The 142733-nt window shown below is 50.1% G+C and overlaps 1 protein-coding gene across 1 annotated transcript; it reads left to right on the top strand.

Moving 5' to 3' along the window:
* Positions 1-24268: 24268 nt before the first annotated feature.
* ESRRB (estrogen related receptor beta) lies at positions 24269-137424 on the top strand. Its single transcript, XM_068965276.1, has 7 exons — positions 24269-24340; positions 84139-84548; positions 102800-102916; positions 120720-120830; positions 121911-122072; positions 131134-131403; positions 137107-137424. The coding sequence occupies exons 1-7, from the start codon at positions 24291-24293 to the stop codon at positions 137349-137351; spliced, it is 1365 nt and encodes a 454-aa protein (XP_068821377.1). The 5' UTR covers positions 24269-24290; the 3' UTR covers positions 137352-137424.
* Positions 137425-142733: the final 5309 nt, after the last annotated feature.

Below are 142733 nucleotides of genomic sequence, written 5' to 3'. Positions count from 1 at the left end.
GTCGTGTCCGACTCTGCAGTCCCATGGACTACACTACTGCTGCTAAGTCGCTTCAGTCATGTCCGACTCTGTGCGACCCGATAGACAGCAGCCCACCAGGCTCCCCCGTCCCTGGGATTCTCCAGGCAAGAACACTGGAGCGGGTTGCCATTTTCTTCTCCAATGCACAAAAGTGAAAAGCAAAAGTGAAGTCGCTCAGTCGTGCCCGACTCTTAGTGACCCCATGGACTGCAGCCCACCGGGCTCCTCCGTCCATGGGATTTTCCAGGCAAGAGTACTGGAGTGGGGTGCCGTTGCCTTCTCCGATGGACTACACAGTCCATGGAATTCTCCAGGCTAGAATACTGGAGTGGGTAGCCTTTCCCTTCTCCAGGAGATCTTCCCAACTCAGGGATTGAACCCAGATCTCTCACATTGCCAGCAGATTCTTTACCATCTGAGCCACAAGGGAAGCCCACAGTAAGTGTTCAGTAAATGCTAATTAAATCAGAATCTCTTGGAGGCAGTGGTGTGGTCTTGGAGTTTTACAGGGTGTGATGCTGACCTGCAGAGTGGAAGTGTAGCTCCGCACTTCTTTCCTGCAGGGAAGTGTTGAGCTGCTTTAACCAGTGACCTGCCAGTGAGGAAGAGATGAACCCTCAGGCAGAAGGAGGAGAATGCCTTGCTAGAGAGATAGTACAAAGTGATCCGTAAGGACACAGACTCTGTCTGTGACCGTCCCCGGGGGTTCAAATCCCAGCTGTGCTGAGATTCAGTTTTTCCGTCTCTAAAGCAGGGCAGAAGTAGCATCACTGTCCTAGGGTTCTAGTGAAGATTAACTGCAGTGTGTGGTACATAGTGAGCAATATGTACATTTAGTATGATCAGTATCACTTCTGTAAGCCTTCTGCCCTGATTGATCCGGACTAGGTCCCTGGAAAACCTGGCCCTTGAGTTCCCGGGCTGACTTCTGGGGACGCAGTTTCTCTTTCTGGTCCCCGGGCCCCACGCCACGCCAGCCCCGCGCGCATGGCGCGCACCGCACCGGCCCACCCGCGCCCGCAGCTCCCCGCACTCTGAGATCCAGCGCGCCCTCTGGTGGCGCTCGGCCTGGGACGGGCTGGCCGCGCTGAAGAGTCCTCGGTGGGCGAGTCCTTGGGCTCGGAGGCTTCCGGTTCTGAGGTCCCCTTGACTGCGGCTTTCCTCCCTGCGAGAGAGCTACAGGAGAAGCTGTGTCTCCCTGCGGCCTCCCTCGAGCGCGGGGCAGCTGGTTTGGAGAGTCCAGGGGCCGACCCAGCCTTCAGAGAGCAGGAGAGGGCAGGCAGAGGGGGCCCCCTCCTCTCCTTCTCATCCCGGTTCTGCCGAAAGGAGGGATCTGAGGAGTGACTCTTAAACACCTCCTCATCCAAATACTTTTCCCCTTAATATGATGTTGAAATCGACTGGACGGCTAAAAGGTCTGATGTCTACAAATCTGCCCCTTTGGGGTTCACCCCACGTACCTTGGACTGTCTAGCCATTTCCAGCCCCTAAGGTTGGAGTTCATGCCCAGGCTGTTATGTGGAGGACCTATTTGGGCATTCCAGCCTCGGATTTCATCATCATCTCTAATGTTATCTGGCAGCAAGCCCATGCCAGGCAGGCTTTTAAGTGCTTTATGAGCATAACTCCTTTTACCCTGAAAAAAAAAGTCAGACCTAGAGGGATAGTAACACCTAGGAGGAAACTGAGGCTCAGAGACCTTAGAGATGTCTGGAAGATCAAACAGAATGAGGGTTTGGAATCCTAGCAGTCTGGGTCCAGACTGATGTCAGCGTCACAGGGTCCTCCCGCCCCCCTGGTGAATTCTGTGCTGTGGCACTACACCTCTGCCCTTGTATGTGGATGCCCCGCCTCTCCATCTGGAATGCCCGCGCTCACCCCTAGGACGCCCACGTGGCAGGCTCTCCTGTGAGTTCTTCCCTGCGTCTCTGGCCCCCGGCCCCATCTCTCCAGGTGCCTGTCACCATGTTACTTGTTTGTCTCTGCTAACTGGGCTCTGGAGTCGATGGCAAATGGGACCACTTGCTGTTCATCTTTGCTCTGTCAGTGACAGGCACACAGCAGGTGCCCACTGGATGAAGCCAGGCTCAAACAGCAGCTGCCTTCTCCAGGGACGTGTCTCACCATTGCCTCTGAAGTGGGAGGAAATGCACATTAGCCCCATTTTAGAGATGGAAAGACTGAGGGGGTTTTGCCTTTGAGGGATCCAGCCAACTCCACAGGCTGAACCAAACAGGCGTGCTTACACAGTCCATTGTTCTGTGCTCCGCTTCTCAGACCAGGGGTGAGTGAGAGACAAGGATAAGGAGAGGAGCTGACCCATGAGGACCTGTGAGGTGGGCCACTCATGAGGATGGAGGGTGGAAAGGTTTGTGCAGGGAGGTCCTGGGCTTTGTCTGCCAGGCCAGGGAGGGGAAGATTTAAAATCAGCACTTGCTTTATTCACCAGGGTCTCCTCTTGAAAGATCTCATCCTTTGGATCCATCCTGCTTCCTTTCCAGTAGACTTCTGTGCAGGCTGAAGGGGACCACGTGACCAAGGCAGGGAGGGGGCCAAGTAGCGGCTGGAGGAGTTGAGAACGCAGGGCAGCTGGGGACCCGGGATGCCAGATGGGCCCTGGCGTGTCTCACTCCCTGTCCCCTTTAACGACTGCAGCGGTTGCCTCATTCTCCCTCCCAGTCCAAGCCTCACCACACCTCGGCTGCATCCCCACCGTACTCCACTGAGCCACGCTGCCACGCGCTGAGTTGGTACCCGTGTGGACGGCAGCAGGAATTTCTGGGCCAGCCTGTTTCTCCTGCCCTAGTGGACACTTCTGTAAGATAAAAATTAGGTCTTCTGTCCTATTTGCTTCCCTTCAGTGGCCAGCACCATGCTGGGCACTAGTGGATGCTCAAGAGAAGACAAGTTGCTTAATTTATTTTAGCCTCAGTTTCCTCTTCTGTAAAATGGGGATAATATATCCATAGGTGTGAGTCTGCCTGCATCAGAGTACCTAGCACGGGACCCAGCACACGGCAAACAAACGTTCAATGTTAGTTTCCCACGTGTGTGTGTGTGGATATATTAGTCGCTCAGTCATGTCCAACTCTTTGTGACCCCATGGAATGTAGCCCACCAGGCTCCTCTGTACAAGGGATTCTCCAGGCAAGAATACTGGAGTGGGTAGCCATTCCTTTCTCCAGGGAATCTTCCAGACCCAGGGATCGAACCCAGGATCTCCTGCCTTACTGGCAGATTCTTTATCACTGAGCCACCAGGGAAGCCCTCCCTGTCAAATCAGGCTGGCCCAGCTCCCAGCTCCCTGCTCTGATTGGGGGCAAGTAGAACCTACCACCTTGGACCCTGGTGACTGCCGTTCAGAGGTTCAGATGCCTTCTCCTTTGCAGCCTCGGGGGACTGGAAGGAGGGAAGGGCTCAGGACTCCCTGGGCCCCAGCAAAGTGGAGTGTCCCCTCAACATCCAGCTGGAGCCAAGGAGGCTGAGATAGAAGTTGCCAGTGTGGCGGTCATTGACTTGATCTGCTCCAGGGCCCCCATCCCCCCTCCACCAGAAATGGACTAATCAATGAATGGAGGGGGCGGGGGAGCTGGGGACAGGGTTAGGGTTTCATGAGTGATGGCATGGAAAGGGCATGGCAGACACGTCTTACCCTTCTCCACGGGCTGTGTCTTCAAGTCAAAGCATAGGCCCCCATGGTGTGGACAGGGGGAGTTTACTGGATGTGCTTAAGTTGTTTCCTCGTGTTGACTCATTTCATCCTCCTAAGAACCCTGTGAGCTGGGTCCTATATTTCCCACATGTTATACACAAGGAAGCTCAGAGAATTAACTCTGGAAACTGCTCTCCACCACTGTTACTCTGTCTCCAGGATGACAGAATGAACGTTTTCATTTACACCCCGCAGCCTGATATCTTTTCCATCCCACCTTTTAGGCTCATGGCCTGGGCTAGGGGTTGGGGGGGCGTGCCAGTGTCTCATGGCCCCAGGTGAGTGCTCTCCACTCACACCTCCCAGCTCTGAGCTCCCTTGAGACTCACCCTACCCTCCTGGCACTGCCCATCCCTCAAGGGAAAGAGGAGAGTTCCTGGGAATGAGAACAAGCACCACACGGATAAGGAACACTCCTGTCCCGCCTGGCCCACATGCAGCCCTGTTAAAGCTCTGTGGCTTTAACTGGGTCCTACTCCCTTGTCCCAGAGAAGGCAATGGCACCCCACTCCAGTCCTCTTGCCTGGAAAATCCCATGGACGGAGGAGCCTGGAAGGCTGCAGTCCAGGGGGTCGCGAAGAGTCAGACACAACTGAGCGACTTCACTTTCACTTTTCAGCTTCATGCATTGGAGAAGGAAATGGCAACCCACTCCAGTGTTGTTGCCTAGAGAATCCCAGGGACGGGGGAGCCTGGTGGGCTGCCGTCTATGGGGTCACACAGAGTCGGACATGACTGAAGTGACTTAGCAGCAGCAGCAGCTCCCTTGTCCTACTGTCTGCATCACGATCTCTGTCTCCTGAGAAAAGGAACAGGTTTCTTCAACTTCCAGTGGCCACTAAGAGCTTCCTGTGGGGCTCCCTGGGGAAAATGAAAGTGACTTTCTTTAAAATTTCTTTTTTCTTTTTTTAATTTTAAAATCTTTAATTCTTACATGTGTTCCCAAACATGAACCCCCCTCCCACCTCCCTCCCCATAACATCTCTGTGGGTCATCCCCATGCACCAGCCCCAAGCATGCTGTATCCTGCGTCAGACATAGACTGGCGATTCAATTCTTACATGATAGTATACATGATAGAATGCCATTCTCCCAAATCATCCCACCCTCTCCCTCTCCCTCTGAGTCCAAAAGTCCTTTATACACAGCTGTGTCTTTTTTCCTGTCTTGTATACAGGGTCGTCATTGCCATCTTTCTAAATTCCATATATATGTGTTAGTATACTGTATTGGTGTTTTTCTTTCTGGCTTACTTCACTCTGTATAATCAGCTCCATCCCACGGACGGAGGAGCCTGGTATGCTACAGTCCATGGGGTCGCAAAGAGTTGGACACGACTGAGCGACTTCACTTTCCTTTTTTTCTTTAAAACAATTGTCTTTGATTGAAACACTCCTACAATTTAAAAAAAAAGAAAGAAACAAATGAGGCAGGCATGGTGGCCAGAAAGGAGTATCTGGACTGCCGGCAGTGTTCAATGTCTGCGCCCAGGTGCTGGGGACATAGATGTATTCATTTCATGAACATTCCATGTACTGTACACTTGGGATACGTGAACATTTCTGTACGTATGTTACTTCAATGAAAAGCTGAAAATGAAAAGAAAAAATGACATATTAAAAAACAGAAAGGCTGACCACTTCATGTTTAACTGGATGCACTCTGAGCTGTAGCCTAATAATTAGTAAGAGTTCTTTTTCTCCTAAAATTTCCTCTTGTTAAAAATTAGTAATCACTGTTTTTAAAAGTCCTTTTCTCTGGGATTATTTGAAGCCAAAGACCTGGACAACAGGAAGGCTGATTGAAGAACCTATAGTACCTAATGGCTGAGAGCAATGGAAACCTCAGATTCGTGGTTTCCAAACCAGAATATGCACTCAAATCTCCTGGATGACTTGACTGCTTGGTAATATGCAGTGCTAGATCCCACCTAGGTCTAGGCTGGGCCCAGGAATTTGCATTTCTAGCAAATTCCCAGGTGATGATGATGCTGCTGGTCTGTGGAACCCACTTTGGGAGTCACTGCCCCAAGATAGCCCTCTGGGATTCCAAGCACAGTGGTAGGGGAGGGCGGTAAGTGTCAAGGCATAGTCTGCCTTCTGCAAAACCAAAGCTGGTGTGAGGTCTTACTGATCATAATTCTATCACACCAGAAGACGTCAGTGCCTCCGGTCATCTGGCACTCAGCTCTGTGCGGAAGGAATTGATTTTCACTGGCCTTACCGATGCCTTCCAATAACTCGAGCCAAAGCTCGTGCTGGTGTTGCCAGGTGTGAAAGGGACATAGAGGCAAAAGCATTGAAGAATGAGGGAGATACAAATTAGGATGCCTGGTATTGTGCCTTGAGACTCAAGTAAGTGCCTTTTTAGGGGGTGAAAGAACAGTAGTTTATTGAGGACTTACCCTAGGCCAGTCACTATGCTGGGAGCTGTGTGTGCCTCGTCTCAGTTCATCCTCAGAACCACCCTCCAAGGTCAGGAGGATCACTGTCCCCGTGGCCTGCCCAAAGCCCTGCAGCTTATACATGGATGTGTGCATGGAGGCCAGGGAGCAGAGCATGTGGCCCTGTGCGGGCAGAGCTGGTGGGCACCCAGTCACCACCCTCCCCCTTCTTGCAACTGTCTGCAGCAACGGCCTGGGAGTAGAGATCTCAAGGCAGGCTGCATGGGCAGCCCAGGGAAAGGATGGATTCTGTAGGAGGGGTTGGTGGAGGAGATAGTCCCGGGGGAAGGCAAGCTGGAGAAGAGAGGAGAAGGGGACACTGGGGGAGGAAGGGGAGGGGGGGAACGATCCAGGAAGCAAGACACCAAGGGCTGGGTGTGCTGGGACTTGGGGATGAAAGAAGGCTTCCCTGGTGGCTCAGACGGAATGGAAGAAATGCAATGAGAGAAGCAGAAGCCCCGAAGGCTCACTTCTCTGCAGATCCTGTCCTCAGGTGAGGCTGGATCCAGGGCCACCAGGACTCCACCCCTCCTTATTTTCTGACTTTCCTACAAGGGACATATTGGGAAAAAGGAGTGGCTACGATCAGGCAGTGGTCATGTATGGATGTGAGAGTTGGACTGTAAAGAAAGCTGAGCGCTGAAGAATTGATGCTGTTGAACTATGGTGTTGGAGAAGATTCTTGAGGGTCCCTTGGACTCCAGGGAGATCCAACCAGTCCATCCTAAAGGAAATCAGTCCTGAATATTCATTGGAAAGACTGGTACTGAAGCTGAAACTCCAATACTTAGGCCACCTGATGCGAAGAACTGACTCCTTGGAAAAGACCCTGATGCTGGGGAAAATTGAAGGCAGGAGGAGAAGGGGACAATAGAGGATGGATGGCTGGATGGCATCACCAACTCAATGGACATGAGTTTGAGTAAACTCGGGGGTTGGTGATGGACAGGGAGGCCTGGCGTGCTGCAGTCCATGGGGTCGCAGAAAGTCGGACACGACTGAGAGACTGAACTGAACTGAAGATCGGGCGGCCTGGGGTCAGGCTAGGGTGGCCTGGGGTGCTGCAGAAGCCCTTTGAGGCCTCTTGGGTGGGAAGCTCTCCAGAGGCTGCTCTTCCTGCCTCCTCTGGGAGAAGGTGGCCAGCTGAGAGTGCTCTGCTGGCGCCCTTGTCACCCTGTCGAGTTGCTCTTCTTCTCTGGGGGCACCTGGAGTGTGAGGGTGGCGATCCCGCCCCACAGAGCTCCCCTCACGGTTACATGACTCTGTAGGGCTCCTGTTGGTTCCCAGATTTCCTCCTGTAGGTTCTCGTTCTTCACCCCTGCTCCCTTCCTGAGGATCTGAGACACCTGGGTCTCTGCAGCAGACCCTGGCCTGCTCACCTGCGAACGTGCAGGCAGGGGCTGATGGTCTCCCTTCCTCTTTAGGGCACCTCATCGAGTCTGCGCGGCACCTCAGAGACTGTGGGGCACCCCATGCAGTCTACTGCTTCGCGGACTGCTGTAGCATGAAGCTCTGTTGCATTGGCTGGCATTTTGTGGAAGCAGCCTTAACAGAAGATCAAGATTCACTCTGGCTCTGTCCCCCAGTCTCAGATCTGTTCGCACCTGCCTGCCTTTCCGAGTTGTTCTATCCTGAACTGCAAGGACACCCTATTAATCTTTATTATCTTTTTATTCCACAACCCCCACCCCCCACACACTGCAGCAAGAAGGGACCCAGGAGTGTTACCCAGAAGGTGGTCTGACTTTCTTTATTTCCCGCTCACCAGATGGAAGGTACCGCTGTGCCTCTGATCACGACCTCACTAGAGCCATGAGGTAGTGTCCATCAGGGGCTTTGAGATGGCTAGCCCCTCTCCGCCACTGCCCAGCACCCCCCCCCCCACACACACATACGCAGCTTGCACTCTGCTTGGAGCGGCTGCCATTCTGCCTTCCTGCAGACTCTCTCACATTGTTGGTCATGGGATCGTGAAAGGACACATTTGAGAAGCCATTCCTGTGTTTTCATTACACTAAGACCTTCCTACATTGGAGATGGTCCCAACACATCTCCAAGATGACTTGGTTACCCAGGGCCCAGACAGGTGGGGTCAAGGGCTCACACACCTCTCTGATGGGCTCCTGTCTAAGGCCATTCAAGGTGTTGAGAGGCCGCTTGAGACGAGAGGCTGGGGTGCAAGGCCAGCTGAGGTAGTCAGTCCCTTCTCTGCCACTCAGTGAGGTGAGGTGAGTCCAGCTGTAGGAGACTACGCCACTCTGGTCTCTTCATTACCTCCTAACTGGTCCTTTGGAGAGGGAATGGCCAGGAGGTGGATTTTCACGTATTGATGGCTCTTCCAAGATTAAGAAGTGAGAGTAGTATGCACGTTTCTGAGGGTTGCCTGGGTGACACCTGATGCTATTAACAGGTGTGTAAGAGGATTTCCAAGGATGGAGTAAGCCTCAGAGGCTATAGAAATGGCAGTTCCTTTGACCCCTGTTGAAAGACTCAGATTCCAGTGGAGTGCTGGGTAGGCATGAAATTCCATGTTTGAATCACAGCAAGGGTTAAAAGCAGAGTCAAAGGCATCTCTAGTGGGTGGTCCTAACTGTGTGGTCTTGACCTTGATGTTGCGTGAGAATCTGTGGCTCACCGTGATAGACGAGGCATTCAACACTTGGACTCTGCGGTTGGGAAGCTCGTGGTGAGGGATGGACAGAGGGTGGCCAGGCTAGGAGGAGTCATGCTCCCATCACAGCTTGGAAGATGCTGCTGCAAAGCTTCCCATCTCCAGACCCACAGGATCAGGAGCAGCAGTAGAGCAGAGAGGGACGCTGTGAGCGGGACTTGTATGGGCTGGCTCAGTGGCTCAGTGGTAAAGAATCCACCTGCCAGTGCAGGAGAAGCAGGTTCGCTCCCTGGATTTCGAAGACCCCCTGGAGGAGGAAGTGGCAACCCACTCCAGTATTCTTGCCTGGGAAGTCCCATGGACCTCTAGAGGAGTCTGCTCGGCTGCAGCCCATGAGGTCCCAAAAAGTCAGACATGACTTAGTGACTAAACAACCACCACCACCTTAGCCTCAGTTGTCGTCTTTTCTGGAGGGCTAAAAGCAATGTGGACAGTGCATGTGTTCTGGGGAGAAGATACCCCCAGGAGAGGCAGAGTTGAGGTCTGGACCCCCATTCGAGAAAGGACAGGGTGGAGCCAGTGTCTGTTGGTCACAGATTCTGTGCCAGCTACTGAGCAAAGAGCATTACGCCACACTGAAAGCCTGAAAGTGAAGCCGCTCAGTCGTGTCCGACTCTTTGTGACCCCCACAGACTGGGGCCTGCCAGGCTCCTCTCTCTACGGGATTTTCCGAGCAAGAATACTGAAGTGGGTTGCCCTTTCTTCCTCCAGAGGATCTTCCCAATCCAGGGACTGAACCCATCTCTCCTGCGTCTCCTGCCCTGCAGGCAGATGCTTTACCGCTGAGTCACTGGGGAAGCATCTTCATACCACACCTGGTTTGAAATCCAGCTGTACGTCATGACACTGTTTGAGAACCAGCCAGTTGTACTACCCATGATGACAAGTTTGGTCTTCGCTCACATATGCTGCAAGGCCAGCCACCTGAATGGGCTTGGTCTCATTCTGAGTGGCAAAGGACACTGATACAAAAAAGCAAGGGTGTTTGAGCAGGTTGCAAATTTTCCTCTAACTTCCCGTCCAAAGGGGATGCCGTTCTAGGCCAGGGTCTGATTTGTAGTAGTGATGTTTCTTGTTTTATTTATTTATTTGTTGATTGATTCAGTGCTATCTGGAGAACAGTGTGCGTGTGTGTGTGTTTTTTTAATATACCTTTCCCTGTTCTTTAAAAAAAGAAAAACTTTTTATTTTGTATCAGGGTATAGCCAATTAACAGGGGGCTTCCCTGGTGGCTCAGAGGGTAAAGCGTCTGCCTGCAATGTGGGAGACCTGGGTTTGATCCCCGGGTTGGGAAGATCCCCTAGAGAAGGAAATGGCAACTCACTCCAGTACTCTTGCCTGGAAAATGCGATGGATGGAGGAGCCTGGTTGGCTACAGTCAATGGGATCGCAAAGAGTAGTACATGACTGAGCAACTTCACTTTCATCGTAGCCAGCTAACAATGCTGTGAAAGTTTCAGGTGAATAGCGAAGGGACTCAGCCATACATATACATGTATCCGTTCTCCCCAAAACTCCTCCCCACCATGATGGGTACAGTACAGGTACCATGTATTGTATGAGTATAGAACCATGGCTTGTTCTCAAACAGTGTCATGACGTACAGGTGGATTTCAGATCAGGTATGGTACCAAGTCACTTCCCCAGGGGCTCAGCGATAAAGAATCCACCTGCAATGCAGGCTGCCACATAACGTTAAGCAGAGTTCCACGTGCTATTTGGTAGGTCCTTGTTGGTTATCCATTTTAAACATAGCCATGTGTATGTCGACCCCAGATTCCCTAATTATCCCTTCCTCCCATTCTTCACCCGCCACCCAGCAACCACGAGTTCATTCTCTAAGTCTGTGAGTCTCTTTCATAAATAAGTTCATTTGCACGATTTCTTTTTAGATTCCACATATAGGATGCCATGCAATATTTCCCCTTCTCTGTCTGACTGACTTCACTCGGTATGACTATCTCTGGGTCCATCCCTGTTGCTGCAAATGGCATGATCTCATTCTGTTTTGATGACTGAGTCATATTCCATTGTGTGTGTGTCTGTGTGTGTGTCTTCTTTATCCATTCCTCTGGTGACTGACGTTTAGGTTTCTTTCACATCTTGGCTATCGTAAACAGTGTTGCAATGAACTTCGGGGTGCTTGTATCCTTCTGGATCATGTTTTTCTCCAGATGTATGCCTAGGAGTGGGTAGCTGTATATGCCTAGCATATGGTAGCTGTATTTTTAGTTTTTTAAGGAACTTCCTTACTGTTCTCCATAGAGGCTGTACCAGTTTACCTTCCCACCAACAATGTAGGAGGGGAGAGAACACTGATTTTTAGAGATCGTTTTGTCAAAGAATGTTCCAAGGGGGCTTGGAGGTTCCATAGAGGCGGTTCGTGGACTTCCTGGAGGTGTTGGTGAAGGACTGAGACTGGGACCAACTTATCAAACATAACAAGCTACTGGTTTGCTGCTTTATGTAACAGTGCTGCGTACAGTTCCATCCCATGAAAGACCCTTTGGGGCTCTTTTCTGAAGTTTGAAAACCACTGCTTTAAAATGATGCTTTTATGATCCCATAGGCAAAAACATTCCTGCTGATGGGCAAGTCCTTTTCCTTTGACCCCTCATACTGGCTGTCAGTTAAGAGATTCTGAATCTAAATCTCCGTACAGACACATTCTCTGGGGCAAGAAGTGAGTCTCCTCAGTGGAGTGGCTGGGGTAGCTAGACTCCAAGGAACAAAAGGGAATGCGCATTGGTAGGTGTTGGAAGAAACAGGAAAATAAATCCACCTGTTTGATCTCATGATGGCCTTTCAGACTGTAAAGGGAGGGAATATGGGGTAAGGAGCCCTCTTTGTTTTATTAGGGACTTTATTCTCCATCCAGAGGGGGCCTCCTGCTATCTTGGGTGTTTGCAGAAACTATTCCCATGCATCCAGGTGATTTCAGAATTGCTGCTGATTTGAACCTGCTCCAACCAAGCAAATTGGCCCTAATGGGGCCAAAGCGGGGCTTGGCAGTGGGTTGTCTTTCTTTTCACCACTCCTGTCTTCTTCCTGCTACCTTCACCTTCTCCAAGTCATAGAAAGTTAAAATTCACCCTTTGGCATTCTGCTCAAAGTTATGTGGCAGCCTAGATGGGAGGCAGGTTTAGGGAGAATCAGTTCAGTTCAGTCGCTCAGTCGTGTCCGACTCGTTGTGATCCCATGGACTGCAGCACACCAGGCTTCTCTGTCTTTCACCATCTCCCGGAGCTTGCTCAAACTCATGTCCATCGAGTCAATGATGCCATCCAACCATCTCATCCTCTGTCATCCCCTTCTCCTCCTCCCTTCAATTTTTCCCAGCATCAGGGTCGTTTCCAAGGAGTTGGTTCTCCGAATCAGGTGGCCCATGTATTGGAGTTTCAGCTTCAACATCAGTCTTTCCAGTGAATATTCAGGACTGATTTCCTTTAGGATGGACTGGTTGGATCTCCTTGCAGTCCAAGGGACTCTCAAGAGTCTTCTCCAACACCATGGTTCAAAAGCATCAATTCTTTGGCGCTCAGCTTTCATTATAGTCCAACTCCCACATCCATACATGACTCCTGGAAAAACCATGGCTTTGACTAGATGGACCTTTGTTGGTAAAGTAGTGTCTCTTCTTTTTAATATGCTGTCTAGGTTGGTCATAGCTTTTCTTCCAAAGAGCAAGTGTCTTTTAATTTCATGGCTGCAGTCACCATCTGCAGTGATTTTGGAGCCCCCCAAAATAAAATCTGTCATTTTTTCGATTGTTTCCCCATCTATTTGCCATGAAGTGATGGGACCGGATGCCATGATTATGATCAATAACCTCAGATATGCAGATGACACCACGCTTATGGCAGAAAGCAAAGAAGAACTAAAGAGACTCTTGATGAAAGTGAGAGAGGAGAGTGAAAAAGCTGGCTTAAAACTCAACATTCAGAAAACTAAGATCATGGCATCTGGTGCCATCACTTCATGGCAAATAGATGGGGGAGAATAGATACATATATACGGATGGCTGGCAGAGTCCCTTCGCTGTTAACCTGACGCTATCACAGCGTTGTTAATCGGCTGTGTGAGAGTGCTCAGTCACTTTAGTCATGTCCGATTCTTTGCAACCCCATAGACTGTAGCCCAGCAGGCTCCTCTGTCCATGGGATTGTCCAGGCAAGAATACTGGAGTGGGTAGCCAGTCCCTCCTCAACAGATAAACTGAGAGTAATGACACCCAGCTCAGATGTGAAGTGGGGTGGATAACCTTGAGTCAGAACAGAACAGTGCTGAGTGCCCAGCACAGAGTGATGCTCAGTAAATGGTCCATCCCCACCACCCCCTCCACCCCCATCACTGAACAGTCATATTAGAGTTGGTGTTCTTCAATGAGCAATGGAAAAAGAGGAGAAAATGAAAATGCTACAATATTAGTGATGGACCAAAAGAAGGAATTGATCATATCATGAATAAGAAATACAGTTTCTGTCTTTATTGTTGGTATGAGATCACAGGCAGAATTATTCAATTGGAGGAAGATAGAGTAAATGGAGATAAACTGAAGGTGCTGAGGGGCTGTGTGGACACTTCCTGGGCTCAAGGATGGTTGAAGTGCAAGTGTAAGTCACTCAGTCATGTCCAACTCTTTGAGACTGCATGGACTGTAGCCTACCGGGTTCCTCTGTTCACGGAAATCTCCAGGCAAGAATACTGGAGTGGGTTGCCATGCGCTCCTCCAGGGGATCTTCACAACCCAGGGATAGAACCCAGGTCTGCCACATTGCAGGCAGATTCTTTAGCATCTGAGCCACTAGGGAAGCTCAAGAATACTGGAGTGGATAGCCTATCCCTTCTCTAGTAGATTTCCAGACTCAGGAATCAAACCAGGGTCTCCTGCATTGCAGGCAGATTCTTTACCAGCTGAGCTACCAGGGAAGCCCACAGTTTCCAGGGAAGCCCACAGTGATGGTTACTTATGACCTATTTGGATATGGTTCCCTTAAAGATAAACGTGAAAGTGAAAGTCGCTCAGTCGTGTCCGATTCTTTGCGACCCCAAGGACCATACAATCCATGGAATTCTCCAGGCTAGAATACTGGAGTGGGTAGCCTTTCCCTTCTTCAGGGGATCTTCCCAACCCAGGAATCAAACCCAGGTTTCCCACATTACAGGTGGATTCTTTACCAGATGAGCCACAAGGGAGGTATCCCTTAAAGATACCCTAGGAAAATGTGGTCAGCCACCTTTCTCTGTTTCTCAGGACCGCCAGCCCAGCTGGGGGCAGGAAGAGACAGAACAACAGACAATAGGGTGGGCAGACCCTGAATATTTGATACCCGGATCTGCCATCCTCTACAACCAATTTACACTGGGATATAATCAAGTAGTCAATAATAATCATAATTTTCCTGACTGTTGATAATTTTAAAATTAACAGTTCAAAATCACAAACACATTTCAATGTTTCAATGTTATTATTCAAATTCAGTAAGATTTTTCATGTAAAAACTAATATTTGAGCTTGCAAATATTACATCTCACAGTTGTGTTTCACTGTTTTAAATTTTAAATGCAAATAAAAATTTCACATAGAATAACAAGACTGAAGTAAGTCGAGTTCTTTCCCTGTCTCTAGAAATCCCGGTGCTGTCATTGTTTACTTTGAATTTACCATTTAAACACAAGGATGTGTTTAGGAAGTACCACAGGGGTCAAGACACAGACAGGCCTTAAGTGAGCTTGGATGATCCTACGTTTTTAAGAATGGACTCTTGAAACACCCCTAAAGCTAAAGGGAGCTAAGTTTGTGTGTGTGTGGCTGACTTATTACCTTCAGGTGGAATGCAATTTGTATTAAAGGACAAGTAATAAGAATAATTTGAAGCTTACATATATTATTAAAACTCAACAGCAACTGCAACAGTTTTATTTTGCTTTTTTTTTGGCCCATGCCACACAGCATGTGGGTTCTTAATTCCCTGACCGGGGATTGAACCTACACTCTCTGCATTCGACACACTGGAAGCAGAGTCTGAACCACTAGACTGCAGGGAAGTCCTGGGAAGAGTGTTTTATCACTGACATTGTTTTGACTTGCTGGAGCAAGGTGAGAACACAACGTAGCCTGACTTAAGAGTTAGCTTTACACTGTTTTTACATCCCATTAGATGGTGACCCCCTTCTTGCTTGCATCCATGGGTAGCCAATCGCCACCAATCTGCCGACGGTATGGCAGACCAGGTATGGTGGACGCTGTTGGTTGCTCACCCAATAGCCTTTCCTGCTTCCTTCTGTAACAGAAGGGAATCTTGCTTGTCACTGAATATTAATGTTCTCAGGAGCAGAGAGCTTCCCCCCCAGCTTCAGGGAGTAAATGTATTTTAAACCAATCTCAGCCACCATTTCTCCTCTGACAGTGACTGGTTTAGGGTGAGTGTGGTTCTGGATTCTGGCTGAGAAGACATGAGGATAAGTCTGCTGCAGTGGGGAGAAAGATTTTCCTCTGGAATCAAATCAAATCAAGACAAACAAACAAAAACAAACTAGAGACACAGGGGGGACATTTCTCCCAGCGTAAATTCATATATGCACACACACCCTTCCCAGCTTTGGACACGATGGGTGAGGAAGTGGTACCTATGCCACGAGAAGCAAGCTTCACCTCTAGGGGGTCCAGGCGAAGGTGACAGCCAGTACGCTAAGGACAGCCCACTCAAAAGATGAAACCACCTGCCCCTGGAGACTTCGCCACGTGAGACCATAGACCTATTCCTGAAGCCCCTGGACTCTCCCGGTGCTTGAGGCTAAAACTAAGCAGAGTTGGGTGGGTGCACACGTGGTCACCTGAGGAAGTGGCTCAGCTCAGGACGAAGAAAACCAGGGAGAAGGGAGAACAGAGCACGTCCTGGAACAGAGTGGGGTGGAGAAGGGACGCTGGGCCAGGGGTCCTGACGGTTGGCTTCAGACGACACCATTGACCTGAACGTCTTGGCAACTGAACTGGAACCACGCTGACTGAATGGATGGGCGAATGGGTGGGTGTGGCAAGGTCCACCGAGGCCTTTGTAAGCCAGTGAGGCTGTTACTAGTGCAGTGCCCACCTGTCATAGCCCATCAATCATCGTGTCATCACGCTCCTCCTCCCCAACCAAGCAAGGCGTAGTAAATCATAAAAAAGTGTGAACTGCAAGAAAGCCAGTGGCCCTGAGCCACTTGCCGATTCAGTCTTGATCTCAGCCCTGGTCCCCTAGAAAACAGAGCTGGAGGCCAGCTGATTCGTGCTGACGTACGGCAAAAGCCATCACAATACTGTAAAGTAATTATCCTCCAATTAAAATAAATAAAAGAAAAAGAAGAAACACCAGAAAAAAAAAAATGCTGACACTTCATTGGAGAAGTATAAGGCCTGGGAAGGGAGGGTGATGGGAAAGGGAGGGAGGTGAGGTCAGATGCCAAGCAAAGAGATGTGATGTGTAGTGTGCTGGCCACCACGTGCCTAGCTGGTCTCAAAGAAACCTAGCAGGGTGTCTGGCGTGCATGTCTCTTCCGGAGGGCTTATAAAGAGAAACCACACCATGAAACAGTGCTGAGAGGGCAGGGAAAAAAGGGAAGAATTCAGGGAGCTACCCTCCTGGACTTCTAGGGTGCATCGTCTGGGACCCTCACTAAACCAGCCCTCATGGACTGGACGTGGAGGTGAGACTCAGCCTGAGGGGGCTGCTGAACCAGAGAGAAAAAGGAGGCAGTCGAGGGGATCAGTGACGACACCTGCAGTATGACTCAGGCTCTGGACACAGGTGTTGACCTCCAGTGCACTGGGGCAACCCATCCCACATGGTCCCATGTTTGTCCCTCGCCGTGTGGGGTTCAGACAGCCTTCGGGAGGCCTTGACACCTTCCTCACCGCTCTTCCAGTCCTTTCCTCATCACCCTTCCAGTCTGCTTTCGAAGCGAGTCCCTCGGGGCTGCGCATAAACTTCCATCAGTGCCTGCAGTAAGAGAGAGTAAAGAGGAATTATGGCTGCTCCTTGCTCGGCTGGGTTTTGTAGAATTACCCCAAAGCAGTGTTTATCATGCCATTGAGCTGGAGGCCCAGGCTTGATGTGCTATCTGTCCTGACCCTGATCTCTCTCTGCATCGCTGCCCTTCCACCAGCTCTCCTACAGTCCGGCTCATTCTAGGGTCATTGCTGACAAGTGTATTACCGGTGTTTATCCATATTAAATCTTGCACCGTTGACTACCTTCTTCTCTATTTCTCTAAACCCTCCTTGGTCCTCCTGCAGTTTCCCTTCCTGCCTTGCCTCGTCCTTCTTGGAAAGGCAAAGCCTTCTAAGACAGGAGTTCTAGTGAAGCTTGTTGCTAATTGTTTACGAGGAATGAAGTTGTAAGAGGAGGCCCTGGCCCCAAGCCTGGAGCCTTCATCTGGAATTGGTACTGACCCGTTCATAATTGCTTCCCAGGTGGCGCTAGTGGTAAAGAACCCACCTGCCAATGCAGGAGCCGTAAGAGAGGCAGGTTTGTTTGATTCCTGGGTTTGGAAGATTCCCTGGAAGAGAGCATGGCAACTCACTCTGGTATTCCTGCCTGGAGAATCCCATGGGCAGAGGAGCCTGGTGGGCTACAGTCCATGGGATCACAAAGAGGGGGCCTGAGTGAAGTGGCTTAACATGTACACACTCATAATTACTTCTTTCCGAGCGGTGCGGACTTCACTGATGCGACTGGCTTCATTACAGTTTACATTTGGGAAGGTAACTGTCAGCCAGCACTCTTCTCATGTAAAAACACAGTCGAAAGCTCTCATCTTAATCATGTTTTACATAGCTCGAGCACTTTACAGTTTATAAAACACTTACATTTGATTTTTCCTAAAACCTAAAAGCATGTGCTGTTTTCCCCTCTCCATAAAACATTTTACTAGAGCAAAAATAAAATGCATTTGATTCTAAAGAATAATGAAATAAGAAGTTCTACCTTAATTGAGCCATTAGGAAATGAAAACGCATTTCAGCATTCCCCGTGTTGACTTTTATATCATTAACACTAGGGAGACAGGCTCAGCCAACATGTTTCTTTGTTTCCCACTAAATGGCAACACTTAACATGTGTGTGTTAGCGTACAATTAATTTTCCCAAAGTTTCACATATTTAATAATTTCTTTGAGGTAATTATCTCTGAGAGTAGAAATGTACTGGGAGGCATAATTTGTTGAGTTTGCCAAACAAATTCTTCATTCTTTCTGTGGCCAGTGTTGACCATGAGATTTTGGCAGTTAGAAGTATCATCCAGCGTAGGAAGGGAATGATTTCAGTGAGCGCAGACTCTTGCATCTTCCCATACATAGAAAAACGCTAAAGTCCTTAACTTGAGATATCTGGCTTCCTTTAATTAACAATCATCTTTTGATGTTCAGCCCACCCGTCTTTCGTTGCAAAACTTCTGCATGTTTGGGCTCCTTCCCTTGTCTCCTCAGAGCATTTCTGTCAGGGTCACTTGAGATGCTGTCTCGGGGGCTTGCAGTCCTAAAAATTCCCACCGAATAAAACATAACTCTGAAAAAAAACCAAATATATTTTTAAAAGCCATCGTCAAAGAAACTTTGGCCTTTTACCAATGATAAGGCCCTAGAAACAACCTGCTTGCTTGATATTTGAAATCGACCATGTTTTATGCACAAACTGATGCAAAAGTCACAAGAAATTGGATGATAAATTAATATGTGACAGAGATGAAAATAAGGTCAGATTTCTTCGTTATTAGTTTTGATAAAAACCCACCATCCACTGTAATGGAAAATACTTAATTAGGCAGCTCATTCATTCAGTCAGCTGTTTCATGCCTCTTAGGTACCAGGCGCTATCAAGGTACATTCTTCTTCTCCACTGACCCTCCTCCTCGCTCTGTATCTCCTCTTTCTTCCCCTCTTTGTTCTCCTCCTCCTGTTCCTCTCTCTTCCTCCCAAAATTTGGCAGGTGGCAAAGCTCTTGAGTCATGATGTGTTCCTATTCTCCTGGAGATGAGGAGGAGGAAAGGTCTCTGTTTCTTTGGAGGGACACGTCTCACCTTCCTGCCTGCTCACTGCAGTCGCCGTCTTGCACAGGGAAAGGAATCTTTGGGGCACACAGAGAACTTCAATATGCCATTCAGCTGTGTTAGTGAGAATGGAATCTTGAGACTCAGAAAAAAAAAAATGATAATCACAGAGCTTTGAAATATCTGGAAGTTATTCCTCCAAGACTCCTGGTAGGGGTTTCAGATAATGAAGTGGATAGTGGTGGTGGGAGGGACCCCAAGCATTTATCCACTCAAGACATCGCCCCCTTCACATTTCATCTTTGGTGTCACAGCGGCAGTGCCAACAGGACACAAGCCTTCTTGCCCCAATAATAGCCCCTTACAGCTTCAGGAAAAGCCATCATGTTTCCGCAGCATTTATCTGTCAGCAGGAGACTATTATGGGAGCACAAACTCGCCTTGTATTAGCGTTATCAGTTCATTATGATCCTTGGGACGTGTGCCAGCCAGTGGGCTGCCAGTCTGCTGACCAGCACAGGGGGATATAACTCCACATCCCAAAATTCAACCCTTGAGAAGACAGCAGGCCCACAGGGGTGTATGGTCGGGGACTTTTTCTCTGGCCAGGAGTTCACAGAGCCCTGGCTTGATCAGCACGATCCGCAAAGATGCCCAGGTCAGGCTCACTGTCCAGGCTGGGCCCACATTAGTCCTCACGGACCATCAATGGACGCACGTTCCCAGCTCACCTCCTCCAGTGCTTACCCTGGGGTGGAACAGTGCTTACCCTGGCGTGGATTGTGACTCAGTTCCATGGAGGCAACCTCTCCTTCCTGGGCTGGTGGTAAGGAGTAGCTACACGCCTTGTAGGCATCATTCTCACCTGGAAACTTGGTGCGGTGAACGTGGATGCGGTCGAGGGACAGGGATGCTATAAACAATTAGCGTCTCGCGTTCCCTGTGCTGAGGGAGAACGTGGCAGGATCTCCAGAAATTCCTGTTGGGTCTTGTCTTTTGTGATGAGGCCATCGGGTCCTCCTGCTGGGTTGCCTGGCTTGAAAGAGGAGAAAAGCCTCCTCGTTGTTGGGCTGGAGAGTAGCCAGTGCAGGGAGGGGATTCAGAAATCTGAGAGACACTGCTTGCTGCTGTTGTTTCCTGGGCGGAAAAGACCAGTGTCAGAGCAGGGTGGGGAGGCACCTCGAGACAGGGACACACACTCCAAGGGCGGAAGTCTTCACCACACTTGGGGCAAGGGGTGATGCTCTGGGTTCAGCTGCATAGATTATGGCAAGGCAGCTTGAGGGGTCCTCAAGATCCAGGTGCAGGCCATTCTAGGACTTAGCCAGACCGGGATGGGAAAGAGCGGGTGGTTAGTGTGGACCTGGGTTCGGCTATTTGTGAGACACTGGGTGCTTTTTGTACCCAGGGAAATATAGGTTTGGGGGACAGAACAGGCTGAGAAGTGTCTGGGAATCTTTTCCTATTTATCTGCCTCCTGGAACCCAACCCCAAGGAAACCACTTGGGGAAGGGTCCACACTCTTGCACTTGGGGAAGAGTGGAATATTCCTTAGGAGAGAGCTTGAACTTGGGGAAGAGGGAGGAGGGAAGGTGAAGAGACCTGCATACAAAGAATTAGGAATAGAATAAGTAGAAATCCACGCTTTGCCAGTTCTTTGCTGTGTGACCTTGGGTAGGTCACTCCACCACACAGGGCCACTTAAAAATTTCCTTATTTATAAAGTCTGATGATGGTTCTAAATGATTGCCCAAACCCTCCCCACTCCCACCACCTCTCCAGCCATAAGGTCTTGTGAATGTAAGAAATGTCTATTTAAAGGAGTTTGTCACAAGAACAATGCCAGCTGCTGTTCCCCTTCTACCCTCCACAATTCCTGTGTCCGATGCCTTTTGTTCTGTTCTCCTTGGGCTGACTTGCCCACCTGGGGGTGCCAATATGGGGACAGAGGAGAATAAAGAGGTGGCTTAGAGCTTTTTGCTGGTGTGGGGGTGGACTACAAATAGCACCTGCTCTGGGTGAGCAGCGGAAGATTGAGAAGATGATGGGCTGAACGACTTTCAAGCTTGCGGGAGCCCAAGAGATCTGCCCACCCCGACTCTACCCCCCAGAACCACCTTTGCTTTCTGGAGAAGAGATGACTTCGGCCAGGCCATGCAAAATGGTCAGGACCAGAACCCAGGCGTCCTCTGCACTCGCCCTCCAGCTAGAGGCCTGGAACCCGCCCTGGCTCTGGGAAGGAACCCCAGCTCCCATGAGCTGTCTGGGGACAGAGGGGAGGAGAAAAACTCTTCCCACAAAGAGTGTGTGTCCTGGCCACACTTGCCTGGGAAACCATAGGAGAAGCCTGGCCCTGCCAGGCTGGATCAGGTCCCCAGGGTGTCCGTGCCGGTAGGCCCTCTCCTCCCCTGCAGTGGAGTCTGCAGGCTCACACTTGCCATGGAGGGAAGGGAGGAAGAACTCGGCTCCAGGGCCGTGTGTGATGTGGCTGGACAGTCACTGCGGAGGAGGAGGACGGCCACAGAGGGCTGGATCTCAGGGACCTCTTTCTCGCCCTGGAGGACAATCAGCTAGGGCCCAGGGGCGAGGCCCTTAGCTACCTGTGTCCCTGCGCCTTGGATACAGACAGTAGTTGTGTGGGCATGAGCCTAGCTTTTTTAATATTAATTTTTATTGGAGCACAGTAGATTTACAATGTTGTGTTTTTCTGTTGTATAGCCAAGTGAATCAGTTATAGATATACCCACTTTTGTGTAGATGCTATTCCCATACAGGCCATTACAGAATATTGAGCAGCGTTCCTTCTGCTATACAGTAGGTACTTATTAGTTATCTATTTTATATACAGTAGTGTGTATATGTTTTGAACCAACACAGACTTTCTGTTTTCCCTCATTTGCACCCAGTGGCTTTGCATCCAATCCAAGCTGTGAATTTGTCTTTCTTTTCATGCTCCACTGAATGTGCTCTATCTCCAGTTTACAAAAGGTGCACCCCCGAAAAGACCCAGTGGAATTAAAACAACCTGTTAGGAGCTAAGTCCCTGCGGGGCAGCCATCCTGTGCCCACAGCAGACGGCCCCCGCCCCACTGTACCTGCTGTGGTCTGACGTTTCTTTCAACAAAGTTTTTAATCAAGGAACTATGTGCCAGGCACTGGTAAACACTGGGGATTCTCCAGTGAACAAAAACAGACAAGGTCCCTGCCCTTATAGAGCTTACAGTCTAGTGGTATGTGTGTGTGTGAGTGTGTGTGTGTGTGCACACGTGCATGCAGGGGGTGGTATTAGTCATACCAATATATGTATAATTGCAAACTAATAAATTACCTGAAGCAAGGCAAACAGCAGAAGCTTCTGATGTGATCTGGAAGCTGGGACGTTCTAGGCGGCGGGGACAAAGCCTGAGGGGGCCATCTCATGGGCTGAGACAGGGCGTGGAGACACATAGGAGCTTGTTATCTGGGGGGTGCTGGTTGGCCTCGGGGAAGGACTGGGGTCTCTTTCCTAAATGCAACAAAGTTCGAAGGGGACTTTGGATGTTCATTTTACAAAGTGCTCCCTGGCTGCTAAGTGCTTAGCGAGTGGGTTTCCAGGGGCCAGAAAGGATGCAGGGAAGCCAGTCTGAGGTCTTGGCAAGACATGGTGGTTGGATCTCTGCACCCCTCTTTCCATTTCCGATGTAACCAAGTACCTATGTGATTAAAAAAAAAAAATCCAGGGCTGCTGGGGGCTCTACTGACAGAGCCGACATCTTCATCCATCTCTCTGTGAGATACCTGCCAGCGCCCCGAGCCTGGAGAATCCCACGCGGTCCTCCACTTCAGCGCATAGGAAAAACCTCAGCTCAGTTTCCCAGCCTGCACGAGCTTCCATTTATCCAAGTCAAGTATCATCTGCCATCCTGCCGCCCATTCCCCAGCCCCTCCCGGGCGGCCGGCCCCTCCTGGGGTTTCTCACAACCCTCCTGCTTTTATTCCTGAAGTGCTTGAACACTGCTTGCAGTTACAATCCATTTAGACTTTATTGTGATGATAAAATGATGTTTTCCCCCCTACTGCTCATTGTCTTTTGTAGAATATAGGAGAATAAGGTGATGGTCTCTCTTGAAGGCTTTTTCCCCCCTCCCTTTTAAATAATTCTATACCTATCTCCTCCCCACACTCATTTGAATCATCAAATTGATTATTATCCCTGTGGCTGGCACATCTCAAAAGATGACAAGCCCCAGAAGGAGGACTGGGGCTCGACTTACAGCTGGTTTTGGTACAGTAATATTCAGGTTCATGGAGATAGCAGCAGACAGGGATGCAGGTATGTTCGTAGCTGGGGATTCAGGTGTGTGTGTTGAAGTGTCTACTTGTGCTGTGAAGTGGATGTGGCTGGTAAGTTGGTTGTTTTAACCATAATTGTGTTTTTCTAAGCAGACAGGAATTTATTTGCTTGTGTCTGTGTCCTGGGAACGTTTCTGAGGGTTGCCAATGAAGAGAACATCACTGAATACATCTTGAGAGTGTTTTATAGCATCAAGCCCTGCCGTCTAATCCTATGAGAGCTGTTCAGAACCCACTGGCCCAGGTGATGAGAGCTGGGAAGGGAATCAGCCCCTCTCTTGCTGGGGCTCACCTATGGGCCTGACCCTTTGCACTTTTGTGCACTAAACACCAGGTGTGAGGCTCGGAATTTCTAAGGAGCTGGCCTCTTCTTTTTGATAGGCGAGAGGAGAAATGGGTCTCGTTTTTAAATTTAAAAACAGACCCCTTCCAAAAGGCTGAGAAATGAGTTTGCTAGACCTGCCAGTTAAAAGATCAGACTGGGGGTTCGGGTGGAGAGGACACAGAAGGGGCACACCTTTCGAGTCCTCAGCCCCACCAGCCAGTTGGGCTAAAAAAGAAAAAAACATTTTTTTTTTCTTTAATGGCGAGAGGACAGGCCTTGCGGCTCTACAGCACAGTTCTCCTACTCCTCCGGAGGTGGGGACCTCGCGCGAGCGCCTGGTTCCATTGAAGTCTCTCTGGCTCACCCCCCTCCCCCCACCCCAGCTCGATTCTGTCACTTTAAGTCCAGCCCCTGAGAGATAGCCAATAGGAGCCAAACCATACATCAGTCTCCCAGCCTTAAAGCTACAGTAGGGTTAGTGGGCTCCAGGTCTCTGGTGCCCGAGCCGCCTCCACCGCTTCGCATCCCCTCTGCCCGCCCAGGAGTGTGTGCCCGAGTGCGGGAGCGCTGGGCTGGGCGCGCAAGGCTCTCGGCCTCCCTCGCGCCCCGCCGCGGCGCTTCCATCCACCCACTCCGCCTCGGCCGGCTCACCGTGCCCCTGCCCGGACTCGCACCTCGCCGGTGCCCTTCACTCGCTCTTCCGCGTGATCTCCCCGCCGCCTTTTCTCTACCAACTGGGAATGCTAAAACGGGACTGATGGACGTGTCCGAACTCTGCGTCCCTGACCCCCTCGGCTACCACAACCAGTAGGTGCTCGGCTTCTCCGTCTGTGTCTGTCCTTCTGCCTGTCCGGCCGTCTCTGTCTTGAGTGTCGCAGTTCTTCTAGGCATTCTTGAAGTGGCAGGGACCCCGGGGCGGGGGCGAGGTGAGGGCACTTGGGGGGGACGTCGGAAGCGGAAAACCGCACACTTTTCTGGGTTTCCTTCTGGGGGTGAACCCGACTCTAACTTTTCCCTCACCGCCCCCCCCCCCGCCCGTTTTGACAAACCCTCACTCTTAGGTAAGAGCAGAGCTTTTCTTATTCACTCCGATCGTCCCCAGCGGGGAGAAAATATTCGAGTTTCTGTGGAATGGGGAGGAGCGAGCCCAGAACAGGTGCGGGAATATCTCAAGGATGTCCCGTCTCCACTCGGGAAAGCGTCCCTGCGGGCGCTTTGACTTTAATGTTTATTTTCATACGGGGGACCAGAAACGGTCCGCGCAAGGGGGCGAAACTGAACGTGCAGTGCAGGTTTGGAAACTGGGCGGCGAGCGCAGTCCCACGCTGCGGTCCCAGAGCGGCTCCTCGAGGGCGCGCACGCGGCGCGGTGGACCCAAGTTCCCCCCGCCCCCCGCCCCCAGGGGTGCGGGCGGCGCGGCGGGGTAAGACAGCTCCTCGCATGCCCCGCCACGGGATGCCCGCCTCCCGCCAGGAGTGGGGACAATCGGCTGGACGCTGCAGCGGAGGCAAAGTTGGTTCGCGGCTTTAGGCGAGGCGGTGCCGGGTAATTTCCGTGCCCCGGGGCGGCTTTGCGCTCGCCTCCCTGGAACCTGGGGTGGTCTGAGTCGCGTGCGCGCGGGTGGCCAGCGGGGGCTGCAGGGCTAGACACCGGGTAACCGCAGGTCCCTGGACTTGGGCAGCTTGCCGAGTGCGCGGAGTGAGGAAGCGCACAACTGATCCCCCAAACGGTGGAACGCTGCCCCGCGCCACCATCCTTGACTTCGCGCGGTCCTGCTCCGGCCGCCCGCCGTTCCCCTCCCAGGGCCCTCCGCGATCGTCCTCCCCAGGCACCTGTCCCCGGCTCCCCGCGGGCGCTCCAGGCGCCGCTGCTCTCCGGGCAGGTGTCGGGGCGTCTGGGTGTGGGCGCACTCCGAGTGGTTCCCCCGGAAGGCTTCAGATAATACTACAATGAAAACTCTAGATTCTCGTGAATTTGCTTAACTTCTTGCTATTCTTCCTCCTCTTTTTTCCCGCCCCCCTGAAGCAAGCTGAACTGCCAAAGTCAGTTCTCCTTCAGTCATCCTTTCGTTTTTTGTACCACCCCCTCCTCCCAGAAACCACGACATCCCTAAACAATACTCTGAATAACGTGGGGTCCCAGTAAGTGTGATTACGCCCCACGCTGAACAGAATACCTCCACCCCAGGTGGACCGCGCGTGAGAGAGAAGGCAACTTCACAGCAGCGTCTCCTGGGGGGCTACCGCAGGGTCCAGCCTCCACGCTGACCTTTTTGATTCCAGTTTTGGGGTTTCCTTGGGCAGAGGGTCCTTTAGGTGCCAACAGAATTGAAACAGAGTGTCAGAAGGAGGCGACTGGATTAGGAGATGAGGGGGATCTTGGATTCAGATTTCCATCAGTGTGAAAAGTGGCTTTTAATTCTCTTTAAAGGTTACACTGAGCCCAGCTTGTATGGCTGGTACAGTTGGAGTGGGGGCCCGTTTCACACTTTGGTGCTCTCTCCATAAGGGAGGGGGAGCCCCCAAAGAAACCTCCCGGGTGGGTGAGACTGTGAACTGTGTATGATGCTTGTGGGGCATTTCCTCACATAAAATTACCAAGTATGACAAATATTGGATATTTAAATTATTTAGTTTTCTTCTCTCCAGAGGTGACTTCTTTAGTTGAGCTTGAAATATCTATGTATTTGTCCCTGGCTCAAGTCACAGTCAATAAATATGAAATTTTGTATGGGGGGAGTACATCTTTTGATTATGTTGACCAGGAAAGCAAGGAGAGATGGGGGATTTAGCAGCTGGGTAATTCATCGAGTTGACGGCAACCCTGGCTTGAGTTTGAGGAGAAATATGGGCAAAGAAGGAATGTCAGGGAAGCGGCAAAGGGGAATGAGGTAGCCGAGGTCCTGCGTGTCTGGGAAGGGTTTGAAGTGGAAATCAATTACAAAGTAAGCCTGATAGTGATTTGGATTTGGACTCCCTAGCCTTCCTGTTTTTGTTTGTTTGTTTTTGCAAAGAATTAGCCTCTCACTCCATGGGGCACAGGAAAAGCCAGAAACGTGCCTGCTGCTTCTACGGAGGATCTAAGCATCCCGGTGAGATGGCGTTTCTCAGAGCCCCAAACCTGCTGGGCAGCAGTCCAAGCGTTAGTGAGCCGGGCCCCGCACACAGGTGCGTGCCTCCTGGAGAAGGCGTACCTCTGCGATGGTTACTGGCGTACAGAATTGCCAAGGACAAGCTTGTAGAGGTCGGAGGCTGCTGTTGGGGGAGGCAGCTTTCTGACCACCACCCCTTGGTGTTTCTCTGCTTCACAACAAGTAGCTTTAGAGCCCCCCTGGTAGCAAAGTGACAAGACGCAGGACGGCATTCTTTGGTTTGTTGGAAGGACGATAGAATGAGTCCATCCCTTATGGTGCCTAGGTTTCTCTGGGAACATATACAAGAGTGGGTGGGTTCGAGTGGTCTGTACGGATAGTTTCTACCTGTTTGCCTTAGTTGACATCCCCGGACTTGAAAAAAACCCAAGGGCGCAGGGACCACAGTCCAGCGAGGAAGAACTCCCCAGACTTCCCTTTCACCTGCTAATATACAAAGAGTGATCTTTAATATTTTAGTGTTATTTTCACTTTCTGGGTGAGAAATACACACACACACACACACACACACACACACAGATACACCAGGACCTTCATACCTTTCTCTCCTTCATTTTCATTTTCCTGTAGCCAATCCTGTAGGTGACTCCATTACCATTTCTAATCAATATTTTATGTACATATATAATCAGCCAGAGTCGGAGTGAGCGTGCTGGCTTGTGTGGGCCTGTGTACAAATGCGTCAGGGACGGACCCGATGGAGATCCTCGGCAGATAATCCGGGGAGCTGGGGGTGGGGAGGGGTGGCTTCGTCACCCACCATCCGATGACCACTTTGCTGATGTTAAAGAAACAGAAAACAAACTGTCCCAAAGGTAAAATATGTGGGTTCACACATAGGAAAAATGCCACATGGTAATTCAGAATCAGTGACCCAGAGAAAAACAAAGGGGGGAATTAATTTTTAATGCTACATTTAAAAATAAATCAGCAGGAGGACATTCATCTTGGTTTTCTGAGGGAGGGGCTCTAGGAAATAAACCTTTCAGTGTCTGTAGCCCCCTCTGGAAGGTATGGGCTGCTGTGGAAGAGGATGGGCTCGTCGTTCAGGCCTGAGGGCGACAAGCTTAGCAGGAAATAAGAGGGCCCCAGTCCTGGGCAAGGCCCTTTCCAGCTGACTGAGATCTGGACATCAACTGGAAATTTCCTTTCGGAGCTTATTTCCGCAACTCCATTTTAGAAACAGTCCTCGATTTTTACCAACAATTGGAACATATGAAAAAGATGTTTCTTAAACAAACGTATATGAAGAAACAGACTGACCCACCAAACAAGAACCTTTTCATTCTATTGATTTGGAGGAATCAATACATATTCCATTTAGTCCGGGAGAGGAGAGACAGAGGGGACTTTCGGGGAAAGCTCTGCGAGGGAAGAGGCTGTGATAGAGATTTCATGTCATAACCCTGCCTTCTCGGAGTGTCCCGGCTCTAGCCCAGGGGGCCCTTGTGACTCTGTCTGCTTGATTCGTGTTCCTGATAACGGGACATATTGCCAGATGCTTTCTTTTCTTTTTTTAATTTTAAGATAATCTAAACTCAGTGAGAGTTTGCCTCCTTCCTCAGTCCTCTACAAAATGCCCAGCTTCTTTTGAGCACAGGAACTGGGAAGCCCTGTACAAGTCTGGCAGGCCAAAGGAAGGTGTGGGGTGGAGAGACATCGCCAGCGTGTGTGCATGAGGGGTGGGAGATGGAGCTGGCTGTGTGAATGAGCAGGATTCAAAAAGAAAGCGAGTTCAGTCAAACATTTAGACAAGAGCCGAGGTGCTTTCGACCCGGTTCTGCAGCGCCCTTCCCTAGAACGCGTCTTCCAGAGGCTTTAGGTGGTTTTCTCAATCTTATTTGTTTGTAGTTCTCGTTTACAAGGACAGAATAGCAGAGATGCTGAGCCTAATCCACTCCTTCAAAGTCAACTCCAGCCCACACCCTGAACACCCCAGGCTGGTGCCTTTTCACACCTACCGGCCATCGTTCAGCCCTGTGTCTCTGCAAGCTCCAGTCCTCCCAGTCTCTTCCAGCTTGACCAGGAGGCCTGCCCAGAATTTGTCAGGACTCCTCCCAGCTTTGCTGGGAGCTTCTGGCTTGAAGCTGGGTGGCTTTTGGCCGAACAGTCCCCTAGGGAATGCACAGCTTGAGTGCTGAGCCTCCAATGTCCTCCACCGTGGCCATGGTTCCCAGAGGATGTGTGGGGCACCAGCAGAGGGTCCACAGACCAGGCCAGGAAGCCCCGAAGGGCTCAGCTGGAGAATGGACTGGAAGCAGGCAAATCTGAGCTCACCTCCTGCCCTTGGGGCCGTTTGCTGACTTCTAGGGATAAACCAAAGGTCCAAGTGCTGGTGACCCCTGATTGGACTTCCTCTTTGCTGACCGTCCCCTTTCTCAGGCCCAGCAGCACTGGACCTCCGGGGAACTGTCATATGCGTGATCATTCCTCGGAGGAAGGGTCCACGGGCCCCAAGGGCTTCTACTGCCCCCGGTGTCCCCTAGTGTGGCTAGCGTGGCCTGCAGCAGGCTCACATCCTGGTTGTCCCATCCTCTGGTGTGGCCAGGTCCCTGCACAGGGAGGTTGCGGTGTTTATAATTGCAAATGTAATTAGCAGTCCAGCTCTGGGGGACTGGGATGCTCAACTTCTCTGCACACCAGAGTGACCCCTGTGCTGGCTGGCCAGCAGATTAACCCTTCCTGGGTCAGCACGCCCACCCACCCACACACGCTCCCCCCACCTCTAGTGAGGCTGCTGACCTTTCCCTGATAATGGCAGGGCTGTCCCGGGGAAGGGGGTGGGGAGGGGGGGGGCAGACTGCTTTCTGGGAGAGGTTGTCAGGGCAGTGCCTGGGAGAGGTCAGTCACTGGGGGCGTATTTCTTCCCTAGGCCACTGGGCACGTGACCCTTACCACTTGTGACAGTGTGACCCGCTCCCCCCCTTTGGCAGGCTGGAGCATTTTCTGGCATACTCCCTGGGCCACACTGGAAGGAGGTCACTGGAAGACTGTGGGTGCATGCTGGTCAGTGGCTCTGGGGGCTTCGCTGGGGGAAGCAGGGCTCTGGAAGCGCCTCCTTGTACCTTGTGACTGCCAGCTGGCTCCCAGGTTCTGCGGGGGTGCCCTCACTCTCGACTTGTGTGGGGGGCAGACTGTAGGAAAACACGGGCTCAATTTGTCCTTGGGAGCAGAGACTACCCCACCCCCCTCCACCGCCACAATCGACCACCCAGCAAAAGACACTGACGAATCAGACAAGTAGGAAACTTAGCCCCTGTATGGCCCCAGCCCCCCACCCCTCCTGCGAGTGCACTGATGTGTCTGCCTACCTAGAGTGCCTTTCTGGAGGATCAGGATTAGAACAGAGAGGACTTTAATAGCCCCTCTACTTATAAGCATTGGCTTAAGGGAGTGTCAAGCCCTTTTTTGTTGCCTTTAACCCCCCTGATACAGAGGATGTCTCCAAACCTGGAAGCATCAAAAGCTGCGTCCGTTCCTAGGAAAGTGTCTGTGTGTGCACGTGTGTGAGAGCCACAGCGGGGCTCCCCTTTCAGATGGGAGACGAGGAGCTCTGCTGTTTCAACCCGTCCCCTGCTGGCCTGCCTTTTACCCCTTGCCTGGATTGAGGTCAGGCTGTGGCCACATTCCAGCAAGGGGCTGTGCGCCTTGGGATTTTTCCGTGGTGTGGGAGGGAGCCCAGAGCGACCCAACAGGGCTGGCTGTCCCTGCCATTGGAGGAGTTCAGTCTTTCCTAAGAGGCTCTCTTCAGTTTTCTGGGCCTGGGTAGGGCTGGCAGACCCCGGAGAGGGCGAGCAAGCCAGGCTGCCCTTCTCCCGGAGAACAGATGGTCACACTCAAAGAGGCAGGCAGTTCTTCCCCAGGTCCCCGGCTAACCCTTCTCTCCCTGGATATGGCCATCGACAGTCTTATCGCTAAAGGTCAAATGTGTTCTTACGTCAAGGAAAATCAGACTGGTTTTCATTTGCTCATGGGACTTTCGATATGAAACTGGATGAGGTTAGGAAAAAAAAATCTATTGGCTAAATGCCTTAAATTCAGGATTGTGTGGTCTCGGGTTAAAATAAGCTCCAAATAAAAGTTTTCCTGGGGGTTAGAGACATAATTGTTTTTTCATCTTCATTTGCTGTGCTTTTTAACCTACATACGTTTTAGTCCCAAAGAATTTTGTTTTCCTTCTCTTCCTCTTCGCCCCCCACCCGCTTGCCTTTAAATTTCTCTCCTCTGTTCCTTTTGACTTTAAAAATATTCGTCTTTTCAACACTGTCATTCAGTGTCCCCGGGAATGAGCCTTTTCTGGGAATGGTTTTCTGGATAATGTTATTTTGTTTCTCAATGTCATTTCATCCAGAGGTCAAAAGGCAGTTAAACAAAGTCCAACAAGCTTTTGTTTTTATCTCCTGGTTTTAAATGTGATCAATTTTCATTTTAAACTATATCAGAATCCTCTCCTGCCAATTACAGTAGCAGCCAGCCTCACGCCTGACCATCAGTGTTTACTGAAACACTGCATTAAAATTGCACGAATGTCAAGTGCCCAATTAGAGTCAAGTCTTCCTATCTAGGAAGCTGTGAGTTTCAAAACCCCAATGCTAAGGGTTATTTTAACTTTATTTTTTTTAACTGCTTAAAATAGCTTACATTCATAATGTTTTTTCCTTTTCTTGTTATACAATTCGTAAAGTATTATATTTACTTACATTTATGTTTTGGGTGTTTTTACCTGGCTTGTATTTTTAAAAAGATACCCAGCAAAAGGTTTTTGAGCATCACTGGTCTTTCCCTGTGTTCTTGGTTTCCGAAAGACAGAGAACAAGAACAGTCCTAAGGAAACGCTGTAGTTGGGGGGTTGAGGATGTGAAGGGTGATGTTTCCAATGAAATTCTCTCATATCTTTGAATTCAACATTTTCCTTTGTCTTTACTTAGGTTTTCCCTCTATTTTCATTCCAGCTTGCTCTGGTTTACGTTTCATCCCTCTTTGGTTTTATATGTTTTAGAGGAAGGACTATAGGGTGTGTGTGTGTATATGTGTGTGTGTGTCTACCTCAGCGTGTGTGTAAGTATGTGTGTGTGAGTGTTCGGGTGTGTTGGAACTGTTTTGAGGTGCTGAGCATGGTTAGTTGAGAGAAGTCCCAAAGCAGAATGGCTGTTACGGGTCACCTCATTCTACTTCAGCCATCAAGACCTTGACCCACTGGTTGCATTTGGTGGGGAAAGCAAAGAGGGTAAAACCTCCTGTTGAAAGCACATTCCAGGCTGATTGTCTGTTACCCGAGGAGGTACCGGTGAGAGGCTATCAGGATGCCCCACACTTTATTCGAAGCCAACTTCTCCATCTCTCCCGTCTCTCACCTCACTTCCTCACACTTGGAGCTCTAGTTTGGAATCCTGGTGATGTGAGTGAATGAGCTGGTGTATGCTTTTGATTTTGCCATCCTAATCGATCGGGAGGAAACATTCCTTTTGATGGTGAGACATCTCTTCAGCCCGCATGCAGAGTGCAGTATCTATCCTTTTCCTGTAGCCTCACTCTTTGTCATTTGTCCCTTGGGTATGTTGACATTGTCTACCTAAGCAGTCAGGCTAACAAGCTTTGGCAGAAAGAACACCGCTTTCACAGAAGTGATAGCAAGAATGCGATGGTTGTAATAATTATAACAGTAATAACAGCTTGCAGCTTTTTCTTCCCCAAAAGCGCCAAGCAGTTCTTATAACCATGCCCTCATAGTAACTGGATGAGGGTTGCTGTGTCTTGCCTCCAAACGTCAATGTTTTTCTGCAAGCATAACATGCCAAGGCTTCAGGTTTGCATGTCTAAATTCATCCAGGGGCAAAGAAAATGCCTGGTGTCTGAAATATGAACAGACGGTAAAGGAGAATACAGTATTCGACACACAGCCCCCTTGAGAAATGCCGGGTGTGTTGCCTTTGAACTGGGAAGGCAGAGATGTTTCTTGTAAAGGATTCTGACCCTCCTGTCACGATCACCTGAGGTCCATGCCATGCTCTGCCTCTCCTTGTCCCCAGTGTTCCTTAGGTCCTCTGACTGCGATCTCAGGAGAAGTTTGCAGACCAAAGGCACACAGAGGACAAGGGGGTTATGACTTGGCACATGTGAATAGCTGGGAACAGAGCTGGGTGAAGAGAGAGGCAAAGTCACCTTGCCACCCTTGATCGCCTTCTCGGCCGTTCAGCGTCTCCCAGGGCTTTCTGTCTCTGTTCCTGGGTACCCCAGCCTGCTCCCTGGATGCAAAGATCGGAGGGAGGGTGTCCGGAAGCCAACCCCTCTGGATCCCTGTGACCCTTTTGTGACTTTTCATGGCGATACCCGGACCTGAACCTGCTCACATGCAAACTGCTCATCTATGCATTACTTTTGAAATTGGCTTGGCCTTTGTTATTTCCTCTCTCATCCCTGCCCCCCCTTTTTTGTTTGTGTGCCTTGGAAATAGGAGACAGCCTCAGACACCAGCCTAATAGTATCAGCCAAACATAATCGGAGCCACCTGAATATACCAAGGTCCCAGGACTGTCTGTAATTTTTTCTACTTCAATATTCTTACTCAATTTCCACCCCGCCCAAATACCCAACAACCCAAAGCTTTGGGTTATTAATTGATTATTATCTGATTTAACAAACAAGACGTCCTGCCCCACAAGGAATCCCAGCAACACTCTTGCTGTGCTGCTCAGGCTGAGATCTGCTTTCTTCCCCCACTCCATCGGTGAGAAACGTTATAGCTTCAATTCCCTTGTTGGACCCTGAGTAAAAAATTAATTCATGAATAATAAAAACCAATCAGTCTTGTTGAGTTTAAGAAGGATTAGGAGAAAGGGTGTTTTTTCTTACAGAGAACATTTGGAATCTGCATGTCATTGTCACCGAGTGTTCGGGGTGGCTTGAGTGTGCCTTTAGTCACAGCAAATGAGCTGTTTATTATCCCGAAGGGTAACACGTCTTCCTCAATTGTGAGGCCAACTTACTGAAGGTTGTTACAGGGGTTGCCCACCCAAGTCTCTCCCACAGTCCCATACAAATCAGTGATAATTCATTGACATTAAGACAGTTTCCTGTGGAAGTGGCTCATCATCAATAGCAACAGACCCGGCTTTGCATTATGAATAAGCCGGTTTGTTGATGGAGTGGAGTCTGTCTGTTTCCCTCCCCTTTCTTTCCCTGGGAAGTAATTGACCAGAAATTTACATGCCTTTGGCAGAAGTACTGAAATTAGACTTGTAGATACTCTTTTAGTTTCCAGAATAGGATCTACCTCCCAGGGTGGCTGTGAAGATTAAACAGAGGTAATTCACAAGTGTCAGGCACATAGTGGGTGTACATTAAGAGTTTGATGTTCTTATTAATTTTTTGATGTTATCTATTGGGAGTTACTTTTCATTTCTTTGATACAACTTCACAATGAGAGTCCTTCCTACTCAGGAGCGAGATTGGGGTGCTTGAATTGATTACTTGGTTTAATGCGATCAATGTGGCTTGGGTTTCCATATGTAACACAAGGGGATTATAGAAGGAATTATGACTTGGGACCCAAGGTGGTGAATAGGAAATTTCCTCTGAATGAATCCCTCTATCCTTGGACTGTGGGTAAAGTTGCCCAGTAAAATACAGGACCCTTGGTTGCATTTGAATTTTAGATAAACAACAAATATTTTTTTTAGTATAAGTATGTCCCATGTGATATTTGCTAAATCTGGCAACCCTATCCATGAGTGTTTTTCTTAAACTGATCTGATCAAGAAACACATTACCCTTATTTTTTTTTTCTACTTTTGACAAAGCTTCAAAGAACGATTATATGCAGTTTTTTCAAACTGTATTTTAAATGACTATCTTTAACTTTTTGCCGACATTAACTTGTTAGGTTGGTCATGTCCTTAGACGTTAGTGGGTACAGGTCGTTTCCGTCATCCAAATATATTGATAGAGCAGCAATCAGGTAAACACGTCTGCTGAATGAGGTCTTCTAGCGTAGCACCCAGAGCTACTGAGTGTTGCTTTGGGGAGGAACAGGGTAATTACGCAGAGACTTTTAGGGAACTTGTCTCTGCACGATGTTTCTCGGACAAGCAGGTCGAGGGACTGGATTACTAGAAGCTGACACCCCAGCAATTGGAAGCTACACTTGCGGCACCTTGAAGGCCAAAGCAGCAACAACCTCTTCCTGCCTTCCCACACAGGGACAGGAGGCTGGCCCTTTGGAGACATCCCCTAAGTGCGTGTGGAGGAAACAGCCCAGTTCAGTGCTAGGTGGTAATGTAACAAGGACAACGGCCGAACCTGATACAGCAGGTTGAGGGCATGCGTGAACTGGGACGCACCAACGGGGGACCAGCAAACCCCAGCTTTTCTTCGCCTACCTCCCAGGGCAGCATAGTGGTTCAGTCCGGGAAACACAACCATTGTTTTAAGCCTGGTACCCTCACCACCCAGAGTATGGGGAATGGAAGAGCTCTAGAGCCCCCTGCAGGCCATAAATGGCACTGCATCTCATGGGTGACTGTCCCACTACAGAGCCTCCTGAGGGTGGGATGGAATGTGGAGGATGCTAGAAGGTGAACCTGTAGAAACGCAGGATCCTAGAGGACTGGGTGCAGAACCCCGGCTTCAGAAAGAAGCCCTGGTTTCAGAACTGCCTTTTGGAGCCACACTCCGCACTTTTTAGCACTGTAGTCACTTCCTAGTCTGGTATGCCAATGACCTCCCGCTATGCACGTGAACACATGCAGGATGCTCACCACCTGCACGGCTTGCTGTGACCTCCAGACAGGCTGGGCAGTGCTCAGGCCTCACTCAGCCCGAGGAAAGCCCTCCCTCCAGCTGCTGGAAGTGCAGAACCACCAAGGCCAGCACTATTTTCAGAGCATGATTGACACTTGCTGTTCAAATTCTCCTCTCTAAGATATCTGACTCCCTGGGGATCATTTTAGGATTTGCTGGAAGAAAAGTCTTGGGGAAGAGGAGAGAGCTGAAAATAAACTGCAGAGTCAGAGGTGGACAATTGTAATAATAGTAATAGTAACCGTTGTTAACATTCATTGAGCACTTACTGGGTACCAGGCTTTGTCGTACCATCGTTTCATTTCATGTGTTAACTCACTGCCTCCTCACAATAACCCTATTGGGGTTAATCGGAGAATAGGAACTAGGTCCTGTTACCATCCCCATTTCACAGGGAAGGAAACTAAGGTACAGAGATGCTAGGTCACTTGCCCAAGGTCACACAGCTGACAAAGCTGGGATTTGCTCAGGGGCTGGCTTGCTGTGTCCCTGCAGTCTAACCAGTGTTACACGTGTTACGCGTCACCCACTGGGTCTAGAGTTTTAGCTTTCTAACTCCAGCTTTCAGACCACCCCTTCTTAACTGTGTGGGTCGGACACACACGTAAGGTTTGGAGAGGAGGCAGAAGAGGAAAACTGTACATGGCTTATTCCAAAAAGGCAGAGGCCGAAGGCCCACGGTGAATTGGACCTTGTTCCTACCCCCCATGCCCTCAGTCTGTGTCATGGGCCACGGGCGGAAAGGAAAGCTGGAGAAAGGAACTTTGGGTCTTCCTGACCTCATCCTCCAGAGACCGTGGGCAGCCTCCAGAGGCTCACGCCTTCCTCTGAGTCCGTCATCAACATATGCTGAAGCCGTATTCTCTCCCGTCTCAAGCCCTCCCCCGTTCTCTCATCACCTGCTCTCTAGTAACTCCTAAGTCTGAATCTCAGGATCCTACTCTTGTGTCCAGCTTGGGCTCCTGGGTGGGCCTCCCACCAGCACACGCAAGATAGAGCTGAGGCATCGTCCTCCGGATCAGTTCTCCCTGTGTGTTCCTTGCCTCGCCCTCCACTGAGGCAGAGACCCCCGGCCAGGACGCAGGGCCTGTTTCCAGTCCCTCCGCCTCTCTCTCATTGTCCAGTCCCCTCCTCAGCCTGGACAACACCTCTGTCTGTTTTTTTTTTCTTTTTTTTTGTTTTCGACTCCCCATTCCCCCTTCAGGAATCATAGGCTTGTTTTCTATGTCCGTGAGTCTGTTTCTGTTTTGTAAATAAGCTCACCTGTGTCATATTTCACACATAAGTGATATTGTATGCCATTTGTCTTTCTCCGTTTGACTTAGTTCACTTAGTGTGACAGTCTCTAGGTCCATCCGTGTTGCCATAAATGGGATTATTTCATTCTTTTTTTTAATGGCTGACGTCTATCTAAATGGACACTTCAGGTCTGCTCTCCCCTCTTTGTACTGTTGGATATCTCCAGCCCTCAGTCTGCCGGGCGACTTTCTATTTAGCGTTTAAAACCCTGCTCATATGTTGCCCTCTTGATGAAGCCATCCCTGACCCTTCCCGGGGGGAAGGGATCTCTCTTTTTGCAGCGACAGTCTGGCCCCTGCCCCTGCCTGGGTTGTAGTCTGTTGGATTTGAATTTCTGCTTATCTTTCCCCACTACATCATCGGCCCCTGGAATACCAGCTTCCTCTCCGTGCCCACTGCCTAGAGCAGCACCTGGCATGGAGTAGGTGTTTGATGCATGCTGGCGGGGTTAATCTAGGGAGATCAGGTACAGGTAAAGGGGCATTCTGGGGGCATAAGAGGGAAGTAGGTGGCTCTGGGAGCAACAGTGCCAGGAGGGCCCTGGCCCCGCAGAAGCTATTGCCCTGTTGATGGATGAGGGCAGACCTGGCTAGGTGGACCTCTGTGCCCTTCTTGGGGGCAGTGTAGTGTAATGAGTAGGAGGGAATGCTCTGGCTCCAGACTGACTGAGTCTAAATCCTGGCCCCAGTAGTGTGGCGGAACCAGCTCAAACTGGCTCAGGAGAGTCGAGCATTAAATTTTCAGGAATTTTGTAGCTGATTGTTAAACACAATCATTATTAAAACTGAAATTATATAAACTCACTAGTGAATACATTGCCTTATAAACAAAGGTAATAAGTACTCAAAACTCACTTGGTTGTTGTTCAGTTCAGTACCTACGTCGTGTCTGATTCTGCCACCCCATGGACGGCAGCACACCTGGTTTCCCTGTCCTTCACCATCTCCCGGAGTTTGCTCAAACTCATATCCACTCATGAATCGGTGATGCCATCCAACTATCTCATCCTCTGCCACCCTCTTCTCCTTTAGCCTTCAATCTTTCCCACCATTAGGGTCTTTTCCAGTGAGTCCACTCTTCTCATAAGATGGGCAAAGTATTGGAGCTTCAGCTAGCATCAGTCCTTCCAGTGTATATTGAGGCTTGATTTTCTTTAGAATTGACTGGTTTGATCTCCTTTGCTGTCCAAGGAACTCTCAAGAGTCTTCTCCAACACCACAATTTGAAAACCTCGATTCTTCGGCATTCAGCCTTCTTTATGGTCCAATTCTCACATCCATACATGGCTACTGGAAAAGCCATAGCTTTGACTATACAGACCTTTGTCAGCAAAGTGATGTCTCTGCTTTCTAATATGCTATCTAGGTTTCTCATAGCTTGTCTTCCAGGAAGTAAGTGTATTTTAATTTCATGACTGCAGTCACCATCAGCAATGAATTTGGAGCCCAAGAAAACAAAATCTGTCACTGTTTCCACTTTTTACCCATCTATTGCCATGAAGTGATGGGACTGGATGCCATGATCTTAGTTTTTTAGATGGCTGAGTTTTAAGCCAGCTTTTTCACTCTCCTCTTTCACCGTCATCAAGAGGCTCTTTAGCTCCTCTTCACTTTCTGCTATAAGAATGGTGTCATCTGCATATCTGAGGTTGTTGATATTTCTCCTGACATTCTCGATCCCAGCTTGTGCTTCTTCTAGCCCAGCATTTCTCATGATGTACTCTGCATATAAGTTAAATAAGCAGTTTGACAATATACAGCCTTGACTGTACTCCTTTCCCAATTTTGAACTAGTCCGTTGTTCCATATCCATTTCTAACTGTTGCTTCTTGACCTGCATACAGGTTTCTCAGGAGGCACGTAAGATGGTCTGGCATTCCCATCTCTTTAAGAATTTTCCATAGTTTGTTGTGCTCCACACAGTCAAAGTCTTTACCGTAGTGAATGAAACAGAAGTAGATGTTTTTCTGGAATTCTTTTGCTTTCTCTCTGATACAAAGACTTGGCAATTTGATCTCTGGTTCCTCTGCCTTTTCTAAACACAGCTTGTACATCTGGAATTTCTTGGTTCACATACTGCTGAAGCCTAGTTTGAAGGATTTTGAGCATAACCGTACTAGCATGTGAAATGAGCACCATTGTATGGTAGTTTGAACATCTTTGGCATGGCCCTTTTTTGGGATTGGGAAGAAAACCGACATTTTCTGGTCCCGTGGCCACTGCTGAGTTTTCCAAATTTGCTGGCATATTGAGTGCAGCACTTTAACAGCATCATCTTTCAGAATTTAAAATAGCTCAGCTGGAATTCTGTCACCTCCACTAGCTTTGTTCGTAGTGATGCTTCCTCAGGCCCACTAGACTTCACACTCCAGGATGTCTGGCTCTAGGTGAGTGACCACACCATCGTGGTCATCTGGGTCATTAACATTTCCACTGTTCTTCTCGTGAGAACCCCATGAACAGTATGAAAAGGCAAAAGTCACTACTTCTAATATTTTACTGCCTTTATGTACTTGAACTAAATTTGCATCTAATATGTCTGTATGGTGGGAATACTTTATATTACTGCCCATCTCTGCACAGCACCTGTCACGTCACACTGGTAGCTTGAAACTGGCCACGATGGGAGTATTTATACCACAGAAGCAGGCAAATAAGTCTGCCTTTTCCAGCCAGTTCTTAAATATTTACCATCACACCGTTGTCTGGCTCCATGACATCCCAGCTCTGTGACCCCGGATAAGTTACTTAATCTCTCTGTGCCTCAGATTCATCATCAGTGACCCTCTTCATTGCTGTAAAGATTAAAAGTTGATCAATATAAAGTAGTTAAAGCAGACACTGGTACGCAGTAAGTGCTCAAGAAATGTTGGCTGTTTTTTTTAGTATTTCTTTCCCATGGCTCCAGGCATGTCCCTGTTGAAATTTTATCAAAACTCATGACCTTCCCGGATAGCAGAAGGTGAGTTTTCTCCTTAGACAGTAAGATGATTGCTTTTTCCCTGCTGAACCCTTGCCCATGGGGTTTAACTATAGTAGTCTAAAGCAGGAGGCAGAAAGCACTTTCTCCAGTGGGGAAAGGCCCTGGTGGAGAGGTGCGCTCAAGCCTCCAGGCCGGGAGAGGAACTGGAACCCCTGCAGTCACTAATGTGGCTGAATGGGTGAGGCGGACACAGGTGAGGTCAGGAGAGAAACAGAGCAGGTGCTAAGGACAGCCGAACTCCAGGGCCGAGGCAGCCTGTGTGATGGCTGCAGTGGGTCCCTTAGATCCTATGAGGCGGCGGCTCCTCTTCCTGGAAATGCCGGGAAGTGCAGTCATGCCGGAGGAGGCGAGGGCTCCTCTGGTTTGGGGAGTTGGGGGGAATATTTATTCCAGAGCATCTCCACATTAGTGCATATGCTGTAATCAGCTTGCCCTGGGGTTACATTGGCCGTGCTGCAGTTGCTGGGGAAGCCACAGAAGAGTGCGAAGGAGAGAGCTTGTGGTCCACAGCGCCCAGCGCAGCAGCAGCCCAGGAGAGGGCCAGAGTGCACCAGGCTCTCCTGGACTCCATCTCAATCGGTTTCTCAGACCCCAGCCCTCTCTGGCTGCAAAGAAGGTCTCTACACTGGTGGTTCCCTGGAAATTGCTTCGGGCTCAGACCTTTGGCATCAAGAGGCCCAGCTCAGAGACTCAATCACGGACAGCCTGCTTTCAACGGTGAGAGGACCGCCAGCCTGCAGACTTGGGAATGGCTAGACACGCACAGCTTTGCAGGCCAAGGGCGCATCTCATCACTGGGGGCTCCCTTCATTCTCTGAATCCTTGGTCTGTTGAGAAATGACTTTGCCAAGGAGGCAGCCTTGAGAATTACCCTCTCCTTCCCACCTCTCCGTGAGTGTTGTTCCATCACCCCGAGCCCCTTAAAGGCCTGAGTCCCATTTATTTGTGAATCTGCAGCACAGGGCCAGGTGTGGAGGAACCTTCAATAAATATGAGGTGAAAGCTTGGATACCTTTTGAGAAAATCTGTGCATTGGACAGTGGGCCACCTGTACAGTTGTACAGGTGGTCCACTGACCAAGAGTGCCTGCTTGAGGGAGTGGGTGAGGTCTGAAACTAGTTTTTCTGTTTCACCTCAGGGTATACATGGCAAGAGGTTAAGTTGTGAGTATTCAGGGCCTAGAGGGGCTGAGGAGTCCTGAGCCCTGAGACTCACTGGGAGCAGCCCACTGACTTACACATGCCCTGGTTCTCTAAAGGCCACCGTGTTTCCATCTGCCCAGCACCATCCTTGCAGCCTGGATTTAGAGCCTAATAAGTCTTCAGAAGCCTTTCTATCCCGTGTTACTGCAGTTCTGAGTGGGTCCCCGCAAGCAGGTGGGACCAGGAAGGGGCCCCCATGCCCTCCCTGCTCTTGCCGCTGCTGTTACAGCATGCCCATGAGCAGCCACGGGCTGGGCCCCTGTGTTCCCAGACTCAAGGGGTCTGGTGGTATGTGAGTGTGGGCAGGCAGGAACCCTGGCCTTCAGGGATGTTGGAGGGAGAGTGTTACATGGTCCCTGGGCCATGTGGGTAGATTTCAGGAAGTGCCATATCTTAGCCACTTGGGAGGGAAGGGAGCTGCTTTGTTGGCATTTGAGGGCTCGCTGGCATGATCTCTTTATCAGTGATGCCTCAGTAAATTAGGGGTCCTTATTCCCCTTTTATGGAAGAGGACCCTGAGGTCCAGAGAGGTTGAGCGACTTGCCCACAGTGACAAGGGGATCCACTTGAAGAGCCAAGCTGCAGTTCCAGGTCTGGCTAAAACAGCACAGCCCTCCAGACCCGCCCTTCCTGACATTTCTCCCGACCCGATAACCTGGTCCCAAGCTGCCCCAGGCAGGGGAAGCACAGCCCTGAGAAGGGCACATGGCTCTTGAGCTGACCCCCGGGGCAGCTGAGCAAGAGGGCCAGGGCCTCCAGAAGTGTGGACGCCGGTGCCCGTCAGGCAAGAGGAGGAATTAAGTCCCACCCCCTCGCGGCTCCCAGCTCGGCTGCTCAAGACAGCGTTAGCCTTCGTCGGGAAGAGCGGCCGAGAGCGGTCCTCCTGCTTGAGCTGGAGCTCGGGCCCCTGGCCGGTGCCTCCGAGGGCTTCCACGCAGCCTGTGCAGAGGGGACGTGCCAAGGGCCAGTTTCCTGCACGTGGCCTTCGGGGCACGGGGAGAGGGAGCCAGCTTTGGTTTCTTTCATGGTGTGGCCGGTGTTTAGCAGGCCTGGGTTTGGCTTTGAAGTTTTCTCTCTCGTGTAAATCCAACATCCTCCTCCCCAGCTCCACCCCTGACCAGCAGAGCAATCCCAGGAAGGACTAGGGACCACAATAGGGGGCCTGCCCTGCATCCCGCCCCCCGGGGACAGGCACCCCTCAGCAAAAAGGCTCTCATCGCCTTGGGAAGGGCTCCAGCTTGGCCTGATTAGATGCCCCAAGTGTGCTCATGGCTGTCAGCCTTGTTCACCTCTCTGCTGCCCCTCCTGACCTCCTAAGTCTTTACTCTGCCAGTACTTTATGGTGGTAATAGTAAAAAAAAAAAAGTTACAGTGATCTGAAATGGATTTTTTTTGAAGGGGGTCTGTACATGTATTTGTCTAAAAACTGTTACACTTTATGATATCTAGATGTTGCATGGAATACCTTTATGGCAGGAGATTAAAGGAGATCAGAGATCCTGGATCAGAGGAGTCCCAGAAAATAGGGACCCCTAGCAGCCAGGCCAGGCCCACTCAGCCCCTGAGTGCCCCACATGGGTAGTAGGTGGGACTCCCTACTTCCCAGAGGGAGAAGGCAGATCCTGGGGGCTGGGGAAGACCCAGGAGGCTCATGGCTGCCTTAGCTGACATTTGACAGATGGGGAAACTGAGGCCCTGGGCGGATGAGGGCCACGTCTACAGCCTTGTAGCTGACGTGCAGAACCCAGGCCAGGCCTCGCCCCAACGCTTGGTTGTGCACGGCCTGACTCTCTGAATGTAAACCCTCTTGGTCCTCTAGCTTCAGGGAGGGCCTCCAGGCCTCATGGTCGGGAAGACCTGATCTGTGAGCTTTGGGACCAACCAGGGCTTATCACCGTCTCTCTGTTCCGCTGTCATACTGCGTGCACATGCCCAGGTCAGGCAACGAGACCACGGGAGCCAGACAGAGAATCCTAGGGGTGCTGGACAGAGTCAACAATTCCAACCTTTTTAAAATATCAAAGAATTGAGGGTTTCAATAGATGGAAACTGGCAGGATGAAAGATGAGCTGATGATCCTAGCAAGGAGAACTCCCCTTCCCCATGGTTCCCCTGCCATCGGTCCCCGATGCTGGCCTGGGGGCCCCTTCACGCTTCCTTCCTGGCGCATTGCTTAGGCGGTGCTCTGATCTTGGTGACCAAGGTGGAGACGGCAAGGAATTCCTCTCCCAGCGCACGTGGAGGAGAGGGTGGGAGATTTGAGCCACGTGACAGTAAAGACCGTGTGCCCTGTCTGGCTCCCACAGGCCCTCCTGGTGTCTCACGCCATGGCTAGCACCAAAAAAAAAAAAAAAAGAATGCGTGGCCCTGTTGCGCACCCTGTGGGCACTTTCAGGCAGCACCCCAGCTGCTGCAGTCCGTGGCCGAGGTCAGCACCTAACTGGCCAGCCCCGACCCGAGGTCAGCGTCGGGGTCTGCAGTGTTCATAAATACACCCGGCCAGGCTGACGAGGCTAGAGAAGGCCTCCGATAGAGGAAGGAGAAGGAATCCTTTCCTGACACCTGACTCACGCTAGCGGACCCGCAGGAGTAGACCGCCCTTCTGTGATGCGGTGGAGAGGGCAGAGCCTTTGATGTCAGACGGGGCTGAATTCACTGGCGCCCCTGGCTCCCCTTGCTGTGCAGTCTTGAGTGAGTCACCTGACCTCTCTGTGCCACACTGGTATCGTGCGAAAAATAGAAATGATAACCCTTCCCTTACAGGGCTATGGGAAACTTTATTACAACAGTGCTTATTAAATGCTCACACGGGGGTGTTGTCAGGACCTTTAAAGTTGTGAGTTTACTATGTATTTTCCAACTGATGAAGAATACAGGTACCAGGATTATGATAGGGGGAATCAAGAAAAATTTTGATGTTAAAAAATCCTCCTAGGCATTGCAGGCGGATGCTTTACCCGCTGAACTATGAGGAAAGCCCTAGGTTCGTATGGAAAGTGCGAAAGTGTTAGTTGCTAAGTCGTGTCCGACTCTTCACGACCCCACGGACTGTAGCCCTCCAGGCTCCTCTGCCCATGGAATTCTCCAGGCAAGAATACTAGGGTGGGTTGCCATTTCCTTCTCCAGGGGATTTTCCTGACCCAGGGATCAAACCCACGTCTCCTGCATTGCAGGCAGGTTCTTTACCTCTGAGCCACCAGGGAAGCTCATGGAAATACAGACAGCATAGACTTATGTGGAAAAAAGCAGATGGCTGAGTAACATATATAGTCAAATCATAGGTATAGATTTTTAAAGTTCCAAATCCTGGGCATATGCTTTGGGAATTTCTGGAAGGAGACACAAAAAGCTGTCTTTTGAGTTACCTCTGGGGAACCTTCTTAGGAATCCTGGAATTGGGAAAGATGTTTTTCTTTTGACCTTACCCTTTTGGTTGTATGGAAGTATGTGCTCTCTATGAAAACAGTTTTAATTTAAAAGTTAAGGAGATTGACTTAAGCAAGCACGCTCGCAAATGCGCCTAAGAAAAAACATCAAAATGAAAAAGGATTCTCTACAAACTTGGAAGCAACCGCTCTGGACAGATGGACTTCCAGAAACAAGAGTTCTGTCCTTCTCCGCTTCCCTGCCCACCTGCTCCCCCTTGGCCCCTGTGGTGCTCAGCTCAGCACGCCGGGGTGGGTCATCCCTCCACCCGCAGCAACTGCTGAGGCAAACCCTGGTGCCGGTCTGCCCGCAGGCTAGGCTCCCAGGGGTAGAGCTGACGGTGGATGAGGCAGCCCGGCTTTCCTGGGCAGGCAAGGGTTGGCCTCCCCATCTCCCAGAGTCCTTCTCAGCTTCACGCCCTGCAGAGCCAGGTTAGGGGAGTCGCTGGAGGAGCGTGATTGGACGAGTGGGCGGCTGCCCCCTGCCTCGGAAACCATTAATCTTGTGCCTCCTCGGCCTCCCACCCCACCGCCCTGGCGCATACAGACTGGAAAAGGACATGAAAGGGGCCCTGGGCTTCTCTCTGTGGTGGACCGTGACCCTGGAACATACCATCTGGCTTTTCCACGTGTCTTCTGACACCAATTCCCCAGGTCGGGACCCATCAAAGAGAGCTGTGTCTGGTGACGTTTCTTATTGTTATTCCTTGGGCCGGGCTTTCGGATTCAAGGTCGCAGGTAGATGTGGCCTCTGGAGACTGGCTGGGGGGCCTAGGGCCGCCCATCCTGTGGATGCCTCGGGGTGGTGGGGGGTTTACACTGGGAGACTCGGGACCACAAGACTCTATTCAGGGCCAGGCCAGGGACTAGAACTTCCTGGGGCTACCAGCTCTGTGCTTCCTTCCCAGCATCCTGACCTCTTCCCACACAAAACAGCCAAAGCACCAGGTACCCAATCTGGGGTGTCAGCAAAGATTGTGACACTGTGCAGAGTTTGACCCTGGCACGGGAATCTCGGCTTTAGTCTCAGATCTGTATTTGCTTTAAGAAGGCAGAAGTTGCTGGCTTTAGATTCATTCCAAAATAGAATTATTGGGGTTAGGGTGAGTGAGTGAGTGAGTGAAGTCACTCAGTCATGTCCGACTCTTTGCGACCCCATGGACTGTACCCTACCAGCCTCCTCCCTCCATGGGGTAGGGTAATTTGGGGCAAAGGAGAGTGTCTTTGAGTAACCTAGATGTTTGGTCCTCAGAAGTGGACTATCTTTCTGAGCAGTGAGTTCTCCATCGCTAGTGGTATGTAAGTGGAAGGAGAATCTGTTTGGATTGAGCTCACTGTTGTACACTTTGCCCTTTAGGAAAAAAAAAGCCCTTCATTTCACATCAGTGGGGAGCAGGTGGCGGACCTGCACGAGGCCACGCTGGGCAGCATCTCACCTTTTTACTTCTGACCTTTCCAGCATGGGGCAGCACCTCCTGAGCTAACTTGCACTTATTGGAAAGTTGGTTCACTCACCCTAAGAGCTAACACATACCTAAGTGTTTACTATGTCCCAAGCACAACACTGCATGTTTTTACGTGTTTTTTTTTTTTTTTTGTCTTTACACCCCCGCAGCACTGCAGAGTAGGCACGCATATTTTTCTCATTTGACAGATGAGAAGACCAGAGCTCAGAGAGGTTGAATAGTATCCCCAAAGTCACAGAGCTAATAACAAGGCAAAGCCAGGATTTGAACCCAGAACCGCCTCGCTCTCCGCTTTGCTGGACACCCGCGTGGGTGACAAATGGTTCCCCTTGTATTCTGTGCTCCCTGTTGGAAATTGTTTGCTCCCCCTTTTTGTCACTGTTTATACCATCAGAGTTTAGAGGCAGTCAAGAAACTGGATGGTCTCCACTTTGCTGCTCACTGCCTTGGCGGGTCTAGGGGTGGGAGGGGGTCAGGGCTGCAGGGGAGGGTGCCCAAGGGCTCACCCTTGGCAGTAAGGGGCATTCACCCGGGGCTGTGGGTGCTTAGAGTTGGGCATCTCATTCAGAGACAACCTTCTCAGGCATCAGACACACATGCCCACCGAATCCTTGCAACAACAAGGGGCCCTTGCTATGCAAACACTGAAACCAAGGCCCAGACTGACTGCATGGTTGATCAGCTAGTGGACAGTGGAGTCAGATTCAGATAAGGGTCTACCTGATTCCTAACCATCTCTCCACTGCCTTCCTGCAGTTTATACAGCTCGGCCTCTCCTGTGTTGTTGAAGGGGTGTAGGGGAACAGAAAGAGTGCATTTACATAGGTGGATGAAGGCCATCTTAATCCCCCTTTTGCAGGTGCAGACCCCGAGGCCCCAGAGTGTCTTGCTGGGGACAGAAGTTGGGGACCCAGCGTACCATCAGGCCTCTCAGTGTCCCCTGGCTCCAGTCTTCCCTCTTTGCAGAGATGTCCAGTCAGCAGATGCTGATCATTTGGGAGGAAATGGTCACGTGACTGTGCACAAGGGGAGGAGACTGGATGATCTCTTGGCTAGATGTTTTACTTAATTTTTTTAAATCGGCACTCAGATCTTGATTTAACAGGTGGAATGCTTTGACCAGTCCAACAGGAAGCTCCCTGTGTGGGAGTCTGAGGCCCTAGCTTAGCCCATTTGGTAGATCTGTCATCATAACTAGACTTTAGCCTCTGGATAATGGGGATAATAGCACACCAGCTCTTTGGGTACATGAGAGGGTTGGGTGAAGTCAAGTCTCCAACCATGGTGAGACTTGACTCCTGGCAAGGCACAGCCTAGCAGTGTCTCCATCCCTCACTCCTCCTTGGTGGGCCCTCAGAATCTGCATCATCTTCCCTGAGCATGCCTGCTGCTGGCAAGTCTTCTCCCCACGGGGGTGGATTTCATTTTCAATGCAACCAAGGTCATTGGAAGGCAAGTGTGGGGAATTAGCTGGGTGACAAAGCGATTTCTGATTACAAAGAAGAAGTGAGTGTGTGACTCCCTTTCTCAGATAATCTGGCTCTCAAGACAGTTCCCAAGGGGGGGCTTTTAATAATGCTTTGACCAAAGATAGCATCGCCAGGACCTGGGAAGAGATGCCCAAGGTGACCACGTGGAAGGGGACAGTGCTCTCTGGGTGTATAAATATCAGTTGGTCACAAGTGGTCTCCTGACTTCACAGTCACGTCCCGCTGCTCCTGACCAGCTGCCACTGTTGGTGGAGCAGACTTGGAGCACCACGGTGGGGGCGGTGGTGGTGCGGGTTCGTGCAGGTGTCCAGGGGAACTTGGGTAACTGCAGTAGCCACGGGTCAGGTTCAGTGCCTGCTCCGTGCAGAATGAGTCACGGCCCAGCAAGATGCCTGTAACTTTCCCGTGTTACCAGGCAGACCTGCAAATTACCCAGCAGAACCCACGCTGCTTCAGCCAGGAGGGCCAAATAAGCCAGAGCTTTGGAGAGTCTAGCTGGAGGCAAAAGGGGAGAAGGACACCCACCCCATCCCAACTGCTGGAACATCATTTGCTCTTGAGAATTAGCCTGCAGTGGGAGCCGTAAAAGTGGGTGTTTAAATCCCCTTTTCTTGTACTGCCGTCCCCTGGCATTTTGCTTCTGGGAAAACTTCCAGAGGAGCCCTTCTGGGAAAGGTAGAAATTCAGAAGTTCTGAATAAGAAAATGGCAAGCTGAGAACATAACTTGGGGAGAAAGGCAGAGAACCCCGAATAGCAGCAGATGGGCCTCAGAGGCTGGTCTGAAGACTGTTAGAGATCAGAACAAAATGAGGCAAGTAAGTAGCAGCGGAGCCTTCCAAAGGCGGTCACTTCAAGGGCGAGGTTGTCTCCATGATTCTGAGATGATGGCCTTCCTCGTTTGGGATGCTAAAATGGCTTTTCTTTCTTTTTTTAAAAAAAAAATGGTTGTTCTTTTATGAAATGATGGTCATTCTGGGTTCTTCCCCCCCACCCCCGATTAAACTTCTTACTTGACGAAATAGTCAACTTTGTATTGGTCCCCAAATTTGGTGGTAGTGGGGTTGAGTGGGGTTTGTTCTGTGAGCCTGAAAGATGGGGAACCACTGGCCTGGGACCCAGAACCCAGACCCCAGGCGTCCACCAGCTAGACCACAGGCTTTGGAGGGAACCTGGGTAGCGAGTGCTGGACACAGGATGCATGCGCTCCGAGCTGATTCTTTTCAAGGGAGAGGCTCCTGTGAGATGGGGCTCCGTCCACCCAGGCAAGCTCTTTCCCCCTTGCAGCTCTGCTCTGTGATGTTCCAGGGGCAGCTGATTGGAAGTCCCAGAGAGGGGAGAGTTCTTCTCTGCTTTTGGCCAAGCGCCATCCTCACCCTCCCTGGCCTCCACCCCTGGCCTCCTGCAAGGAGGAGTGGAGGGAGATGCATGTTTCAGCTGCATGTCTGAGAAGAAAGGCTCCTCCCGTTACCTATTGTGGTGCTGGCAGCTCAGGGCCAGGCCACTGTAGCGGCCGCCACACCCCCAGATGCTCCTGTGAGAGGATCCAGGGGAGAAAAGCGCTCCCCTGGTCTCCTAGTGTCACCTTGTGTCAAAAGAGAAAAGGAAAACCTGAAACAGACTGGGGACTGTCATTCCTGAAAGAGCTCAGTCCTGTCCGACTCTTTGCGGCCCCAAGGACTGTACAGTCCGTGGAATGCTCCAGGCCAGAATACTGGAGTGGGTGGCCTTCCCCTTCTCCAGGGGGATCTCCCCAACCCAGGGATGGAACCCAGGTCTCCCTCATTGCAGGCGGATTCTTTGCCAGCTGAGCCAAAGGGAAGCCCAAGAACACTGGAGTGGGTAGCCTATCCCTTCTCCAGCGGATCTTCCTGACCCAGGAATTGAACCCAGGTCTCCTGCATTACAGGCGGATTCTTTACCAACTAAGCCGCCAGGGAAGCCCCATGAAAGAGCACACCTTCTTCATCCCCATTCCAGCCCTTCCAGCCTGGAAAGTGGAAAGTGTTAGTCACTCAGTCCTGTCTGACTCTTTGTAACCCCACAGACTGTAGCCCACCAGGCTCCTCTGTCCATGGGATTCTCCAGGAAAGAATACTGGAGTGGGTTGCCATTTCCTTCTCCAGGGAATCTTCCCAGCCCAGGGATCAAACCTGGGTCTCCCACATTGCAGGCAGATTCTTTACCACCTGAGCCACCAGGGAAGACTTCAGATTAAAGGATCCTGATGAATAGGATATGACCCATATCCATAGTGGCGCATTGCTTCAGAGAGCACCCCAGGGTTTAGGGTGAGGGTAACCCCACTTTCTGGGCAGTGGGAGGGAGCCAAGGCCTACAGCCTTCTTCAGTTCTGACCCTCAACCGCAGCATTCCCTGAAGCATTTGTGAAACTGAAGGGCTGCAAGATGCTCTCAAGAGAAGAAGGTTTCTGGGGTTGCAGGTTCTCCAGAGAATCAGAACAAATAACGTGTGTGTGTGTGTGTGTGTGTGTGTGTGTGTACACACATGTATATACATATATGTATATATGTTGTTGTTCAGTCACTAAGTAGTGTCTGACTCTTTTGAGACCCCATGCCTGGGGCACTGGGCCATTCACGCACCAAGTGAAATGCACAGCTGAGCGGGGTCTGTCACCCGCAAGGGGGCCATGGCCCAGGACACTCTAAGCCAATGCTCTTCTGCCTTCCCCTCTGAAATGTACGCACATTTTGTTGTTCAGTCGCTCAGTCGTGTCCGACTCTTTGCGACCCCATGGACTGCTGCACGCCAGGCTTCCCTATCCTTCGCCATCTCCCAGAGCTTGCTCAAATTCATGTCCATTGGGTCAGTGATGCCATCCAACCATCTTGTCCTCTGTCATCCCCTTCTCCTCCTGCCTTCAGTCTTTCCCAGCATCAGGGTCTTTTCCAGAGTCGACTCTTCACATCAGGTGGCCAAAGTGTTGGAGCTTCAGCTTCAGCATCAGTCCTTCCAATGAATATTCAGGGTTGATTTCCAATCTGATATTCAGGATTGACTGGTTTGATCTCCTTTCAGTCCAAGGGACTCTCAAGAGTCTTGCCTGGGGAATCCCATGGACAGAGGAGCCTGGTGGGCTAGAGTCTATGGGGTTGCAAAGAGTCGGACACGACTGAAGCAACCGGGCACACACACACGATCCACAGAGGAGGAGCTGTGTGTGTGTGTACACACATGTGACTACACGTATCTTCAGCAGTTGGTGCCCATCAGGGAGGGGCTGGCTCCTGGCACAGAGGTGCCCATGGGAGTATGTCTGCATAGGTGTGTACATACATACCACATGTAAATGTGTTCCTGCATCACACAGTACTTTTAAATTATTTCAATTATAAGTATTACTATATTGTTTATATTGTATTATATCCTTGTGAATCATCTGTCTCTCCCAAGAGAATAAAAGCTGCCCAAGATCACAGACCTTATTTTCACTCCCATGCAGTATCCGGAGCACTGAAGTACCCAATAAATATGAATGAATGAATGAATGGATGGACAGCCCACTCAGTGTCATCTTTTAGTAAATGCCTTGAAATGTTGACACCTCCGTATGAACTGCACCCCTTTAGCAGAGCCCCTCGGGAAACTTCACCTGGGGCTTCCCAGGTGGCGCTGGTGGTAAAGAACCAGCCTGCCAATGCAGGAGATGTCAGAGACATGGGTTCGATCCCTGGGTTGGGAAGATCCCCTGGAGGAGGGCAAGGCAACCCATTCCAGTATTTTTGCCTGGAGAATCTCATGGACAGAGGAGCCTGGCGGGCTACAGTCCACAGGGTTACACAGAGTCGGACACGACTGAAGCGACTTAGCACACGCACACTCAGGAAACTTCAGGTGGCTCTCCCAGCCTTCTTCCCCTCCCTCTCCCCTTCCTCCCCTCTTCCACCTCCTCCTCCCTCCCCCCCTTCTCTGTCTCTCCCTCCCTCCATCCTCCCATCCCCTCCTTTCCCTCCAGTTCTCATTTCCCCTCCCCCTCCTTCCCTCTTCCGTCCCCACTCTCCTTTCTCCCTCCCCTCCCCTTCCTCCTCCTCCCCCTTTTAGGTCTCCCTCCCCTCCCCCTCTTCTCCTCCCTCTTGCTCAGTATCCCCTCCAGGTCCCTGGTGCTCAGAGTCATCTCTGGCTCCAGCCTAGCCTCTTGAATATCCTTAATGATTTTTACCTCCACCCCTCCCCTCCTCCCCCCACCGCCACCCAGAGACAAAAGTCGCTTGGAACCAAGCACATGAGCTGGTTTGTTGGCCGACTTGGTCACTAACCCAGAGATGATAAATGAGGTATAGTAGTCAGACTAATATTTTTTTTTTGAATATTAATACTCTTTTGAAGATGGCCCAGTGCCCAGAAGGTGGGAGGAACTGCCTTCTAAGTTCTCCTGTGAGGTGGTTTGGGAGCTTAAGTGTTGAGTTTAGGAAATGGCAACCCACTCCAGTGTTCTTGCCTGGAGAATTCCGTGGACAGAGGAGCCTGGCGGGCTGCAGTCCACAGGGTCGCAAAGAGTCGGGCACAACTGAGCGGCCAACACACGGACACACACATGCTGAGGTGATGGGCATGATCGGAGAGCGTAGAGTGTGCCCGGCAGTTTTTCCTAGTGAACCTGGGGTGAGACATCCATGAATTTTAGCAAACAGATCCCAGAGGGGAGAGGGAAACAGACAAAGCCAGGTTGGTAAACCAAGGTTAAGTTAGGTCTTCTTCTCTGCCAAGCTTCTCCTCTGCCTTTCACGTGTCTCTGTGGGGCCTTGGCAGGAACTCCTCCCACTCTGATTTCCTCTTTTTCTTGTGTGTGCATCTAATTTCACCGTGTGCTCACTACCTGCCTGGGAGAGCAGCTACCTAGGAGGCCAGGCCCTTTCACTGTGATGATGGACCCCTGCGGAGGTGGAGGTTGCTCCCAGGGGCTCTCCCTGCTGCCCCTGGGCATAGCTGGAGTGGGATAGAATGGCGGTGTCCTGCCTCCCGGACTGCCTCTTGCAGGGCAGGCCTCCTTTCTGTCTGCCCTTGGGCTGCATGGCCACTTCCTGCTCAAGCTCTGGGGGCCCTGAGCGATGAGCCAGGTTTGGATCCCTTGCTGCTCTCATAGCTAAGAACACAGCCGTGCACGCTCCCCAACAAGGGTGTTTAAAATCTTCACAAATTATATCACAGCATCTGTATTAAATGTCTCACTAAAATGAGTTCTATTGTCAAAGTTGCTTGGAAAGTTCAAAAACCCTTTGGAATTTTGGTGATGCAAATAACTCATTGACTTTACAATAACCTCTGATTTCTTGCAAATCATTAAGTCAACTGAGAAATTCTTACCAAAAAAAAAAATCTAACCTACCTATTATTTTCAGATGTGATGAAATGTTTATGAATACATCATTAACAAGGCAAGTTGACATCATGTTATATTTTGTGGACATTTAATTAAACATTAAAACTTTTTTGATTTTGCATGTTTTTCCTTTTCATATTGGGGATGAATAATATTTTGCATATTTCAAACACGTGAAGGTCTGTGAAAAAGTTCACAGGCCAGGGGCTCTGTATGTATAGAGCTGAGTGGACAAACCAACCCTGTTCCACCCTGGGGAGTTTCAGGGTAGGGAAGGGGCTGGAGGGGGAAGGGAAGAAGGAAGAGAGCCACCTGGGGTGGTGGGTGGAGCTGGAGCTAGGAGTTGGGGGGCTGTGTTCTGGATTCTTCTCTGATGTTTAGCTGATCTCATGTGCAAAAGGGCTTTGATGCCGTGTTCTCTTGCCTGGGGTGCTTCTCCTCTAGCCCTCTAGATACTCATTTAGCTCCCTCCTTCTCGTCACTCAAGACCCTACTCAAATGGACACATGCGTATGTATGGCTGAGTTTCTTTGCTGTTCACCTAAGACTGTCATAACATTGTTAATGGGCTATGCTGCTGGTGCTGCTAAGTCTTTTCAGTCGTGTCTGACTCTTTGTACCCCCACGGACCGTAGTCCGCCAGGCTCCTCTGTCCATGGGATTCTCCAGGCAAGAATACTGGAGTGGGTTGCCATTTCCTCCTCCAGGGGATCTTCTTGACCCAGGGATCGAACCCATGTCTCTTATGTCTCCTGCACTGGCGGACGGGTTCTTTATCACTAGTGCCACCTGGCTATACCCAATACAAAAAAAAAGAAAGAAAGAAAGAAAGAAAGCAACTTAAAAAAAAAAGTCACCTTAGTTAAAATGGCCCTTCATGCTTCTCCGGTATATGATGCTTGATTCTGTGGCTCAGATGGTAAAGCATCTGCCTGCAATGTGGGAGACCCTAGTTCGATCGCTGGGTTGGGAAGATTCCCTGGAGAAGGCAATGACAACCCACTCCAGTACTCTTGCCTGGAAATCCCCTGGATGGAGAAGCCTGGTAGGCTACAGTCCATGGGCTTGCAAAGAGTTAGACACGACTGAGCGACTTAACTTGCTGCAATGTTAAGGACCCATTAACATTATGCAGCAAAGGAGCAGAGAGGGTCCTCTCTTGTGCATTAGTTCACTTGCACATGATCTGTCTGGAGCCTCTTGCCGAATGGGATTGTGTTTTGTTCACGGTGGTGTCTCCAGCACCTTGGACAGTGTCTGGCATCTAGTAACCACACTACTTGTGGACCCTTTAAATGAACGAGACTCTTTGCCTGCCTCCAGTGGCTGCTGGGAGAATCACGTGAGAAAGATGCACTCTTCAAATGATAAACGAATGTGCCAGCGGCCCCAGGAGTCAGAACACATTTTCTGTTTGCAGAAAATGTTCACTACATAGCTCACAGGACAGCAGTTCTCGGACTTCTGTCTTGGTACCAGTCCCTTGGAGAGCATATTAGGGTTTCACAGCTGGTGCAGTGATGAAGGATCCACCTGCTAATGCAGGAGACAACATAGGAGACTCAGGTTCGAGCCCTGGGTAAGGAAGATCCCTTGAAGCAGGAAAAAGGCAGCCCATTCCAGTATTCTTGCCTGGAAAATCCCATGGACAGAGGAGCCTGGTGGGCTAGAGTCCTTGGGGACTCAGAATCAGATATGACTGAGCAACTGAGCATGTGCACACAGAAAACATATTAAAGTGTAGATTGAAGCCTCACGCCCAAAGATCCTGATTCCATGGGCCAGGTGCAGAGCCTCGGCATCTGAACTGAACAAACCCTCTGGGTGATGCTGTTGCTGTTGGTCACTAGACCACACTGGGTGAAGCCCTCCCCGAGCACCAGTTGTAACTTTCACTTCATTTTGCAGATCAAGACAAGAACCCAGAGCCCCCTGGGTTGTCTCAAGCTGGAACGTAGTGTGACCTTGGAGCCCACGGTTCCAGATTTGGTGGTTGATAGGGCCAGGGGGCTGCCCTTTTCCAGGGGCACTGAGTCCTCTGCACGGAGAAATGTGAGAGGCATTTCTGGTTTCGGCATCCCGAGTCCTCTGCACGGAGAAATGTGAGAGGCATTTCTGGTTTCGGCATCCCTAGTCCTCGTTGCTCTATTTCTTCTTTTTAGACCAGAGGATCGAGGCACTGCCAGTCACACAGATAGCTCAGGGATGTACATCACGTCCTGCAGGGCCAGCCTGGCTTACATTAGCCTGCAGCCTTCATCTCTGAGCAGTGACAGTGGCTGTGCTCTCTGGGAGGAGCGGGTCTCAGTGCCCCCAGGAGGGCAGGGGTAACCAGTGACTGCCTGATGACCTTGGTGCAGGGCACAGGGCTGCTGGCATTGGAAGCTGAAGCAGCCCAAAGCTAACGAGCCCAGTGTGGATGAAGGCAGCCAATTGGCTGCTTCTCTGAAGCAGGACATATCCTCCCCACCTGATGTGCTTGTGCAAAGGGCTTGCGAATTCCTCTGGTACAACCCCTGGCTGGGTGGTTATTGACGCTGGGCCGTGGCTCCTGGCCGCCCAGGCCTCTGATGGATTCCAAGCAGCAGACACTGTGCAGGTCACAAAAGTACCAGCCACCTGTGAGGACAGGGTGTCCAGCCGCAGTGACATCTGCAGAGCAGACTTGGGATCCCCAGGGCGGGAGGCAGGTTTGAGGGGCCATCGGGCCTTGGCCCAAAAAAGTGCAGGTGGCAGCTGCCAGTCCGCTGGCCTCACTCACTGGTTCCTTCTTTTCTTCATTCCACAGAGATGTATCAGGCACCTCTGTGAGGACACAGGGATGCAGGAGACAGTCTTTGTCCTCAAGGGACTTAACCGATACATGATGCCCCGGGGTACAAGCATTCACAGAGCTGCAAGCAGCCACTGCATTCACGGTGCTGCACTCAGTTCAGTTCAGTTCAGTCGCTCAGTCGTGTCCAATTCTTTGCGACCCCATGGACTGCAGTACGCCAGGCTTCCCTGTCCATCACTAACTCCTGGAGCTTGCTCAAACTCACTTCCATCGAGTCGGTGATACCATCCAACCATCTCGTCCTCTGTCGTCCCCTTCTCCTCCTACCTCCAATCTTTCCCAGCATCAGGATCTTTTCCAGTGAGTCAGTTCTTTGCATCAGGCAGCCAAAGTATTGGAGCTTCAGCTTCAGCATCAGTGCACACATTAGGTGCCTAGTAAATCTCTTTTAAGAGCTCGAGGTGCAGGAGAACATTGAGGAGGAAGAAGGAAGGAGTGAGAATGGTGCAAGGGAAGAGGGAAGAGGCATTCCAGACCAAGGGGTCAGAGTTATAAAATATTTGAGGCGTGTCAAGAAATTTGGTGAGGGTGGTGGTGTAAAGGAAAGAAGTAAGAGCTCACTTTTATTAAACATTGAGTCTCAATCAGGCAATGTTCTGTGCACGTTACACATGCTTTTAACCCTCAGGTGATGCAACTATATAATGGGAGTGATAGCAATTTCTTTAACCCTTGGAGATTGCTATCACCCCATTATACAGCTGCATAGCCTGAAGCCCAGAGAGGTAAAGTTAATGCTCCAGCCCATGCAGGTAGTAAATGGTAGAGCCAGGTGTTATACCACTCACTAATTGGTACTTGATCAGCCTGAGCCTTAATATTACCATCTGTAAAATGGGATACCCAGGCTTCTCTTGTGGGGTTTCCCAGAGGGATAAAGAAAGTTATACACAAATACACATAGAAAATTTGTCAAAAGATACAAGATTCACAGACAACTTGGTAGCAGGGGTTACCTTGGGGAGGCTGAGTAGGGGACCAAGAATTAGGAGAGGAGAACACGCCAGTCACTGGATCATTTGTTGGGCCTCTGGTTTGGTTAAATGACAAGGATCCTTAACGTGAATGACCTGGGGTGAGCCTTCAGTTTGGGAGGAAAAAGAGAAGTTGAGGCTGGTGTCCCTGGGGAAGGGATGGCATCTGTCTGCAGTGGACAGTCCCTTGCCCCACCGTGACCTGACCCCACCCGCCCCCCACCAGCCCCTCTCTCTTTGAGGGGAAGGACGGTGGGGCCACAGGCCTTCTCCTTATACAATGTGTACATTTTATCTCGGCAAACTTCTTGCAGACTTGGTTTAAAGATCTCAGCTCAATACCATTAGTGTCTATCTGCAGAGGGCCCTTTGTAAAATTGATTAGAAAGTGGGCTTTTGCATGTGGGGTGGGGGTGGGGGGGACCTAATCGGATTTGAGCACTAGATGGTATCTAATTCCCTGCATCTAGCTACTGGCTTGGGGACCTCCTGGGGAGCCAGGGCCCCTAATTTGGTTTGCGAATACATTAGCCAAACAAGCTGAGGGGTCTTCTGTGGGGAGAGGGTTTGGGGAGGGTGAGGCAGGGAGATGGTAGGAAGGCTGGGGAAATGAAAGACATGCTTTCTGCCCAGGTCCTGGGTGTCGCTGTGCCCAGGATTGCCAAGGGAATGCATTTCTGATGATTTTAGCCAAGCCAGGAGAATGAAGCAAACTTTTAAAGCGACTTGCATTCCTTGCCAGTTTATTAAGCCCCTATATGTATCTTTTTTTCATTTTTCAAATTTTTCTAAAAAGTAATTGTTTTGTTTAGTTGTTAAAGTCATGGCTGACTATTTCAGGACGTCATGGACTGTAGCCACCAGCCTCCTCTGTCCATGAGATTTTCCCAGGCAAGAATACTGGAGCGGGTTACCAATTCCTTCTCCAGGAGATCTTTCCAAGCCAGGGTTCAAACCTGCATCTCCTCCATTGGCAGCCGGATTCTTTACTGATGAGTCACCGGGAGGTGGTGGTGGCGGTGGTGTTAGTCCCTCAGTCGTGTCTGACTCTTTGCGACCCCGTGGACGGTAGCCCACCAGGCTCCTCTGTCCAAGGGATTCTCCAGGCAAGAATACTGGAGTGGGTAGCCAGTCGGTTTTCCAGGGGATCTTCCTGACCCAGGAATTGAACCTGGGTCTCCTGCATTGCAAGCGGATTCCTTACCCTCTGAGCCACCAGGGAAGCCTGCTAATAGTCACATGTGTAACCAAAAGAGTCAAACACTTTGAGAGCACAGGCAACTACTAGTGAGTCATTCTTTCTCCCCTAGTCCTTGGCCCCACAGTCAGCCTCCCCATAGTGACCACTGTTACTAAGTTTTCTGTGAACCTTGTATGTTTCCTCAGGTTTTCAGTGTGCATAAACAGCTTTCTTAATCCCCCCCCAGGAACCTGCAAGAGAAGCCTGGATGTCTCATTTCACAGATGGAGAAATGGAGGCTAGGATTGGTAAAGTGCCAGCTGGGGAGTGGTGGGGCCAGGATCCAAGTTGTCAATGGTCTGGCTTTAAGTCCTGGGGTCTTTTCGGCATCACGTGCTAGTCCTGAAAAGAGAGAGGTCTGCTCAAACCTAAGCCGTTGGATTTTTATTTCTCCAACTCTTCTCTTGAAGAGCTGTGCTGCCATTTTGCCCGCGTGTGTCCAAGAAAGTTCAAAACGAGGGGAAACTTGCAAGGGCATCTTGGTGGGAGACTCCTTCAATTCAGCAGCCCTCAGGAGAGGGCAGTGAGTGAATCCTTCTCTTTCATCAGGATCTCTTGGGTGTCTTCCTTCTATCCCCTTCTCTGCCAGGCGCTTGTATGTGTGGAAGGGGATGAAGGTTTGTTTGAGTGACCGTGTGTGCTGTAAAATACCTGTGAGTCTTAGAATCTAAGATCAGCTCCCAGTTGATTACAGATGATCCTGGTTGGTTATAGATGGCAATGGTATCAACCTCATAAGGTTCTTGGGAGGTCTGAATGCTATGATGGCACGGTACCTGGACCATGGTAAGCTCTCAATAAATATTAGCAATTGTTAGTAATACCGTCTAAGTAACCCTTCATACACTAGTCATCTACTCTGTACAAGTTACCTCAACCAGAATATAAGACGTGTGCTGTTCTTTATTATTACGCTATTATTTCATAGCTAATATTATTTAAAATGTAATTCTATTTACACAGTGCTGTACTCAGTCTGACTCTTTGCGACCCCATGAACTGTAGCCCGCCAGGCTCCTTTGTCCATGGAATTTTCCTGGCAAGAATACTAGAGTGGGTTGCCATTTCCTTCTCCAGGGCATCTTCCCGACCCAAGGATCGAACCCCGTCTCCTGCATTGGCAGGCGGATTCTTTACCACTGCGCCACCTGGAAAGCCGAATTACATAGTAGAGTTTTTTAAAAGCAGAATTAGTGTAATGACAGGCAGACAAGAAACGCTCAAGAAATGTGATCTCACATTTTTGTTCCCTTCCATTTACCAGCTTTAAATCAAGATCTTGGTTCTCTTTTGTCTCCATTCTGAATCTTAATTTCTTCAGGGCTGAAGGAGAACAGGGAAAATCAACGCAGTCCAGAGGGGCGGGGCGGAGGGAGGGCAGGGTTTGGAGAAGGAGTGGGGCAAAGGGGTAAAACCTCCCACGTGGAAGGTTTTGGAGGGACCAGAGGACCTCAGCTCTGATGCTGTAGAGTAAAACTCAGAATTATGTAACAGCTGGATTACGGGGCGATTATTAGCTTTGCTTAAAGATTTTCCGCTTACCCAAGGATTAGCTGCGGGGTTCCTTTAAATAGCCGGCTTTGCTCGTGCATCTGTAGTGTAAAGAAAGGGGGGTGGGCCTAAAAAGGGGCCGGGACTGCGAGGAGCCTCAGTTTCCTTAATGGGAGAGAGGAGCAGCGGCCCTGTGGTGCCGGCAGGAGGACCTCGAAGAACCGCTGGGTCAGGGCTGTGCTGCAAAGCCAAGGCCCCCGGCTGGAACTGCGTCAGGCGGGTCAGACCCGCCCCGAGGGTGTGGGTGTGCGGCAGCAGCCCAGCAGATGCTCCGGAGCCCCGGAGCCCCGCAGCCGCCCCGTCAATGTTCCAACATCCAGGCTCCCTAATGAAGCCCCCAGGGATTTTTCTGGAACGAGCCCCCGCCCGCCACTCCATCACGCCTGTCACGCCTTCATTTGCCTGGCTGCTACACACCCCTGTCCCAACCATCCCAGGATACCTCTGATTCCTATTCTCGTTTCCCATCTGTGATTTCCTCCTGGTGGTGGGGCTGCCTAGAGGCCATGCCACACCCACTTTCCTTATTGGCCTGCCTAATACTTTGCTTGTCCTTCAAGGCAGCCTAGAGGACGACACCTCCTCCAGGAAGCCTTCCCTGACCTTCCCTTGAGGACGGTTAGACATCCTTGCTTTCTGCTTCAAGGGTCCAGTTCATAGGCAGGTGTGACTCTATCATAGCACTGTTGGGCACTTTATCATCAGTGTTCATTTGTTTGACTCAGTTTGTGCTAAATGAAGTTAAATAAACAGGTAGTAACTATTTTTTATGTGAGGTAAATGTGCTTCATCCCCAGGCGCATAGAGCACTGCTACCTCCATCCCCACAACCCAGGGAGCAAACAGCATGTCCTTAAGAGCCAGCCCCTGGTGTCAGACCACAGGACTCCAAATGAGCCCTTATTCTACACCAGCTGTGTGACCAAATTACTGTGTCCCTCAGTCTCCCCGTCTTTGAAATGGGGCTGAATAGTTCTGACCTCTTAGGGTTGCTGCTAAGATGAAGTAAGGGCTGTACTTGGAGCAGTACCTGGACATTGTTCCAAGCTGGGTGGTAGGAGTCATTATGGGAGACTCTGGAATCCTGCCCCTGCAGATCCTCCCCAGGCCCCCTGCGCCCCCCGGGGTTGCTGAGCTTGCCGTTTCTCTCTCTTCCCTGGCTCCAGTGAACTTTCTCACTTCTCTACCCACCCTAACCGGTCAGCATGGAAGTAATCCAATTTTACTTGATTACTAGTCATCACTTTCTGCTGCTGTGTATGTTTATTACTTTTTTTTTGACGTGTTCGAGATTTAATTGAGTTGATTGATCAGCACCATCACTGATTGGAAGGAGATACACTGTAACCCTCTCCTCCCTCCAGTCTGTACCTTCCCTCCCAGAGAGGACCTGGGCTGGTTGTTGGGGTCCAGGGCACCTGTTTCAGAAAGGCAGAGGCGTGGCTTGGTGGAGACTGGCACCTGGCCCTGCCTGGCTGAGTGGCTTGGGGTGAGTTCCTTACCCTCTCTGAACCTGTGTTTCTTCCTCTGTAGAAAGGATATTGAACTCCATGAGCCTTCTTGTCCCTTTCCACCCAAAACTTCTATGAAAACTATGACTAAATGCCACCATCCCCCACCCCTGCCTTGGTCTGTGAATCATTCACTCATTCAGCATCACTGAGAGCCTGTGCCCACCACTCAGCCAGGTGCCGTGGGGTCCGGATGTGAGTGAGACCCGAGCCCAGCCTTCCAGGAGCCTGATAAGCAGCAGACTGCGGCAATGATAACTTACCTGTGGTCCAAGTTCAAGAGGGTTTCAGAGGGGAGTCCCTAACTCTGGAAGGCTGTAGGGGGCGTGACCTCAGTCTACAGCGGAACAAAACAGACTGTGATGGAGAGAGGTGACCCTGATGGAGGTCACCCCTCTGTGCCAAATACTGTGCTTAATCTCGTTCTTCTCACTTTCTCTAATCCTGACAGCACCCCTGTGACTAGCAGAATGTAATAGCGACTTTATAGAAGGAGCCGTTGAAGCTCAGAGAGGCTAAGTGACTTGCCACACAGCAAGTAAATGACATCTGAACGATATTAAAGCGTGTCTCGCTTATGCAATTTCCCACCATGTATGTGTTTGATAGTTTGAGAAAAGTTTTTTAAAAGGTCAGCTAATTTCCCCAAATATCGTTTCTCTTTTCATTTTTGCATGCTATCTTCCATGCATACTCTTTATACCGTGAATAGACATGTATATCTCTCCAGGGCACAGGCCCTGAGGTGACAATGCCCTCGGCATATTTGGAGACAAGAAAGGAGGCTGGATCGTGGGGAGAAGATGGAAGGTGAAGTCGGAAAGGCAGCCAGGGCTAGGGCACGGAGAGCTTTGCAGACCATGGCAGGGACTGGGCTTTATCCCTAACAGCTCTCACTGTTGTCTTCCAGTCCCTGTTGTTTCTAACATCCACAATTCAACCCATGGGGTGTGGCTTTATTCCCCAGCATTGAAGTTGCTTTCAGTGGGGTACATGTGTGTGTCCATGTGTCGTGTGTGCTTTTGAAGTGACTATTACGTGTCACCGTCACATTTCAAGCTTGTGGCTCTGGCTTCTTGTGAACTTTCTTTTTCTTTTTCTTGGCCACACCATGCGGCTTGCAGGATCTGAGTTCCCCAGCCAAGGATCAAACCCAGGCCTGGCAGTGAGCATACCGAGGCCTAAGCACTGGACTGCCAGGGGACTTTCCTGGTCAGCTTCCTTAGTCTGAAGCAGTAGGAACTGAGGTGACGGGTTTGGTGTGTGATCACCTGTGTGACTAGACTGGTGTGGCCAGCCCGTGACTTGTGGTGGAGAGAGGAGGTGTTCAAGCCAGCAGGCCTCTGTGTGCGGAGAAGCAGAGTCAGGAAGAGGAAGGCTTGTCTGGAGGCCTCCGGCCCTGAAGGTGGAGTGGGCGGCGGGGAGGCAGATGTCTCCAAAGGACAGGCCAGCACGCATGGCCCTTCACCTTCTCTTCAAGATGCAAAGTTGGAGCTTTTACATTTTTTCCAGTTTTTTAAAAATCTTTTTACTGGAATAGTTTTGCCTTTGCAGAAAACTTGCAAAGATCGTGCAGACTGTTCCCGTGTACCCCTATCCAGTACTCCCGCTCACGGACTTCTGACGTTTCTACGGTGTGTTTGTCACAACGCCGAAAATGGCATTGGGACATTACTATTAACTAAACGCTGAACTTGGTTCAGGCTTCATCCGCTTCTCACTGCCGTCCTTCTTCTCTTCCAGGACTCAGCCCACCTCGCCACCCTGCATCTCGTAGTCACATCTCCTTAATCTCCTCTGGTCTGTGACAGCTTCTCAGACTTTTCTTAGTTTTCATGACCTTGACCGCTTTGAAGCTTGCTGGCCGGGTATTTTGCTTTCGTATTTTTTAAACTTTCTTTTGCCGTTGGGAATCATGATGTTGAGAGGTGGAGAAATGGCAGAGGTCAAGCTCAGAATGCAGGAGTTGGAAGGGCCTGGGTTCAAATCCTGACTGTGCCCCCCACCCACAAAAAACCCTTCCATTTCTCGGTTTATCTCCCCTGACAGTGGGTGAGCCTGCCTCCCTCGGGAAGCGGGGACCTGGTGATGGCTCCCTGGATGGATGCTAAAGTGCTCAGAAATTCAGGTTTCCTTTTGGGGGACACCTGGTGGGACCAGTGGCCCTGAAAACCTGTTCACTCCTCTCCAGGAGCCAGGGTTGTGAAATGCCAGAGTGAAGAGGATGACGGGGAGGGTGTGACAACTTTTCAGGAAGCGGACACTTTGCAAAGATTTGAAAATAAGATCATAATTTGGTCCCCACAGTAACTCCATGAGGCAGTGAGATGGGTTAGACTTGGGAGAGTCCCTTGGGCTGCAAGGGGATCCAACCAGTCCATCCTAGAGGAGATCAGTCCTGAGTGTTCATTGGAAGGACTGATGTTGAAACTGAAACTCCAATACTTTAGCCACCTGATGTGAAGAACTGATTCATTTGAAAAGACCCTGATGCTAAGAAAGATTGAGGGCAGGTGGAGAAGGGGACGACAGAGGATGAGATGATTGGATGGCATCCCCAACTCAAAGGACATGAGCTTGAGTAAACTCCGGGAGTTGGTGATGGACAGGGAGGCCTGGCGTGCTGCAGTCCATGGGGTCGCAAAGAGTCGGACAAGACTGAGCCACTGAACTGAACTGAACTGAAGAGATGAAGAAGCTGAGGCTTGGAGACCATCAAGAATCTGCCAAAGATCATGGAGGAAGGAAGGGGCAGAGCTGAGACTTGAACCGAGAGAGCCTGGATTTGGTGTTCCTCCCAGCTCAGCCTGGCCCAAGCTGGCCAGTGGGCAGGGCAGGCGGCCCTGGAGTGGATGTGGGTGCAGAAGTCGTGCTCCCCTGATCCTGGGCTGGAGGGGGTCTGTCGTGTGCAGCAGGTGGGCTGCCATTTGGCTGGGACAGGTGGACACGACAGGGCAAGAGAGTGGAGACTTGTGGATTCCCAGTCTCTCCAAGTCGTCTTGATCTCAGGCCTTGTAGAACAGATAGTGTTTCCTTTTGTAATGTGGGTTTTCTCTTTTTCTTTGGGCGATTTCATTTTTAACCCTTGAATTACCTGTGAAAGCAGGATGAGCAGAAAGCTCATGACTGGGGCCTGCTTCCCAGGGACACCTTGGGACCAGTGCTCTTTCTGGTGTCTTGTGTCTTCTGGCCCCTCCAGCAGATGGCTAGGCTGTCTCCATTTTCCAGAAAGGGAAGTGAAGTGACTGAGACCAGAGAGGGCAAGGGAGTGTCTCAAGAACACACAGCCTTGGAGCCGGGGCAGAAGCCTCATCACTCAATGGGCTCTTTCTACTGAGCATAATAAGAACCTTAGAAGACCCTTGCTGCCGTTTATTTCTTTAAAACCTTGAAATGTAAACTACAAAATGCTCTACCTTTGAAAAGGGGAGCTGTGTGTGTGTGTGTGTGTGTGTGTGTGTGTGTGTGTGTGTGTATACTATGATGACAAAGAACAAAGCAATTTTGGCATTTAGGTCAAACAGCTGAAGTGTCAGTCGCTCAGTTGTGTCCGACTCTTTGCGGCCCCATGGACTATAGTCCATCAGGCTCCTCTGTTCATAGGATTCTCCAAGCAAGAATACTGGAGTGGGTACTCATGCCTTTCTCCAGGGGATCTTTGCAACCCAGGGTCTCCTGTATTGCAGGCAGGTTCTTTACCATCTGAACCATCAGGGAAGATAACATCTACCTTCAATTCCACCATGACACATAGAGGGTGAAGGGGTGGGCTGTCCTTTCCAAAGGAGCCTCTGAGGCCTGTGACTGCCTTTCCCTTGATATTTGGGTTCCCATTCCATCCACCTTTCACTTTCTACATTCAGGGCCACCACCTTGTAGCTCTGCCCAAAAACGACAAGGCCCTGGCAATTCTGGTTCTGTGTGACGTCTCTTCTGCACGTCCCCCATTACTGAGTTGTGCCCAGTTTTCAGATCTCTGAGCAGCCTAGCATCTCACTGAGCAGGCTGAGTGTTCACCTGCCACCTCATCCTCTTAGCCCTGGCATCTGGCCTTGAGACACGGGTCCCCATACCTGGGTGGTCCAGAGAAGTGTTTTTGCGGAGGCCTGCTATCTTAGTCTGTCTACTCAGGATGCCGTAACAAAATTCCATAGATTGGGTGGCTTAGAAACAACAAAAATTTATTTCTTGCAAGTCCAAGATCAAGGTGCTGGTAATTCAGTGTCTGGTGAGGAGCCACTTACTGGTTCATAGAGAGCAGCAGTCTTTTCACTGTGTCCTCACGTGATATGAGAGGAGGGAGCTCTCTGTGGTCTCCTTTATAAGGGTACTGATCCAGTTTAAGAGGGCTCCACCCTTATGGCCCAGTCACCTTCCGTAGCCCCCCAGTACCATCACATTGGGGGTTAGGTCTCCACATACGTATTTTCGGGGGAGGACATACACACTGTGTCTATGACACCTGCTCTCTTCTTTCTGGCTGTCAGTAACTTCTGCCGCTCCTCCCAGCTGGGACTCACTAGGAGAAAGAGTTTCTCTTCTGCCCCCTTTAAAGACCTGTCTGGCCAAGAAAAGGAAGAAGTAGCTGTTTGGGGTCATCACATTTCTTTAGAAATGGTCCTTGATCTTCTGGAGGAGGTGGGCTGGGCAGAGTGACTGAATCCCCCAAAGTGGGTGTCCGGATGGATGAGCATTCAAGACCAACCCTTCAATGTACCATAGCAGCTGTGTGGCCCAGGAGGCTTACCGCCTGTGCTCCCATAGATCTTCCCACCTGTAAAACAGGACTAGAAATCCAGAGTTATTGGGAGGATTAAATACGTTTGTATGTGCAAAGTACTTTGTGTGTAGTAAGTGCCTGCTAAACAAGAAAGTTCAGTCCGGTTCAGTTCAGTCACTCAGTAGTGTCTGATTCTTTGTGACCCCAGGGACTGTAGCATGCCAGGCTTCCCTGTCCATCACCAACTTCTGGAGCTTGCTCAAACTCATGTCCGTTGAGTCAATGATGCCATCCAACCATCTCATCCTCTGTCGTCCCCTTCTCCTCCTGCCCTCAATCTTTCCCAGCATAAGGGTCAATTCCCAGCGAGTCAATTCTTCGCATTAGGTGACCAAAGTATTGGAGTTTCAGCTTCAACATCAGTCCTTCCAATGAACACTCATGTCCTTTAGGATGGACTGGTTGGCTCTCCTTGCAGTCCAAGGGACTCTCAAGGGTCTTCGCCAACACCACAGTTCAAAAGCATCAGTTCTTCGGCACTCAGCTTTCTTTATAGTCCAACTCTCACATCCATACATGACTACTGGAAAAACCATAGCTTTGACTAGATGGACTTTTATCGGTAAAGTAATGTCTTTGCTTTTTAATATGCCATCTCGGTTGGTCACAAACACGAAACAAGAAAGGAAAAACAAGAAAAGAAAATTTTAAAATATATTTATTTATTTTGACTGTGCTGAGTCATTGTTGCTATGCACAGGTTTTCTCTAATTGTAGCGAATGGGGGCTACTGTCTAGTGGTGGGTGTTGGTTGGGCTTCTGGATGCTGGGGCTTCCCTTGTTGCAGAGCACAGATTCTAAAGGACAGGCAGGCTTCAGCAGTTGTGGCACACAGGCTTGGTTGTCCTGCTGTGGGATCTTCCTGAACCAAGGCGGAGTCTTAACCACTGGACCACCAGGGAATCCTGAGAAAGGAAATTTAGTATAATTATTGCATTAAATAACATAGCAGCATGCTTTTTTTTTTTTAATCTCTAAAGGGCTTCCATGTCTGTTTTCTTACAGTCTTTACATCCAGCCAGGAAAATAGGGTGGTTTTTCTTGGGTCCAGTTTACCAGTGTGGCACCTGAGATGCAGGGAGTGTAGTGGCTTGTTCAAGGCCACTCAACAAAGCAGTGGGATTGCTGAGGCCTGACCCTGTGGCCCCAGGGGTGTCCCAGTCTGGCACACGTGCCGCCCCAAGGGCCGTTCCTGCAGGCATGACAGCAGCCTCTGCCCCTCCAGTGCTCCATCACGAAGGACAAGGACATTTCCTCTCATCCTCCTGCCTCCCCTTCCAGGAGCAGCTGTCCTCCCCACCCGACTCTGACTTCCCAGGGAAAGTGAAAGTGTTAGTCGCTCAGTCCAGCTGTTTGCAACCCCATGGACTGTAGTTGCCAGGATCCTCTGTCCATGGAATTCTCCAGGCAAGAATATTGGAGTGGGTTGCCATTTCCTTCTCTAGGGGATCTTCCCCACCAGCAGTCTCCTGCACTGCAGGCAGATTCTTTACTGCCTGAGCCACCAGGAAACTGAACTTCCTAGGGAGAAGGGCCCTAATCCTGTCTGGTATTGGCAGGGGGTGGCTCCACCTCTCAAGCCAGTGGCAGGGCTGGTGTCATTGCCACCAGCATCTTGGTGGGATGAAGGTTGCATTAGTGAGCAGTCATTGAAATGCAAAATAACATTTTGATCGAGCCAGCAGGCTGTTTATTTATCAGATCAATAGTCAAAATGCTCCATCTGGAGGAGTCCTCCTGATAAGTGACAGCATTTCCAAGGGCAAGCCTGGTGAATCCAGCCCCTCCTCACTCCCAAAGGCTCAGATTAAGGGAGGGCCATGGAGAAGGAAATGGCTAACCCACTCCAGTATTCTTGCCTGGAGAATCCCATGGACGGAGGAGCCTGGTGGGCTGCAGTCCACGGGGTGGCAAAGAGTCGGACACGACTGAGCGACTTCACTTTCACTTTCAGGAGCCTGGGAGTGAGTCACTTCTGCTTCGGCCTTTCTTCTTACATGCAGTTTTTAGAAGAGACTGCTGAGACCCAAACTATCAGACTGTCCCTGCCATGGCTGGAAGGACTTGCAGCCAAGTTCTGGGGATTCATAGCAACAGCGCACGTGTATTGAGCACTTAATATGTGCAGGCGCTGCTGTTGCGGGAAGGGGGACCTCTTCCAGGGCCTGAGGATGGGTCTTGTCGGACGCTCGGAAGTGAATTGTTCAAGGAGATACATGTGCTGACGAAGCAAGAGACCTCACTGGGAAGGCACACCGGAGAGCAGGAGGGTGAGGGAGCCCAGGGAGACTGCTCTGCTGTGCGGCTTGCAGTCTCAGGCTTTATGGTGATGGGATTCGTTTCCAGGTTCTCTGGCCACTCGTTCTGCTTCAGGGTCCTTCCTTGTGCACACATGGATTCCAGCAATGAAGATTCCGGGAGGGTATATGGACTGGCATTTCCTGTCTACTTTGACCTTTCCCAAGTTCTTCGGTTGGTGGTGGCCTGTTAGTTCTGTCTTCCTTACCGGGATCTCCTGTCGTAAAATAACTCATGCAAATGGTTACTATGGTGCCTGGCCAGGGCGGGTAGTTTCAGTCAGTGTTTCCCCTGACACTCTATTTGTGTTTCCCATTTATTGTGTCATTTAATCCTCAGAACAGTTCTCAGAGGTAAGTATTAATATCTTTATAGTACCTGTTTAGCAGAAGAAGAAACTGAGGCATGGAGAAGGTTCAGTTCAGTTCAGTTCAGTCACTCAGTCATGTCTGACTCTTTGCAAGCCCATGAATTGCAGCACGCCAGGCCTCCCTGTCCATCACCAACTCCCGGAGTCCACTCAGACTCACGTCCATCGAGTCAGTGATGCCATCCAGCCATCTCATCCTCTGTCATCCCCTTCTGCTCCTGCCCACAATCCCTCCCAGCATCAGAGTCTTTTCCAATGAGTCAACTCTTCCCATGAGGTGGCCAAAGTATTGGAGTTTCAGCTTTAGCATCATTCCTTCCAAAGAAATCTCAGGGCTGATCTCCTGCAGAATGGACTGGTTGGATCTCCTTGCATTCCAAGGGACTCTCAAGAGTCTTCTCCAACACCACAGTTCAAAAGCATCAATTCTTCAGCACTCAGCCCTCTTCACAGTCCAACTCTCACATCCATACATGACCACTGGAAAAACCATAGCCTTGACTAGACGGACCTTAGTTGGCAAAGTAATGTCTCTGCTTTTGAATATGCTCTCCAGGTTGCTCATAACTTTTCTTCCAAGGGGTAAGCATCTTTTAATTTCATGGCTGCAGTCACCATCTGCAGTGATTTTGGAGCCCAAAAAAATAAAGTCTGACACTGTTTCCACTCTTTCCCCATCTATTTCCCATGAAGTGATGGGACCAGATGCCATGATCTTCATTTTCTGAATGTTGAGCTTTAAGCCAACTTTTTCACTCTCCTCTTTCACTTTCATCAAGAGGCTTTTTAGTTCCTCTTCACTTTCTGCCATAAGGGTGGTGTTATCTGCATATCTGAGGTTATTCATATTTCTCCCAGCAGTCTTGATTCCAGCTTGTGCTTCATCCAGCCCAGCGTTTCTCATGATGTACTCTGCATATAACTTAAATAAGCAGGGTGACAATATACAGCCTTGACGTACTCCTTTTCCTATTTGGAACCAGTCTGTTGTTCCATGTCCAGTTCTAACTGCTGCTTCCTGACCTGCATACAGATTTCTCAAGAGGCAGGTCAGGTGGTCTGGTATTCCCATCTCTCAGAATTTTCCACAGTTTCTTGTGATCCACACAGTCAAAGGCTTTGGCATAGTCAATCAAGCAGAAATAAATGTTTTTCTGGAACTCTCTTGCTTTTTCCATGATCCAGCAGATGTTGGCATTTGATCTCTGATTCCTCTGCCTTTTCTAAAACCAGCTTGAACATCAGGAAGTTCACAGTTCATGTATTGCTGAAGCCTGGCTTGGAGAATTTTGAGCATTACTTTACTAGCGTGTGAGATGAGTGCAATTGTGTGGTAGTTTGAGCATTCTTTGGCTTTGCCTTTCTTTGGAATTGGAATGAAAACTGACCTTTTCCAGTCCTGTGGCCACTGCTGAGTTTTCCAAATTTGTTGGCATATTGAGTGCACCACTTTCACAGCATCATCTTTCAGGATTTGAAACAGCTCAACTGGAATGCCATCACCTCCATTAGCTTTGTTCATAGTGATACTTTCTAAGGCCCACTTGACTTCACATTCCAGGATGTCTGGCTCTAGGTGAGTGATCGCACCATCATGATTATCTTGGTTGTCAAGATCTTTTTTGTACAGTTCTTCTATGTATTCTTGCCATCTCTTCTTAATATCTTCTGCTTCTTTAAACCAACTTTTTCACTCTCCTCTTTCACTTTAGGTCCATACCATTTCTGTCCTTTATCGAGCCCATCTTTGCATGAAATGTTCCCTTATTATCTCTAATTTTCTTGAAGAGATCTCTAGTCTGTCCCATTCTGTTGTTTTCCTCCATTTCTTTGCATTGATCGCCAAGGAAGGCTTTCTTATCTCTTCTTGCTATTCTTTGGAACTCTGCATTCAGATGCTTATATCTTTCCTTTTCTCCTTTGCTTTTCACTTCTTTTCTTTTCACAGCTATTTATAAGGCCTCCTCAGACAGCTATTTTGCTTTTTTTGCATTTCTTTTCCATGGGGATGGTCTTGATCCCTGTCTCCTGTACAATGTCACTAACCTGATTCCATAGTTCATCAGGCACTCTATCTATCAGATCTAGGCCCTTAAATCTATTTCTCACTTTCACTGTATAATCATAAGGGATTTGATTTAGGTCATACCTGAATGGTCTAGCGGTTTTCCCTACTTTCTTCAATTTAAGTCTGAATTTGGCAATAAGGAGTTCATGATCTGAGCCACAGTTAGCTCCTGGTCTTGTTTCTGTTGACTGTATAGAGCTTCTCCATCTTTGGCTGCAAAGAATATAATCAATCTGATTTCGGTGTTGACCATCTGGTGATGTCCATGTGTAGAGTCTTCTCTTGTGTTGTTGGAAGAGGGTGTTTGCTATGACCAGTGCATTTTCTCGGCAAAACTCTATTAGTCTTTGCCCTGCTTCATTCCGTATTCCAAGGCCAAATTTGCCTGTTACTCCAGGTGTTTCTTGACTTCTTACTTTTGCATTCCAGTCCCCTATAATGAAAAGGACATCTATTTTGGGTGTTAGTTCTAAAAGGTCTTGTAGGTCTTCATAGAACCGTTCAACTTCAGCTTCTTCAGCGTTACTGGTTGGGGCATAGACTGCACAGAGAATGAGTGACAAAGCCAGGATTCAAACCCAGGTGATCTGGGCCCAGAACCCTTGTTCCTGCGTCTGCTTCTGTCCCCTCTAGAGGGCAAGGAGCAGTCATGGCTTTTTTTCACTTATACAGAGTCAGGGTCCTGGCTCCGAGGGTGAGGCAGCCTTTTTCCAACCCTACATCCCACAGGTTTTTATTGATTACATTGCTACTTGTGTTAAAATATCTTCTTTAATGTTTCAAAACTAGATTTCTTGATCAGTGGATCTGAGAGGCTAGCTTCTCGAAGTTGCTTCCAAACATATTACATGGTTTGGGGCACTTAAGTAAATAAATAAAAGTAAGAAAAATGCATATATCATTCGCAAAGTCTTTTCCACCAGGACTAGCAGAATTTGGTGGGAACTGAGGGCAAGTGTTAGGTCCTTTCAGTGGGACGGTTGGCTGGATCTCTGCTCCTGAGGTGCTGGCTGGCTCCCTTTCCCTGACTCTGGCTCTGTCTTGTGGCTCAGGCGTGTTCCTGTCACAGCCAGAGGGGCAGACCTTAGGTAAGCCTCAGATCCCACCCAACTCTCACCGTCTCCTTCACTTAACAAATATTTTCTGAACATCTGTTGTACCGGGAAGCATCCTTGACTGTGGAGAACAGCAGAGAAAGCAAACACAGTCCCTGCTTTCATGTACAGGGTGGGGTGTGGTGGGAGGGCACAGGAGGCCAGTGTGGCTGGCCTGAAGTCACCCCAGGGAGGAGTGGGCAGCTGCAGAAAGACCCCTGCCTTCCTGCGGGTGTGATAGGGATGCCTTGGCTGTGTCAAGCCAAAGAATGTTGTGACTTTCTCCCCTTCGCTTTGTAACTAACTCACTCCAGCACTTTCTGGCCATGTGTTCCCTGCCAAGATATTTAGCCCCTCTGGGCTTCTGTTTCCTCATCTGCAAAATGGGGGAATAACAGGTTGTTGATAGGAATCTCGTGCATGTAGTTTTGTGACCAGCACAGAATGAGCCCTCCTGTGGTCACCATTACAGAGCTCAGGAGTGGTTCCCAGTTGGCAGCAATGCCAGGTTCTCAGCTGTCTATCAAGTTAAGACATCTCTTTGTCATCTGCCCAGGCTGCCCTTTGGCATGAAGGCTGGAAAATTGAGTCAGGGAAAGAAGTGGATGCTGGGAGCCCCAAGCTTCCTGTGTCATCCCTGTGGTGGATAAGGCCACATGCAAAGGGCCGCTGCTGTGACCAGGTGGCAGATGGAAGTGTGGTCTCTCTCACTGGGTCTGCACACTGCCCTGCAGGAGTGCACGTAGGAAGTGGGCAGTGAGGCGCAGGAACAGCACACGCAGAAGAGCCTCAGGCGTGTGACCGCACAAGGAGCAGAGTAGAAGTCAGCAGTGTGAGCCAAGAGCCTTAAATGCCGACTCCACTTAGGGTTGCCTCCACAGAAGGAGAGCATCGAGGATGAAGGAGGTGTCAGAACCGTTCTACACTGATCAGAACTCACCTGAAGGCTGTGCTCTTTTTTTTTTTTTTTAAGATTTTTCTTTTTATTTTTTTGATGTGGACCAAATTTAACATCTTTATTAAAATAAATTTGTTACAATATTGCTTCTGTTTTGTTTTGGGTTTTTTTTTCGGCCACAAGGCATGCGTGTTCTTAGCTCCCCAACCAGGGATCAAACCCGCAGCACCCTGCATTGAAAGACAAAGTCTTTTTTAAAAGTTTATTAATTTTTAGCTGTGCTGAGTCTTCATTGCTACGTGAAGGCTTCCTCTAGTTGCCGAGAGCGGGGGCTACTCTTCATTGCAGTGCTCGGGCTCGGTAGCTGTGGTGCTCGAGTTTAGTTGCTCTGCGGCATGTGGAATCTTCCCCGACGGGGATCAAACCCGTGTCCGCTGCATTGGCAGACTGTTATCCACTTGACTGCCACGGAAGTCCCTGTGCTCTGTTCTGATCCTTTTTATGAAGAGTAAACAGAGCAGATGGGTTATTCTCAAAGGAAGGCAAAATGTGAGCAGGAGTGATTCTAGGTCCAGGAGATGTGTTCTGGTGAGGACAGGACTCAGCAGGGAGCAGGAAGCCGCCTTTAGCTGTCTGCAGGCCTGTCGGGTGGAAGGGGGTTAGACTTGTTCTGTAGGTCCCGAGGGAGGGAGTTGTACAAACTATAACTGAAAGCTCCAGAGAGAAGAAATATTTTGGCTCTTGACAAAGAACTTGCAAAAAAATCTAAGTTATCTAAAGATGGAAGCAGTTGCCACCTAAACTACTGACCTCCTTATCACTGGGGGCTTCGGCCAAGGCAGGTGGCCCCGGGACAGACCAGGGGCGCTTTGATTTCCTGCCTGGTCCAAGTGCTGCCGACTGAGAGAGGGCCCTGTCCGCGGGCCTCTCCACGTCTTTCTGCTGTTCCTCCAACTCAGAGCTCTCCCGCCGTGCTTCTCACCCTGTCTTTGCTCCAGCTTTGCTTAAAATGTCACCTCCTCAGAGAAGCCTTTTCTGACTACTGTGTCCGGATACTGTTCTATTCTGCCATCCGTGCCCTGGCCCTTCTCATTCTTTATAGTTCAGTTCAGTCACTCAGTCGTGTCCGACTCTTTGCGACCCCATGGACTACAGCACTCCAGGCCTCCCTGTCCATCACCACTCCTGGAGCTTGCTCAAACTCATGTCCATTGAGTCGGTGATGCCATCCAGCCTTCTCATCCTCTGTCGTCCCCTTCTCATCCTCTGTCGTCCCCTTCTCCTGCCTTCTTCATAGTGTTCATCACTATGCTGTTTGACTGGTTGTGTTTGATAGAGTGGGTAACACTGGTTATTGTCATATATTCAGTACAACCCCTGTTTCAGCGGCTTAGCCTGACAGGTGATACTGTGCCCACCTAACATTTTGGGGAAGCTGCTTGGCAGACAGCCTTTCGTGAAGTTTTTCATGGGCTCAGGGTCCTTCCAACTTGTGGCTCTGCTGTGCCCCTGGGCGTTGGAGTCCCCTCCTGGAGCCTCTGCCTGCACCCTGTGTGGCCTGCAGACAGGGAAGGACAGAGAGAGAGGAGGCGGGGCAGGGAGTGGCCAGGGGAGATTTTTATGAGCCAGATGGGGGAGTGGCTTACATCTCTTTGCCCACATGCCCTTGGCCAGGACCCAGTCTATGGGCACAGCTGACTGCAAGGGAGACTGGGAAGTGTGGTCTTCCTGTGTCTAAGCAGAACGTGAAGCTGGTTTTGGTGAACTCATGGCCATTTCAGCTATACTTATTATCATATTTCATTGAATCTATGACATCATCAGTTCAGTTCAGTTCAGTTAAGTCGCTCAGTCGTGTCCGACTCTTTGCGACCCCATGAATCGCAGCACGCCAGGCCTCCCTGTCCATCACCAACTCCCGGAGTTCACCCAAACTCATGTCCATCGAGTCGGTGATGCCATCCAGCCATCTCATTCTCTGTCATCCCCTTCTCCTCCTGCCCCCAATCCCTTCCAGCATCAGAGTCTTTTCCAATGAGTCAACTCTTCGCATGAGGTGGCCAAAGTACTGGAGTTTCAGCTTTAGCATCATTCCTTCCAAAGAACACCCAGGACTGATCTCCTTCAGAATGGACTGGTTGGATCTCCTTACAATCCAAGGGACTCTCAAGACACAGACACCATTATTTTTATAACCACTAATTAAATGAAACTATGGCATGCCATCTATTCAAGATGCATTCTGATTGCCAAGATGTTAAAATGTGAAGAAAAAAAAAAAAGGAAACTAGACCAAAAAAAAAAAAAAGTGAATATATGGGTATAGCTTAAAGTCAATGAAATACAGTGTTGCCACTCCTTGAGGACAGAAACCTGTCCACCTTGGACACCAATCCATCCTTGAGGCTAGAACGGTATCTGGCACACCATGGATACTCAAGGAATAGTTGAAATGAATGAAGGAAGGAGGGGGTGAGTGCATGAATGGATGAGATGGTGGGGAGTGGTTAGCTGTCACAGCCGCCCGTCTGAGCTACCATAGCCAGGAATCATGCCTCATCGCTCCCCTGAGCATAGGTACTGCCATGCTGCCTGGTAGCTGCCAGCTGAAGCTCCTGGGGCTCTGCCCCTGGCCGGCACCCTTCTCCACTGCCAGCTTCCATATTCGTCTTTCTTGCTGCACCACGGTGTGAAGTATGACCTCGCTCACACTTGGAAATGTCCATCTTACGGCCTTTGTCCCTGGAGAGGCAGCCGTGACAGCAAGGTCTCAGGGGAGAGACACTGCCCAGCGTGGGTCACAAGCACAGCTCTGGGTCACTCTGCTGGGCCAGCAGGTAGAGAGCCTTACACGTGTGGCGATTCCTATGGCATCTCGGTGTGCGCGTGGGAATGAGAGCGGGAGAATGCTGGAGCTGGTTGGCAGCTCCCAGAAGAGAGGCTGGTTAGTTCCAATAGCTGGTTCTAGTAGCGCCTGAATAAGGAAGCCCTTTGTCCGAAAAGGAACTTTCTCAGTGGAGGTTGCAGCATGCAGAGAAGCACACAAATGCAGGATTAAATGGTGGAGGGATGGATGCTCGATGGATGAATGACGAGAAGGGGAGAGGGGGCAAGACGGGCTTGCTTGCTGTGCGACAGAACTTATTAGACACTGAATGGAAACTGTCTCCTCATTACCAGAAAGAGTGCTGGTAGCAACTGCTAGCGGTACTTACTGAGCACTTTCCCAGGTACAGCTCTAAGCTCTTTTCTGTATTAACTCACTAATCCTCAAGACTACCCTATGAGATACATAGGATCATTATCACCATCCCATTTTACAGATGAATAAACTGAGGCTCAGAGAGATTAAATTACGTATGAGAGACAGAACTGGAATTCAAACTCAGGCAATCCAGCGCCAACCACTTAGCTCTATGGCCCAACACCATGGCGCCTCTAGGATTAAATGTCATCTGAAAACTGCCGAATCTGTTCAGTGACAGTGGGTGGGATATTTATGCCATATATCACTGTGTATTAAGGGGTGAAAATAAAAACAGACTCAAGAAGAGTTTAGATTCCTAGATGTCAGATCTCCAATAGCAATTGAAAGGAAAATTGCTCGAGGTGTATTTGGGGGCATCTTTTGAAATTATGAGCTGTCCTTCCTCCAGACACATCTGTTTGTGGTGTCAGAGGCCAGACTTTAGCCAGATGGGCTAAAGTGAGAGCCATCAGGTACTTTGGGGCCCTGCATGAAGGCACTCCCCTGAGAGGACCGGGGTGAGGGCTGAAGTTTTGAATTGGTCTGCCCAGAGGGGGCCCCTCTGTCTAATCTGCACACAGCCACAAGAAGAGCCAGTGGCTGTCCACTGTGGGCTGGAGCTCTGCCAGGGGACCCGGCCCTCCCGGTGTCCCGGGGTAGCCCCTCAGTGCCCGGCAGTCTCCTCCTGCTTTGGCAAAGCCTCTCTCTTCTCATGATGATGGATGCAGCCTGGGACATCATGGATAAAAACCCCGATTGAAGGGCACTAATTACCCATCATTATTTTCCGTGCCGTAATTTGTGTGGAACGAGATTTCAATCAGTTGTCTGGGATCAGCCTGGTTTTGACTAATCTTTCTAACGACAAGATGCTTAATTACAGATTTTTGCCTGAGCTGCAGCATACAGGGGGAGGCAGGCTCTTACTGAAGCCAGTTTGCAATTGGGTCATTTTGTAGTCTTAAGTCACTCTTAAGGGAAGAGAGAGAAAAAGCATGAGGAAAGGATTCCTAAGGAGACCAGACAAAAATCAAACCAGCACAGGACCGGTGCTGCAGTAGTGGACATGGTGATGGAGGGTAACAGGTGGGCAGAGTCACCCTGTTCCCCTGCACAGGTCACCTCCCTGCTGTGTCTCCAGGCATCCCCCAGCCAGCCTGGCTCTCTAGTAAGTGTCTTTGAATGAGCCACAACTTCTGGGGTCTTCAGCTCCTCCTCTGAAGGTCACTAGGTCAGGCAGGAGAATCTCTGAGTATTTATGATGCTCTGATTCCCACTGTGCTGGTGTCTGTCCAGGAAAATGGGTCCAGCATTGAAAGATATGCCTGGCAAGATTTCATGAGAGATAAAAACACTATGTATTGAAATGGGTGTTTCAGGCTACTGCAGGAGAAGGTCAGTTTGAATTAAAGAAATATATAAGTGTAAGGGAAAAAAGCATATATATATATATATATATATGAAGAATGGACTCAGATGCATGAAATTGGATTAATTATAAGCCTTGGTTCATGACACTTCCTTCCTCCTCACCCTCCACCCCTCCCTTTCTTCCTCCTTCCCTCCTTTTTTCCCTTCCTCTCGTGTGATAAGTCCTCATGAATCCATGTCCCAGCAGGAATGCTGGGGACCTTGTCAATTACTCACATTTAGCCACGTGGTCCTCCTCATCTTATCCCTCCAATAAAGGCTCATTCTGCATTCTCTAACCTTATTTGTGAAGGAAGTTTAGCTCTGTTACTTTCAAGTGCCTGGGGGGCTGATACATAACAAATAAAGCCTTGCTGGAGGATCTGAGGGTCTGCTTTAATGAACAGCTCAGTGGCTTCTGGTTAGCAAATTAATTATGGGAATGTACATAAGAGTCTCTCAAGTGTTCAGAAGCTGTTTTTTCTTCTGTAGAGTGGATTCCCGTTTCAGGCTTATTTATCCTCTTAATTTTCCTAACCCACTACTTTTCTCTCCTGGTAAATGGCAAGTTCCTTGTGGAATTATCCTCAGTTCTAGAAATGGGGACTTGGTTGAGGGAAGAGCTTTGCTGGGTCTAACCCCAGGCTGCAGCCAGCTGCTGAATTTTCTGGGAGGGGTTTCCTGGAGAATCACAAGACAGACACTGTCCACTGAGAGGTTGCTGGGCCCCAGCATGTTCGTTTTGCCTACATTATTGTTGTTCAGTCAGTCAGTCATGTCTGGCTGTTTGTGATGCCATGGACTGCAGCAGGCCCGGCCTCCCTGTCCTGCATGATCTCCCAGAGTTTGCTCAAACTCATGTCCACTGAGTTGGTGATGCCATCCAACCATCTCATCTTCTATCGCCCCCTCCTCCTCCTGCCCTCAATCTAGCCCCTGCTCACAGAAAAGCCCTATGATGGAGGTGCTGTGATAGAACCATTTTACAGATGAGGAACCTCGAGGCCCAGAGAGGTTGACCTATTTACTCAAAGTCAACAGCTACTATGACATCAGAGCAATGGCTTGTAACCATTAAGTGACTTGGGGGCTTGTTTCTGCTCTTACAGGGCAGCCTGGCACAGAGCCAAAAGCTGATTCTGAGGGTAGCCCCTCTATGCGTGACCCCAATTCTGGCGTGTGGTGACTGGACTTTACTCCGCAGAGGACAGAGAGCCAGGCCCTAGGCCCATCAGACTGGCCCATCCCTCTTCCCTCCAGGAGACTTCTTTCCTCCAGAAGCTTCTTTTCTTCAGCCTGCCCACCAGCAAGTGGCCTTGAAGGGGGTAGACCCCTGGGATTCCAGCTTAAAAAACTGATGATCGCTTTCTTGTTGATTCCCTGGAGTTTCTCTTCCTTTAGGGTTAGGGTTAGGTTCATGACAGAAGAGCTGAATGGTTTGGGTTTCCATCAGAACTTCCAAGATGCTGTTGGTGTCTGTATTAGGAAAACCTCCAACCCACTTCACTGTCCAGCAAAGTGATTATCTGGCAGAGGCAGAGAGTAAGCTCAGGCATCCCAGGAGCTTACCCCTCTGGGGTAAGGGCCCCACACTGGATGCGAATAGGGGCAGGCCTGGGCTGGCGCTGGGGGGCCATGTTAATCAGATGGTGGTGACATTGAGGCCAGGGCAGCTCTAGCTGTGCTCCTGATTCGAGCTGAATTAGAGGGAAGAGAATGCCTCCGGGAACTTAGACCACTGACTATTGCTATTTCAAAGACCGCTCAGATGGAGCATTGGGCCCCTCCTGTAAAGTCAATAGTCATCGACCAGTTGGGAACTGGGCCCCAGCCAACCACAGATGGTGGACTCCACGTGACCCTCTCCTCCCCAGGGCACACGTGTCGACACCTCCGCCTCATCCCGATGCTACGCTCTTCCTGCATCCCGTCCTGGCCACTCGCCCTGTGGCCACATCCTCCTGAGCCTTGGCATCCTGGCTCCAATCTCTGAGATCTTCCCTGACCCAGCCTCCCATCCTTCCAGCTGTCCGAATTCTTCCGGAACCCCACCCACCCACCCTCTGGCCTTCCATCTTCTCCCAATTCTGGGCTTTCTGAGATTATTCCATCCGCGAACGACACCCTCAGCTTCCGGGCCCCTTGCCTTCCCCCTTCCCTCCAATAGCCAAGTCAGTGGTTCTCAGCTGGGGGCAGTTTGTCCCCCAGGGACCATCTGGCCGTGCCTAGAGGTTTGGGTTGTCGTCTCTGCGGGTGGGGGTGCTACTGGCTTCTAGCGGGCAGAGGCAAGGATGCTGCTGACCGACCTGCGGTGCACAGCCTGGCCCACAGTGAGGAATGACCAGCCCGAAATGTCACTAGTGCCTGGGTTGAGAAACACAGGTCGAAGCTTCCCTGTGTTGCTGCCTTGCAGGCTGAGTTAAGGGGCCTGGTGAGCCTCTATGCCCCTGATTTCTGTTCTCTCCTCCTCCCGCAGTTGCTGTTGCAAACTTCCTTCCTTTTGCTAGATCTCCGGACCTCACCTTCCATTCCATGGAGTGAGGAGAGGCTGCCTGGGGGATGAGAGAGACCACCTCCAAACTTCCCCTCTGCCAACCTTCCTTCCCCCTTGTACTGCCTCAGCTCAGTTCTCTTCAGGGACATCCAGATTCCTTGCGGACTTCCACCGGGTCCCCTGACCGCTTGTGTTATCTTGTAGGTTTCAAACTTAACTTCTCTGAGAATCACAGCTGCGGTGCTAAAAACAAACCAACACACAGGACCAAAAATGCAGAATTCTGGGCCCCACCTACAGGGATGAATGTTCAAAATATGACTGGGCTTCCCAGGTGGCTCAGTGGTTAAAAAAAAAAAAAACCTGCCTGCCAGTTCAGGAGACATAGATTCAATCACTGGGTCAGGAAGATGCCCAGGAGAAGGAAATGGTAACCCACCCCAGTATTCTTCGCTGGGAAATCCCCTGGCCAGAGGAGCCTGGAGGGCTACAGTTCATGGCGTCATTGACTAAGCAACAACATGGGGTCAGTCCAGGAAGCTACCTGTTCAACCAGCACCTTGGCTGACTCTGATGAAGGCTGGACCAGAATTTGAGAAAAGCTGATACTCATCTTCGGTGATCTCAACCTCTCCATCTTGATTTGCTGTTTACCATTAGCATGTAACATAGAGTCACCATAGAATTAATTGTCTCCTCTGGGGAGACATGGGGAGTGGTGGATAATTATATTGGGTCAGTAGGTGGGATCAGGGTTGCTTCAGGCAAACTGGAAAGTAATTTTTAAATTTCTTAAGTTCCTTACATTCTTGACACACACCCCTCCCCCTCATCAAAGAAGCAGATAAATTACCGCCAATAACAACAAAAACATTCCTTCTTTGCCTCCACCACCCCTGAGTTCAAGTGGACGGTGTTGTGTAAAGGTGTGCAAGGAAGCCCCTACCCCTACCCTCTCCTCTGCCCGGGCTTCCAGAAAAACTGTCTGCTTTCAGGGCCTCTTGCAGCTCTGGCCCAATGGCTCCCACCCCCACCCCCACCCCCGCCCCATGCCAGGACACTGCTCTGGGGACGTCACCAGCCACATCCTGACTGCTCACTGAAGGGGACACATGCACTCCTGACTTCCCCTGCGGGGCACGTGACCTGCCGCCACCCGCTTCTCGATGGCTGTCTCCACTGCACGTCGACAACTCACTCTCTCTTCTCAGCTCCTCTGGCCACTACTTCTTGGCCCTTTTCTTTCCCTTTCTCGTTACATTTTGCTTTTGAATTAAACAGTGGTGTCCAGAGGTTAAGGATGGGTGGGGGGAGGGGCAGGTTTCCTGGAGGGAAAAAGAATGCAAATACAAATGAGTGTGTGAATGAATGAAACCAGACCAGAGGGGCAGGGTGGGTGAGCCCCTGTTAGTGGAGTGTGCCCAGCCCACCCCCTGCCTTGCTGGCGCTCTGCACACACGTGTTTGTTTAGTGTCTGTCCTTCTGGTGAGAGGATGAGCTTCTTGACATCATGAGCTATGCTGGGGATGTCCTCCTATCTGGTCAGCCCTTGGCACCCTGGTGCCCGGAGTACGTGTTGAAGCTCCTTGGCATAGACATTCTAGTGGGGCCAAAATAAGGGTCACCAAAACGAGAAGCCTGCAAGAATGAAATCAGCAGACTCGCAGCTGGAGCCCAGGCTCTAAATTAGCAGCTGGGTTTCTGTACCAACTCTGAGGTGGGGAGGCAAGTTTGCTTCCTTCTCAGTCCTAGAGTCACTCGGCCAGGGCCTGGAGGCGGTGGCCTGGACAGGGTGCGTCCTGGCTGTGCAGCCCACTAAAGAGTGCTTTGTGCTTGTGCCTCTTGAAGCCTTCAAGGAGAGGGCTAGGAGGGAAAACCAAGGCTTAGGGCATGAAACCACTGCCTGGCCTGGGTGTCCGTCAGGGCTGGCTGAGCCGTGAGCGTGGGTTGGAAAATTGTTCACTGGACATAGCTGTAGGGCTCTCCAACTGCTTCCCTTGGGCACGAGCTTCTTGTACACCCGAGGGACAGATCTGAAGTGGGTGGTATATAAAACGTGCTCACTAAATAGCAGTTGCGATAATTACTGTTGACTCCAAGTGTGTCTTCCAAAATCTCTGGGGCACTCACAAGCCTGAGGGAGGAGGGCTTGGGTCTGGGAGCTGACTTGCCCTGCAGTGTTTGTCACAGCAGGCCTGGGATGTTTCTGGGAACTGCAGAGCCCTAACGCTTGCCCCTTGGAAAAAAAAGCTGTGACAAACCTAGACAGCATGTTAAAAAGCAGAGACATCACTTTGCCAACAAAGGTCCCTATAGTTAAAGCTGTGGTTTTTCCAGTAGTCATGTACGGATGTGAGAGTTGGACTGTAAAGCTGAGCGCTGAAGTATTGATGCTTTTGAACTGTGGTGCTGGAGAAGACTCTTGAGAGTCCCTTGGACTGCAAGGAGATCCAACTAGTCCATCCTAAAGGAGATCAGTCCTGAATATTCATTGGAAGCACTGATGCTGAAGCTCCATCAGTTTCAAAGTACTGAAACTCCAGTACTTTGGCCACCTGATGCAAAGAACTGACTCACTGGGAAAGACCCTGATGCTGGGAAAGATTGAGGGCAGGAGGAGAAGGGGGTGACAGAGGATGAGATGGTTGGATGGCATCACCAACTCAATGGACATGCGTTTGAACCAACTCTGGGAGATAGTGAAGCACAGTATAGCCTGGCGTGCTGCAGTCCACGGGGTCACAAAGTCAGACAAGACTTAGCCTCTGAACAACAAAGTAGCAGTGGGAGGGGATTGTAAATGTAAGAGCACCTAGTCCACCCTCCCTGCAGGCCCAGTGCAAGGGCATAGTAGGCGCCTCTGTGCCTGCTCAGGCTGATGGTGTTTCCTGAGGACACGCCAGGGGCCTGCTGATGGATGGACGGGAGGCAGATGACCGGGGACATGCCAGGGCACCAGTCAGAGGTGTAAGGGAGCTAGCAGAAGAGGCATCTCAGAAGACTCAGGAATATTCAGTTTGAAACCAGAGAGACCCGAGAGCCTCTATCTTCAAACACTACATTCCAGTAGATAATAAATTTCTTGACAGTAGGAGCCTTTTAGGGATCTTTTATCCTTCTTATCAGAGAAAGCTCCCAGCTTCTGATTAGAACTGTCTGCGGGGCAATGCCTCCGGACACGTTCAAGTGTAGACGGATGGAACAGCCCCCTGGGAGGGGCAGTGACTATGAGATCATTGGTGGGGCCCCTCCCCATCGTAACTGCCTTGGGTGGTGTGGGTAAGTGGCGCCAGGGTTGTGTTGTGAGGGTGGGCTTTGTGGTTGTGATAGGAGAGCCCTTTCCCCACTTGGGGACCCATGCTTTCTTCAATGAGCTGCTCAGAAAACAAGGGGCTACCTTTGAGCATCATTGGAGGTAGGACTCCAGCACTGGGACCCTCCCTCCCAGCCGGGCCCGTCTTTCCATGAACAGGGCGGTACTCCCACCCTCTCCAGCCCCCTTCATTCTCCAGGACCTTTCCTTCTTAACTTCCACCTGCTTCTCAGGCATCCGCCGTGGCCTCCTCTGTACCTCCACCAGGTGAGGCCAGGACATGGACAGATGGGCAGCTAGACCCTGACCCAGCCTCCTGACTCCAGGGCTGGCCTGGCCCAGAGCTCTTGAGTGTGGGCTGTGGCTGGGCTTCCCTGAGTACACTTCCCTGCCCTTCACTCTTCTTGTTCACATGGGAGAGAAGCCCCTCCCCTGGTCCTGGTACTTGGCCTGCCTTCTCACCCACCCATCGCGGTTCTGGGAGGGGGGATTTTCCTTATGGGAAATGTTTTATGACCCTTTATGGTGATCCTGCCTTGCCGTTCTTGCTCCCTTGACTCTGCAGTGAGGCAGGGGCGCTTGGAGGTAGAAACTTAAGGTTAAGAATCAGTGGGGTGATGCTCAGAGTTGGGGTTGGAGGGCTCCCTCATGTTGCATGATGGAGGCATGGTCTCTTCTGGGGCGATAGAGGGGAATGAGAGAGGGGGCCTGGGGGCCACCTTCCAGATGTGCCCCGGCCAGAGGGGATCCCCAGAGGGCAGCCAATTTGGCTGATGCCTTGGCCACAGGCCCTGTGTCTTGCCCTGGTCAGGAGGCTTGGCACCTCTGGTCCCAGTCTCGGTGATGGTGGCCTTCAGGGGAAGCTCCAAGGCTGGGTTAACCTGCTGCCCCAGCGTGGGGGTGGGGATGGGGAGGGAGTCCGGTGAGGTGGGTCATTGGGTCGTGATTCTGAGGGTGTCTGGTCCGAGGGCTGTCGCCTTTGGACTTCAAGTCTATTACTCTTGCGTGGGAAGGTTGGCCAGATATTTTGGCCGAAGGTTACCACTTTGTCACCCTTTAGGCCAGCAGTTTGCAGAGGGGTGGGTGCCTCATCTGAAGTTTATTGATCAAACAGGAGTTTTCATTTTGAGGACTCAGAAGGTTCTGGGGGGTAATGCCAGAAACTCTGGCCTGTGCCGTTCTTCCTTTTTGCCCCCAGCAAAATTGACCTCTCCCCCACCCCCGCCAGCATTTATCTCACCAATACCTAGCATAAAGCCCCTCCCAGCCACCCCACCCACCCGGTGCCCGAGCCCAGAGCTAATTCCTGGGGACTTGACACCACCGCACCCTCTCCGAGCTGACTCCTGCTCTCTGTGTCCCCAGGCTGCTGAACAGGATGTCCGCAGACGACCGGCACCTGAGCTCCAGCTGCGGCTCCTTCATCAAGACCGAGCCGTCCAGCCCGTCCTCGGGGATCGATGCCCTCAGCCACCACAGCCCCAGCGGCTCGTCGGACGCCAGCGGCGGCTTCGGTCTAGCCCTGGGCGCCCACGCCAACGGTCTGGACTCGCCGCCCATGTTCGCGGGCGCCGGGCTGGGAGGCACCCCGTGCCGCAAGGGCTACGAGGACTGTGCCGGCGGCCTCATGGAGGACTCGGCCATCAAGTGCGAGTACATGCTCAACGCCATCCCCAAGCGCCTGTGCCTCGTGTGCGGGGACATCGCCTCCGGCTACCACTACGGCGTGGCCTCCTGCGAGGCCTGCAAGGCTTTCTTCAAGAGGACCATCCAAGGTACGGGGCTGCCGGGGGGGCCGGGGAGGGGTGGGGGTGTGGCCCGGCAGGGAGCCAGTGATCCCCCGGAGCCAGCTGCCGGTGTAGGCTGCCTCTGAATGTGAGGTTCTGGAGGCTCTCCTTTCCGTCTCCCGGGGGTTCTCATGCTGGCATTCTGGATCTGGGCTCTAACTCGCGGGCTGTTGTTGAAATGGCATATCTACACCGCCCCCCCCCCCCCCGCTTAGGGGACCCCGGAAGATCTGCACAAATACCTAGGTGTGCCTAGGATGGGAAACATTGTCAAATGTGTGACCCTAAAGAGCTGATTTTAGAGGGGAAAATGTTAGCCGCCCTATTTGCCCTGCAATTCCAGACCTCTTGAACTGTACTGGGTCCCTCCTTTTGTTCCCTGATGGCTCACACGGTAAAGCGTCTGCCTACAGTGCGGGAGACCCGGGTTCAATCCCTGGGTCTGGAAGATCATCTGGAAAAGGAAATGACAACCTACTCCATTATTCTGGCCTGGAAAATCCCACAGATGGAGGAGCCTGGTAGGCTACAGTCCATGGGGTCGCAAAGAGTCGGACTCGACTGAGCAACTTCACTTTCACTTTGTAATTGCACAAGTGGACTGTGACTACTCTCTTTATCTTTAAAGAGTCAAGGAAGAGCAAGGGGAATCTCCCCCCCACCGCACCCTGACCACTCATCCTGTCCCATCCCCGAGTGGCTCGACTTTGTGGGCTTTTCACAAAGCGTGTGCGTTTCGGCTGAGTCATGTTCCGAGGGCCATGGGGTGGCTGCCTCTCTCCATGGGTGGGAAAGAGCCCTCCAGTGCTGAGAAGTGAGTCCTAGGTAAATAGGGGATAATGATGGCTGCGCATGGTAACCAAGACTCATACTACAGTAGGTCACAGGTAGAGCCCTTGCTTTGTGCATCCCATTGACTATCTGTGAGCTCCTACTAAGTGCCAGCCTGACGCTAGGATAGACCAAAAGCCCTGCTCGTGGAGGTCCCTGAGATGAGAGATGCTGTCCCCTGGGGGCAGAGACTGCAAACCAGACTAGAGAAAACTCAGGGTGCTTTCCTGTCCCTGCCCTGCCTGGTGGTCCGGGGGTATCCTCCCTTGCCCTCCTCCCCTATTTCTCTTTTAGAAGAGGCAGGCTGAGCTTCCATGGATGATTCTTGGCTTGTTCAGTCAACAAGTATTTGCTTAACTTTCTTGTGAGAAGTTATTATTAAACTAATTAAGGGTCCTCGGATGTGTCCAGTTTTGCATGTTAGTTGAAACAGTGTGTTGACCTGTCCAGCTGCTGGGTGCGCTTCTGGGTCGCATAGCTCCATCGCTTACCTTACTGCTCAGTGCCCTTGGGGGCTGCCTCAGTTTCTCTGCTTTAGTTTGTTCCCACGAAAGGTGAGATGGTGTCATGGCTACCTCACATAGAGCTGTTAAAAAGAGGCTTAATTATATACTATATATATATATATATATATATATATAATTCATTGTATGTACTATATATATATATAGCACTCATGTTTTGGCCTGGCACTTAGTAAGCACTAAATAAATGTCTGCAATTATTATTTTCACTTTCGTAGTATCCCTTAAGATTTATTTGAGGGATACTGTTACTATTACTGCCTATTACTTAGACAACAGACATAATCCATTTTATTTTACAAAGCAGGTTTTTGTAATCTCATTAATTTAAAGAGGACAATTATTATTTTGACTTAACAGGATTTAAGCCATTTTAGCTAGAGATAAATGTATTTATTAAATGGACCCTTTAAAAATATAAGCATGGCAAATATGCAAATAGTACAAAGGAATGAAACAGTAAAAAAGTAAGTTTTCCTAGAACCCCAGGGCCCCAGTTCCCTGTACCCTTCCCAGAAGGAGCATGGTACCAACTTCTCTCAGCAAATACTGACGGAACCCTTTTCTGTCTGGCACTGCGCTAGCCTTCAGCACCGTGAATGGATGTATGCTGGGTCCCTGCTAGCTCCACATCCCCCAGTCTGGGAAGAGGCCCTGGAATTTCTAGATGTGAAAAGCACTGTATGCAGTTCTAAGTCTCAGCCAGGCTTGAAAACCCCAAGTTCAATATCCAATCAATATCGCTGGATATTGGGCGGATAAACATGAGATGTTTAAAACAGTTTAAGCCACTGAAAGAGCAGTGTTTTTCTTCTAAAATTGGGAAGTAATCTTGGTAAGATTGCCACTATTTTAGACTCCTGAAGGTCAGTTTTTGAAAAATTGCCTTTTAAGAGACAATTATATTTTCTTCTCTCCTTATTCTTTAATGTGCTGGAGAATTCTGGATCAAATTTTCTGAAAGCAGAGGCTGCTGTCGACTCAAGAATCCTGCTACACCCTCGACAGCAACCTGGGTGTTGAGAACATTCTCAGCAAGGGCCCACAGGAAGGATTTGTAAATAGTCTTCATTATTTGCTCCCACCAATAGGATAACGATCTTTTCCTAGAAGCCCAAAGACAAACAGAGCATTTAGTGCCACCGGAACTGGCCTGCTCTTGTCCCTTTCCTTAGTCACAAGAAGAGTTATTCATTTACAACCAGAAAGACATGTCTGTCTGGAACAGGGACTGTCCATCTAAAGCTGATGGATTGCTCTTGCTATTTTATCAATTCTTTGATTTTGTTCTAACAAAGATTTTGATTTTGTTGTTTGAGCATAACAGTTGTAGGAAATTTGGAGATATGGGGAAAATATAAAGAGGAAACAAATCACCTACAACTGGACAACCCCAGAGATGAGCTTAAAACCAAGAGAACATTAATTGAGTCCCTGCCCTGAGTTAGGGGCCTCCCTGGTGGCTCAGAGGATAAAGAGTCTGCCTGCAATGTTGGAGATCCGGGTTCGATCCCTGGGTTGGGAAGATCCCCTGGAGAAGGAAATGGCAACCCACTCCAGTATTCTTGCCTGGAGAATCCCCAGGGACAGAGGAGCCTGGTGGGCTACAGCCCACAGGGTTACAAAGAGCTGGACACAACTGAGTGACTTCAATTTTCTTTACTTTCCTGAGTAAGGTGCTTCAGGGAGAGACACAAAGTACCTGCCCTCAAGATGCCGGAATCAAAGGCTTAGAGCAGGCAAGGCTACAGGCATTGCCTTAGGCTTCCAGCCCAGGGCATAGTCTCCTAAGCACCTCCCCAGTTAAGGAGGATATTCAGGCCATTTTGAAAAAGGCCTTTAGTCACATGCAATAATAATCCATTTGCAAAGTAAATGCTAGGACAGCTCTGAAAATCATGCTAGCTCACAGCCTCCCTTCCCTCTTTAGATTCCTTCCATCTGCTCCATTCAGTGGTTACGCTAATAGAAGAAATTTATGGGAACCAAGGAGTCACAAGAGACTTAGGGAGAAAGCCCTCAGAATCCCATTCCCTGCCTACAGATATTTATTGTGCACTCACTGCTTACTGGGCTCATAGTACTCAGCACTGTGCTGGGGGCTGCCTCTGTGGGGATGGGGGAAGGGGATGGGAGAGGTGGGCAAAGTACAGTTTGCAGGCAGCTTCCTGCTTTTGCAAATCAAGTTGTCTTAGCACAGGGCCACACCTGTTTGTTTCCATATAGTCTCTGTGTTGGTGCTTTGGTGGTGTAGTAGTCAGACCTTCAGGCCACAAAGCCTAAAGGGTTTACATTTTTCTGGCTTTTTTCGGGGGGAAAAAGACTTAACAACCCCCTGCACTTTGGCGTTAGGTCCCTCATAGGTCTTCTGCTCAGAGTGAGCTTGACGGTTAGGCAGAATGCTGGCTGGACAGATCAATTTTTCCTTGAGTGTGCTGGCATCCCCAGGCTTATCCATCAAGTCCCTGAATTTGGACAATGTGAGTCTGCCTGTGAGAGATGGAGCCCCCTTCTGTGGCTAGCCCACACGGGTTTCTGGGCTGCGGTACTGACCCACAGTAGTGAAAACCTTTGTCATGAGTACTGCAGTGGTGAGGGGGCCCTTTTGAGGGACCACCTAGGGGTCCATGCTAAGCTGTACCCCCAAACCCTGACCCTCTCAGCAAGGACCCTGCTTTCTGTTCCGCTGATTGCCCCTCCTGTGTGCCTTCTGCACGCGGATAATACTTCCTACCCTGTACCGTCACTGCCGTTGCTCGTCTGCTTCCTCAGCGTCTCCTGAGGGGTGGCATTACATTTATCTCGATTTTTCCGCCTAGCCCCATGCCCTTCCACGGTACCTGGCCCGTAGGAAGTTTTCAATGTGTCTGGGTAGAAGGCGATCCCCAAAGTGATCTCTCATTTTCCCAATGAGGGCAAACCAAAGACACTAGGCTAATTTATGTATGTAAGCCTTTAGGAGCTAGATAAAAGTCACATGTTTACTTATAAGCATGCTTGTTTGTTATGCTTGCATATTTTCAGTCACATGCTGTAAGACCAGGTATTCTTTTTTGAAAAACCTTTTCTTTTTCAAAAGGCAGAGTTTACCCAAAGTTCCGCATGACTCTTTGATGAAAGTGTCTTTGCCTTCTCCAGAGCCACTTTCCGAGTCGAATTGCTTAGCGTGGTGTTTCAGAGCACACTGCCTTCCATCTCTGTTCCACACACTCCATCTCTGTTATGGGAGATTTTGTGAGCCTGGATATACTGCTGTCTCTCAAATTTCTATTTGGAGCCCTAAGTACATTTCCTAGATCATTAGGATGGTTCTTCTTCAGTTGTGTCAGTTTTAAAAAATTGAAACATGGCTAATTTACGATGTTGTGTTAGTTTCAAGTGTATAGCAAAATGATTCAGTTAAACACATATATTCTTTTTCAGATTCTTTCCCGTTATAGGTGATTATATTAAGTATAGTTCCCTGTGTTAGGTAGTAAGTCTTCGTTGTTTATGTATTTTCTATAGTTAGGGCTTCCCAGGTGGTGCTAGTGGAAAAGAACCCACCTGCCAGACGTAAGCGATGCAGGTTCAATCCCTGGGTTGGAAGATCCCCTGGAGGAGGGCTCAGCAACCTACTCCAGTTTTCTTGCCTGGAGAATCCCATGGACAGAGGAGCCTGGCCGGCTACAGTCCATGGGGTCTCGCAGAGTTGGACATGACTGTAGTGACTTAGCACGCAAAAAAGTAGTTGGGTCAATTTATAGTATGGTTTCCACAACGTATCAGGTACTATACTGCTTTTGACTCTCAGTGTTTGCTATTGTGACTCTTATTCCTGGGAATAACTAAACTTGTTTTAAATTTCTTCCTGCCTTTGTTACTCATTCAGTCGGGTGACAGGCCTCGATTGGGGTCTTCTTGGGGCAATGGGTCTCCTCAGATCGCTATTGTTCAGTATGAAGTGACTGACACAGCACCTCTGATATGAGAGACACCTCACAAAGACTCAGATATAAAGCAACTTGCTATTTTCTAAAGAGCAATGTTTGAGGGGACTTGCTGCCTTACATCGAAGCTTGTGAAGCAGTTGTTTGGTTCTTTCGTGAAACTTTACGGAGTCCCAACCCTTGTGCCAGGAGCTGAAGACAAAGCCATGGGCCCTGCTCTGTGGACCTGTATTCTAGGTAAGGGTGAGCAAGACAGTAAATGTGGTAACAAATAAATAAGCAAAATGACAGACCCAGACAAGCACCATGGACTACACAGTCCAGGCCAGAATACTGGAGTGGGTTGCTATTTCCTTCTCCAGGGGATCTTCCCAACCCAGGGGTCGAACCCAGGTCTCCTGCATTGCAGGCAGATTCTTTACCAGCTGAGCTACTGGGGAAGCCCAAGGTGGCTGAGAGAGGGGGCCTAATTTAGTCTGAGGATTAGGTAAGGCCACGTTAAGAAGGTGACTTGAATCCTGGAGCCAGCATTCCAGGCAGAGGAACCAGCAGGCTTGTTTCAGGACCAGGAGGAGGGCCACCGTGGCTGTTGTGAGTGAGTGAGGGCTAAGCAGAAGAGGCTGAGAGGCTGACACAGTTTTGCGCCCTGGTGAGAGTCGCATTTGAATTTCCTTCTAGCTGGAATGGAAGCTGTTGACAACACACGCTGCTCGGCCACGAGAGCTGTGCGGAGGGTACGACCACCCTGTCCCCTTCTCTGCGTTCCCAGGGCATGTGGCCAACTTTGCAGGTCACCAGAAGGCCCCTGGAGCAGCTCCTTAAGATGGGGAGGAACAAGAAAGAGGCCCTGGAACCAAGCTTCCTCTGTTCACCTGGGGCCGAGATGCAAGCCTGGAAGGAAACTCCCCAAGGAGACTGGGTGGGGGGTGATTGATGCGTTAACCTGCCTTGGACAGCAGCCAGGCTTTTTGTCCTGGAGAAGGAGGCCTGCGATCCCAGGGGAAAGAGACTATGACAAGGATGCAGAGAAAAAGCCAGGAGTAAGTAGGAGCTGGGAGTGGGGTGCTGTCCCAGCCCTGACACTCACCAGCCAGCAGCTGACCTTGAGCAGGACCTGGGGTGCTCTGGACAATTTCCTCATGTGCACAAAAAGAATCAATTAAACCCGCAAAAATGTTACTATCTGCAAGGCACTAGGGGAAGGAGAGGAAGAACAATCACAGATCCTCTTTTCAAAGGCATAGCCAGGGTGAAAGTCAGGTGAGACACGGTGAAAGTCAGCCACGCAGAGCAGGGAGGACCTCCCAGAGGAAGGGGCAGCTAAGCAGGAGTGAGGAGTGAACGTACTCAGCAGAAAGAACAGCAAAACAGGCCCACAGGAGTTGAGTGCCCTCTGCTCAGGAAGTGAGTAGGTAAGGGGCTGAAGCAGAGCATGGGACCGGATGTCAAAGGGCTTCCCAAGCTGTGTGAAGGAAGTGAAAGTGAAATCGCTCAGTCGTTTCCTACTCTGCAACCCCATAGACTGCAGCCCACCAGGCTCCTCCGTCCATGGGATTCTCCAGGCAAGAATACTGGAGTGGGTTGCCATTTCCATCTCCAGGCAGTCTTCCTGATCCAGGGATCAAACCCAGGTCTCCCACATTGCAGGCAGATGCTTTAACCTCTGAGCCACCAGGGAGAGGACAGAGGAGTACTTTGGCATGAGCTGCTTCAGTTGGTTTAGACTCCCAACTTTATAATTTCTTAGTGGTGTCAACTTGGACAAGTTATTGAGTTTCTTTGGGCCTTAATTTTCTTGTCAATAAAATGGGATTAATGGGGCTAATAAATACCTCCTACTTCTAGCATATTCTTGTAGAAATTAAGACATGCAAGTACAGTGTGTACCTTAGTGCTGGTGTATGACAGCTTAGTGCCTGGTATTAAATAAATAGGCTTTGTTCTTTGTTGTATATATTTGGCAATGAGAAGCCATTGAAGATTTCTGAGCAGGGAATTAATCACATCTCCTTTTAGAAAGGTAATTCTGGCAATGAAATGGGAGGGTTTAAGGTCAGACAAACCAGTCAAGAGGTGGTTTCAATAGTCCAGTTAAGAGATCTGGTTAACAGTCTGCTTTGTTCCTGCCTAGGCACTCAGTTGTGTCTGACACTTTTGCGACCTCCATGGACATAGCCCACCAGGCTCCTCTGTTCATAGGATTTCCCAAGCAAGAATATCCTGGGGTGGGTTGCCATTTCCTTCTCCAGAGGATCTTCCCGACCCAGGGATTGCACCCGCATCTCCCGCATTGGCAGGTGGATTCTTTACCACTGAGTCACTTGGGAAGCCCTCCCGCCATATAACATCTCTGGATTGGGCCGATTACTGTCTGCTACACGATAACTGTATGGGGTTGTCACTGCCTTCACAAACGCCTTAAAAACTTGCAGAAAGGGGCCAGTGACCTGGAATGAAAGCCCCGAGGCAACACGGGACACTTGAAAAGCACAGCATCATCAGCTCCTTTGTTAGCAGAGATGATGATTCCGTGGAAAAACACGGAAATAATGACTTCGGTCAAAAATGATTCATTTGGGAGAGTCACACTGAGAAATTTTAGCAATATCTTCAATTTATTTTTCTTATCTTTTCCCTTTCATGTATGCACAAGAATGCTATATGATTAAATCTGAACCTAAATCTCAGAGAGCTCTTTTAATAAGGGGGGAAAAAAGAAGAAAATGCTAGTGGCAAGGAAGCGCAGCCAAACTTTGATTGGCAGATGTTTTCTTTCTCTTTCTTGGTGGTATATAAAATAATGGTGCAGTCTTACTGTTGAAAGCATCTTAGATTCTATGCAATAAAAACAGAAGCGGTCAGAGACCCTGAGAGAGTCCCTGCAGAGAAGGGAGATGAAATCTAACAGAGGAGTGGGTTTTAAGAGGTGTGATGGGCGTCTGCTGCTTCAGGAAGGACCAGGAAGGGAAGGCCCAGGGGAGGGGATTGCATTTGGCAACTGGGAGGTCACCGTTGAATTCTGCGTTTCTCTGCATGGGGGCTCTTGCTTTAAATTAATTTGATTAACAGGTATTTCAGGTGGCCGGCACTGTACTTGAGATACAGAATTAAAAGATCTACCCGTCTCTATCCCCAGTAAGCACACGGTTCAGAAGGGAGGACAGCTTGCAAAATCCTGAGGATGGAACATGAAGCTGTTGCTTTCAGTTGGGAGTGGGGTGGGGAGGGAAGTGATGGGTGAGGCCTGTTGGGGGCGAACAGGAAGGGGCATATAAACCTGGACAGAAAAGAAGAGGGTCTCACCAAAAAAGGCCCTGGAGTGCAGAGGCTCCAAGGATGTGGAAGACTTTACCAGGAGGGGTTTCAGCTGGAGGGAGGTATGAAACGGCTCAGAGGCTCCATGTGGTCTCCTGGAGCCAAAAGACTGGGGCCTAGGTGGAAGCAAGGTTAGAGTGGACTGGTCCGAGGTAGCCAGACCATAAAGTGCCTCATGTGCTTTTCCCTGGAGGTTATATTTTATTTTTACAATTAATTTTGCAATTAATGTTAATTAATTTTACAATTAATGTGAAATTAATTTTTAACTTTTATCCAAATAATGCATACACATAGTTTAAAAAAGACTCAAAGCATAACTCATAATGGAAAATAACAGTCCCTGACCCTACCTCTCTCCCCTTGCCCTGTAATCTCAAGTTAGTCGTTTAAGAAAATCTTTCTTCCAGCCCTTTATCTTCTTAATTACTAGTTTGACTTTACAGCTCTACTTACTGACTTAGCAATTTCACATTTTCTCTTGACTTCCTGTTATGGAAGATGAAGAGTTAGTTCCCATTATACAAACCCTCCCAACACACATACGTTTCCCTGTCTTCCCATTGTCTGAATATGGTTATATCACACTTTTCGGTTAAATCTATTTGCCTACTGCCAATTCCTCCCGGATGTTCCCTTGACTTTTCTCCCGGTTGGACCCTCTCTTCTCCAGATTGTATCTTCCTCTTTTCGGCCCTTCCCTTTTGGGGTGCGGGGGGCTCATGCTAGAAGGCACAGCACAGGGAAAATTGTTGACATCTTGGATGTGTGGAAATGCATCCTTCAACCCATATATTAGATGCTAGTTGAAACTAGTTTCTCCCCAGAATTTGGACACCATTGCTGCTTTGTCTTCTAGCTTCTGGTGCTTGTCAAGAAGTTTGATTCATTCACTTAGAAAGCGTATATTGAGCCTCACTCTTTCCCAGGTATGGTTCTAGGTGTTTGAAAATAGCAGCGAACAGAGCTGACAGTAACCAACCTAAATAAACAAGGGTGATGAGTGAAGTAGAAAAAAAGAGTGGGGAGTATGCACGTGAGTTTTGTGCATTTGGGTATGCACGGAGAGTTTCCCCCTCGTGGTTTGAGATATGGTGGCCAATCTTACTCTTTATCCTTTGTATTTGACTTGTTTTTACTCTCTCACTGAAAGGTTTTAGGATCTTTCTTTTTTTTTTTTTTTTGTCTTTCATGACAAAAAGAATCTATATTGTGTGTGTAGGTCTTTTGTAATAATATTGTTATTATAATTTTTTGTTTTGAGGTGCTTATAGATTCTCATGCAGTTGTAAGAAATAATACAGAGAGATCCTGTGTATATCCAGTTTCTTCCAGTGGTAACATCTTACATAACTGTATGTATCGTACGTAACCGTTTGTAGCTGTATGACATAACATATATGGGTTATATAACATAACTATATATATTTACTAGCAAGATATCACAACCAGGAAATTGGCATTGATAAACATCAACCACATTCAGATTTTACTAGTTGTACTCACTAGTGTGTGTATGTGCGTGTGTGTTCTATGCAGTTTTAACCCTGCAGATTCCTGTGACCACCAACGCAGTCAAGATACAAAAGAGTTCCATTGCACAGGGTTCCTGGCACTACCCTTTTATTTACAGGCACACCATCTTCTGTTTTCTCCCCTCCCTGACCTTGCAGTCACTAATTTGTTCTTCACCTCTATAGTTTTGTCAAGGTCTTTTTTCATTCATTCTTGGACTCTCAACAGGCCTTTTGATCTAGAAACACATATTCTTTAGGTCTTAAACATTTTCATCCCTCCCCTCCTTCTCTCCCTCCCCTTCTCCCTTGGTAATAACTTCCTCTCCACTGTCTGCTCTTTCAAAACCTCCTAAGAGTTGGATATTGAGCTTCCAGGATCAATCTTCTAATTCCTACATCTTCTCTAGCCTACTGTCCAAAATTTTTTATATTTTTAATTTCTATGCTCTCCATTTTATATTTTCCTTTTATCGCATGCTGTTCTTGTTTCATGAGTACAGTATATTTTAAGTTAGTCAGTCTGGTTTTGGCTGTGCTGGGTCTTTGTTGCTGTGTGGGCTTTCCTCTAGTTTTGGCAAGCACAGGCTGTGCTCTAGTTGTGGACCTTGGGCTCCTCATGGCAGTGGCTTGGCAACAAGCACCGGCTCTGGAGTGCTCAGGCTTCAGTAGTTGCTCCTGGGCTCTAGAGCACAGGCTCAAAATTTGTGGCCTGCAGGCTTAGTTGCTCCACAGCATGTGGGATCTTTCTGGACGAGGGATCAAACCCATGTCCCCTGCATTGGCAGGTGGATTCTTTACCACTCTGCCACCAGGGAATCCCTCCTGCGGCTGCTAAGTCACTTCAGTCGTGTCCAACTCTGTGCAACCCCATAGACGGCAGCCCACCAGGCTCCTCTGTCCATGGGATTCTCCAGGCAAGAACACTGGAGTGGGTTGCCATTTCCTTCTCTAAGAATGCATGCATGCATGCTAAGTCGCTTCAATTGTGTCCGACTCTGTGCGACCCCATGGACAGCAGCCCACCAGGCTCCTCTGTCCACGGGATTCTCCAGGCAAGAACACTGGAGTGGGTTGCCATTTCCTTCTCCAGAGAATCCCTGAGTACAGTATTTTTACCTTCTCAAGTCAACAGCATACTGACGGTTGCTTGTAGAGGTTTTAATCCTCTTTGCTTTGTCCTGGTTTCTTTCCACATACTTTTCCTCCTGCTTATTCTGGTTAGTTTTTATAGTGAAGGCTTTCCCAAAATGTAGTGATGATCCTTGGCCAACAGGGATAAAAAGTATAGAAGCAGTTCTCCTTTGGCTTATTTTTATCTGCTTGTCTTTCCTCTGATGCTGTTCTTCTCATCTTCAGGTTGGGGTGTAGGAGGTGGAGGATGGGAGTGACGGGAGTGGTGGGTGGAGTGTCCATCTGGCTGCTGGGATTCTGGAAGTGGGCTTGGGGAGTGAGGCTGAGTGGTCTCACTGCTGAGTATGCAGTATTCAGTCATCCTCTTTTCAGCTTCAGCTTCCCTCTGCCCTCAGCTGAGCCTCATATTCCTGAGTCCCGATTCTCTTACTTATGCTCTCCAGAGATTAAGTCGGCCTCTCTTGTGCAGGCACATGGAGTGGTGCTCCTTAAATACAGACTTCCAGCAAATTCCCATTTTCAATCCCATACCTCCCTCCATCTTCTGCTGTGTCTTCAACACCTAGGCTTTTGAGATCCTGCAGTACAAAGGGCTTATTTCTTATCTGGAATCCCCTCTGGCTTCTTTGATTTCAACGTCCTTCATTCTTTGGTGACAGTTCTTACTCCCCGACTGACCTTTAGTGGGCCCTTGGGAAGGCCTGCAGACTTAAGTGTCAGTGTGTGTGATGAGCCAGAGATCCGGTGAGGCATTTTGCACAGGAAAGTTAATACCATCTCTCCAGGGTCAGTGTCGGGGTAGAGAGACTGGAAGTGAGCGAATGATAGTCGCTCAGTTTTGTCTGACTCTTTGCGACCCGATGGACTGTAGTCCTCCAGGCTTCTCTGTCCATGGAGTTCTTCAGCAAGAATACTGTAGTGGGGTTGCCATTTCCTCCTCTACAGAGAGACTGGAAAGGACAATGGAAACAGGAGGAGGCAAGTGAAGGGACTTCCCTGGCAGTCCAATGGTTAAGACTCTGCAGTTCCCTTGCAGGGGGCACAGGTGCAGTCCTTGGTCGGGGAACTAAGAGCCCATATGCCAAATGGCACAATCAAAAAAAGGAGGCAAGTGCATTAAAGGTGAGGCAAGGGATGACGGTCGTGGAAATGACCTGCGGCAGAAGGGGAAGGAGGCAGAAGTATGAGGCAACTAGGATGAAAAAGGCTTTAGAAGTAACAGAGGGGATGCGTCAATGATGCCCCCTCAGTTTCTGATCCAGGTGGCAGGTGGCTTAGTGATGGCTTTGCTGAGACAAAGGACAGAGTATAAGCAAGTCTGGGTGAGGATGGGTTCAGCTGGAGGAAGTATGAGTAATCCAAGGGAATTCCAGGTGGAGGGATCCAGCAGGCAGGCAGGCATGCTGCCTTGTCCTTGCCAATTACATCAGCTGAAGCCAGCGGCATGAATCAGATCATCAGCTGGAGGGTAAGGAGGGGGGAAGGGTGGAGAGCTGAAGACCATGCCGAGATGGCAGGGATCATCTCTGTCCCTCGGGAGTCATATAAATAAGGGAGTGGGACCAAGTGGGACCAGCCCACCCCCATCACTCCAGAGCTGAAGACAGTGGCCATTCAGGCTCTGATTGTAGCCAGCAGACTCAGAGCCCATAAATTCCTCAAGAACTGTTTATCTAAGCCCTGCAGCCCCCATCCCTGAGCCCCGGGAGAGGACTTACCCGCTTTTCTGCAACTGTTTAAGGACAGCTGATGGGGTTGCCCCTGGGCTTTTCCATCTCCTGGGGCACAAAGAGAGTTGATGGTGGAGGGTCCTCCTTCGCCTCGAGGTCTCACTGAAAATCCAGATCATTCCTGGCTCCCTTCCACAGGCACACATACAACATCAGCTCTGAGGTCTATCCATGGGAGACCCCTTCCTCATGTTCCTAGATGTCAGAGCTGGTGGCTAGCCTCAGGTCTGACACCTAGAAAGGAGTCATTCTGGAGTCCTCTGTCTACATGTACTCTGACAGCCCTGATGGATGTAAAGATGAGCGTGTTCACTTTGATTGCTTGCTACCCAGTGCGTGCATTTCACCACGCCCTGGATGTGCTTTCTGTCACTGAATCCATAGGACTTTAGGAGATGGGAACATACCGTGCCCATTTGACAGATGAGAAAACTGGGGCTCAGAGAAGTCGAGTGATTTTGCCTGAGGTGGAGTCTGCATACGTCTATGCTGGGCACACTCCCAAGTCAGAATGCTGAATTTATGTTAGATGCTGGCCATGTCCTTGGAGAGCCCACCCCCAACCCTCCCACCCCTCAGCCATGGTGAGTGTGTGTGTGTGTGAGTGTGAGTGTGTGTGTAACCCCCTCCCTGCTCCTGTGCTTTTCTAGACTGCCCTCCAGAGACCACAGGAATTCTGATGAATTAATCTCATCACTTTATCGAGAAGGCACTTACAGAAATTACAAGGCAAGGCCACCAGCCTGGGTTTGCTGGCAGCCAGCCGCTGGGGCCATAAAACAAATTGAAGAGAACAAAAATAAATAAATAAAATTAGATTTCTCTCTCTCTCTCTCTCACACACACACACATACACAGGGTCAAGAACATCTCTAGGTTCTTGTTGTTAATGCTTAGTCTCTTGTCCAGGGAGAACACTGGTACCAAATCAACAGACACTTATTGACCCCGGGTTAGAGTGACAACCCCGAGAAACCCAAGATCTGTCCTTCAAGGGATTGACAGGGCTGGCCGAGGGGCTGAGACAAACACTTAGCTGCCTGGAAATGACATCTCAAGGGGGCCCGAGTCCCCATGCCCCAGGCCCAGTGAGTCCACAGCCCAGTGGAGCAGAGCAGAACCGGAGCCTCAACCTTCTCACCTATAGGAGAGGAAGATGTTCACCTTGGGAAAGGGAAAGATTCAACATAAGAAGAGCAGAACTGCAGCTGCTTCATAACAAACCCTCGTCAGTGTCAGATCTCAGTGTGCATTGAGTGCCTACTGTGTGCCAGGCACGGGGACTATGGAGAGGAGTGGTCTGGGAGGAGGAGAAGACAGCGGTGATCCGGGTGATGGACAGAAGGAGCACCTTCCCAAGGGGGTCCTGGAGGTGCAGGTGCGGGCAGGTGAGGCGAGGAGGCAGAGGGAGCAGGGTGGGCTTGTTCTAGGCGCAAAGGCCTGGGGGCCTAGGAAGTCCCCGAACTGATAGGTACGTAGAGCAATGGGGAAGGTGAGGCTGGAGGTGAGGTGGGGGAGTGGGATGGAGGCCAGGGATAAACTCTGCAGAGCCTTCTAAGCCAGGACAGACGAATTGGTTTATGGATGGGGTTTCCTCCTTTCTCTCTCTCTTTTTTACAATGTGTTAATTTCTGCCATACAGCAAAGTGATTGTTATACACAAATATATTCTTTTTCAGATTCTTTTCCTTATAGGTTATTACAGGGTATTGAATATAGTCCTTTGAGCTATACGCAGGTCCTTGTTATCTGTTTTATATATAACAGTTTGTATCTGTTCATCCCAAGCTCCTGATTTATCCCTTCCTTGTTTCTCTTTTATCATGCTTATGTGAATATTGAAGTTATTTCCCCTGAAGTTACACAAGTTACCTATGAGATGATTATGGTCAGGTCATAGAAGGGAGGGGCACACAAAATCTTTATCCTCTTTACCTCCCATCCTCCACAGAGGATGACCTTTGGACCCCCTCCCTGCAGAAAGATGGTGCTGGCTGGACTTAAGAATGAGAATGAGAGGAATTTCCCTGGTGATCCAGTGGTTACGACTCAGGGGGCGCAGGTTCAATCCCTGGTTAGGAAACTAGGATCCTGCATGCTGTATATTGGAGAAAAAAAATTAAGAAAAAAAAAAAAATGAGAGGGATCTGTAAGGTGCTCCAGACATCTGTGAGCCTCAGTTTTCTTACTGGTAAAAAATGAGGATCAGAATCCTCACTGAGCTGTGGTGAGTACTCTGTATATTAGGCACCTTGTAATTGCGGCTCAATAATGTCATTAGTTGGGGAGGCTGGGCTTCCCTGGTGGCTCAGACAATAAATGAATCTGCCTACAATGCAGGAGACCTGGGTTCAATCCCTGGGTCGAGAAAATCCCCTGGAGAAGGAAATGGCAACCCACTCCAGTATTCTTGTCTGAAGAATCCCATGAACGGAGGAACCTGGTGGGTTACAGTCCATGCAGTCACTAAGAGTCGGACACGGCTGAGCGAGTTTCACTCATTCAGTGTCATTACTCAAAGCATTTTTTGGTGGTGGAAATGGTTCATGCTTGTTCTCAGAAAATACAATAGTAAGTGGTTTCCAAATGCAACCTGGGGAGACTGAGGCACCGGGACACCTGAGGACAGCCTCCCCTATCTCTAGACCACCTTAGTTGCTAGGTTGGTGCAGGGGCCTGTCTGAGGTCCTCAAGCTCCTTGTGGGGGGCAGGGGTGGCACAGGGGCTCCGTGTGGCCTTGGGTAACTCACTTCAGCTCCCCAGGTCTCAGTTTCTTGATCTGTGAAATGGGGCACCGGTGGGTCCCAGAGGGTCATCGTGAGGATGGAGGGAGCACATAGTAGGTGCACAATAAAGGTGGCTATTATAACTGCTAAAATGGAGGGGTTATGTGTGGGGAATTCCAAGGACAGGCAGGCCTGGGAGTTGCCCTTTTGAGCCCTATCCTGGGCTGGGTGTGACCTTTCAGAGGCTGCTCTATGCCAGGCAGCATCCTTGCTGGGCAAGCTGGGTTCCGGAGGGAAATCCGGGCAGGTGGCGTGATGGGCATTACTTATCCCTGCTCCATGAGGAGGGGGCACCTGGATGGGCATGGGGACAGATGGTTTGTGCCAGTTCAGAGTCTGTTCTCTGAAAACCACAGACTCAAGCAGACTGCACCGACTGGGAAGGGGGACGGGTGCTGAGGAGGCAAAACAAACGCAAAACCACACTGCGGTCCACTGCGGTCCACTGCGGTCCACTGCGGTCCACTGCGGTGCACGGTCCCGTGCTGTGTCTTCCTCATGCCTGCCTCCCCTGCTCCTCTGGCAGTTCCGCTCCCTTCCCCCGCCTGCCCTCCCCTCAACCCCACTGCCTCTCCTTTGGCCTCGAGGCTTGTTACGGTTGCACAGTGCACATTTGTGAGATGAACGTGGACCAGTGAGGGTGCTCAGGACAGAGGCTGCACCCCAACGTTAGAAGGGCAGCTCCAGAGACTGCCCTGGTGGCCCAGGGGTTAAGACTCCATGCTTCCAGCCCAGGGAGCATGAGTTGGATTCCTGGTTGGGGAACTAAGATCCTACATGCCGCGGGAAGTGGCCAAAAAATAAAAATAAGAAATGATGCCAAAAATTCATGATGAACAACAACAAAAAATATTTAAGAAAAAAAAATAAGAAAGACAGCTGCAGCCTCTCCTAATTGTGCTGTCAGCCCTCCCAGGAAGAGGCCTGAAGAGGAATAGTGGCCTTACCAGAGCATTTGAAGATCAGTTTATTGGCTCAGATGGTAAAGAGTCTGCCTGCAATGCGGGAGACCGGGGTTTGACCCCTAGGTCAGGAAGATCCCCTGGAGAAGGAAATGAAAACCCACTCCAGTATTCTTACCTGGAGAATCCCATGGACAGAGGAGCCTGAGGGGCTGCAGTCCATGGGGTCGCAAAAGAGTCAGACACTTTCATTTTGAGCAAGACTTATACAGTTACTTGGCTCAGAACCACTCTGGAAACCTCTGGTTTCTCATCTGTAAACGGGATGGTGTGAGCACCGACTTCATGAAATTGCTGTGAGCGTTTGGTCGATCGTTCATTCCGCAGGTTTGTCTTGCCTGCCTTCTGTGCGGCAGGAGCTGGTTTCAGGCCATTGCGATGACGTGATGAGCAGCACACCTCTTGTCTTTTTGGGGGCTCATAGCCTCTGTGGCACAGGGCCAGGTTCATGGAACTCATCAGTATCACTCATTTAAGGGGTGACATGGAAAATTAATCACAAATTCCCTCTGCATCGAGGAACTGTGCTTATAAATTCACCAGCTCCCGCTGAATCGCGCTTTACAATTTTTAAAGAAGTTTTATATCCATGGTCTTGCTTGATCCTTCATTTAGCAGTTATTACACTGTTTTGCAGATGAGGAAACTGTGACTTGGTGATAGAAAAGTGATTTTTCTCAAGGTCAGGCAAGCTGGGTGGCCTGGGCCTCGGCTGTGGGATGTGGGAGGTAGGCCCCTGGCCCCTGTGGGCTCAGAGCTGCCAAGAGGCTTTTCCCATGAGTTGGGGCCCAGGCTGGAGGGCAGAGGACCGGTCAGCAGGGGGGTAAAATTTCTTTGCCTTGGATAAAATGTCAGCTCAGTGAGTTTTGAGGTCCCAGGTCAGTGGGTGACCAGGGCTTCCCTGGCGACACAGTGGGTGACAGTCCATTGGCGGTGCAGGGGACACGGACTCAAGCGTGGTCTGGGAGGATTCCACGTGCTGCGGAGCACCTAAGTCCACGAGCCACAATGACTGAGGCCCCCGTGCCTAGAGTCTGTGCTCTGCAGCAAGAGAAAGCCATCTCACACGCCCACAGCCATGAGAAGCCTGCACCACAGCTAGGGAATAGCCCCTGCTGGCCTCAACTAGAGAAAGCCCGCGCAGCAGTGGAGACCCAGCGCAGCCATAAATAAATAGAGCACTGTGTGCATGTAAAAAAAAATATATTTTTTTTTAATTAAAAAAACCTCACATCTTGTGCTGAGCTTGTTTGAAACTGGGTGACCGTTCTTCAAAGCTGTGGCTGCCTGGCCGACCTGACCTGTGGCCCTGGGGTCTCTGTGTTTAAGAGAGCTGGAAACACCCTGAAAAGTACCTCGGAGCTCTTCATCCTTTGACAGCCACTGCCCGTGGGGACCTGGGGGCAGTGTGGGGAGTGGTGAGCTGATCAGTGAATCCCCATCTAGCCTGTGGCCAGCGGGTTGGGGCGGGGGGGCCCGGACGCACCCGGCAACCCTTCTGTGTCTGCTTCCAGGCAACATCGAGTACAGCTGCCCGGCCACCAACGAGTGTGAGATCACGAAACGGAGGCGCAAGTCCTGCCAGGCCTGTCGCTTCATGAAATGCCTCAAAGTGGGGATGTTGAAGGAAGGTAAGAGCCCCCCTTTGGCCACATGGGGCCGAACCGAGGCCCGGGTCCCGGGCGAACTCGCCTTCCCCTGGGGAGGCTCAGATCCCCCGGGAGATGCCAGCAAGTTCTGGACGTGCTCCCCGGGCAGCACCCAGATACAGGTCTCTCCCTGCAGCCCAGGTGAGGGCCCCATCCCCGGGGTTGCCATCTCACACCCCCTGCAGGCAGGTGTGCAGCCCCCCAGCCTCCTCAGAGCTCTCCACACCATCGGGAGTTGGGGGGGTTAGGAAGCAGGAGGTTGGAAATTCTCCACCAATGGTCCTTTGGGGAATCACAGCCCCATTCGGCCCTTAGAAAGCTGGCTTGGTGCTTCTGGGAAAGGCGCTCCTCGGGAACAAGTACCCTTCCTGTCCTCCCGGGGAAGGCAGGCTTGAGATGCTCAGTGGCCCATGGAGTGTGGGGCTGCAGAGACTTTAAGACTGAGGATGGCAAGTCCTGTACTCTTCACCTGCCAGGGTCAGCCTCTGCTTCGGCAGGTGCCCCAGACGTGGCCGTCACCTGGCGAGTGAGTTCCCCCTCCCCTGTCCCCTGCCCTCCCACTCTGTCCTGTGCCTCTGTTTCTCCTCTAGCGCCGCGCCATCCAGCATGGTAGCACGAGCTACACCTTCTAAGTGTAAAACACACCCCAGACTTCGAAGACTTACTAGGATGGTGAAAAGGCCTGTAAAATATGGCAGTAATAATTTTTAAAAGGTTACATGTTGAGATGATGATAATCTGGGTATACTGAATTACACAAAGCATATTATGACATTAACATCACCAGCTTCTTTGTAACCTTCTTTAGGGTGGCGAGTAGAAAATTTAAAGTGACCGTGCTTCTCATTATTAGGACAGCACAGCTCTTGGTCTCTCCTCCACCTTCCCCGTCCACCTACTCAGGCTGATGACCCTCATTGAGTAGCGCACTTGGAAATGGTGTGTGTGTGTGTGTGTGTTTCTCTCCTTCCCTCTCTTTGAAGGGGAACCAGATACAACTCTTACAGATTAGCGTTTTATGATTTGGGGCCCTGGGATCCTTCCAGAAATGGGAGGAGGCAGGAAAAAAGGTGTGTGCTGATGATCAGATGATCTGATCCTGAGGGGCTAGGAGAAAAGAGGAAGGGACAGGACAGGAATGCAGGCCCTCTCTGGGAGAGGCTTCTACAGCCCAGCCTTGAGGAGCCCAAGGCTCTTTTCCCAGCCTCTTCTCCACGCTCCCTGGGCCAGAGGGCCCAAATTTTGAGGTGCTTTGTTAGTAGGATGACTTGGACACTGTTGTGATGTGGAAATCGGGACTCCCTCCCTCTGTCTTCCAATCTGGGCTTCTTCACCTCGGCTCAGCCCAGTTCTTCCACCACCCCAGTGTTGACATGTCTCATCAGCTTTTAAACTGCGTGTCTTACTTGTTGCTTCATGTAACGCTTTTGAGATGGAGAAGGCCACTCAACCCTTACTCACAGGCCAGCTGCTCTGGGAAGTGAGAGTGGAGGAATCGACCAAAAAGTCAGTCTTCTTTCTAGATTAGAAACAGGCTTCACTGGACCTGCTGAAAGGCTTGTCTGTTTATTTGATTCTACCCAATTTTGGTCTACCCCTCCATAGGGGGGACTCAAGCTAGTGGCTGAACCAGGTCCCCTGATTTCTGCACCAGGTTCTTTCTGCTCCTCCAGAGCATCTTGGAGTTCACAGATGAGGAAACTGTGAACAAATGTCCACAGAGGCATGCCTTAGCACTGGTCTCCTGACTTCTCTCCTGCATCCTGCTAGGAACCAACCAGAGGCTTTCTCAGCCTTGGAGAGACTCCTTGCTCTTAAGTTTGTAAGGATGTTCTGGGGACCAAATGTCCAGCAGCCTTTCCTGGGTGGGGTGTATAGCTTTTCTCAGCATATTTCACAGCATCCGAAGAACTGGGAGCTGAAGGAAGTTGATTGGTGTCAATATACTCCTGAATTTGAAGGGGGACAAACCTTCAAATTCAGTGGGAGGACTCACGCTGGTTTGAGGGGTGTGCGTCCCGGAGCCTAGGGCCTGGAGCTTCTCTGTGCTCTGCTGTGTCTCCTCCCCATGGCACAGGTCAGGGCTTGGGGAGGCTGCCAGTCCCAGGGACAGAGAGAGAAGGAAAAAGTGGGGATAGCCTCTCAATCCCCAGACCACTTGGCAACCCTTGAACAGAGTTTTTTTTAGGGACTACCCAGTGATGGGAAGAGAGTCGGGGTACTTCCTAGTGGCCTCCAGAAAAGGGGAATGATGAGGGAGATCCACACAGGCCAGGAAGCAGATGGCCAAGGGCGCAATCCATCGGTGGCAGTAGCCCAGCCATTTAAGAGGAGTGAGATGGATGTTGTGTGCCCCAGGATGCTGGCATGGGATGCTGGGGGTGGGGGGAGCATGGACCTGAGATCACATGCAGAGTGGGTGTCTGAAGCTATTGGCGGGAGCCGGGCACATGTGTTAGGTGACCTTCCCGGGGCCCGGCTCAAGGTCTCTCAGGAGCTTGGGCCCCAGGAGGAGGCGTAGACCCTAGAATGCTCCCCTCCCCGGCCCTGCCCTGCCCCCATAGTTGGCGAGGGAATGTGACACAAAGGCTCCAAGGCTTCAATTTAGCTCATTGAGCTTATCCCATGGTACTGACCCTTGGCAAGATGCTGGGATCAGGAGCTCCACGGGGACCAGTCCCTTAGGAGGAACGTACCTTATTGCCGAGCCTGGGTCTCTGCCAGGCAGTAGCTCTTGGCAGCTGCCCTGGCTCCTGCTTTTGTTTGGGGGGTGCCACCCCCCTCCACCTTGGCCCCCACCATGAGCAGGGAGCCCAGGTCCCCAGAGTCAGACTCCTTGCCTCCCTCTGATTCCTTTCAGACTCTGACCTGACCCTGAAATGCAGACTCCAGTCTTCCCCAAGGTGGCCTGCCATCTTCAAGGCTCCATGGCAGGCCTCGGGTGTCGGGGAGCCAGGCTCTGGGCTCCTGGGTCTTCTGGGGGAGGGGCCCAGGAAAGTGGAGAATGGAAGGCCACCTCCCCCCTCCTCCCCACCTGTTTCCCTCTTGTATCTAGCAGCTCTGGTTGCCTTTTACAATCTTTCTTTCTTAAGTAAAATGAACTGAGAGGTTGCCATGTGATTTGGGGGGCGGGGGCCCTAGCACCTGCCAGGGAAGTAAGAAGTGGGGCTTTCTTTGGCTCAGCCTCTGCCTCAAGGCTGCTGTTGGCTCTGGAAGCTTCAGCTGTGGAACCTAGGTGATGTCCAAGGGTCTGTCTCACTTTAACCCAGTGTTTGAAAATCTGTATCTTCAAGGAAAAGGGTGCTGATTCTCTATAAGAAACCGAATACAAAATCTGCTCTGGGCTGGGAGTTGGTGCCCACATCCTCTCCTGACTCTGAGGTGTCCTTGCCGTGTCTGTTGTTTCTCACACACCTGTTTCTTCACCTGTGGAGCAGGGGTGTTGATGCTGAAACCTGTTCTCCATTGCCAGGCCAAGGTGAGGCCCAGATAGGACAATTCCTTAGTAAGATCCGCTGTGGGGTTGCTTTAAGAGGTCCACTTCCCCGGTACATTTAAACAGTATTTGATTCAAAGATGGTCTCGTTTGCACTCAACTTTTTGAAAATCTGACCACTGTGTTAGGTGGGGTGTATTGGTGTCCAGCTGCCCTGATTATCTTCCTGGATTTGCTGGTGGGAGTCTTGGAGGCAGCATCTGCCTTGGGCAGACCCCATCTGGGGTCTAAAGTGAGGATGAGAGGGGCTGCCTTGGGACGACTGTGGAGACAGTCTCCCCTGATGGGTGAGGGTGTGGCCTCATGGCCCCTAAGCCAGGAGAACCTGGAAAGCCATTTGCTACATTTCACAGCACCCCACCCCACCCCCACCCCCACCCCCACACATCTGGAAATTCAGCAAATCACCCTGCAGAGATTGTCCCCACAAACTTCTTCTCCTCACCTCACTTTACCTCCCTCAGGCCCCCAGCCTCCCAGGCCCGCTCCCTTTCCTCCTCCCCTCAGCCCCTGGCCTGCCTTTCCCCAAGTGTTTTCTAAAAGACATTTGATTTCCGTGAAAGCTGGGCTGCCGTCCATGCAATACGCTCTCACTCTCTTTGTGCTTGTTGGGAAGGCAGAGGGCTCCTCCAGGGATTCTGGGTAATTGGGTTAGTGGCCAGCTCATGTCAGGAAATTAAAAGGCGGCCCCGATCGGGTGCCCGCTGCCTGGGATTTAATGGCTTTGTATTTATAGAGTTTCCTGCCTCTAGCCCATGCCAGAAATACCATTTCTCTGGCCCTATGAATGAAGAAAGAGGATGAGAGATGACTTGCCTTTAAAAATTCTCTTTCTTTTCTAAAATACATTAGTGTTCTGAAACAAAACAACTCCTGAACACTTCAGAGAACAGTTTTGAACTAGAGCCCAGGAACTCTGAGGGATGTTTGTATCGCCCTGAACCACTTTCCACCCTACAGGCACATATGCACAGGCACACACAGCTAGCTGATGGCGCCCAATATCTTCCCGTGTGGCCTCACCCCTGGGGCCACTCAGCCTCGATGACTTGATGACTCTGGTTGAGAAACTGTGTTGATTGAACGAAGTCACAGAAGATGGTCTTGTCTGTGCTGAGCTCTTACTGTTCATTCGGGGCCTTGGCTCATTGGACATTGGATAACAGGTTCAGTGGTCATATAGATCCTGTAAAACCCTGGTAGCACATTTATCAGCTCCTTGGGTGATTTACTTCTTAAGCCTCCCTCTCCTCCTCTGTAAAACGGAAATGATAATAGTGCCTGATTCATCTTGCTCTCCATTCACTGGGGAAAGTCCCTAGAGTTGTACCACAAAGGAAGATGTTGGTCATTGATTTGAGAGATTCCACATTGTGCTAAATCATTGATTTCTTCTGTGTTCCAGAGGGCAGTTTTGAATCTCCCGTAGCCTCCCTCCCTGCTCCTTGGCTGATGACCTTGCTTCATATTTGCTTGAGAAAATAGAAACAGTTAAATAGGGAATTTCTAAACTTCCTGCTGTTGAATCCACAAACCTTCCCACTTGTTTTCCATCTTCATTCTTGTTAGAAGTATTTCTTTTCCTATCAAAAGTCAATCATCTCCCCACCTCTGCTCTAACTTGCATTCCTCTCTATCAGGGACTTCACATAATATCATGTCTGCTTCCAGCCCCATCAAACCTTCCTCACTGCTGGATCATTTTCATCAGCACAGAAACAAAATTTAATTAGAAAACCCACAACTGTCCCTGGCAGCTCAGCTGGTAAAGAATCCGCCTACAATATAGGAGACCTGGGTTCAATCCCTGGGTTGGGAAGACCCCCTGGAGAAGGGAAAGACTACCCACTCCAGTACTCTGGCCTGGGTTGCAAAGAGTTGGACACAACTGAGCGACTTTCACTTTCACAACTGTACTTTGATCCAAACTTTATCTCTGTTCAGCTACTGCTATCTTACCCTGCTGCCTTTCTCAATGCAACTTTCCTGAAGAGTTGACAGCACTTACTATATGCATCCATTTTAAAAATAAAAACAAACAAAAACAAGCAAAACAGTCCCTTAAAAAGTAAGCATCTAGTAGACCCAGAGAAATATTTACAGTATATTATATTAGTTAAAGTAAGTCTAAACTTCTGTGCAGATAGACTGCCTCCCTCAAAACAAAAAACTCAGACTTAAGCAAGATGGAATTTTAATTCTTTCTCATTAAATAGAGAAAGAGTCAAGAGTCCAAAGAGTCAAGGGTGATCCAGAACTGTTTAGGCAGCTTTAGCATCCTTAGCAAGTGGACCCAGTTATCCCCATCCCCAGACAACCAAAAGGAAGTAAACCCTACATCAAATCATTCCAATGGCTGGAGCTGGAGTGGTACAAGTTCTTCCATTTGCAGCCCATTGGTGGAATCTAGTCACATGGCCACACATCTACGCAAGGATGTCTGGGAACTGTAGTCTTTAGCTGGGACTGCCATATGTCTGGCTAAAACTGTCAGCATGGAAAAAGAAAAGAACATATCTTAAAGGACAAGCATTGTTATTTGCCAAAAACACGTGTAAAGTAGGAAAAATACTGGTCCTGTCCATACTATCTAAGAAAAAGAAATTTTACCCTTACTTTTGAGGTTCCCTCAGTGTCTGAGCCCCCATTCATTACTTTCAGGGGCAACTATTATCTTGATTTCACATTATTTTTCCTTGCCTTTCTTTGTAGTTTTATGATAGGTTTGTATCTTGAATCATATGTTTTTTAGTTTTAAATGAAATTATACTATACATATTCTTCTCTATCTTGGTTATTTTAGTCAGTATTTCTGAGATGAATGCTTCTTGTTGCGTGGTTCTGTAATTCATTTATTTTCATTTCTGTGTTAATAGGAGTCAGCTGGATACATACATTTGGCTTTGTGGGCCGAAAGGTCTCTGTCTATTTAACTCTGCTGTTGTCATGTGAACACGGCCACAGACAATATGCTGTTCTCGTTGTTCAGTCGCTCAGTTGTGTCCAACTCTTTGTGACCCCATGAACTGCAGCACACCAGGCTTCCCTGTCCTTTACCATCTCCCAGAGCTTGCTCAAACTCATGTCTATTGAGTCAGTGACGCCATCCAACCATCTCATCCTTTGTCATCCCCTTTTCCTCCTGCCCTCAATCTTTCCCAGCACAGGGCTGTGCTCCGTGAGGTGCTTATCTGAGCCTGTCCCCAATTTTTCCATATATTCTGGCCATTTTATTAGTCATTTTTGCAGTTGCTGGTATTATAAAGATCTCATTTACAGCTTTCTTCTCTTTATGGAGTTCTTTGATGGACAGAAGTTAGTAATTGTAATAAATTGAATGTATCAGTCTTTTCCTTTACAGTTTGCATTTCTGTGTCAATTTTTTTAGAAAAAAAAAACGTGTTTTCTTAACCTGCTACTGTAAAAATGCATTCCTAACCTGCCTTCTCCATGTTGGTCTTGGATGTTGCTGGACTTGACTTTTGAGTACAGTGAGCTGACTTCAGGATGGCAAACTGCTTTTAGGTGAACTGTCGACTCTAGGGTGTGGGGCAACTGCCTCGAATGCATGATTGAAAGGCTTCTTAGGCAGAACCCAGGATCAGTAGGCAAGAGTGCCGTGATTGATTAGCAATGTCTGCCACAGACTAGGAAATGGAGGGTGGTGGCGTAGCTGACAGCTTTTTGCCATGACTGATCAAATGCAGCTGAGTTCAAGTGATTTGCCCAAGGCCACACAGCTAGTAAACAATGAAGTTGGGGGGAATCTAGTCTCCTTGGTTATACAGGAATTCATTCTTTTTTTAACAAATGTATTTAGCTGTGCTGGGTCTTAGTTATGATATGTGAGATAGTCGCTGCGTCGTGTGGGGTCTTTCACTGTGGTTCTTGGACTCTCTAGTTGTGCTGTGTGGGGTCCAGAGTGCCTGGGCTTCAGTAGTTGTGGCACACAGGCTTCAGAGGGCGCAAGCTCAGTAGTTGCAGTGAGCGGGCTTCAAACCCTTGTCCCCTGCATTGCATGGCAGAGTCTTAACCACTAGGTCACCAGGGAAGTCCTAGGAATTCCTTCTAAGAAGCCCAGTCCAACTCATTGTAGATGCCTTGGCCAGTAGCCTAGAGCCTGTCCTCAGATGGGAAGAAGAGGAAGGGAATGGAAAGAGAGACTGGGCTGAAACAGCTTTTCCTGGTTAGGTGTTCAGTTTTAGAGACTTCTGGGTAGCTGGAAATGCAGGGATAACTCAGCCCTTCCGAAATGTCCTTGGGGACATAGTGCTCTGGGTGGGAAGGGTCCGGAGGAGAGAGCAGCAAGAGAGTGGACACTTCTTTAAAAGGCAGAAAGCTAGGGCCTCATCCCCCGGTGCCATCTCACCCGCTCTGGAGCGGCTGGCACAAGCCCTGGAGAGCTAGGCGGCGTGGGAGTTTATCCACCTGCAAGGTGTTAGACAGGTAGGACAGGGGAAAGGAGTCCAAAATGGCGGTGGCTGCAAGACAAGGGAAAAGCCCGCGAAAATGAAACAAGGAAATGGAACAAAAGGAGGTCCGAGGACCTGAGTGAGGACCTCAGGTGAAACAGACAACACTCCTGGCTGGCCCCGTTTACATAGGACAGGCCCAGGGAGAGAGAAACGTATAAAAGGAGGAGCCCAAGCTAGCTCTCTCTTTCCCCCGCGCGCTGGGGCGCTCTTCTCCTCGTGTCTTTAGATCGACGTGCCCTCACGCCTTGAAAACGGATTTTCCTGCCATCTTCTAAATAAAGTAGAGCTGTAACACTGATTTGTCTAAGAGCTGTAACGTGGTCCATTCGAGACCTGAGAGCTATAACACGGTCTATCCAAGACCTGAGAGTTGTGACATGCCGAGGGGGCTTTAACGTCTGTCACTCCAAACCTTTTTTTGTGACGAGACAAAGAATCGAGGAACATTCACTCATGTGACAAAGGTTTCATTCTCTGGGCTTGTAGGGAGCCAAGTGCGAGGCACACTTCATATTATGATATGGCATCAGGGTGAAAGGCAGCCCAAGATAGCTGTCCTGCCTGAGACAGCAAGGTGAGATCACCTGTCACCCAGAAACCCCTGCAGGACAGGTGGCTGAAGGGAGCCCAGATTGTGCAGGGGCTGTGGATGAGTGTTTAGGGCATTCTGCGAGGCTGCTAGGTGGGCATCAGCACGTCCACCTGACCCACAGTCCCTGGGCCCTCCGAAGCCCAGGGTCCTCCTATCACCTTTAGAGGGGATTGTTTCTCTTTCTGGAGAGGGGTCAGCTATAGTTTGGTAGAACTTATAGGTAGAGAGCCAACACCTAAGTCTCCTGGAAGGAACACTGCTTAGACAAAAGGACCATATAAAACAGGTTTAGTGCAATGCTTCCCGGGCCTGGTGGATAATCTGAGTCACTAGAGGAAGGATTGCAAAATTACCCTTTCCTGTATATCTCCCCTATTAACTTAGAACCAGTTGACTCAGAACCTTGAAGGGGGTAACCCCTTAAGGTCTGTGTCTTTCAAAGGCTCTCAGGACATTCTGATGGTCATACGGGATGGGTGGCCTCAAGTTCAGAGCAAAGATGATACGACTTGGAGTTCAAGGTTCAGATCCTCCCTCTGACCTCTCCTGGCTGTGCGTCCCTGAGAGAGTTACCTGACCCCTCTGAGCCTCAGTTCTCACTTGGGCGTGGTAATAATCACATATTCTCTCTCCCTCAATTTTGTGACAAAGATCAAATGAGATGTGGAAAGAGCTTTGCAAACTGCCCAGCGTTGTACACATCATTAATAAACCAAGGACATTCAATTGGGTGTGTGTGGGTGGAAGCCGGGTCAGGGTGGGGATTTCTAGGGGGAAGAGACGGGTCTTGACTATGACAACTTTGCGGTGTCAGGACAGAAAAAGACCCAGGCTCAGAACCTTGCCTGAGCGTTTCCTGTGGGAAGAGAAATGTGACCCTCAGTGCCTGTCACAGGGACAGGCTGTGGTCCAGGTGCAGGGCCATGCTTTCCCCAGCTTTACCTGGTTATTTTTAGTTCCTGGGATAAAAGAAAGAAACTTAAACTGCCCCCCACCCCCACCCCTCAGCTGCTGCCGCCCCTGCATACTCCGCTATTTTTACTTCCGAAAGGCTGGGATCTCGGCCAGCTTAGGGAGGGCATTGGAGAAGAAAGCGGGGAGTTGAGGGGTGGGGGGGTGCAGGAGTTATTTACTTCCATTAAGAAAAAAGTCAGAAGCCTGATCTTATCAAGTCAGCAAGTGGACATCTGATCTAGGGCGCAGCAGCCGTCAGCCCTGGCTGCTCTGACATGCCTGCAGTGGGTTGGAGAGGTCAGCAGATGAGGCAGGGGCTTGGGGGAGCCCCCCCATCCCCCCACCACTTTCAAGCAGTTTCTTCCCAGAGCAGCCCAGCAGCTTCTTTGCTCTTTCTTGCGCCCTGAGCTGGGAAGTGGGGTTGGGCATTGCAAGTGTAGGGAGACCAACCCAGGGATGAGGCTCCTGGGGGTTGGGGACTGTATGGCCTCAGCTGAGCACATTCGGGGGGGGGGGGTACCTGTGTTGGTACTGTGTGCCCTTGGGCACAGTATTCTTTGTCTCTGAATCTTGGTTTCTTGAGAGGTTTTGTTTAACACATCTGACCCACAGCAGTTATAACTAAGGGGATGTGTTTCTCTCTCTTCCCATGAGGTAGTTCAAGGCAGATACTACCACTTTCCTAGGCAGATGAAAGGAAAGAGATTCCTATTAAGTGCCTACTGTGTACTGGGCATATTACTGTTTTGAGATATAATTACTATCAGTTCGGTTCAGTCACTCAGTCGTGTCTGACTCTTTGCTACCCCATGGACAGGCCTCCCTGTCCATCACCAACTCCTGTAGTTTACTCAAACTCATGTCCATTAAGTCGGTGATGCCATCCAACCATCTCATCCTTTGTCATCTCCTTCTCCTCCTGCCTTCAAGCTTTCCCAGCATCATGGTCTTTTCAAATGAGTCAGTTCTTTGAAGCAGGTAGTAATTATATATGATTACTATATTGAGATATAATTCACCCAGGTAAAGTGTATAATTCAATGGCTCTAGATATATTACATTATTTAATTGTGGCAAAATATATACAACAAAATTCACCTTTTAAAAGCCTTTAAAAAATGTTTTTTGCTATACCATCTGGCTTGTGGGATCTCAGTTCCCCGACCAGGGATTGAACCTGGACCACGGCAGTGAAAGTGCCACGTCCTAACCACCGGACCAGGAGGGAATTCCCTAAAAACAATTTGGCCACACCACATAGCTTATGGGATCTTAGTTCCCTGACTAGGGATCAAACCCATGCTCCCTGCAGTGGAAGCATGGATTCCTAACCACTGAACCGCCAGGGAAGTCCCTGCATCCAGACTTTATAATGGAGCATCTCAGCATGGACCTGCTCACTCGCTCTGTTCACACGGTCCTCCGCCCTGCTCCTCGGGAACGGTGAGCAAGCACAGCCCACCTCCCCGCTGTCTTGCTCACGGCCAGGCAGGAACAGATGTCCCCTCACAGGGCCACCAAAGAGGATTTTATGAAGACACTATTTACAGAGGGGAGGGTGGGATCCAGGGAGCCAACTGGAGAGGGTGATACACCCTGAGACTAGCAATAGCAGGGAGCATTTAATCATCTCAACCTTAAGAGACCAGAGATGAGTTGCTCCAGGAAGCCAGAGAGAACTGGGCTTGTACTTAGAGGTCAAAGTTACACTTCGGGCCGAACAGGGAGGGCGTAAGGGTTAAGTACCCCTCTTCCTAGCTCTCTGATGGAAACACTGCAAACCCAGCTGGAAGCCAGAGACCAGAGATCCCTGGCGATGGGGCAGGGCTGACATGGGTAGTAGGTGGGCCTAGAGGAGCCAGCTGAGGACAGCCGGCACAGAAGGCTGCTGGTGCGGGGGTGTAGCTGGCTGTGACACACAGGGTCTCCTGCCGGTTGTAGGCCGGTGGTTCTCAAACCGCCTCCGGGCAGGATTTCCCCCACCAGCGATGAGGGAGTCCGGTCTCGGCTGAGGCCACACAGACTGCAGGGCGCTGGGAGGCACAGCTCCAGGGCGCCATTCAGATGGAATTCCAGGTGAACGGTCCCCAGGGTCGTGCAGTGTGGCCCTGGCCCCCACTGATGCATTTCTTCTACCACCACGGTGACTCAGGGCCCTTTGAGAGCCTGGGCTCTGGCGTCAGATCGCATTCCTTCCTATGAGGCTTTGGCAAGTGACTCACTTTCCCCCATCTGTAAATGGGATAATAATAGAAGCTCCCTCATAGGGTTGTTGCAATCCCTAAATGAAAAAATACACATGCGGCACTTAGAGCAGGGGCAGCACCAGGGAGCAGCTGGTCAGGAGAGGTGAACTTCAGCTTATACTTATGTCTATTAGATTTAAGGGGGTTACCATGTTGGCCAAGAAGGGCGACAGGTTCTTATCCGGGCCTGGGCACTGCTAAACGCCTCAGTCTTCTTGGTACACGTATTCCAGTAATTATCAAACTTTTTTGTATTCAAATGCCACACTAATGAATACTTAGTTTTGGCCTGCACATGTTAAGGGATTAAACTGTACTGAACAGTCATTAAAGCAAAGGATAAGTATTTATTATAGTATTTGGAGATCTGGTATACTTCACCTGAGAATATTATTGATGCCTTTTTAAATTCAGAAAGTATCAATAAGGTGATACAATCTAATAATCCCAGACAGTAACTGTAAATTACTTACTATTTTAATATGCTCCCTGAGCCTGCCTTGTATATATTTCACTGATATAAGAACACAAACAGTTAAGTCTACTCTCATTTCAGGTTCAAATCCCCACCTTTATTTTCTTTCCATTTGCTGTTTGTAAAGACTTAAGTATCCTAATTTAAAAAGTAATTGCTCATCGTATCAGTGAAAATTGCTTTTTGCTGCAAGTTACAGAGAACTTGACTGCTAGTGGCTTTAGCGTCGATAAATGAGATTGATTGCCCTACCAAACAAGAAGTCTGAAGATGGGCGATTGCCCAGACTTCTCGGTCACAGTGTCAGGGGCTCAGGCTCTCTCTGCCTTTCTTCTCTGGTGTTTGGTATCTTCACATGACTGCTTTGTGGTTGCAAGGTAGTTGCCACAGCTCTAGGGTTCATCTTCCAGGTCAGGGCAGAAGAAAGGCAAAAAGAGCTGCACCAACAATGTCTCTTTTATCAGAAAAGCAAAACCATTGCCAGAAGCTCCCACCATGGGCTTCCCCTTATGTCCCATGGCCCAGAACCAGGCCATATGACCAGCCTTGGTTACCAGGGAGACCGAAAACGTCGGAAACAAAATTGCTCGGACTAGCTAGGGCTCATTGTGTCTATGAAGAAAATCTGGATCCTGTTAGCATGGAAAAGGGGGAATGGAATGAAAATTGGGTAGACGACTAAGAATGTCTCCTAGACCCAATGGGTAGAATTTGGTGATCCACCGCTAAAGGATTCTTGATACAGCATGCTGCTGTATCTCTCTGGATGAGAACCCAGTCCATTCCATTACCTCTTGGGAAGGGGCTGCTTCTTGTTCACTAAATATGTGCAGCAGAGTCAAGGGAAAAAACACACGCATTGGCAGATAGTAAGTATAAACAGAGACCAATGTCTGTTTGGGCCGAGTGCCAAGGAATTCAGATCTCTGTCCACTGTCTCCGCCCTTGAGGGGCTGAATCTTCTCAGGGCAGAGCAGATCATATCAATAAAGACAAATGCATAGAAGGCGAGCAGGTGACTGGCCTGAAGACACTGTACCAATGTAGGAAATAAAGGGCGCTTGGCTATGGAAGGAGGGTGTCCAAGGATGTTCAAGTCAAAGGGTTGTCTTGTGGAAGGGAGGTAATCCTGTGGGATGGAATGCAATGTAGGAAGTGATCTGGGACAGAATTTAGGTCAATACCAGGGGAAATTTTCAGGAGGAATGGGCTGCCTTGAGAGAGTAAGTTTCTGGAGGCTGGAGAGACAAATGGAAGCTGGGGAAAGGATCAGACCTGGACCGTCTCTTGTTTCTTTGGTCTGAAGGGCTTCTTTTTAATGGGCACATCACTTTACTAAAACACTTGATTGCCTCCCACAAGTTGGGTGCTGAACCAGGACTGCAATGATAAACGAAAGTCCTTGTCCAGCAGTTGCCACAATCCACCAGGGAGATGGGTGTGTGGTGTACAATGGTGAAGAGTTGTTTTGACCTTGGTGGCTGTAACACAGAAAGGACAAAGGGAGCCCAAGAATGGCATGGTCAGCTCTGCCAGGGGAGTTTGGAAAGATTTCCCAGCAGAGATAATACTTGAACTGGGCCTTCAAAGGTGCGTCCAGGATATGAACTGCCTTTGGGGATGGTTTGGGCTATTCATTTAAATGGGGGACCATCTGCCCAACCTCAGCCAGGATCTATGACCCTGGACAGCTCTACCCTAAATGGTCATTGATAATCCCTGACTGTGGGGCAGTGTTATGGGGAAGGGAGGTCTCAGAACTGGGGCAGATGGGACCCTGTCCACTAAGAGCCTGTTGGGTTGGAGGTGGCACGTGAAGTGCCCAGACACAGAGCCACAGCAGTGATGGCCTCACTCGGCTACTGAAACCACTTTCCGATTTACCAGCCATTTCCCCACTATTTTGTCTTTTGTCACAAAAGCCACATGCGGTGAGCAGAGTTGGTATAACCACAGCTTCCATCTCTACACTGAGACCAAGGCTGTGAGAGCCTGCCCAACCTATAAGGGCGGAGCCGGCCTGGGGCCTCAATCACTGGGTCCTGTGGCCTGGAGGGATTTGGGTTCGTGAGCTGAGCAGGACTTGGAAAAGCAAACGGGAAGCAAGGAGAGCAAACAAACCTCAATGCCAGATATCAATTTGTGCATAATCAAACCCTACAGGCTCCTTTTTTTTTCTTTAAACAGAATAACCTGATAATCAATACACTTATTGATTGCAGCTATTGACCATTGTGCTGTCAAGATCTAGAGGAGAAAATTTAGAGAATGTATACCTGCTGTGCCCTAGGATGTCATATCCTGGAATGGCAAAGAGCTTGGGTATTGGCTCATTTATTGGGCAAATTACTAAATCTCTGTGAGCCTTAGTTTGTCTTATAAAATGGGGGTAAAAACCCCAGCTGTGTACCTTGTGGACTAAATACAGCAACACATACAGAAAGTCCACCATAAGCTTGGCTGTTCACATTCTCATTGCCAATGTGATTTACCAGAGGGTTGCATACAACTTGGGGGAAGAGTGCTAATGATAGTGATGGTGATGATCATGCTAACAGCTCCATTTTCTAAGCACCCACGTGGCGAACTGGTGCCTTGGCACCCCCTGGAGTGGGACGGCGAGCGGCCCCTGGTCATAAGGGGTGCCTAATCAGGAGCAGCCCAGTATGTTATTGGAGCCCGGGAAGAAGCACCCAGCCTGGATGGGGGCTGGGGGGGTGGGGGTTGGAGGCAGGTCCTTTCGTGCATGTATCGAGATTTTCTTGAACGCCCACGAAGTGCCATGGCCCTGTGTGAGGATAGACTGTATTAGATGGGGAGGCAGGAACAGAGGTGGCATATGCCCATCTCCTTGCCCCGCTGAGGGGTGGGTGCCCCTTTCCCCTCTGTTGAGCAGCTCCCTGCCCTGTTGACTGCTGTCTGGGATCAGGTAGCCTGGGTGGGAGGGGGGACTTCATGAGACTGGCTTCTAGCAGAGAAAGCCAGTGAAGTGGAGAAGGAGCCCACCCTGGACTCCAGGTCAGACCCTGGCACGTGGTAGGTACTCAGGAAACAGGGGTCCTCACGGTCCTCTGTGCATGCTGCCTGGTGTTTTCACTTGTGGTCTTGCCAGCTTTCCAGGCGGAGAACCTGGTGGAGGGTGGGACGCTCCTTGCGGGTAGTAGGCAGGGCTGAGCTTCCTTCAGGCTGGGTCACAGGACAGGATCAGGAAGACTCTTCAGGGAACAGGGGACCATCCTTCCTGCCTTCACATGCCTCCCAGAAGGGGCTGGGAAGGGTGAGCCAGAGTCCCATTGGCACACGGGTCTCGGTCTTTTGCTAAATGGGGTTCGGCTGCCTCTTCACGTTCCCGAAGTGCTGATGGAAGTGGATTATTCAGCCACGTCTGCCAGGAGGCTGTGGTGCAGCCCAGCTCAAGCTCTTCCTGTGCCTGCAAATCACCCTGCTGAAATGCTAGCTCAGCTTCCACATTCTAAGAAGCTCCGCCTTGCTACTGCTGTTGCTGGTCATGGACCACACTTAGAGAAGGAGGCAGCGGTCGGTGCCCCGCACACACCTACTTAGGGTTCTATCAAGTGTGTGCCAACCCGCCACCTCATGACTGTGGCTCTGCCCAGGGCTTTCTCTGGCCACCAGAGCCTGCTCAACCCGGACCTGTGACTTGCCCCAGTGACTGTGGGAGAAGTGGCTAAACGCCGCAGTGGCCCTTGTCCCCAGCACCGTAGCTAAGGCACGTTCTACACTGCCTCCCCGGGTCCTCAGTGAGGCTGAGCCTGTTGTCCACAGCAGTCGTCCACTCAGGAACATACTCATATTGACTTCCTTCCTGCGATTGCCTCCCAGAGAAACTGCCCGCATTATCTCAGCATCTGGTCCTGGAGCACCCATAACAGAGGTGGCCAGTTGCAACCCATTCTGACTCTTGACACAGAAGGGAAGTTCATTAGAAACTCATCAGGAGGCTTAAGGACCACACTTAGCCAGACAAGGACCAAGGAAAGCCCCCGAAAGCCCAGGCACGGGAGATGCCCCAACCAAGAAAGTCTGGCCCAGGGCTGCCCACACCCAGTGGCTGAGGGCAATACTGCTAGCCTCCTTAATAAGATGACAAGAGAGGAGCTGCCTTGAAATAGGAAGCAGGGGCGGGACGCTGGGTAGACCCTGTCCTGGAAGAGGGAAAATTTACTACCGCCGTGTTCAGCATCAAATACAAAAGCGCCAGTTGTGGGGTAAAACAGACACTGCTGATGAAATGCCGAGCAGTGACTGGCCCCCCCAGAAGACATTCCCTCTGGGCAGTCTGGCTGGGTGTGCTTACAACAGCCTTCAGGCCCTTGGCACACCTCCGTGGGCCGGGAAGGTGGCAGAAGGTAGGACCGGCAAGAGAAAGTGCCAGGGAAGGACAGGGCCCTGAAGATCAACTGGCTGGAGCTGTATTGTGATGCTGTTGACCTTTGGCGAAAGGACAAGAAGGTGAAGCCACCGAGCTTGCTCCTCTGGGGCCTCGGACTTTGTCTTTGACTTCCTGCGTGTTCCAGTCAAGGTCTGTCTCGTGGTGAGGCAAGGAGAGCTTATGATGTTCTCACCTGGAGCTAAGTCGATGGGCTCCAGCCATCTTTTGAGGGCAGGCCATACAAGTTGGTGGCTACAAGTAGGTGTGTGTGACCTTGGGTGAGGAACCCACAGGAGGGCCTGTCCGCCCTGCCTGCAGGTGGGAGTGTCAAGTGGTAACAATATGTGTATCAGAATGCAGGAGCTGGGAGTGGGGTGGGTTTCCTGATGGTGGTACAGACTTGGTGACAATAAAGGGTCTCCCTAGGATCGGGCCTTACTCCATGGGAAACGGGTGTCAGTGTGGTGTGGCCACATCTGCTTTTGCACTTGCTGTTGACATCCTTCTAGGCACTGATGTTCCAGGTGTGAGCAGGACCACCCGATTCCCATCTGGTGGGGTTTGTGTAGAAGACATTTATGTCTGCATTTATGTAGAAGACAGACTTTAGAACTGAACCCTAGAATTTCTGAGGATGGGATCCAGAAATTGACACTTGTGACGAGTGTCCTCCATCTAGACACTTCTTGTGTGAAAAGTTTGAAGGTCATTGTTTTATTTAGCTCTTTGGAGGTGTCACTCATGGCAGGGATGTCTTTCCTCTCTTGGCAAGCTAACTCAGTCCTGCTTGGATTCACAGCAGATCTAACATGATGCGTCGTCTTTCCCCAACACTTGGAGGAGTGCTTTTGCCATGCTTTGCCTTCTGGAAACAGAAAGACTCAAGAGTTGAAGTCTGCTTGGAAGGGATTTCAGGAGGATGCTGACTCCAGAAAGGCAGGCCAGGCCTAGGGGAAACCGGGATGGGTCATTACTGTGAAGACGATTATCTTAGGATTGTCCAACCACCTGGCCTGAGGCTGGCCATGGGGCAGGTGCAAACAGCCACTGGGATGTAGCCCTGAAAGACTTAGCCATTGCTGGTATTCTGAAGTCAGTGCTGACACCGCTGGTGATGTTGAACAACTCTGAGACCTTCTTTTCCTTTCCAACAGGTGTGCGCCTTGACCGAGTGCGTGGAGGCCGCCAGAAATACAAGCGACGGCTGGACTCAGAAAGCAGCCCATACCTGAGCTTACAGATTTCTCCTCCTGCTAAAAAGCCATGTGAGTGCAGGGCAGTCCCCACCCCTTTTGCCAGCCTCTGTTGCTGGAACATCTGGAGTCCCTTGGGGAAATGCTGTCTTCGCACCGCTAGGTTATGGGGTCACTGAGGACCACTGAGGAAGGGCACCAGGGTCTGGCCTTGGCATCAAGTACTTCAGGCTTCATTGCTTAATTCAGAAGATCTTTCCTATGGGATTTACAGAAAGTGAAAGTGTTAGTTGCTCAGTCTAACCCACCAGGCTCCTCTGTCCATGGAATTCTCCAGGCAAGAATACTGGAATGGGTTGCCATTCTCTTCTCCAGGGGATCTTCCCAACCCAGGGATGGAACCCAGGCCTCCTGCATTGCAGGCAAATTCTTTACCATCTGAGTCACGAGGAAGTACAGAACAGGATTCTAAATGTAGCATGATTCCAGTCTCCAGAGCATGTTCCCTCACCTCCCACTTGAATCAGGGTCCTCTCAAGAGAATTCACCAGGCAGCTTCCCTTGTTGGGATATTTCCCAGCAGCCCAAATCATCACTGCCAGCAACTTTGTGGAGTCAGAAAGGGAGGGGGTGTGGGAGAAGGATGGACTGGGAGTTTGGGGTTGGAAAGGATGCAGATTATTACACATCGAATGGGGATGGATGACAGGGTCTTACTGTAAGTACAAGGAACTATAGCCAGTGTCCTGGGATAAACCATAGTGGAAAAGAATATAAAAAAGAATGTGTGTGTGTGTATATATATGTGTGTGTGTGTGTGTGTGTGTATATATGTATGTATGTGTGTGTGTGTATATATATGTATGTATATGTGTGTGTATGTATATGTATACATAAAACTGTGTCACTTTGCTATACAGCAAAAATTAACACAGCATTGTAAATCAACTATACATCAGTAAAATTAAAAAAAGAAAAAAGGAAGAAAGGGAGGGAGGGAGGCAGGCTGGAAGGGAGGGAGTAGGGTTTAGACATGTTTGACCTTCCTAGGGCTCCCTGGGACCCAAATTTTCTTCCAGAGCCATCTCAGGCTCCACCTTGGCCTCTTTCCTCCTTCCCCAGGCATTTACATTCTCCCTTTGGTCTTTGCAGTGACTAAAATCGTCTCCTACCTGCTGGTGGCTGAGCCAGACAAACTCTATGCCATGCCTCCCCCCGGCATGCCAGAGGGCGACATCAAGGCTCTGACCACTCTCTGTGACCTGGCAGACAGGGAGCTCGTGGTCATCATTGGCTGGGCCAAGCACATCCCAGGTGAGTCCCACAGGGACACGGGACTGGGGGAGGGTGTAGGCAGAGACTAGCAGCTCTTCTCCCCATGGCTCTGGTTCTGATGCCTGGGAGCCCGGAACCCAGGAGCCATGTGGAATCTTGGCAAGCCTGTTCTTCTCTGGGATCCTTTCTCTCTTTGTAGGACTGGAGGTGAGCAGGCATTTGGAAGGTCCAGTGATGCTCCTGAACTGATTAGCATTCTAGTGGGGCTATGATTGCTTCTACATTAAGTAACAATCAAAGCAAGTTCTTTGGATCCTTAAAGGCCAAAGAACAGGGTTTTCTCCTTATTGATCATATACTGGGAAATAACAGAAGAGGCATTGACTCTCTTGTTTCCTGTTAGTGAAGTGGAGTGGTTAAGAACGTGGGCTTGGGAATTAGATTGGGGTTTGAGTTCTAGGTCTGCAACTTGCTAGCTGAGTGACCCAGGGTGAGTCACCTGACCTGTCTGCACACAGGGAATACCAGCACTACCTCCTTCGTGCACTTTGACGTGGGGATGAAATGCAAGCGTGTGTGGAATGCTTTTGATACATCCTTGATGTCAGCCATATGCTCGCTATTGCCTTTTGCCTGATCTTAAGGGAGGCCAGTCTCGTAATTTGGATCCTATGATTTTAAGATCATTTCTAGCATGAGAAGTATATGTAACAAACAGGTCTTGGGTGATCCAGACTTCTCTTCATTGCCTGTGGCTCCAGACCCCTCCTTAGCCTTTTTCAAATTGGATAAAGGGAGGGAGCTGACTTTTATAATTTGTTCATGTAGACACACACAGATACCCACATCCCCTACAGCACACCTTTGCTGAGGGGCTTTCTAAAGTCTGTGCAGTTTGCTCCTTTACAGTTCTAACAGCTTGGCTCTTAGTGTTGGGGAGACCGCCTGTTCCCCTCCGGCAGCCACCTATGGTGGACTCAGATCCTTCCTAGCTATGTGACATGGGACAGTTTATCTTCCTGTCTGTAGATCCCTTTTGTGTTTGCCACCGGCTCTGAAAGATGAATACAGCATTCATGGTTCTGTAGCAAAGGTGTCCTAAACCTCAGATGCCGAGGCCCGCAGTTGATTGGGGCAGGTCAGAAAGTCCTTGTATAAGATGCTATGTGCACGACTTATAGGAGTGAGCCTTCCTGTGGGTAACAGCTCAGAGACAGTGCTGGCATCACCGTTGGCAGGAAGCCTAGATTCCTTCAGCAGGGACTCCTTGACTCAGGGCTGGGCTCCCCGGGGATCTGGGCTGGAGCGCCCTTACTAAGGAGCTCAGCCTCTTGGGATTACACACTCAGTAGTTTTTTAATCTGCCCTGTGCTGATTCAGCAACAATGTGGGGTCAGGCCACTGCTTAAGACACCTCAGCCTGGATTGCTCCACTAACCCAGGGCCAAATGGGGCACGGCACCCCCCGCACACCCCGCTTCCCATCACATGCTCCTCTTCCAGGCTGAGCAGATAACTGCATCGCAGCAATGGCTCAGGAGTGGCTCCTGGTGGACCTGCAGGTCACTGCCTCCTTTTTTGACCACCTCATGCCAACAGTGCCTCCCAGGGGGTGGAGAAGAACCAGGAGCCACGGCGTCCCCTGCACACATTTTCCTTCTCACCCCTCAGCTCCACCTCTTGTCTGTGCCCAGCCAAGAGGGCAGTGAGCAGAGCAGGAGGTTGCTGAGGATTCAGGCAGACCTGGGCCCTCCTCCCAGCTCGGTCCTAACTGGCTTAGAGAGAGATACTTGGTGCCCCAGCGTGAGATGCTTCATTTTTCTGTGCTTCAGAGTCCTCACCTGTGAATAACAGCCCCCCAGCACCCCCACTCCTTTGGGTTGCTGGGAGGCTATGGCACATTTAGCCCAGCCCCCACACATAGTGGGCGCTTGATAAATGGCAAAGACCGTGACCATGGTTGTTGTTGTTGCTAATAGTGTTAAAAAGCCTCCTTTCACATCATCATTTCTCCTTGTCCAAAGCTGAATTCTTTTTGATTAAAAAATAAAATAAACATAGGGGCTCATTTGTCTGTCTGAACTGCTAATTTGCCTATTTTGCATACATTTGCATGCTGAATTATTTGGGCCTGACCTTCTAGTGTTTAAGGTAAAATTAATTAATAGGGTCTTCTGCCACTGCATGTAAACTTCATATTAAGGGTGATGACATAATCAAGTGCCTGATTCAGTTAAACTAATTGACTTAATCCCATCTCAGATTAGATGGAAAACTTATCTGAAGACCTGCTCACCGGCCCTTAGAAAGAGAGAATGAGAAGGAGCAGGTTTATACAAGTCAGGGCCCCGTCCTGGGGCTTGAGTCATCAACTGTCCGTCTTGGTTCCTGGACAGACAGACAGAAGGACTGGCTTCTTAAATCAGCTCAGTTTAGTGCCCTGGAGAGGAACCCAACCCGCTGCCCTGAATTAAGCACAGGAAACCATATCTCATGCCTCAGTGTCGTCTGGTCCAGAGCCTGGCACACAAAGGGTGCTTCAGATCTGCTTTTGCGTGCATTTATTGAAGCGAAATTGCACTTGCACACGTTGCACATGAACTGTGTGTAAGCTCTCTTGAGGGCTTCCCAGATGGCGTTCGTGGTAAAGAACCCACATGCCAATGCAGGAGACTTGGGTTTGATTCCTGGGCCAGAAAGATGTCCGGGATTAGGGCATGGCAACCCTTTCCAGTTTTTTTGCCTGGAGATTCCTTATGGACAGAGGAGCCTGGCGGGCTCCAGTCCAGAGGGTTGCACAAAGTCAGACACAACTAAAGCGATTTAGCATGCAGGTACACGCTCTCTTGTGTGGAGTTGTGGCTGATCCAAAGAATTCGACTCATTTCTGCCCTAAGGGTCTCCTTTGGGAATAATATAGATAATTTTAAAAAGATTTTTTTCATGGAAAATTTCAAGGGTAGGGTAGACCAAATAGTGTGATGAACCTCCATCACCTTGTTTCAACAATTATCCCCAAAGACCAATCTTGTTTCCTCTCTACCCACCTATCTCCCACCTCCTGTATCTCACTCATGAGAAGAGAGAGGCTTAATTATCAAATGCAGCAGGAAAAACCACAGGATGGAACACAGAGGCAGGAGGGATGCCATGGACTTCAGCAAGTGAGTTGAGCTAGGTCTTCAGGATTGATGGGCAGTGGCCATGGAGGAAAAGTCCAGAAGGGCATTAGGTGCCGTGCATGGAAGCAGACATACTCATGCGGCGCTGAGCCACCAGCTTAGCCAGAAGGAAGGGTCATCTGAGCATAAATTCATTGCTGGCACCCCCTCTGCATTTCCTCCATAGTTTTCAGTTCAGTTCAGTGTCCGACCCTTTGTGACCCCATGGACTGCAGCACGCCAGGCTTCCCTGTCTTTCTGGAGTTTGCTCAAACTCATGTCCACCATCTCCCGGAGCTTGCTCAAACTCATGTCCATTGAGTCAATGATGCCATCCAACCATCATCCTCTGTCGTCCCCTTCTCCTCTCTCCTTCAATCTTTCCCAGCATCGGGGTCTTTTCCAATCAGTCAGTTCTTCCCATCAGGTGGCCAAAGTATTGGAGTTTCAGCTTCAGCATCAGTCCTTCCAATGAATATTTAGGACTGATTTCCTTTAGGATGGATTGGTTGGATCTCTTTGCAGTCCAAGGGACTCTCAAGAGTCTTCTCCAACACCACAGTTCAGAAGCATCAATTCTTCAGTGCTCAGCTTTCTTTATAGTCCAACTCTCACATCCATACATGACTACTGGAAAAACCGTAGCCTTGACTAGACGGACTTTTGTCGGCAAAGTATGTCTCTGCTTTTTAATATGCTGTCTAGGTTTGTCATAGCATTTTTCCAAGGAGTAAGCATCTTTTAATTTCATGACTGCAGTCACCATCTGCAGTGATTTTGGAGCTATGGTTTCCATTGTTTCTCCATCTATTTGCCGCTAAGTGATGGTTCTGAACACACTCTTCTGCAAGGGTGCGTTCAGTGGAGTAGCTGGGGGTGATTGGGATTCCTTCAGAATAGCAGCTGTCCTTTTGTTTGAGTCAGTCTGAAGTTGCCCATCCCTAATACAGGCTTTCTCCTTGAGTTGAATTTTCCAAGTATTAGGTTGCCCAGAGGACAAGCCCAAGTCTTTAGAGTGTCCACCTCGGTTCCCCGGGAGGGAGAGATGAGAGCAAGAGGCAGCACAGGCAGTGAGTATCTCGTGATGAATTGCCGCCCCCAGATGTTATTACCTGTTATCCTCCCAGCTCAGGCAGCCCCAAGGGTGCCCCAGTCAGACAGCCTCCCCCCAGCCGGCCCTGCCTGGCCCAGGTTGACATGTGCACCACTTCTGCAGGGGAGCCCCCCAAGAGGCTTCCTCACAGAGGGTCCCTGGGCGGCCCTGCGCCCAGGTAGCCACCGTCTGGCTCACCCTGGGGAGAGAACGCCAGCGGCTGATGAAATATGGGCTGCCGAGTGACAGCAGCTGTGTCTGGAGTGGCCTCAGATCCTATAATTATATCTCCCTTTATTACCTCTGCTAATGGCCCTCCAGGTCGACAGAAACGATAATAAATTAACAGATTATGAACTCCACTTGCCACAAATTATGTGCTCTTTTTTTTTTAAATTCTAGGAGCTCATGCTGTCAAATCAGTGGGGGATGGGGTCTTGGGAAGAGCATGAATGTTATTAGATCAGTTGGTGCCGATAAAGCAACTTTCCGGGGGGGGCAGCAGAGCTCAAGGTGGGAGAGATGGGAAGAGGGGCCAGTGGGCAGCCCCCCAGGGCCCGGTGCCACACGCAGCTTCCCCCAGCAGCCCCCTCTGCCTCGGTATTGCTGGTCACCTGATGGAGGGGCAGACCCAGCCCAGCACAGAAATGCAGAAGTGAAGGGCGCATTGCTGAAGGGCAGGGAGGAGAGCTTCAGCTCCTTTGTTTGGGTTTAATAAAAGAATACTGCTTCCAGTAAAGGGGTGGCAGAGGGGTGGAAGTGATGTATTCCAAATGCCCATCTTTCTTAAGCACCCTTGTGTGAGTATGGCCGCTGTGTGTGTGAGTGTGCGTGCGTGTATGTCCCTTCCCCACCGTGACTCATGTTGTAACACTGCTTTAACGCCCTGCTGTTCATTTAGTTATATGAACTAGTAGCAATTACTGTGTGCTAAGACGTGTTCTTCTAAGTGGTCTGTGCATTAGCTCATTTAACCCAAACAAACCCATGGGGTAAGTATTATTATTATTCCCATTTTAGGCACAGAAAAATGTGCCCAGGGTCACAGCCAGGGGCTCAGCAGAGCTAGGATTCCAACAGACAGGCTGGCTCTGGCATCTGCGCCCTTAGTAGTTGCATCTTTCTTGGGCAGTGGGTATCTTTCCACATCTGCACAAATGGTTCTCTCTAGTGGTTTCTAATGTACCATTCACCTAGCTAATAATTACATTTAGTACATTTCTATTTAAGGACGTTGGTTGCATGTAGCTTGTTGCCTACTTTGGGTCCTTAAAAATGAATCTTTCAAACACCCCTTCCACATGTATCTTTGTGTGTTTGTACATACTTCTCTTTCTAGGAGAAATTCCTAATAGTGAGATGGCTAGGTGGATAGGAACATGCCTTTTATGTTACAGTTAATTTTATCTTACTTCTTCAACATACAAATCAAACTAGGCAAAAATGTATATGGAGAACTAACTCTTAGGTCCACCCCCCCTCCTTCCCCCTCCTGTCTCCTGGAGGTCATTTTTACTCCTGTTTTTTTCTTCTAGTGTTTCTTTTGTCAAACATTAGAAAATATTCAGACTGTTTCAAATGTTAGAAAATATCCAATCTATTTACCCCCTCCCCGCATCCCTGCAACGTGAAGCCGCTTCTATCTGCTTGGCAGCACTTCGGAGCGTGCAGCTGGATTTTGAACACATTTCCAGCTCCTTCTGAAGGAGCTGAAGGAGGAAGAGAGTCAGGGGCTGAGTCACTCCCCAAACCAACCTAGCCGGGGGTATGTGCACAGGCCCCAGGGCACCCTCAGGTGCTGACCCTGTGTCCCGAAGGCACTCATCCCCCCGACCACACCTCCACCACACCCCCTGCCCTGCAGGCCTGTCTCTGACTCACACAGGATCAGCAAAGGCAGCTCAACCTGGAATCCTGCCTGGAGGACTAAGAGGGTCCGACCCTGTTCTTTTGGTCCGTTTTCTCGTCACCCGGGAGTCGAGGCCCAGTGGCGTCTGTCCGTTCTCTCCTCTGTGCTGGGAATGTTTGTGGAGCCCCTCTGCCTCAGGCCAGGTGCTTGGCAGTAGGGGAGACCATGCTCCCAGGAGCCCAGAGGTGACAGCCGTCCACACAAACCCCAAAGGCTCCTCCCCTGTAAAGCCGCCCAGACTCTCTCTCGTTTGGGCCAGACTCCCCCTTTGCATATCTTCAGCCCTTCCTCTCGGGATAGCTCTTCTGAGAGCTCTAAACCTCACAAGACACCCACTGGGTTGTGTCTTTCCCTCTTGGCCGAGCTCATGAAGGCAGGGCCTGGCCCTGGGTCAAGCTGGCCAGTCTGTCCCCAGTGCCCAGCACAGGGCCTGGCACTTAGTAGGTGCTCAGTAAGTATTTGTGGGGTGAACAGAGGGACAGAGCTCATGGTCTCCTAGTGATGAACCTCACACAGGTCTTTTCTCCTCCGTTTCCAGAAGCCCAGCTCGCCCTCCTTCTCTGCCTCCTTCCAATTCAATTGTCTATTAATTTCGCCCCGTCCACCTCCTACATCTTCTCTCCCAGACTGTCTGCCTTGAGACCCGCACCCCCAGTGCAGTCCACACATCCGTGCATACACACACACACACACACACACACACACATCCATGCTGGCTGATTGGTATCTGTTAATTAATGTCGCCCCTGGCCTCTCCTGCTCAGAGACTCGATAAGGGAAATTGGATGTCCATTTCTATCTATCTTTCATTACCTCCCGGCTCTCCCCACCACTGCAGCCATCCACCCATCCTCTGCTCCCACACTGGGGTCTGGATAACAGCACACGCCCCTGACCCCTGTGTGCCACAGCCTGTCCCCCGAGAAGGCGCAGCCATCCACGCTCGCCCCATGGCCACAGTGTAATCGCTCCAGCTCTGTGGGCGGTCACCTGGGGGTGCCAACAGCCGGGAGGTGATCCCAGGCCCCGGGGCTACAGATCAGCCTGTGAACCGCAATGATCAGACTAAGAAGGGTGTTCACTGGGAACAGGGGACCTGCTGGTGAAGGGGGCTTCATCCCCTGGGAACCCCCTAAAGTTGAGCACTGGGTACACTGGTTGGAAAGTAGGGAGGGACAGTGGCTCTCAGAGACACGGGACAGTAGATGAGGGTGGGGTAGGAGAGACCCAGGGCAGTGGGTCAGTCTGGAAGCTTGGGAGACCCAGGGCCTCCAGGCTTTAGGGGAGAAGAGTCGTGTCAATAGCGTGCCAGCAGCTACAGCGGCAGTAACGGCAACAGCCATCGCCACCTTCCTGGTTCAGGCTTGCTGAGCACTGACTGTGTGAGGCTGGGGTGGCAGGCGAATTTGGAAGCAGGCTGAGGTTCTAGGTCAGCAAGAGTCCTTTACAAGCAGGGTTACCCCTGGGGAGATCTCTTAATCTCAGCTGTCCGTGACAGATGCGGGGTGCAATGACTCTCTGGGTACCTTTCCTTTTTGGTGTGTCTGGCACAGTTGGTGTTGGAATCCACCCCTGAGTTTCTGGTGGAAGTTACTGCCTTGCGTTTAGTAATCAAGATATTTGAAAATCAGCTTTCTTCCTCCCTCCCTGCTCCCTTCTTTTCCTTCTTTCCTTCCTTTAGTTTTTCTTTCTCTTAGATCGTTAATTGACTTCACCTAAGTTAAGTGCACATGTAACGCAGTTCCAGTGTACCATTCTCATTTTGCAGATAATGACTTTTCATCTCATCACTAATAATAGCAAGAGCGCATTAAATGTATGTTGCACAATTGTTGTCTCATTTAGGCCTCACAGCGGCTCTCTGAAGCAGGCACTACTGTTATACCCATTTCACAGATGAGGAAGCTGAGGCTTGGGGAAGTAGCACAGCTCCTCCAAGGTCAGCCTACAGGTAGTAAATGAGGAATTGGGATTCAAGCCCAGGCAATCTCCAGAGCACACTGAACAAGACGGCATCATAATTCTGGAGCCATCCCCGCCCCAACCTTCTTTCACTCTGGACGCAGCCTCCATGCTCATTGTTGTTTAACTGCTAAATCATACCTGACTTTTTGCAACCCATGGACTGCAGCACACCAGGCTTCTCTGTCCTTAACTATCTCCCAGACTTTGCTCAAACTCATGTTTGGTGATGCCATCCAACCATCTTATCCTCTGTCTCCCCCTTCTCTTCCTGCCCTCAGTCTTTCCCAGCATCAGGGTCTTTTCCAAAGGGGCACAGCCATGATCCAAGGTCACAGGATACAGGACTGCTTAGGACACCATTAGGTGAAGACTGATGATCAGGCCAGCGGGGCTGACTTCTGAGAGGACAGGCTGCCTGTGATAAAGTGCCCCCTGACTCCGAGGGCTCTTGAGCACTTAGCAGCCCCAGCTGTGGTCACTAGGGGGTCACTGGCTGGGAGCAGGTGATTTCCTCCTTCCTGGTTGGGCCCCTTGCTTCCGTACAGCTGAGACTCCACCTTAAGGATCAGGTGTCACTCTAAAACCCCCATGCCTCCCCTGCTTTGAGCAGGGAGGGGGATCTGCAAGCTTCTCAGTGGAGGGGACCCTATCCTGCCACCTCCTGATTCTACTATGTATTCAGGAGCTCCTTAAATTACAAATGCCTTTGGTTAATCAGAAAGCCTCCTAGCACATTTGAAAAATATATAGAACTAACAAAGATAAGGACAATAACAACTGTCAACGTTGACTGAGCTCTCGTTATGTAAGTCTTTTCCATGAATTCCGTATCTGACTCATTCACCAAGGAAGGACCATGAGTCCAGCAGGTGGAAGGGAGGGGCAGGACCCAGAGGTTCCCCTCCCCCTCTGCCCCCCATCCCAGCCCACCCACCTGACCGCTGCCACCCTGCTGGCCCCCTCTCCCGGCAGGCTTCTCCAACCTCTCGCTGGGGGACCAGATGAGCCTGCTGCAGAGCGCCTGGATGGAGATCCTTATCCTGGGCATCGTGTACCGCTCACTGCCCTACGACGACAAGCTGGTGTATGCGGAGGACTACATCATGGATGAGGAGCACTCCCGCCTCGCGGGGCTGCTGGAGCTCTACCGGGCCATCCTGCAGCTGGTGCGCAGGTACAAGAAGCTCAAGGTGGAGAAGGAGGAGTTCGTGACGCTCAAGGCCCTGGCCCTGGCCAATTCAGGTACAGGCAGGGGTGGGGCCTGCAGGGGGAGCTCAGAGAGGTCTTGCGGCCCAGGGGAGCATGCACAGCTCTGGGGCCAGCAATTAGGGTGGCTCTAAGGAGCAGGAGTGGCATGATAATGCTAGAGCTCCTTGCCACCAAAGGTTGTGCATGGGGTGGCCCAGAGTTGCAAAGGTGGGGACGAAGGCTGGCATTGGTTGAGTATTTCCTAAGCTCTCCACTGGGCCCTTGCCATGCAGATCAGCATGAGGGTTAAGGGCACAGATTCTAGAGTCCAGTTGCTAAGAGTCAAATCCTGCTTCTGTCACTTGGGCAAGTCTGTGCCTCACTTCACTTTGTGCCTCAGTTTCTTCATCAGTAAAATGGGAATAACAAACAGTCCAGAAGATTCCACCCCAGCAAACTATGGAAGGGATTTATTTATGTAAAATTATGCTTAACAACATGCCTGACACATAAGTACTCAGGCTATCAATTAGCCATGAACCGATTTCATCTTACAATTCAACCCTATGAGCAACGCTCTTATCATTTTAACCCCACTTTACAAATGGAGAAACTAGGGGCTTGGAAAGCTGAAGCACATTGCCCACGGTCACACAGTCAAAGAGTACTGAACCTAGGACCTAAGCCCAGGTCCCCAGATTCCTAAATCAACTCTAAGCTTATACATACTCCTTAAATCTCCTACTCAAATTGCTCAGGTCCAAGAGAGAAAACCTTCCTGGCATTAAAAAGGAGGCTTCACTCCAGTTGTTTTACCCTCTACCTACCAACTTCCAACTAGACTATCTGGGAGCTCAAATGTAACATGTGTTCATGCTCAGAAGGTGTCCGCCCTATGCAGGTGCCAGGCCAGGGGCCGGGGTTGGGTGGGGATTGCAGAAGGAGAAAGGCAGGCTCCCTCTCCTAAAGAAAGAGTGTCAGGCACACAGACACTAAATTCTGCTGCTGGGCGCATGCAGTAGTCAATTGCTCAAGTCTCAGTCAAGTGGAAATGGGACCCAAGTTTGAATTCTAGCTGTGATAATTAGTAGCAGTGTGGCAACCTTCCTTAGCTCTGTCCCATGTGTAAAGTGGGAACATCTCTGTCCCTCCTCTGAGCACTTTTTTTAAAATTTTTTTTTCACTTTTGTTTTTTAAATGATCAACTGAAGATAAGCACTTAGCTCTGTGCTTTGCCTAGAGGAAATGTTCAATAAATATTAATTATTGTCATTATTATTAATATTTGAGGAAACAAGTGTTATCAGTGTATGGAAGAAGGAGAGCTGGTTCCAGGTGTACAGACAGGATAACCAGCTGGTTTGCTTGATGCTGTTGCACTTTCACTGGAAGTTCCATGTCCTGAGAAACAGCAGTTCCTGGAAAAGCAGGACAGCTGGCCCCCTAACAAATGGCTTCGTGGAGAAGGCAGGGGGTACCGTTGGTGCCCCACTCAGGCCCCCCCTTACTAGCTTAACACACCCATGCCCCAGCTGCTGAATTTTGTTGCTAATAGCTCATAGCTTCTCCCTTCACCAGAGACCTACCCTTACCTGCCTTGTTTGGAGGATTCCATCAACTCCCCCCACCCCACCCCCCACACCACACACACCTTCAGCCAATGGCAGACACACAAAGAACAAAAGGCTGGACTCCTGGAGTGGGATCAGAGCCAAGCCAGGCTGCCTCCCTACCTTGCTTGCTCCTACCCTTGTTCTATCCTTCCTCCCGCCTTTCTTTCTCCTGAAAGCATACTCTCCACAAATCCCCTGCACCTGAACCCCTGTGTCGGGCTCTGCTTCTAGGAAACCCAACCTAATAGAGGGAAGCTTTTTTTTTTTTTTTAGTTCGAATCCCTTTTATTAAAAAAAAATTAATGTACAATAAGAATTAAACATTTTACATACCTCTGTAGAGACCATTTACCCACACCTTGGGATTCCAAAAGTGCACTGTAGTCTTTGTTAAAGGATGCTAATGCTCTTCGGGTTTTTTCATACAGTTTCAGGTTGACAGAGTAACTGATCAGGTAGAGTTCCATAGAGTTCCACACACCAGCCCACCCACATCCTCCAATCCCTGTGCACCGTTTCCCCTATTATTAACGTCTCAGCTTAGTGTGGTAATTTGTTACAATTAATGAGCCAATGTTGATACATTATTATTAACCAAAGTCCAGAGTTGCCAGCAGAGAGCACTCTTTGTGTTGTCCGGTTCTCTCCGTTTTGACAAATGCAGGAGACAGATCTCGGTGATCACATGTCATCCAGCCGAGTTTCACACCCTCACAGTCCTGCATGCTCTCCTATTCAAAGGGAGGCATTGTAGTCAGCGGTCATAGAGGGGCTGGGGGTTTGCGAGGGCGAAGGAGGAGAGGAAATCAGTAAGAGCAGAGGACACTGGGGAGCACAGAGAGACGCAGCAAGGCTGGCCAGACCCCCAGGGGCACATCCTTGGAGTCTCCTGACCGCTTCTCATGAAAGAGACCTGGAGCTCACACTTGCCCGGACCAGGAGAGGAGTGTGAAGAGCTAGGAGGCTGCTCAGCGGTCACTTCACCCTGCCACGGACAAACTGCAAGGGCTCTCTGAGGACTATTCAGCTCTGCCAGCTGCTCTTGTGTTGATCTCAGTACATACAGACAGACATGCACATGTGCACAGCCAAGCGCGTGCATGTGCACACGCGCACAATATGAAACTCCTAAGGACTGACGGGCTTCCCCGATGTCTCAGTGATAAAGAATCTGCCTGCAACGCAGGAGATACAGGAGACCCGGGTTCAATCCCTGAGTCAGGAAGATCCCCTGGAGAAAGAAGGGCATGGCAACCCACTCCAGTATTTTTGCCTGGAGAATCTCGTGGATAGGAAAGCCTGGTGGGCTCCAGACCACAGGGTCACAGAGTCGGACATGACTGAAGCGACTGAGCACCATGCAAAGACTGAGAGAGCCCATCAGGAGCTTCAGCATCGAGCTCTGCCTGAGCACGTGCTTTGTCGTGAGCGACAGAGCGCCAGGAACTTGGACTTCTCGGCGCCGTGGTGTTTACCAGGCCATCCTGCAGCTCTCTGCAGATCCGATAGCTCTATGTGGGAAAAGAGGAGTTTGTGATGCCCACGACCTTGGCTGAGCCATGGAGTGATCAGGTGCAGACAGGAAATGGAGGAAGAGCAGACCTGTTGAGAGATGAGGCTAGAAGAGCGGTTGGTATTAGACTGGAGCTCCAGGACTGAAGGGAGTGGGATGGAATGAGGTTGGTATAGGGAGCCTTGAAAGCCTCCGGGGACATGGCCTGTTCCCAGCAGCGAGGGGGAAGTCATCCAGGCAGATAGTGTGTTAGCTGGAGGAGAGACCGGCTAGATCATTGGAGTGGTCCTGGAGGCAACCCACCATGGGTGCCTCTGCTGAGGTTACGTGGACTGGAGCACCTCAGAGGCTATTGCCCAAAAACACGGCCCCTCGGGAGCCAGCTGGCTGTCTTTCACCCCCTCCTGGCCTCTCCAAGGCTCCTTGACAGCAGAAAAAAATTCATAGCCATTGATTTTGTAATTAACAGTTTATCAATGCCATTGATACAGACTCACTGATAGATTGCAAAGAAATTAATCTTGCAATGTTATTTTATTTCATTTTCAGTCGAAGGCAGCTGCCAACTTTGGCCTCCTTGGGGAGGGTGGGGTGATGGGGAGAGGAAGCTGGCAGGAGGCATGGGGTCTGGATGGACAGGTCACAGTCTTACAGGGACCATGCTCTGAAATCAGCCAAGAGTGTAGGAATGGAGCCAGGTTTCTCCCCCAACTGCCAAAAGGAAGAGTCCTCACTGCCTTAGCAACAAGGAGCAGAACAATGGGGGGAGTCTCAGGTATGAGGCCAGCCCCGCAAAGGCATCTCCTGCCTTGTGAGTTCTCAAAGTAATGAGAATGACGTCATTTATTAGTTGCTTACTAAGTGCCTGATGACGAGCTAGCTCATTTAGCCCTCACCTGTGAGGCGTGCACCCTCAGATGCTCCGTTTCACAGACAAGGAAACAATCTCAGAGAGCCTAAGTAACTTGGCCAAAGTCACACAGCATCTAAGGCTCCAGGGTCTCATCCACCTCACTCTAATGCTGTTCTCATAAGAGAAAGAGGCAGGGCCCGTGGAGGCATGGGCTGAGTGCGGGGGCCACAAGGTCGGAGGGCATCACTGGGGCCATCCAGTTTGTACAGCTGCCCTCAGTAGTCTGGTAACTAAACAAACACAGTATAGAAAGAAAAAAAAAAAAAATTAGCAAACACAGCATGCAAAGAATTGCCCTGTTCCTTTGAGGAATTTGGGAAACTTGCTCAGCCTTCCTTGGTGACCCACCCCAAGCTTCCAGTTCACTTGACCCACATGCACCCTTACCCTCCCACCTTGGACAGGCCTTGGGTGCTGCACTTCAGGGTGGAGGCTCAATATCTTTAAGGAATATCAGAAGAAGGCAGGTTATTCTTCCAGAGGCCAGGGAGTGGGCTCCACTTTGCTTTGACTTGGACCCACCTGTAACCCAGCCATCCGCCGGCACCTCCTTGCCCCTCTGAGATTTAGGTAAATTTCATTTGGAATTCATGGCCAGAGTCCAAAGCCCTCCCCAGGATTTTCTAGAACTCCCAATAGCATCTCCCCTCTTTGTGCCCTACCTGTCCAGCCATGCTATCTCAGTTCCCCCATACGCCCCACCTCAGGGCAACCAGATGCAGAACTCAGCCCCTTTACCTGTGTACATACAACTGTAACAACTATTCTGTAAGGTTAGTGAGTGCACTGAAGACTTGAGCTGGTGCCTAGTTAGTGGCAGCAGTAACAATAAAGTCATGATGATGACTATAATGGTGATGATGGCAGTGAAATGACTGATCACATCATATGACTGATAAGCTGATATCATGATGCTGATAAGATGCTGATGGTGATGATGGAGGTGATGGTGGTGGTGGTGATGATGGAGGTGATGTGGCAGTGGTGATAAACTGATGATCATGATGGTGATAAGTCGATGGTGGTGGTCATTTATGGTGGTGATTGTGGTTATGGTGGTGGTGATGGTATGGTGGTGGCAGTGGTGATGGTGGTGGTGATATGACAGGGGTGATAAGCTGACGATTGTGATGGTATAAGATGATGGTGGTGGTGGTGATGGTTATGGTGATGATGGTACCATAGTTGGGCACTATGGTACCATAGTTGTGACAAGTACTGTTTTAAGCCCTTGATGGGTATTAACTCATTTAGCCTCTCAAGGTAGATCTAGCTATTATGGCCTTTCGCAAATAAGGAACATGAGGTGCAGACAAATGAAACAACTTGCTGAAAGTCATAGAGCTAGTGAGTGAGGGGGCGAGATCACAGTTCCACCACTTTGGCCAGAGTCTCCCCAACCGCCACCCGCCCCCCCCCCTCCCCCGCCCCCATCTCTGGGGCAAACCCTTCACTGCTCATGTTCAAACCCTTCACTGCCACCTCCTGGTGGTTATCTAAGAAAAGTCCTCCATAGACACAGATCTCTCCTTGGGTGTGAACCCCAGCTCCGTCATTGGCCTCGGAGACTTCAGATCGGCAGCTTAACCTTTCTGAGCCGGGGTTTGTCTCTGTAATGTGAGGGTCTGGAAGGCTCTGAAAGCAGTGATGGGGGCCCGCTACACCCGGGGCTGCGCTCCGCAGTCGTCCCGCTGATGCCCACCCCACTGTGTCTGCAGATTCCATGTACATCGAGGATTTGGAGGCGGTCCAGAAGCTGCAGGACCTGCTGCACGAGGCGCTGCAGGACTACGAGCTGAGCCAGCGCCACGAGGAGCCGCGGAGGACGGGCAAGTTGCTGCTGACGCTGCCCCTGCTCCGGCAGACGGCCGCCAAGGCAGTGCAGCACTTCTACAGCGTCAAACTGCAAGGCAAGGTGCCCATGCACAAACTCTTCCTGGAGATGCTGGAGGCCAAGGTCTGATGGCCCGGCCCACGGACGGACTCCCGCCCAAGGACAGACGGATGGACCGACGCGAACACCTCCACAGCCACCAGCCTCAACATTCAAGTCCTGTATCATGGCCGTGAGCCGTCGCGGCGGAAGGGGCTCCTCGCCTCCTGGCTGTGTGCAGAGTCCCGGGTGCTGGAGGGGCGGGGGGTATGGGGATGGAAAGGCAGGTGCGGGGCTCATCTGTAACTGGCTCTTTTTTTTTTTCATTTGGTATGTTGTTGTTTTTTCCTCCGCCGCGGGCAATGCCGAGGCCTGGGCCAGAGCTGACTCCTCCCTGAGGCTGGAGACCACCAAGGAGGAAAGGCAACGTCTCCCCACCTGATCACCAGGAGGCCACACATACATTTCGTAACCACTTCTCCGTCATCCCTCCCGCCCCCTCAGCCTCCACCCACGGCCTGGGCGGACAGTGTTTAGTGCCGAGGACTCTGGCATACTCAGGCAGGGGTATACCTTCGGAAGCTTTCCTCTCCCAGAAAGCAGGTACTTTCTTCCAGAGGCCCTGCCTACTCTGAGGTTCTGCCCCTCAGGAGGCCCCACGCCTTCAGCAGTCCAGACAGCTTCCTCCCTCCATCCTTCACCTAGGCTTCCAGGCCAGCCCCGCTCACCATCAGGGGACTAGTCGCCAGAGCTCATGGATTTTCCTAGTCACCCCGCCCCCTTGGTGCGCCCCCCACCCACCTTCCACTGCTGTCCCAGGGTCCCCTTCTTCTCCCCCCTCCAAACCCCACTGCGACTTCCTGCCCGACCTCAGAGCTCACCCCCACTGTGGGTTCCACCAGCCAAGACTTCAGGGCCCACAGGTGGGGACGGTGCTGGCTCAGAGCAGAGCAGGGTCCAAGACACCACGCCCCAGCGGCCCCTCTTCTGTGGGCTTCTCCCACTCCCTGGGGGCAGTCGGGCAGGTGGGCCTGGGGAACTGAGGGATATGCAGGGACCTGGCCCCTCCGAGGGCACCCTGGGCACTTGATTCTAGGCTGGCAGCTCTAGTAGGACCCAGGTGGGATAGGGAGAGGCCCAGACCAAGCTTTGCTGAGCACAGAAAGGCCCAGAAGCAGAGATGAGCAGGCAAGGGAACTCTGAAGACAGGGCTCCACAGAGGTCACCAGCCCGCCTGATCAGTGGACACCAGAATGCCCCCTCCCTTGCCTTCCAAAGGGCAGGGTGAGCCAGTGCTGCAGGAGGGTTTGCACCTGCCATCCTTGGACTAAGGAGGTATAGCCTAGCTCCCCGGGTGCACTTAGATGCCAGCTTTCTGGCAGGACACCCTCACCCCCTAGCAGTCCATCAGGCTGTTGCGTAAGGTACCAACCACCCCAGTTTGCCCAGGACCCGTTTTGGCATTGAGAGTCTATTTGCCAGGAAACCCTCCAGTCCTGGCCGAACGGGAACAGTGGGTCATCCATTTCGGTGACCAGCTATGAAAGTTCCTTATAACCCACTCGGACTGGGGGGAGGGCAACTTGAACACACCATCTGGGGCTCATGGGGTTGGCTGAGAGCAGTTTAGAGGACCTCCCATGGCTGAAGGAGTTTCAAACATCCATCCGATCAGCTGTCTTCTAAAGCAGGGATCAGAGCAATCCTGCCAGGGACACTTTACTGGGGAGTCCAACACATTCTACCCCCGACCTCTCGTCACTTTGAGAGGCAGGTAGTTCCCACCCACCCAGCCCCAGGACTAGGAGGCCAGGCGTCCTCCTCCACAGCCTCGCAGCCTTCTGAGGGAAGCAGCTACTGCTGGTTCCACCTCTCCACACCCAGACACAGCTCCTTCTGAACTTTTTCTGCCAGGATGTGCTAAGGTCACCCCAGGTGTGAGAGCTGGCTAAATCCCATCTGCTGCTTTCAGATACCTTCATAGAGAAAATGTCAGGGGTTCCAAGAGACTTCACAGACCAGCGAAGTATGCCCCCTCCCTTCTTTGTCTGTGGAATCCTCAAGGCCAGAGTCACTTGTCCGGCGACACTGGAATGATCCAGGGTGCTCCTAGCCTCCTGTGCAGTCTGATCGGGGCGGACAGATGCGCAGGTGCCTCTAAGGGACCAGGGGTAAAACCCAGGCCTACTTAGCTGTTGGGGGCCATTCACTGACATCTGACCTGGCGAGATGGGGGTCTGTGCTGAGGATGACTCCCTTAGCCTCTCGCTGTGTTGTGTACTCAAGGAGGCTGGGAACAGAGGGTCACATCTCATCACCTCCGTTCTGTGTAGAGTCACTGCTCGAGCGTGAAGACCTGAGCTGTGAGCCGCTGCAGGGGCTAGTTCACAACTGGTCTTCACTGTCCATCTTTTCTAGAAAAAGCACCTCTGATTAACAGTGCAACAAGTGGTTTTTGGGCGGCAAAGGGCAGCTTTGCCTTGCCGGAGCGCATGCGTCTGCCAGTGTGCCGCGTTAGAGCCCGTTTATAGCAGAGGGAGGCATGGTCCTGATGGCTTGGTGCCACTGAGGTGGCTGCTGCTTTTACATTAAAAAACTCTCATGGCAACAGGAAATGTACCAGGGTTGATAAGTCTGTTCAGTGAGGAAGGCCCTGGTGCGTACTAGATGGATCCATTGGCATTCAGATAAGAAGTTTATGGGCCAACTTCTTAGTTGGGAGCCTAGCCAGCTTTTGGGACCTCCCTGGGAAGTGGGGAGGAGGTTGGGGGGGTGACTTAGTGGAGGATGTGAAGCGAGGAGAGTTTAGGACACCCCATCCCCTCTAAACAGAACAAAACTGAAGTTTTCCCCCCAAATCCACTGTTCCTGGAAAATCTGTAAAGAGGACATAGCCCTTCTCAGTTGTACTCTCATGATACAGGTCATTGAAATGAACCAAGAAATAAAATGGAAAAAAAAAAAAATCCAACCACGGAGAAGGTGGTATTGGCTGGGTTTTGTTTGGTGCCCGTGTCCCCACACTTTCTCGAGATTCTAGACTGGCTTTGGCACATGTGAACCTTGATAAGGGCTCACAGTTCTGGTTCAGAGGAAGCTTCAGTGATTCCCCAGGGCACAAGTTAAGAACCGAGTAGGAAGACCAGAGCAGGATGATGGGTGGGAGGCCGTGGCAGGGCCTTATAGGAGCCGGAGTCTGCACCTGCCCCCTGGGTCAGGGGCCACCCCTCCCTCCAGACTCCCCCCAGGCCCTCGAAGACAGAAGGCGGAAGAGGTTGTGGCAAGGGGACAGAGGCCCGTGCCCATGGAAGAGCACCAAAGAAAAGCACTATGTGGAGATTGTTTTATTTTCTAATAAGGATATTGTGGCTGGAATGGCTTCTTAAGATGTATATATTTTTAAAAATGACGGTCCCTCATTGCATCACCCCCCTGTACGTACTCCCACCTCTGTATGTGTTCTCCCGAATGCCCTAGGAGTCTTCCCATCCTGGACCCATGTATCTGGAATCTAATAAATAAGGAACAGCCTATCAAGAGAGTCTCTTAACACATTATCTTGGTTGGCGGGCTGTCCCCTGGACAGCACTGCCCCGCAGGTCTCAGGCTGATGCTAGGAGAGGCCATCGGGAGAACCAACTTGGCCTCAGGGTTCTCTGGGGGTTCAAATGGGCATTAAAATGGGTTCAGTGGCAGTATTCAGGGATGTAAATTAAGCGGTCTGAAAATCCCGTCTACTTTTCAGGCTTTGAAACAATAAGAGTGAGGCCCTTTATTATTTTCCTTAGTGTCAGAAAAATGGAGCGTCAGATATATGTGAACCAGAAACAATCCGTTGCCTTAGGACTTTGAAGTGCGTCTGTGTATGTATGCACATGACACCGTGCAGAATGCCCTCCTGTTGTACCAGCGCACACTCAGGTCCTGTGAGAGGCAGAAGGAAGGGCCTGAAAGAAATCGAGAGGACTATATCAGGATGCTTTTTGTTGCGAGTAAAAACACCCCATCTTATATGGGCTCACTGGACCCATTGCATTGGATAGATGTGAAATCTATAAATGGGGGCAGGCATCAGGTAGGGTTTGATCCAGAGGTTCACATAGTAGAACGCTGGCTCTATGCCTCCAATTCTCTCAGTTCTGCCCGCTTCTGTCTGTATGCTTTGTCTTCACACTGGCCTCTTTAATAGTAACAAGAAGACTGCCAACTTTTTATTTTGCATCATGGGTAGAGAGGAAAAAAACATCTTCCTACAACCATGGAAAATATCTGGGCTTCATTCTGAATCCCAGTGAATTTTGTGCCTGTCCTCTCTGTGACCACCTTAGGGTGGGGCCAGTTGCGGACATCAATCTAGCAGCTTCACAAAAAGAATTGGTTTGAAGTCTAGGAGGCAACCAACCAACTATGATACCCACAGAACCCACACACCTAGACAGCTCAAGGTCTGATCAACTTTCAGTGAGCAGTCAAGTTCCCTGAAGCTCTTGGAAGAGAAAAGACACAAGGCAGTCTTTGAATCAATGCCTAACAAGTCTTGAGCATGAAATGAGTTAAGTATTCATGGAAGTGAAAGTACCTGATGTGGATTATTTTAGATAAATTCTCAATTCACCTACATCTGGTACATGTATACATGTATGTATACCCACGCCCCTCCCACACACAGCTGGTATTCATGCTACTACCTTAAGAAAAAACAGTTAAGAAAAACAGTCAGCCATAGCATTATATAATGTAATAATGTAATAAAAATAGAAATTTTTATTGGATTATATTTTAAGATTTTCTGTAGTTTGCCTAGATAATTGTGATCAGACTAGCTAATAGCTCATTTTTTTCATCCATTTATCTCTCTTCATTTGTCCTAAATATCCCTGCTTTGTGTTAGCAAAGGATTTGGAACATCAAACGGGAAAAAAAAAACATAACTGAGGGTCATTCATTCATTCAACAAATATTTACTGAGGGTCTGTCCTGTGCCAGACACTTTTCTGGGCAAAGAGAGCACCTTAGTAAAGAGAAAAGGCACAATCTCTGTCTTCACAGTGCACACAGTCTAGTGGGAGGGAGAGAGAGACAATGAGCACAAAAAAATAACCAGGTTCTAAGTTGGTTAGGATGTGATAAGTCCCACAAGGGGAAAAGGACAGGCTGTGGCGGGGAGGGGTGGATGGAACAAGAAAAGGAAGTGGTGATATCATTTTAAAAGGAGTGGTCAGGGCAGCCTCACTGAGAATGTTTCAATGAACAGTAAGTTGAAAGGCGAGGGTCCCGTGGGCATCTGTAGGAAGAACTCTCCAAGCAGAGACACCAGCACGTACGAAGGCCCTGAGGCAGGAGTATGCCTGGTGTGCTCAGTGAACATCGAGAAAACGAGCGTGGTGGAAGGAACGGGAGAGGCTTGGGGGAAGAAGCACAAACCACTAGGGGGCTTGGGGCCGCAGGAGGTGTGGCTTTCACTTTACGTGG

Source organism: Capricornis sumatraensis, chromosome 2 (genome assembly GCF_032405125.1).
Source record: "Capricornis sumatraensis isolate serow.1 chromosome 2, serow.2, whole genome shotgun sequence".
NCBI lineage: Eukaryota > Metazoa > Chordata > Mammalia > Artiodactyla > Bovidae > Capricornis > Capricornis sumatraensis.
This window is presented reverse-complemented; position numbering and strand designations above follow the sequence as displayed.

Excerpts from the sequence above, each read along its gene's own strand:
- ESRRB (XM_068965276.1), top strand. The coding sequence starts at position 24,291 with ATGGACGTGTCCGAACTCTGCGTCCCTGACCCCCTCGGCTACCACAAC. Across the intron at positions 102,917-120,719 it reads AGTGGGGATGTTGAAGGAAG|GTGTGCGCCTTGACCGAGTG; the intron begins GTAAGAGCCCCC and ends CCTTTCCAACAG. Across the intron at positions 122,073-131,133 it reads CTGGGCCAAGCACATCCCAG|GCTTCTCCAACCTCTCGCTG; the intron begins GTGAGTCCCACA and ends CTCTCCCGGCAG.